The sequence below is a fragment of the Chelmon rostratus genome, chromosome 8, assembly GCF_017976325.1.
Source record: "Chelmon rostratus isolate fCheRos1 chromosome 8, fCheRos1.pri, whole genome shotgun sequence".
NCBI lineage: Eukaryota > Metazoa > Chordata > Actinopteri > Chaetodontiformes > Chaetodontidae > Chelmon > Chelmon rostratus.
In genome coordinates this window covers 4,342,328-4,464,223 of record NC_055665.1, presented here as the reverse complement: position 1 = coordinate 4,464,223, position 121,896 = coordinate 4,342,328, and the positions used below count along the sequence as shown (strand labels likewise).

The 121,896-nt window shown below is 42.4% G+C and overlaps 1 protein-coding gene across 1 annotated transcript; it reads right to left on the bottom strand.

Annotated features, from left to right (window-relative positions):
* Positions 1 to 3,211: 3,211 nt before the first annotated feature.
* LOC121610252 (thrombospondin type-1 domain-containing protein 7A) lies at positions 3,212 to 91,156 on the bottom strand. The gene is made up of 31 exons (XM_041942270.1): positions 91,095 to 91,156; positions 89,359 to 90,213; positions 83,923 to 84,171; positions 82,486 to 82,670; positions 75,700 to 75,768; positions 71,460 to 71,615; positions 68,773 to 68,976; positions 64,161 to 64,355; positions 63,718 to 63,756; positions 63,409 to 63,444; positions 59,563 to 59,809; positions 47,505 to 47,620; positions 46,256 to 46,391; positions 45,125 to 45,228; positions 42,930 to 43,124; positions 41,321 to 41,587; positions 34,178 to 34,356; positions 33,034 to 33,039; positions 32,473 to 32,606; positions 31,414 to 31,567; positions 29,816 to 29,957; positions 25,212 to 25,327; positions 24,525 to 24,642; positions 20,713 to 20,858; positions 18,563 to 18,737; positions 10,783 to 10,956; positions 8,079 to 8,171; positions 6,954 to 7,036; positions 5,804 to 6,017; positions 3,553 to 3,640; positions 3,212 to 3,356 (listed from the first exon to the last, which is right to left on the bottom strand). The coding sequence occupies exons 1-31, from the start codon at positions 91,154 to 91,156 to the stop codon at positions 3,212 to 3,214; spliced, it is 5,082 nt and encodes a 1,693-aa protein (XP_041798204.1).
* Positions 91,157 to 121,896: the final 30,740 nt, after the last annotated feature.

Genomic DNA, 121,896 nt, shown 5'->3' with positions numbered 1-121,896 from the left:
ATGACTTCTGAGTTAACAGCTGTTAACAGCTGTTCGCCCAATCCCAATCAGAAGATGATCAGCACAAATGAACGACGGGCCTTTAAAGGATAAAGCTTTATTATTCTGTATTTATCGTCAACAAATCCCATGAAAAGACCAGAACTAACCACGAGTTGAGTCTGTTTCTCAATACTTTCTGACTCTACGCTGTCTGTGACTCATCTTGAAGCCCATTCATGCCCACTGAAGACATGTTGAATAAGGTTCAGTCATTTCCTGGAACAGCTGCCCACTGCAGGTTTCAGTAAATGTTACTCGCAGGAGCAAAAAGTACGTTTGTTAGGGACTATTTTCAGCGGAGGACTAACACATTTAGTGCTGTAGTGGGTCTTTATAGCTGCAGGTCTATGTGGCATCGACTCAGACTGAACGACAGAGTCTGTTTTTATGGATGAATGAGAGCAATAACAGGATCTTTCTGTTCCATTGTTGGTCTTTTCCAGGAATTTGTTGACCAAAAGAAAAATCCAGAATATCAACAGCGTTATTCTTTAAAAACGACTCTTCTTTCATGTTTAAAGCAGCGAGCTGACTCTCAGTGTTCGACCAAGCTTCGCTGGCTGTTTCTCTGATGGCACTGATCTATATGAACCACGACAGGTTTCAGACAAACACAGTTTGTTTTTCCCGTGAAAAGGACATAAACGTCTAAATCTAACAGCATTAAAGGTCATTAGTGAGTTAATTTGCATGCAGACTGTGCTCATGCCAGACGTTTGCTCCGACGCCTCCAGGGAGGGAAAAAAGCCCGTTCAGAGGAAGACGGCATGATTTCTACCTTTGTGCCTCTCTCAGCTGTCAGCGCTGCTGTAAATACACCATCATGTCTCAGAGTGATGGAGTGTGCTATGTGAGACAGCATGTAGTGTTTTCTGTCTTCTAGCGGATGAGTGAAAGACAGGAAAGCTAATATTTAGCTCTGCTCTCATTTGTATTATCAGATATCAGTTATTCCGCTGTTGTCAGCGCAGGACGGTCCAATTAATACGTCTAAACATGACAAACATTTTCTCCAAACTTCCTCCCAAAGCCAACACACATGATGTACTGGTCTCTGGAGTATTGAAATGCACCAAAATTATTATTATTAATATTAAAAATCATCCTGGCTCTTTTCTCTGGATCTGATTATTAGCTTCTCGATTAATTAGTCTGTCTGTAACATGAATAGTTCATGCGATGCAGCTTGTTTTGACCGACTAATGGTCCAAAACCCCCAAAATTCTCAGTTCAGTATCACACAAGTCGAAGATAAGCAGTAAATCCTCACATTTGAGGAGCTAATTGTTTAGCATTCAACGTCAAAAATGACTCAAACGATTAAAGAATAGTTGCTGATTACTGTTAATCAAGTAATAATTCAGCTCTGAGTATCCCCTCAGAACCAAGTATAGGTCCAAATCCAATTTTATACACTCTGTCTGCTCAAAGCTGAAAACAGAGAAAATCATCAATATGTTCCATGTGTAAAAAGGATAATGAGCTCTTGATTTGGCAGGAAATGGAACGGGTGGGAAATAAAAGGAACGTGTTGCCCTACTTCCTCTTTCGGCCACAGGAGGGCAGCGTGACATCGTGCCAGCGAGAGACGGTGGAGGAGTCTGTAGATTAAGGTGTGATCTGTGGTACAGAGACGAGTCCCTGCGGTCATATTCCAATCTCCTTCATCTCCATCAGTCTGCTGTTGTCGTGTTCAGAGATGTGCGTTTCTGCTACGGCTTTAATAAATCTCCATCGACCAATGGAAAGTTGTTTTACTACAGAGCTACACGAGCATTTACAGGCGCAACACAGCGTAAATACAAATGATCGTGTTTGTCATCACATCCTTGTGATGTGCTTAAATTTCCACATGATGAGAACACTATGCTATGCTAATATGCTAAAACATTCTGTTTATACCTTCTGGTTAAAGGGACCCAGTACTGAGTTTCTGAGCTCACATGAGACCAGATATATTTTATGATGTGTAACAAACATGTATAACTGAGTAACTTTACTCAAGTTACTAGTACAAGTGGCAGTTGTACTTTCCTTTTTTTTTTTTTGTTGCTTTATGCTTCAACTCCAGGACAGCTCAGAGGGAAATGCTCTACTTTTAACAGACACCTTATAGATCCAGATTTTCTATTACAAAAAAAAACTCTGAGAAAATTGATATCAGTCTAATGTCTGTCCACTAAATCTGAAGCTGGAGATGCGTAGCTTAGCTTAGCATAAAGTCTGGAAGCAGGGGTTTCTAACATATAACATGTTACTCAGTGAATTTAAGGTGTTTATAGTTGTTTTTAAACTACAGACAGAGCCAGGCAAGCTATTTCCTCTTGCTTTTAGTCCTCATGCTAAGCTAAGATAACCGTCTCCTAGCAACAGCTTCATTTTTAATGCACAGACATGAGTGGTATCGATCCTCTGATATAACTGTAAGCAAATAAGTATATTTCTCTAAATTTTGAGCTTTTCCTTTAAGTATTGTCAGTACTCAAAAAATACTGTTACACACCTGTAAATATACTACAGAAAGTTATTGTTACTCCCACCTGTTTCACCAACATGTCTCAGCTGTTTTATTATTATTGTTGTTATACTGATCTTTATTTTTGGGTATTTTTATTAACTTTTATTTTGTAGTATTTTAAGTGTCAGATTTTACGGCCTCAGACCTGAAATGTTCCAGTCCTGTTTCAACCATGTAAAGCACTGTGTAACTTTGTTTTGAAAAGTGCTCCATAAATAACATTTATTATTATTATTACCTCCAGTTATGAAGATGATTTGGTTCGTGTGGGCTCATTTCGATCAGTGATTTGTACATCTGTGGCCTGTTTTAAGCAGAAATCAAAGAGTTCAGGTGTGAACTCGTTGATCAGACGCGGGTCACCTCTAAACAGAAGTATGAACAGGACTCAACTAACGATCAAGTCAACGAGCTTTTATCCAAACACGGGGTGAAGTCAACAGGTAAACAGCAGCTATGTGGTCTAAAAACAAATCTACAAGGACTACAAAGAGCTATTCCTGGACGGTTTGTCCTCACCTGCACCAGCACCTTCACTCAGCTAGTCAGGCAGGACATGTGACACTTCAGAGAGGTCACGGGGAAAGGTCAAGGACTGCAGACACTTATAGTGGAGGGTGTGTTGGGGGGGGTGAACCCTCCACATCCTCATTAGCTGCTGCTGCTTTGAGCCAGCTCTTGGCAATCGGGACAGGTGTAAGTCATCTCATGTGCGTTTTGGCCCATCCAGACTGCCGTCCCGTTGGCGTCAGACTCTTGGGCCTTAAGAGAGCGATGCACTTTGGCACAGTAGCTGCTGCTCTCACAAGAGGATGGCATGATGGGAGCAAAGAGGACATAACAAAAAAAAAAAAAAAGACAAAAACGGTGATGTGAGGGTGGCTGGACAGGCGGGGGCGCTTTGACTCAAAGCGTGAGGGAACAATGAGGAGGGTTTGCTTTCATGAATGACAATAATGATAAAAAGGGGGGAATTAAACTCGTCAACTCACCAAGCTAGGTATATCATAGACACTATGAATATGAGGAGCACAAAGGCTCCGGCTGCTACACCATACACCCACATCTTCAGCTTCCCATCTGTGGAGGAGGAGGCTCGTCAGTTTGTCTGTCTGTTCACACTTCAACACGCCACCAACAGCCGTTAAGAGCTGCAACAGTTCATTCTGTGAGAGCTTCACAAAACTTTAACACATCGCTGCTTCCATTTATTCTCCGACACTTACAAAAAAAACACAGCCGGCAAATTACAGTGAAATTTCATTTAATGAATCAGGTGCCAAAAATATATTTAGCGGCTCATACGGGTACGAACATGTAGGAACAGGCGTAGAAAATAAGACCAACTGGACGATTTAGAGGAAATAACCAGTGTTTATTTTTATAAACACCAGGTACCAGTGCTGGGATGTAACTAAGTACATTTACTCAAGTACAGCTTTGAGGTTCTTATTTCCAGTATTTGAAGTTAGTCTCTACTTCTACTCCACAGCTTTAGTTACTGGTTACTTCTCAGAGTCAGAGTATTAATACATAATACAATCTAAAACGAATGCTGTACTTTTTAAATGAATCCACCTGGCAGTACTTCAATTACTTTAAATTAGCCACACCTTCGCTAGCTGCAACATTACAGTGATGTACACATTAATGCATCAATAATCATAATCTACCATTTTTCATAATGAGTACTTTTACGTTTGTACTTGTACTTAAAGGTATACTATGCAGGATTTTCCTAAAAACAGTGTACACACTCATCTGAGTTCTTCCTTCACTGTGAGGAACCAGAACAGCTGCTCAGACTTCTCCTCGATAACAATCAACAGCAGTTTTTGTCAGATGGACTACAGATTTTGTGTTGTGGCAACCTTAATACCCTGAATGAGCCTTAACCTACAACCTAATTTGCACCTACACTGCAGTCAACCTATAGAGCATAAACCGGCAGGTTATCGTAACTGTCAAATACATTACACCATAATTACTTTTTAGGTTCCACAGATGATCAGAAAATTTATATATTTTTTCCCAAACGGCAGTTTTGTATCCAGTAAGTACCCAGTATTTACAAAAGGCTGTTAAGTATTTTCTTGGTACCTGATCAGTACAATAAAAATACACTGTAAAATGTGAGCTGCATTCAAGTTTCACCTTTATCTTTCTCAAAATGCAAAAACATGTTTTAGACCTTACTGTGATGAGAATAACAGCGAGGAGTGTGCTGCAACAACAAGCAAACATTTGGAAGTTAAACGATGCCGGGGCTACTGTATGTGACGGCTTGTGGAAGCGGCTGCTCCTGACAGACGCTCACTCGGTCTGTTCTGTTGCATCCTAAATGTTTCTGCCGCTCTGTGCAGACTCAGACGTTAATGCAGCAGCAGCTCAGATCAGGTTCAGAGCAGGCTGCAGACACCTCTGATGCAGCTTTGTTTTTAATGTGTCAAGCTTTATTTCATGCACAGCTGCAAGTTAAACCGAATGTTAATTAGACCCTGTCAGCACTAAATCTGCCAAACGCAAACTGAAAGTGAAGTACGCGCTGCTGTTGTCATGTGAAAACCTCTTAACTTCACCTCAAGGATTACATGCTGCGCTGCAGGTTGAGGAAATTGGGCCAACGCTGTAAAACCCTTTAGATAAACTTAAAAAGACACAGGAGGCAGTGGTGAAAGTGGGAATATTTAAAATACAAGCTCCTGACTTCTAACAGTCCTTCAGGTCATGATTTTTAAAAGTGAGCTTTGGAAACGATGTGTAATGATTTACTGAACTTAATCTCAGCAGGATGAGTAATTGTCAACGTGTAATTGCACATTTGCAGTAAATACAGGCTCTAATTACAGTCATTATTGGCTGGATGTGTTTTATTTCTACTTTTTTGTTGTCAGAAAAGATTAATGACAATGTCAAAGATTTGTTCATATTTCCCAAAATATAAACCAGCCGCGTCTGCATCCTCCTGATTTCCTCCACATTTCTGACTCAGGAGCATTTTTACGTGGTGGTTTTTGGTAATTACAGCTTGACAGCTGGAAAACAGGAGCTTCTGAAGAGTTCATTAAGGCGGGGTTAGTTACCCACAACATGACAGTCAAGAGATTAAAAGGTTTTCACTTCATGGCAACAAAACTCTGAGTCTCTTGTATTTTGTATATTCTAATTTTTAGTGAGTGTTGTGAAGAGAAGCAGCCGTTTGGACGCGGATCTGAGCTAAATAACCGTGTCATGTGGTCTGACCTGGTCCGTAGGGCTGCAGGTACCAGGTCCGCCCGGTGCGTCCGGGCAGGATGGTGGTGGGCAGGGTGGGGTTAATGGCACGACTGGTCTTCACATCCCCTTTCTTGTCTCCTGCTGTGGGGATCTCCAGGATCGGGATGGGGGCGCACTGGTCCAGCTGCCCGGTGGGCGACAGCACCTCTGTGAATCCCTCCTCGCACATGCAGATACCAGCCTGCAGGGGGCAGCACAGAATCAGGTTTGGGAGTGTGAGGCCAGGTTGGCATGGCGGTGAATTAGTGGATGTTGGTATGGGAGGGGTTCGCCGCCCTGTGCTGTCCCTGTCTCATTCATTCAATCTAGATAAAAGCATCAGCTTCCAGAAAAAAAACCCTCACACCTGTTTGTGAGCTGTGTTCATTATACAGAGAGCAGTATCTGTTATTTACCCTAACTGATATAACTGAGGTGGACAAAATAACAGAAACACCTGCTAGAAGCACAAACTAAAGCCTCCACAGTGACGGTGACGTTCAATCAACACCAGCCTAAAACTGTTTGAACAAAAAATCCTTCACGACAGTTGGATTTAAAGCAGGTTTGTTGTATTCGACAGCTTTAGTTTTAGCTGGTTGTTTCTAATAAACTGCTTTATGATGCTGGATTGAAGTGACCTCAGAGGTCCTAAACCCGCTTCTCATCAGATCACTCTGACCTGCTTATTCAGTGGTTATTAAGTCTGCTGGTTCTACCAACCAATACAGCTGATAACCAGCTTATATGTGTGTACACACACACACACACACACACACACACACTAAACTGGATGAACTTTGAGATTGAGCCGCTGCTGTTTCTGGTGGATGTTAAACTTATTTTTCTGATTCTGATGCAGCACAGTTGAGTGACACAACAGGAAAATAGGTTTTACATCTTCGTGCTGCCATCGTTTCATTCCCTGCTGCATTCAGATTCAATTCTGGCAGCAGTGTCACAGTGAGTACAGAGGCTGCCACTCATCCCCGGACATGTGCTTTCAGCTTTATGTCTTTTTATTGATTTTATTCTGTTTACCATGGTTTGCACTGAGCATCTTTGAAGCATTTCAGATTTTCTTTTCATTCTTTGATTTCCAGTTGAGTTGGTCGTATGAGAGGACGGAGCTGCTCACCTCACTGCAGAAGGACTTTGACATGAGACACGGAGGGTCACAGGAGCTGTTGTCCACTGGAGGGTTCATAGCGGGACAACCTCCTGAGGGTGGAAAGACGATAGAATCAAACAGAGAACAAAGGGGTACCACGACTATCGACATGATCTGTTTTGGTAGCAGCACTGGAACATTGTGAAACATTTTCAGAATAAAAAACACATTCACGCAGTTATTAAATGGAAAAAAATGATCAAGTGGATGCAGCCGGGTTCATCTTTGAAACTATTTTAGGCGAGCAGCCACGTGTTCGTGTTGTACAGGGATGTATCGCTGTACAGGCTGCCATCGCCCACCCCCGTCGCTTCTTACTCCCCTTTTTTTAAGAACAGCGTGTCATATTTCTGACATATTTTGAGTAAACTTTACCTCCTACTGTTAATCAAACTGCCACTCGTTGATGTAGACTTACTGCTGATCTTTAGAGCTGCTGCTTCATCTCAGATTCTCACTTTCACAATAGATTCAGGGACACACGTTCAAAACCAACGCTGCAAAATAAAACAAGGTCTGCTTCAAAGTGCTCGTCACAGCAGCACGTGTCTACAGACTGAACCCAGTCCAACCAAAAACTGATTGGTCTTGGTCTTATTTGAAGAGAGCTTAGAGCTGAAGTAATTAGTCGTATAATCAGTTAGTGGCTCAGAGATGTTTGTTTTTTTTAAGAGAAAGTGCCAAAAAAAAGTCTGGATGCAGCCTCTCAAATGTGCATAATTGCTAGTCTTTCGTAATATTAAACCGAATACGAAATGAACTTTTCATTGTTGCTCAGACAAAACAAGTAATTTAAATACATCAACACGGGCTTTAAGAAGCTGTGATGGCCATTTGCCACCGAAAAGGTAAAATCATCCAGTAATTCACAGGAATAACATGCAAACATTAACAAAGACATTGCAGTAAAGTCTATTTAAACTCAATATGTTTTTTTTCTTCTTGTTGATCTTCTTCAGACACACCAGATTTACTCTGACCTCAGGCTGGGAACCACAAGGACGATATGTTTCTGTTCCCATCGTACACTTAAAACTCTAAAAACGTGTTAACGTGCTATGACGTGAGCCTCCGCAAGACTCAGTTCCTTACCGGTGACATTGAGTCCATCTGAGCGCTGACACCAGATAAGCGGGCGGGTGGAGTTTACGCTGCTGAACCATTTGTACTCGTAACATTCGCCCCCTGAGAGCAAAACAAAAAAAAAGAATCAACATCTTTACAGACTGAACAGTCGGCAGTGAGCACCATTAATCATATGAGTGACAGATTAATAAAGCAGCTGCTGTGTTATGGTTGTATAATAGGCTGCTGTCATATAATATCACTATCAGCGTGTCTTCACAGAGGGGTCCAGTTCAATGTTTTAATCTTCAGTAAGAGCTTTTGCTTAATGGCTTTCTATCAATGCTATTATGACTTTATCAATATCTCCATCAGTGCAGTAAATGACCATATTTCCCAAAGGAGTCCTGTGTAACCAATCATCAGTCCGGCCCATTCGCCGAGCGCAAATGAACAATTTAACCTTGAACAAAGGAAAGATCTATTCTCCGCAGGCCTGGGTACAGTATCGCCGCTCCAGTCGATGGCGCAGCTCTATCTGCGGCTTTCACGGGCCGATTTGTCCGCGGCTCAGACGACTTCGCCCTTTATGTTCTTCACTTTTCCAATTTCTTCCCTTTTTTTTCCCGCCGTGGTGCAGCCGAGGCCGTTCCTCAAACGCGTCGAGTTATCATCGAATCGCTCACTTCAGCCGGCGCTTCCCACCAAATTTTATGAGCAGATTGGAGTTTTACTACTATATGGAAACATTTCTCAGAGGAAGAGCCGCTCTGGAAGCAGCAGTCGTGTTAACCCAAAAATATCACAGGTTTCAGACACATAACCGAAAGCCTCTGTGAGGACAGTTATGTTAGAGGCGATGGCTCGTTTTCAGGCCCATTAACTTAAAAAAGTTTCACTATAACTTGACTGTACTTATTATATATAACTCAACATGGTTTACGGGGTGCCTGTTTGACATAGACACACATGAGTGGAGGTGGAGCTGCCGTGCAAGGCACCTTCCAAAATCAGTATCAATAATGTTCAGTAATGAGTGAAGAAGGTAACTGATATTCAGGTTTGGAACTGCACACAAATTAAACCTACACCTTACGCTTCACTTTTCATCCATGCTAGCACCAACAGGAGGTCAAAGTTTTTACTTATTTTCAACATCTACTGGACGGTTTAATCATCAAACGATGATTCCTAACGACTCCGATGACACCGACTTTCCCACCATCAGGTTCACAATTGTGGTTTTGAGTGAAATTTCTCCACACATACGGATGGATTAGCACAAAGTTAAGATATTATGATATCCATTGAGTGAATCTTTCCATCTAGAACCACCGTTAAGTAAAGATTTCTCATCCAATACTTTAGTTGAAGAACGATATCTGCAAAACTAATGATTCGCTCATCATCCTCAGCAGTGCTTTTAGTGTTAATTAGCAAATGTTAACATGCTAAACCTAGATGGTGATCATGCCAAACATTATACCTGCCTAACATCGAACATAAATAACATCATGAGCCTTTTGTGTAATTTCACTGAACTGATTAGTAGAACAACTGGCAGCATGTGATGCTTAACCTGCATTATATTATGGGCTGATGTTATCGGATGCGTTTACTTTAGCTTTTCTTCCTGCTAGGATACAGATTAAACTGATATTGGATGCATTCTTAACCAGAGATAACACTCAATCACTAATGAGATCATATGTATTCCTAAGAATGGACGTACTGACCCTATTAGCTGCTGGCTGAATGTGAATGTGTGGGACAAACAAATGCCAGATACAGATAACAGGAGCACACAGAGGCCAGCGGAGAGAGATATGACAAACTGAACCGGTTACGTGGTATCAGCCTTAGTCATTAGGCTACCGGGCGCCCCCACAAAAGTCATTTTTAATGTACCTATTTGATCCCTAGCCTCCCTTTCTCCATCACCTCCCTCCACTCTGTCTTCCTCCTCCGCCTTCACTGGTCTTGGCTGGGCCGCTCCTCCCCCTGGGCCTGGAGTGATGCTGTGAAACCAGGTCAGGTTGGTGAAGACTGCTGTGGGGCTGTGAACGGCAGCCAGGGAGGGAGGAGAGAAGGCGTGGGAGGCGAGGGAGGAGGGTGGCTGCTCTACAGACGGAGCCTATGGCTGATGTGTTGATGCTGAGCTTTGGTGGTGGTGATTCACAACCCATACTGCACCTAATGGGTGATTAATGCGCCCAAGGGGCCACAGATATGACAACAGTAAATGAGTGTGGGGGTTTCTTCTGTTTAGAGATCTGACTCAAGAAATCCCATCTGAAAAAACACCAATTGACCCAGTGCACACAGGGAAAAGCAGAGTGATAGCTAGTAGTTAGCGCTTTAGTTTCATCTGTATTTGGAGTTCTGTACCCCCCCGATTCAGGGTATACACAGCTCAGTCCCCCATCCCTTCTCCTCAAACTCAAAGTCTTCTCTCTGTGGGTTTCTCTTCTGGTGCTCCAGTTTCCTTTGACAGTCCAGCATGCAAGTTCAGATGGATAGAAGACTAAACAGCCTGCAGGTACGACCCTGAATCTAAGTGTCTTTCTGTGTTAGCCCCCCGATGCTCTAACAAGCTCTTCATCGTGTTTTCCTGCCGTCCACACAAGCTGAGTCTGACTTCAGCTCTCGAGGATCATGCGTATATGGAATTCGTAGGTAGAGTAAAAGGATAAATTACTCAAAGCCCACCAGTTAAAGGGAGTTTGCTCACCTGTGCAGGGCTGAGACTCCCAAGCCTGGTCAGGACAGAGCTGCAGGTTTTCAGGCTCCTGAGCCAAAACAGCTCGTGAGCGAACCTGAACCGAACCGAAGTCCACGCCGGCCCCCTTGACACAGATGCTCACACATGAGCTCCAGTCTGACCACTCCATCAGGTAGCATTCACCTGCAGGGACAAAGAGATGTGTGCGTGGTTATGAAAGAGATTCATTTATTTTTCAAGCAAAAATATTTTCTCCAGTTTCTCCAAAGTGAGGATTTGCTGCTTTTCTCTGTTTTGTATCATTGAAACTGAATATCTTTTGGTTTTAAAAAACCTTTTTTCCACTATCTCTTTAAATTTTATAGACCAAACAATAAACCAATTAACCACAAAAATAATTGGCAGATTTTTAAAGAATGAGAATAATTACTAGTTACATCAATATTTAATAGCATTCCCAATATGGAGAAGTTATTTTTCAGATCTTTGGGGCATTAGAAAACAACAAACTGAATTACGAACAACTTCACCACATTTCCTCGACAGAAATAAATTTTAAATGAATGAATAAATCTCAAAATGAAAAAAATTAAATGGTGAACTCCCCTCTGTCGCCCCCCCACACATCTGCAACCTTGGAGGTATTTTCGACAGCGGCCCCTCCTTCAAACACCACGTCAATCAAATCACCACCACCTAAAAAACAGAAGTGGTCTCCGCCCATCGCTCTTCTTTTCTGCTGCTGGAGCTTTGATCCGTGTCTTCCTCACATCCAGAACTGACCACTGCAGCAGCATCCTTCACGGCCGTCATCTAAAGTCCTGAATAAACGACTCTGCTGCTCGCCCGCTCATCGCACCACATCACCCCCGTCCTCCAGAAACTCCACCGGCTCCCTGTCCCACAACTCTCTCACAAAGCCCTTCATCACCAGGCTCCCTCCTGCCTCACCGACCTGCTCCACCATCACCTCCGCCCCTCTGACGCCACCCTCCTGTCTCCACCACCTGACCTGTTTTTGCCAACTTGCAACTAATCGGACTTAAAAGGCTGCGTAACGTAAAACCACTAACCAAGACTCCTGTTTTCAGCACTGCTTTTGTGATCAGTGTGAGTTATATAGGATTTTTGATCATTAACAGTAAAGTGTCTTTGAGTACCCTGAAGAGTGTTCATGCATAAAATGTATTATTATTATTATAAAATGGTGAAAAAATAGACAAAACAAAACCTGTTGCTTAAATTAATGAATGCAAAAATACATTATTTTAAAGTAAAGAAACTTAACGCCATAGAAACTGTGTTCAAAGGTGTCAGTCATCGTATATATTCAGCTTGGTCTAACTGAAGCAGGCAGACATTAAATCCTTACAAACTGAACTACAGCTCTCTGACTCCTCACCGTTACCTGTTCAGTGGGAAATCTTTGAAATAACTGCCCTTCGACCTGTATAAAATTTCGAGGTCTGGCCTCGAGCCATATCGCACACCTTTTAATTTCCTGACTGTGTGGACAGCCTCAGATCCGCAGGCAGCCTCTTCAGGTCGGCTCTTCCACAGTTTAAGACTAAAAGGTGACCAGGTTTTGCCCTCAGGGTCTCTCTGAGGAGCTTTGGAGGAGGGAATTAGCATCATCTTGGAATTCACACCTAGATTTACGAGATTAGACGTATTTTATGTCACTGTCACAGTTAATTTACTTGTATTTTCAATCTCTCGTTGTATCTTCCTGTTTTCCTTTCCTTTAATTTGACTTTTAAAAGAACTGCTTGAGCCTTGCCAGAATGTCTGCATTGCAGCTTTAGTGTGGGCGTCCAGGTGGAAATGCTTTACCTGTTTTATTTATCCAGTTTAACCTGAGTGAGATCTTAACGTATGCGGCTGAGATAAAGAATATGTGTTTACATATCGCATCAGGACGGTTAAGATGTTTGAAGCGCTTCAGGAGGACGAAGGTGGAAGTTCGAAATGCAGGGTGGGATGGTTTTGATCACAGCTGACAACTGCAGCTCATCAAACAGCAGGGGATATAGTACACGGGTCAGGGGTGGCAGTGCATGAAAGCATGTGTGCATGTGTGGATGCAACCTGCCAGAATTCCCAAGCTGTTCCCGGTCCTGCACAAACAGCCCTTGAATTTCCTCCCAGATCACACTACAGTAATGCCCTGCACTGAAAACAGTCTGTGCTTTTGATTGCCGTTTGATAGTTCAGCGCTCCTGCAGTTTGGCAAAAGGGGTTGGACTGACTTGTTATCTAGGGCAGCGTTTCTCTGTGTTTTCCATCTCAGGGACCAGCAGACGTCTGATGAGGGCTTTTTTTTTTTTTTTTTCCTGCAAAATGAGAAATCTGCCAGTGGAAACATGTGCCACACGCTCTTAAAATATAAAATGAATTCAAACTGTGGTACTTTTAAAGGAGTCGTGGGTTGAGAAAGGGTAGTATTTTTTTCCTCATCTATATTTTAGAGATTGAATGATGAACGATCAATGATGAACCAAAATAGACGCAGAGCAGTTTGGAAATGAACTCCACATTTGTATTTTGTCTTTTGGCAGAAGCAAGTGACAATACTTCTCCCTTCAGGGACTGCTGACACTGAAAATAACAGAGTGTGTGAAAAAACACCCCTCTTATCAGGCTGAATCATAAATTGGGGTTCAGTTTCCCGTCTTTTCTTATTGAAATGTTGTAGATTTGCCCTATTTAACGAAAGGAAATGACCTCATTTTCACCTGGTATTAAAATATCTATATCCGGGCATGTTATCCGGATACGGAAAAACACACGTTAATGGAAGGTGTCATGATCGGAATGTGATCGGATCTGCCGGACCACATCTAGACATAGCCTGGCTCGCATTGTGTTCAGATCTAAAGGTCGCTGTGAACATAAACCGCACAACGTGCTGCCATCTGTACACGACACAACACTGATACTGATATTTGTTTTTAGCTAACATGAAGTACAGGCTGTTCAGGTTTAGAGAACAAGCGAGGCTGAAAGAGACACATGTGATCACTGACTGTACGTCTGTTCTGTGCCATGAAAACACCAACAGATGAGTTATTCAACAGAACTGAATGAAGAGTAACACAGGGGGGAAATTAATGACATACAGTGAAAAAACTGTATGTGTGACAATGTGATCCTCTGTTAACGAGGCATATAATGTATGCACACACAGACAAACTAACACAATATTTTTTAACCAAAAGAGGAATAACTTCATGTATTACAGTTGCCGAATTTACAAAAAGGGACAAATAATCAAGAATTTGTTGTAGACAGTGTTTCAGAAAGTTTATAATGTTTCCTCTAACCCAACAACTCAAAAAACTCTGATTTTTTGAAGGGAGTCTGGGGCTCGTTCATTATCTGAGTAACGCATCTGTTAATAGCAGGTGTAAATGTGGTGTATGTGCAGCACAGTATCAAGGAACAGCATGAAGATCACTGTTGTGGTTGTGGGAGGAGCAGTCAAGCCTTGGAGCTGCAGATCTAACCTGAGTCCAGCAGCTGTTGGGCAGAGCTCACCTGTCTGCTCTGTTCTACGCTGCAAAGCTACATCAAACCCAACAGCTGACAGGTCTCTGTCACAGAACCCTGACAACAACTCATCAGAGCCAACCTTTGAAGTGATAATCCCATCTGTGAGATTCTCTGTCTTCTTTCAGTGGGGGTTTGGGGTCGACACCCTTGGTGCTAAGCTGATATCGTGCTGTTTTGGCTCTGCTGTACTGAGACGTCACCTGTTAATCAAAGTGTGGTTAATATGCTGAAGGCCACAGTAGACACAGTGTATACCGCTGCTACTTAAAATACCCCCTTCTTGCACTTAATTTGAAAAAAAATGCTGCTACTGAAGAGGATTTGTCACCGTTAAGAGCTGTAGTACCAAAAACTGTCTTTAAAAAAAAGTAGTGCCCTTTGAGTTGCTTTCACTGACAGTAAACGCACCACCGGACAAAAACGTGGCAAAAGTAGACACGACTGCAAAGTATTAGTGAGTAAGAACAGTATTTCTGCTAAAAAGAGAAACTCAGACATATGCTTTAGTATGACCTGGCTATAGTGTTGGAAATGTATGTTATCTTGAATTCATCAAGACAGGATGTTAATGTGTAAAAGCTGAGTTTGCATTAACACCAAATAGCATCAATAGATCAGATTATCAAGGAGATGTCTGACTAAAACATGATAAAATGCACTTATAAGAGCAGAGAGCTTGAGCAATGAAAGCCTGATTATGTCTGCGGTTGAAGTAATAAAGAATTTATAGTCATTTGAATCTGTCTTATATTAATCAGTGACACAGAAAAGGGAAATGTGTTCATATGAAAATGTCATGGACTGCGACCTTAAAACCAGGAAGCTGTCTCCAGAGTGTAAAAAATGATGTTTCTGAAGGTGTGTGAGGGTGACTGTGAAGGATGGAGGTGGTTGAGTCTGATACGCTGCTGATTTTTACTCTATGTGGAGAAAGTTAAAGCTACATTAGACTCAAACTGCCAGATGGGGCGGTTACTTTGTTAATCAGACCGCAATAAACCACTCCAGGACTTAGGGCAGATGTCCAGCTCGGCATAAAGACGGCGCGGAGGCCGAACCGCTCACCGAAATAAAAAAAGTCATCCTGTGCAGGTCGACGGCGCGCTGACACCGCCAGGTTTGAGGGTTCGCTACCTGCTGGGGCTACCCGTGCTGAAAATGTGTGCACACATGGCTCACTAACAAGCTCCAACCAAATGACACATGGCATCGGCCTCGCTTCAGGTTTTTGTTCAACGCTTCACCTGCTCAACGACGACGCACGTGGAGTTCAGAATGCACGAATCACATGAGGCTATAACAGAAGTTTTACCATGGTCTGGGTAAATACTTGATTCTGATTGGCTGCAGGGTGTCCGTTAAAAAGTGTTATAGGACACCTATAAGAGAAGTTCCGGTCAAATAGCCTGATTGTTCTTGAATTTTCGCATCATCCTCTGGACAAACACAAGTGGTAAGAGGTGCACTTGTCCTCTGAAGTGATACTTTGTAACGTAACATAACGTTAAGCAATCATCTCACTTCCCTCCACTGATTAGGCCTAACATAAGAGCTGCGGCTGACTGAGCTGCGGGTTCTGTGGCCAGAGCTGGTTACCTTGGCAACGCGTCACAACGAGAGATATTAAATTGTCCGCTCAGCTGCTTCTTGTGAAAAATTTGAATTTTAACGGTAAAAATTAACAATAAAGTATTCATAATTGATATAATATTTATTTTTTTTGTAAGTGACCACGCCTCCGCGTCGTCCATTCATTTCTGATAAGGGACACCTTGTCGGGCATTATCCCTTACTTAACAACTTAGAAACGGCGACAAGTCGACGCGGGTCTGCCGAGATTTGGATTTCTACACGTTGAAGTGGTGAAGATTTGGCGATACTTGATATGAAAGATGTTCAGAGGATGGCCTCTTCTTTAATTGCCTTCCCAAAACCAAAACTATTTTTTTCTTTATCGTACAGTAACGAGCTCTACACTGCAACACTAGAACAATGTTGCTTCTTTAGTTCCCCGACTTCTACTTCGTTCATCAGCCGATTTGAGTTTATATTTTTTTTTTCTCGGACGTGCAGCTTTAGCTTGTTCGGCTAGCTATGGCTGATAAAATCTGCCAATAACTGTTGTCATGTCTTCAGCAATATTGACGGCCACCAGCTAGAGATGAGGAGATAAGATAAGATAAGGCAAACTTTTTTAATCCCCATCTGAGGGAATTCGGTGTTACATGCAGCATCAATAGAAATAGTCATCAGTCAGAGACCCGCTGGTTAAATCACGACAAATTTCCACTGATAAATCTGCGTATGTGCTGTGCAGCAGCCTTTTATTTCTTTCTCTCAAATGTTCCTTTATTTTGTGTTTTGGATGTCTTAAGCTGTATTTCGTATTTAATGACCTTTATGTGCTGTAAATCACTTTGCCTTTGTGTTTGAAATGTGCCATCTTCACTGCTTTCAACATATCAGGTATGGAGCGTCGTTCCACACGATGCCTATAATCAACACTGAAAACACCTCTTCAACCTGTTCTCCTCGTAATCAGCACCTCCATTCATATGTGAGGGGAACACATGCATAAAGAGCAGACTGCTCCTCGTGAGGCTGTGGCTCAGTTTGCCATCTTGCCTTTTTCATACACCCTTAGGGTTTTTGTTATCTGGCCCACATAGATTAATGATTGCACCCTTTTTGTCTGTGTTATTTTATCTCTGTCTGTATGTGTGTGTGTGTGCGTTTTAATCACTTTGCTTCTGTTTTCCTTCACTGTACAAATGGAATAAATTGAATTGAGTGGGTCACAGCATTTATTTGGATTCGCCTCTCAGTCTATTTCCCTGAAAAAAAACCAGGTGGTCTAAATAGTTTGTGCCTTCCACATAAAACAGAAAACAGATCCTGACAGCCGTGCCTGTGGCTTGGCCAGACGCTTCAACAAACACGACCAACGTGTCTGCGGGTGGGAGGCCTGTGAGGGATCACATTTTGACCGATGCACTTGTGTTTCACACTCTTCATGTGAGACTTCTCACTGCGAGGTGAAAAGAAGTGGCTGCTGTCTTATATCTCAGCTCCCTCATGGGAAGAAGTGGGGAGAGACATGAAGTAAACTGGGAGAAAATGGGCGAAAACTGGAAGAAAGTATGCGAGCCAAACCTGCGTGAGGAGGCTTTGGAGATTTAATACCTTGGCAGAGGAGAGTAGAGGGCTTTCTGAGTTGCTACAGGCAATGAAATACAGTACCTACCAGTAAATTTAACTCACATAGAAGTGCACAGTTATACAAAGCATCTGCCATAATGTAGTCCATTTATTCTGCCTTCAGGTAAGCTCTGATTTTAGAGGTCATGATAGATACTGACTGCTACTGGATAGAGATAATAAAGTCCACCCTGTAACGAAAGTATTTTTAGTGGCTGCTTTGTGAAATAAATCAAACTGCTGACAAGTGTTGACTGTGTTATGCATTGCACAGCGAGTTCAGCGTTCTGCTGGTTGAACCTGAGAACAGCTCTGCAATGCAAAATAAAGCTGTAATGGATTATTTCACTTAGACCTTTGTTTCATGCTAAAATCTGTCTGATGCTCAGATGTTCATATTCAGAGCTCCAGTGAACTGTGCGTGTTGATAATCTCTGAAGTAATGATGGCGGGCTCAATGTTATAATAACCTTTAGATAATGAACAAAAAGCTTAATTGATTCATTTGGGAGAACCGAAACAAGAGTCAGATTCGACCAAACAAATATTGGCGAATTGGCAGCTGCTGTTGCTTCTAAGGGGCTCGTGACTCCTTGAAGGTTACTGAAGCCTGTTTTGTGCTGTTTTATTTATAGGGACATGCACTGAAACAGTGCTGACACTGACCCAGGGCCTGATGTGAACACCTTACAGACAGGCTAAAAAGATTCATTGTGTGTCGCTGCTGTTGTTCATTATTGCTTTTGTGGTATATGTAAGTAGTAAAAATATCCAATCCTAATAGTGGTCGATTCATATCAGCTCAGATTTTTTTGTGGACCGTGTATTCAGACACAGATCCCATCACCTGTGAGGGAGAGATTCACATCCTGACTAAACACATGTTTGTCAAACCTATGACAATGACATACAGGTTGTGAAAACATCCTTACTATGCTAATACTACCTCTACTCTATCCAGTGTTTGGACATGACTTTGTGAGGTTGCTCATGCAGCACAGGAAGCTCGAAACGGCCGTATTTTGAGCAGCATTATTACCTGGGCAGGGAAGGGTACAAGCCTCTTTCAGCCTGATCCGCTTGTCCCCGTCGATAGCCAGCTCCAGGCTGCTGCACAGCTCCTCGTCCACCAGGCTGCCCTCGCTGTCACTGGAGCCATCCGACACAAAGCAGGACAGGTTTCTGTAGCGCGTGCCGTGTCCACACACCACACTCTGACAGGACAGGAACACCACAGAAGAAGAACAAGGAGGAGGATGAGAGCTACCTCAGGCAGAGAGGACGGTTACATGAACCTACAGTCGCTTGGTGACAACTTAATGCTGCTAATTTATAGCTTTGGCTTTATAGCTTTTAAAGTTTTGTCCATCAGCTATTTTAATTGATAACTCAGAGTCACATTAAGGTTCCAGAACAGAAGCTGTTCACGTGGCTGCTGTGACCACTAATAACGAGGTTACTTTCATGTGCAAGCAAGCGGATTTTAAATAATGACGCACTTTAATAGCACACCAATCTTCATTTTTATCAATGTGTGCTTCCTTTTACCAAGTGCATATAAACATCAACTGTATACAATATTAATGGCAGTTTACAGCTGCAGTCTGCAGCTGATATACATGTGCATGTCTGCACCGACGTTAAATGAAATTAAAGGTAATTAAGGTGAAAGCCACTATCCCTTATTGATTTCCATTACTGAAGTGATACCAATCACAGTGGAGGAGCTGTAGACAGAGAGTTGAATGTTGAAGATATTCTATAAATTCGCAGTAATTTGAAACTTTTTTTAATCAGTAAACTGATGGACAGTCGGATCTCTGAACAGACACTTTTACATTTCTTAAGCCTTAAAGATATGCAATTAAAATTTGTGCGAAACTGCTCATTATTCTTCCTGTCTCCAAACACGCTTCTTGGCACAGTTTCATTCGGTTAATCACAAAAACGCTGGCATCTCTTTGGTGGATATAAATCACTGCCTCACTACCTCAACCGTTTGTGTTCTAATGCTTAAAAAGAGCCATTTTGTCACTGCTACTAAAGCAAGTCGTGTTCAGACTCTATTTTCCCTTTAAGACATTAATCAAATAAATGCTTATGTTGAAATTAAGTTATTATGGAATCCCTTTTAAGACAAATGAATGACTCAGAGTCTAATATTTGATTGTTTTAGTTACTTTTCATGCTTATTTAAGACTTAAAATTAGAATCCTTAAGATTTTCAGGGAATAAAACCCTGTTTTCAAGGTCAGCATTTTTCTGCAATGGTCATTAAGTGTATATATACTCTGTGGTTACCTCTCTGTATTAGCTGTCACAGTTAGTGGCGGGGTCCGCCATGCCTTTCCACGCTTAAGCGAGAAAATGATGCATGCATGTAATCGTGTGTTACTGTTTCACCTCACTGATATCAGCCTCATTGTTTACTGTTCACTCTCCTACAGCCGTATCAGAGCACAAATCTAAAGAATTACAACTTTAAAGACCTGCAGACATCCTACATCAATGAGTCACTAACAAAAGCAGAAGTGAGGAAGTGGTAAGATAGTGGGTTACAATGCATTATGGGTAATGGCTGACCTCAGATGCCAATAAATGCAGTTAGAAAATGCTGTCTCTCTCCGTCTGTTCCTCTCTCACACATACGAGGAAGGCTGAGATTATTGGACACTTGATAGAGTTAACTGAGAGGAACAAATGACCTAAATGAACGGTAAGAGGTGACATGTCTCCCTGTCTTCCCATAAAACGACACCCAGGCTTGCAAAGGTTTGTTTTATGTCATAAAGAGATGCAGCAGACTGCTTTAATAATCTGACCTGGTGTCACGCAATGCAAAATGAAGTGTAAAGGCTGCCAAATTTCTTGGCAAAGGTATTGGTTTACAGTAATGTATCAGCATTAAAAGTGCATTAGATTGATTTTTACTGTCCGTCTCACAAAATAACTGCATGAGCAGGGATTTGATGGGGTTTTTCATCAATACTAAACTCCATTATTTTTTGCCAGGTGCCGAGATTTCTGTCTTCCATAATCAACTTTTTGGCTCAAATTCTTGCGTGTATTGATCTCGGCTGAGCCAGGGAGCTGTCAAAGCGGCATTCTTGTAGCTGACAGAGGTCAATGCAATCATTAATAATTAACGCCCACTGGTTTATGCTATAATGTTGTGATTTATTAACGCACCTCCACCCGACACTCGGACCAGGGGCTGTACTGCCACCGGTAGCACGGTCGGACAGGGCAGGGCTTCCACTGCTCCATCTGAGAAGAGCAGGGCCGTCCGTCGCCCTGATAGGCCTGAACCACCGACCGCCGGCGCCACATCTTACCTGGAGAAAACACACAGGAAGTGACATCAGTGTATTATTTTCCCTTTGATATTTGTGTTTTTTCCTCTTAATTTTCATTTGAAAGTTAGTACTCTTCTCTTTCTTGATCAGATTTGTCCAAGGGCCAGAATTTTATATGCAGACACTGTGATGGCTGGACATTCAAAAAATATATGTATACATTTTGGCCTAAATAGCCTATTATTTTTTTTATATTTTCACTTTCTTACAAAATTATTAGTCTCTATATTGGTGTGAACAGACTCCTACAACCTTGGAAAATCCATAATGATATAATAACTAGATACTGAACTAGAAAACGCTTTCAGATCTCAGTGCGCAAAACCCACAGTTCAACTACCAATGAATGAGTCCTTATCTCAACAAAAACTCTCCTTCAGGATCCCAGGAAGCAAACATAAAAATACATAAACAAACATACTCGATGTGCCGCTGTCGGCTCCGGGGAATATCCTGCCAGGGAGCTGAGCGTTTGATGGTGGGTCCACGGAGGACCGAGGATGAGTTTCTGTAGAAACGGTGAACTATGAATTACAAGCTTTTTTGGCTCGTTGCCAGGGGTTGCCATGCTAATCGACGATCACTCTCAGGACAAACTGGACCTCTTCTGCTGGTGAGTAATGTCAGATGTGCGTATTTTCTGATTTGAGGAAAATATTCTGCGGGCTGGATGGGAAGATTTGGCGGGCCACATGTGGCCTGAGGAACACTGGTAGATGATCACAGATTTAGATAATAAAGTTAAGTACCACTCAAGCTAGAAAAACAACAACAACAGGGTCCTCTCTGACTAATTCTCAGTCAGCAGTTTTGAAATTTCAGGCTTGTGCTGTACAGGCATGATACAAGATAAATGTTCAGATTTATTTCCTGCTAATACAATTATACAGTGTCAAGCAGCTGAGCTTTCTGCACAACAGACTAAATAAAACAGATGTGGCACTTGCAGTGACCGTTGCAGTTGAGCAGAAAGCAGCCATCCATTCCTCTGTAAACAGCTCATTTTAAATGCATGTGTATGTGTTTGTCTTGAATGCATTAAACGAATGTTACTGTGCACAACAGCCCTTCACTTAGCAGAGCAGGGCTTTCTAAACAGCCTGAAATACTGCACTTTTTTCTCGGCCTTCTTGATTGGTTCTTGGTCCACTTGAGTAAAATGGCTTTTCTCACACATCAATCAGCAAACTCTCTTTAAATAAATCCAATACATTACAGCAAACGCCTCAGAGACAGTTTGATTTAAGTGCAGAATTGATGCTATGAATTGGTCAGGAAACTCAACACACACACACTGCGCACACACACACTCACGCAAACACACACATTTTAAAATGCAGCCTTCCTGTCTACCTGTTTTAAACCACCCACTCTCAAACCTCAGAAACCTTCATTTGTTGCACGTCCTACTTTCATTTTCACATCGCCTCGCCAGCAATCTGCTCACCCCACAATACACCTTTGCCAACCTACGACACCTTCCAGCACACAGAACATAAATCAGCCGTCCCACACACTAACAAACTGTGCGACCTCATATCCTATTCCAACAAGGGAGCATCACCCCCCCCCCCCCCCCCCCCCCACACACACACACAATAAAAAACACATCAAATAAGGTCCCCTCTTGCTTCTTTAGCCTTTCTCAAACTTTTATCTTATTCCTTGTGATTTAGCAGCTATCGCTGTAGTGCCTGTTTTTCAAAGTGCCCCCCACAGCCCTGAGGAGCAGGAAGATGTAATGGGACAGAATCAATTGTGTGAACCGCCGGAACCACAACCAGGCAACAGGAGGACAAATTTTCGCCGGTCATTTGGGAAGACTCTAACATCTCTTGAATAAACACTTCCTCTCTTTTGCTTTTGTGGGTTTTTTCCGGCCAGATGCCTCCAGGGGGGAGCAGGAAGTGTTGGATATGACTTTTTAGTTATACAAGCACGTTTTCCCGAGAATGCACGTTTTTACTCAGCCACACCAAGCTTTAGTACTTTGGTGTCGAGTCATGCACAGCAAACTTACAAACCTGGGACAAACTGTACTGCAAGCTTCATGTGTGCAGGCTCCTCCAGACCTGTATGTTTTCTGCATGCATCTTCATGTAGACATTAAGAGCTCGGGGCATTCTTCTAGTTCTGCTTAAAAGTAAACTCTAATGCATTTTCTGTATTTGATCCTTCACGTTACAAACAGCCCAGGGAGTGTCGACAAAAAGTCACACCTGTTTCTCAGCTGCACGCTAATGCAGAAAAAATGTCTTTTTGTGCAAGGAACATAATATTCTGTGTAATTCTGTATTTAAAAGATGCAGCCGGGAATTTCAGCTCATAGCTGTTCTGTCACCGAACCAAGTGTGCAGGGCTTTCGGAGCTACATCAGCTCTCACCCAAAGACTAATTAGATGGGAAAATCAGCTGCATCATCATGATAGTACACCTCAGGTCTGCTTCCTGACATTATCACACAACATTAACAACGTTATTATCATCTGCCTGATGACACTTAAGCACATCAGGGGTGGATGTGACCCTCGCTGGGTCTATTCACTGATCATACCAACCAAATAGCAGATGTGTCTGAAATCAAGCTTCTGTAATTTGTGAATCTTTTAATCCCAAACATACAGTTTCCCCCTTACGACGCTTTGACAGCATCCTGTGGAGGTTTTTTTTTACCTCTTGTAGCGCCATGAAGCTGCTTATTTATGAGCGAGTCTACATTTTGTTTGCCTCATAAATGCACATGAGGACACACGGCAAGAAATTTAGCAGTGGGTCAACAAAGCCAGGGAAGAAGACTGCGAGCTAGTAAACATGTATGCAAACAATACAGGATTTAAAATGTTCACAGAAATCAGCATTGCAAATGTTTTGTGTGGAAGGAAATTTATTCAACATGTTTGTCTGACCTCAAGGATACACACAGCGATTTGATGAGCAACAGCGAACGTAAACAAACTTTTGTTTGTTTAGAAGAAAACAGACTTTTTTTATTATTATTGATGCACCATCCCTCCAAATGGAAATATTCTCGATGTCTTGTGCATCATTTCAATCACATTTGTCAACAATTAACGAGAAAAAGTGACTCATGCTGTGCGATGTTTGGCTGCACAGCTTGAGGTTGCAATGACTAAACGTACTGCACATCAGTGAGGTTTAACCTCACTGGCTAACCCCATTTGAGCTGAATCACTGGACTGTTATCTGTCACAAATGCAATAACTTACTGTGTTTGGCTGCCACGCTAAGCCTGACTAATTTCATTTTTTATATCACGCCTTCAAAATCATTTATAGCCTTGTTTTAATGTAAATATATTTTATTATTAGTGCCTGACCTTGTATTTTATGTGCTCTTTTTGTCGTTTTTTTTCCCTACTTTGCTGCTGTGGCTTTTGCTTTTATTGTGATTTTATCTAATTACTGCACATAAAAAGTGAAATATAAATACGCATCAGTACAGTGATCATTGTAGGGTTTTACTTCATCGATAATGAAGAGGTGACCTAGAGGGTGTCTTGTTAGTAAAAGCTCACATATTTCTATTCTGAGTCCTGTCAGTTCTTTGGCCACACTGGACGCTGCTCCAGATAAAAATGTCAACAAAAGATTTGAGTGAATCGTAGTGTTGAGAAACGACTCTTACCCTCTAGTCCACACGTCTGTGAACACTCTGACCAGGCCGACCACTCCGACAGCTGACAGTTGACGGGACACTCGACCACACAGGAGGTGTTCATCTGCCACTTCTTCTCCAAATTCAGCTGCGGCGCGTGTCGGCAATGAAAGGGGGGCAATTCACAACACGTCATCAAATCGTTCACAACACAGGCAGGAACAGTAGCACACGCACAGCTGACTCAAGACAGCAGCTCGACCTCTCAGCACTACAATTCCCAGAGGCCTTTGTTCTGGCAAGGGGCGGACTGTGCTGGGCAGCATCAGGCCAGTGGAGCTGCCGTGAAAGCTTTTCTGACACAGTGTGTTTTTTGGGAATGAGCCAGATGATGAAGTGGGCCAAGGGTTAAATAGCTGTGGGGACGGCTCAGCCACAGCCCGCCGGCTACAATTACAGGGAGCAGAGTCACATTACGAATGAATAAAACGCTCAGCCTGAAGCAACGACAACAATCTCTGCATGGGAATGCTTGTGAATATTTCATGTTGCTGTGGGCCTTATAGTACTGGAAGGATGGAGTTGTGATGTGATTAACACATTTAAGAAAAATGAATGTGTCAAAGAAAGAAACAAAAAAAAACAAAAAACAAACTGGCCAAAAAACAAAAAGGGAAGAACAAAAGGACACACTTGAGGAATTTTTGCAAGCCTCACCTCCTCGCAGAATTTCATATCGACCGATTTGCCGTCGCTGCGAACGCAGTCGAGCATCCGGGTTTTGATGCCGCTCCCGCAAACAGCGTTAGGACTCAGCTGACATGTACTCCAGTCTGAGGAGAAACAGAACACATTCACATTTATATTTGTGGCTGCTCATGTTCATAAAGCTGGCAATGTGTGCAGCAGAGTTTTTATAACACCGTAGAGACCTGTGGGTGCCAGGATGAAATACAGACAATCTCCTACAGCTCAGTATCAGCAGTATAGTTCATGAAGTAATACTACACAGTGTTGGCCAGCACAACCACTGTGTTCTATCCACCGAGCAGCATTAAGTGGACTCTGTTGCATTTCCTGTATGTGTTTCTTTCACTCTGCAAGCAGCCCAGGAACTGTCAGCAAAAAGTCAAGTGGAGAAATAAGCTGATTGTACTTTGAAGTTTATTGTGTCTTAGTTGGACTCTATTGCAGGAAGGGGTCTTATTTCTGACCAATTATATGCTAAAACCAGGTCATAAAGGCTTTCTGAGCTACATCAGCTCTCACCCAGAGAATAACGAATAATGCGTAAGTAGATAAATCAATAACTCAAAATTAAAGACACAGAAAAATCAAACACACTGTGTCAACACTAAAATTTTTGCCTGAACTTCCAAAGTTCATCTGTAGAAGTTCATCTTCCAACAATGCTGACATCACAGCTTTTTCAATTTTGGGGGCAAGTTAAGGTAAAATCTCAAGCCCTTAAAGTCAAGTCAAGTCAGAAGTCCTCAAAACTAAAGTCCATGCCAAGACGTCCTCCAGGCACGCATGCTTTAAACATTTTTCTGTCACAGCTGAGTTTTATGTATTATGCTGTAATAGGGTTTTGTACATGATTGATACCCCGTCTTCTTTAAATCTGTCAGTATGTGTGTGTCGAGGCCTGCCTGACACATCTTATTCATTTTTCATGTAACCTTGCTTCAAAGTTCCAAGTCTTTATGAGAGGGAGGGAAAAGTCTCAGCGCAGTCAAGTCCAAGATGTCATTTAATTCACGAGTTAACTGATTTTTTGGCCACTTGGGGGCAGCAGAAACAAGTAAACGCTGACATATCGTCATCTTTTAAGTTGATGTGGCGAACGTGTTGGCAAGCTGATACTCATTTACCCATCCAGCAGATACACAGCAACATTATCGTTCATTTGAAATTGTGTTTGCGTCCACCTGATGAATCCACGTCCAATATTTGCTCTCTTTTTAGCTGTTTTGCCCTCCAACAACTCCTGAGGCAACTATCCAGCTCAATTAGCTGCTAAATGCTTCACTATGTTCACCAGCTACTCGTTAACTCTGCCTGCTGTTTGATGCTGGGCAGGTAGCCTACCGTGGCTTCAGCAGAGCTTTTTCGCTGGTAACAGCCGTCCAGAAAACCAACGAGTTGAAAAGATGTTAATTTTCTGAGGGTCATCGCTACAAATGACCACTTTCACATGCACGTAGCCATTTGATCCACCGTTAATCTGAAAATATTGATTATAGCAGCTTTAAATGTGGCTCACAGATCCTACACCTACAGCTCTGGATAACTTTCCATTCGCCTGCAAAGGGCAAAATAAAATGGTCGTAATTACAGTTGATTGAGAGATGCAGGTACAAGACTACAGTGAGACGTTGTTATATTTCAACAAGCTGCCAAGACGGTTGAAAGTATTTTATCTGCTAGCTGTGTTATGACTTGTAAATCCTAGAATTCACTTGTCACACCTCCTCCAATTATATTTTGCAGGAGAATATGACCCTCACACGATGACTGCCACCTGCCAGCGAGCAGAGCACACAACTTAGCCACACACGGCAAATATTTACCAGTGTTTGGCAGGTTGCTGATGTTGATTTTACCACCCTGGGTGCACGCAGAGGTGGCAGGCAGGTGAGGCGGAGTCATTATTTAGACGGGAGCAGGATGGAAAAGGAGAGGAGCACGAATTCAAGTCACAAAACACGAGCATTTCGCTAGCGTTGGATGTATTTTCAGTTGAAGCAGGGTGATGTGGCGGGACAAAACACGAGGAGACGCCGTTCAGAAGTGTTCAAATGCGTCAGCTGTCACAAATTCTTTACACTTCAGAATGAATAAATCCCAGACAGTGAGAAACAACCGCGGTTTGTCTCAGCTTTTCAAGAGTGAACACACAGAAATGCACTGTCGCACCATGTTGCCTCATGTCACTTTGAAAGTTGTTTAGCTTTAGGTTTTATACGCTGATACACAGCGTGTCCCACGAAGCAAAGGCAATGGGACTTTCATGTAAAATCTCAATTAATCTTTGATATGTATAATATTGACACAGTGAAACATTATCAAATTAATTACCAGCCAGTTTGCTGACATAGACTAAAATTCTCAGGCCTTCACTGCACTGTATCGCATAGATCTTTTATAATGATGGGCCACGCATACAAATTAAGTCACTATGCGCTGTGGGATGACTCAGCAGAATGGCGAGCATGCCTCGTGCATGCCATACTTTCTGTCTGACTTCAGCTCATTAACTCTGTCTCCTTCTGTCATCCTTCCCTTCTGCTGAGACACTCAACTAACTTAAAATAATCGGTGTGTGTTTGTGTTTTTCGTTGTGTGTTTGCAGACTCTAAATAGCCTCGGCTGGCAAAGATCACTGTCGATAACAGATGACTACTTTGTCAGCAAAGAGGTCATTGGAGGTTTATAACAGCTCACTTAAATCCAATAAATCTGGCTGCCATCAGTATCCTTTTATGCCAGCATCATAAGCGAGCTGTGTGGCCAGGCGGTCAGATTTGAGTTAAATAACCAGGATTTAAAAGCAACATCAATAAGTTTTCCCCAATAAACTTCACCAGAAAAAAAAAATCCAGAGCCGTACGAGGCTGAAACCAAAAAAAAAAAAAAAGATATCTGTGAAGCGGAAAGACAACATATTCCAGAGTCAGGGGTGCCAACAACAGAGAGGCTGAGGTATCGTTCATGAAGTGTGCCATCCGCTGACAAAGATGAGTGGCTGTTTTTAGCTGCAGCGAGCTCGTTTGCAAGCTCAACTCAGGGAATTGTGTCTCCTTCTGCCGAGGAGCTTTGTGGCACTCTGGGGACTGAAAATAGGGAGATTGCAACAAGAAAGAGCGACAGTAAGAGACCGTGAGAGAGACGGCAAGAAAAGGAGTAAAACTGTGAAGGCGGGAGCAGCTTGGAAGGTCTCGGCATCAACAAAGGAAAAAAAAGAGAGAGAGAGCTTTACCCAATAACAATCTCTGCTCGTATATTATGTACATATACACTGAGATGCCTGCATGCCACAGTGAGCCCAGCAGCAGGGATTATATGACACGTCTCACAGTGTAACCACATAAAGGGAAGACGGAGAAGGAGGGTGGGCTGGATGAGAATGTGGGGCAGCAGCAGCGCAGGCAACACGACAAATCTAGATGAAATATGGGAACGCCGAAAATCTCTTCATTCTCCATTTTTATTGAAATAGTTGGTACAGTTTCCAGAATGAGATGTGAAAGGGTTGCCTCTGCGACATGTGATATGGAGGTGTGATATCCTGCAGATTAGACAGGGGAGCTCGGGAAGGCTGCCAGCTCAAATCTCTGAGTCCTTTTGAAAATCTTCCTGCTTTCAGAAGCTATAATTGATATTTCTGTAATGACAATGTGAAAACAGCGGGACAATGTGGAAAAGGTCACTCTACAGAGCATTAGCCGCTGAATCTGCAGCGCCCCTCGACTTCATGGAGCTTTATAGCGAGTTACAGCTCATTGTCTAGCTGTCTGCTCCATAACTTTACTGTTTTGACTCATTCTCATTGAGCTGTTTTCAGTCGCAGCGGGCAGCTTCACTACCTGCTCAGCAACAAACAGCACACAGACACAGTTACACACTAGCTGGTGAACAGAGTGGCTTATTTAGCAGCTAAAGAGCCACATATTTCCCTCAGAGACCAAAATAGAGTGAATATTGAACTTAGATGCACCACATGGCCAAAAACACGACTCAAAAAGAATGATAATGCTGCTCACAGCAGCCAACAGTCAAACGTTTTACTTGTACTTTGAACCTCTCAGGCTTTAATGGCTGTCACTGTGAGCAAGACTAAAAAGCTCCGTTAACGTGACGCGATCATTACACAACACAAGGTTTGATAAAACCTCGCAAGGTTTGCAATTATCTCACCTCAAGAAACAAAAGCGATAAGGCTGTAAAAAATAGATGAGTCGGTTATTGATCGCTTGTCTTGCCGTTAAAACAGATGAGCGGCCCATTCTGAAACGGAGGCTGCGTTTGCAGCGAGAGTCTTAAAGGCCTCATTTCAAGGGCTGTTTTCATATTGGTGATTTGGTTGAAGCTGAGAAACATTCATCCTGACAAACCCTTGGCAGCCGCCCAAAAGCCATCTGCTCCATCCAGGATACGAGGCACGTACGGTTCTGTCATTGTGAGGAGGCACGTCCGCCACAAACAAACTGCTTACATGACCTTACAGAGAGGGGGGAAGCAGCTGACACTCAGCTGAGCCGCTCCGATCACTGCCACTCTGCAAAGCATCGTCGCACATTCTTCATCATTTCCTGTACCTGTGATGTTGTAGAAGTAGTTGAAACAGTTGAGGTTCAGGCTGCAGGGCTCATTGTCTTCCGTGTCTGGACACTGTCTCCCCACGCTGGGCGACCGGAGGGTGTACGCCGTCCGCACTCGACTGTTGGCTCGGGTGCACGGCTGAAACAGAGACGGCCGTTATAAACCGGACACCTACAAAATGTTTAAATGAAGAAGCAGTGCTTATCGCAGGGAGTGGTAAGAAGTGAACACAGATACATCTGAACTGGAGCTAAACCACAGAGCTCCTGCTGCACTGATGTGCGTATCTATTAAACATTAAAGGCTAAAACTGTTAATTTACTCACTATGAGATTATTTCCCAGCTCATTGGACCATAATTCATTAAGATTTCTTATGTCAAGACATTCTCACAGTCTGCATATGCCTTATGTCAGCCTACTCCTCAAAATATCCTTTCCCTCCGGTCTCTCCTGATATTCCCAGAATGTGGAATTAGATTTTTTCCAGCAGGAAATGACAGTATGGCTGAAGCGGATATTCCGCTGGAATGGGAAACCACCAGACTCTACACGGTCATTGCTTGTGAAGAAGAGAGTTGGGGGACAAAATGACAGCCTTTTGAATAACTCCATCGCTGACACGATGAATAAAACATGCGAGAGGCCCTGCTGGTGCCACTGCAGACTCCAATTCGAGATTGGAAATGTGGGAAGTCGGTGTGTCAAGCACTTTGAGAGAGAATGGGGTGTGATTAACAATGGCCAGGGTGCTGCTGTGAGAACAGCAGGTGAAACTAGAGCAGTTAAAATGGCTTTTTACCCTGAATCGGAAGTGTCAGGGGCGGAGGAGCTGAGCAAGATGTTCTGACATCCCATATGTTTTTGCAAAATGGAGAACAAAGACTGCGCTCGTGGTGAAGCATGTGGGTGTGTTGCTTTGCTGCCGTCATGCAAACAGGGGTCGGCGTCTCTTTGCAAAACTCAAAGAGACAATATTTCACAGCAAGATGGAAAAGATGTAGAGCGAGGTAAATTCTCATGTTCTGCTCATTTTACCATCAACTTTTAGGCTCACATGAAATTTTGTGAGCTAAATTCCTGCTAGCATCTCACATACAAGAAATGAATATAGTTCTGAAATGATCATTTTCACCGTTGTGGTTGTCTGCCACATGATGATCACAAACTAGGAGAAATATTTTTAGCCAGTTTTATGTTTGCAACAAGAGAAGGTTGAGTGTGCGTGTCAGAAAATGTAAATTTGGAAACCTGCTCAAGGGATCTGAGTCTTTATCATAAATCATCTTCTTCCCGGCTGAATGCACAGTGAGTACAGTGTAATATACGTCGGTCATATATAAGCCATTTTTCTCCTGCTTCCCAGTTCATATATCTCTTTTATTCCTCATCGCTGTACAAGAAATAACCTGTTGACAGAGATTCATACACTGCTCACAATAATACAGTGCAGCTACACTTTGAATTCCTTGAGCCTCAGAGAAAATATTTCTGTCAAGAAAAAGATATCAAGATAAATCTCAGCGGGTTTCGCAGAAATCTGACGTTCCCGTATCGGCTGAGCTGCCGCTTTCTGATCTGGGTTCAGCTCTCACCAGGCTGCAGCGGCTCCAGGGGCCCCAGTCATTGAGAACGCAGTCCTCGGGGCAGGGCAGTCGGCTCTCCCTGGCCCCCAGAGGCATCTCCTCCGGGTCACATAGGTAGTCCTCCACAGACTCCGACGGCCCGTCTATGGTGTTGAGCATGCACCTGGGATGGGTCGAGAAACGCTGAATTTTTAGCAATGCTGCTGCTCAAAAGAGCAGAGCTAAAGAGTCAGAGTTGGCAGCTACATTAAGCTGTTGATGACCTTTGTGTTTCTCACACAGCGAGGTGCGTCCTTCAGGGTAGGAGAGGTCAAGTTTATGAAAAAAAAATCTATTGTATTTGCTCACAGCAACACAAACTCCACTGACTATGCAGGGTCAACGTAAACACACACAACAGACGGGTGAACATGGATGGCTGAATCAAATACCTGAAAGCAAGCTGCACCTTTATTTTTTATTACTTGGATAAACTACAAAAGTGACTGTTTTGATGCGAGTGTTGTTTTTTATTTTTAACCGAATCCTCACTCTCCTCAACGGCTGCTGTCACATTTTAAGACCCGTCTCCTCCAAAATTACAGCAGAAACTTAGGCATTAGTTTTTAATCTCTGCCGTCTAAGCACTGAACCGCCAGCAGTCGTGAAAAGGCATTATACTCAATCTTTACAAGAGGGATGGATGTCGACATCGTCTTATGGGTCGGTCGTTGACGTTCACGCCTAACGTGGTCGTCACATTAATGAAATGATGAATACAAATTAGCGTGTGAGCTTTAATAGAGAATGACAGCTTGCATGTTTTTTTTAATTAACTTATCAACAATCATCATAACAATAATAATGAAAAAAAGTAAAATGTGCACATCACATATCCAAAAAGCCCTTGGTGATGTCTTTAAATTGTTGATTTTGAGTGATCGAGACTTACTTTAGCAATTGATCAATTATCTAATCGGCTCATCATTTTAGCACTAATATACACAACATTTAACAGTTATGGATCTAGTAATGCTTCCAAACAATACAAACGCAGACACACAGCGGGACAGACAGCTGGATCGATACCTGACTTTTCTGGTCTGGACGCCTTCGCCACAGTTCTCTTTTAAGTCCACGTTGCTGACTTTCCACACGCTCCACGGCTCGGCCACCCACACATACTGATTACAGTCGCTCTGGCACGGCACCACCTCATACACCTGAGGACAGAATAAGCTCAGTTATGTGCTTGAGTTTTTAATGTAAACACAGCAGCAAGTCAACGGCAGCCTGACAGACGAACAGGTTGGGCCGACTAATGATCACAATCATCGTGGTCATGAAAAAAGTGGCCTCTACGATTTCGTCTTCTGAGCCCTGAGAGTTTGTCAGTGAAGTTTTAATGCGCAGTGATTCTTTGGCTCAGCTCTCCGAGGTTTAACTCAGCCAACGAGATTATTCCTGCCCCTAGAGCGGCTTCGCCTCCGAGGAACGTCTGTATAAATAAAACTCCAATCTGATAGTACCTTGTTTACTTACAGTGAGGATATTGTGACTGTGTACACGAATCTGTCAGTGACCCACTGACATTAATGACACTTAACATCTGTGACTACATTACAAATAGCTGAGGAAAGCAGCTCTTACCTGAGCCTGTAGCAGTGATTCATATCCAGGGAGCATTGGAGTGGATTAAAAGGAGACAGATGGATTAATGAGCACATGCCAACTGTTCATATAGTGCAGAACCTATGATTAATGCAACATTCGAGAGGACATAATCAGAAAAGCCTCTGGCATAAATACCTGTGTGAACTTAGCAGATACACACAGCCAAGCATAGATCAACACAACTATAATCTGCATCTGCTGATACTCACAGGCCTGGAAAGCATTCATTTTTGCAAATCATGAAAACCTTAAGGAATCCACTGGCACACGCTGGGGCATTAATATGGTGGATGGGATCCATTTATAGCACACATTGCTTTTTGCACTGTCGCTGCTCAGCAAAAAACGAGTGCAGCGATAATGAGGAGAAGGTAAAGGAAAGCTCTGCAGACTCAAGATGATTATTCAATATTAATGAATTTCTTTCTCTCCAGCGTTGGAGACATACAATGTGTATCAAACTTGTAATAAGTATAAATATATTGTCGCACAGGTCATAAATATTCAAGAATCAATGGTGAACAGAAAACCAGTTTTGGTTTTTATCTCATTCTCCTGCTCAGGCACCAATTCAGACTTTAAAACTGAGCTCGAGAGAGTTTCAGTTACAGTGAGTACGTCTATGTGCAAAAATAATGTGGTTTTTCGCCTTATTCCGAAAAAGACAATGTTCCTATTAAGCTGGTCACATGGCTAATGTATGTACCCGCTGACCTGCAGCTGTGCATTAACAAACAAAGCCTCCCTCTTTCATTCGTTCAGCCACCTTTTCAAAAAGGTCGGCGTTGTGATATTTGTGCATATCCAAAAGCCCGCTGACATCCGCGTCTTTCTTAATCTTTAAAGTTGGTGTGTTTCGTCTTCTGACCAGCATGAGCAGCTTTCCTTCTGTGCATGAATCTCTACCCCAGCCTTGCAAACCATTTGCTAGTTGGTTTGTTCAGACCTGACTGTAAACAGGGAGGAGGCCGTACGTCTCAAACTGTGGTAAAAATCCCAAATAAGACGCATATTTAGAAGATGCTGTTCATGACCCAGATCATATTCTAAATAATGTGATGTGCAGAATAATAGTACGCTGGAATCTGAGTGTGCATGTAAACACAGTCGGTGTCTGTACCTGGTTGATGTGGTCCAGTTTGGGACACGGCCGGCCGCCGTTGTAGGGTTTCTCTCTGAGCCACTTGGAGCGAACTTTGACGCCGCTGCCGCAGGACTTGCTGCAGCGCGACCAGTTGGACCATTCACTGAGTTTACAGTCCGAGGGACAGGGGATGATGCACGCCTCCTCAATATAACCTGAAGGGAAGAGAAAAAGAGGTTTTTTGCACGAATCAAACACATTTTTTGGCGGCGGTTCTGTTTTTTGTGCTGTGATCTCCAAAGTGAAAGGGGTGATTATCCATCTGCGAGGCATGAAGCGCATACACACATCAGAAGAAACTCTGAATGACAAAATGATGATTTGCTACTTTTCAGGCTGTTTCAGTAAATTACTCGACAGCCTACTGTAGTCTGTTATTAATTATTTCAGAAGGAAAACACATTCACCAGAAAATTGATTCCTAAGAAATTAGCTTTGCAATAAAACGTCGGTTCTCTCTGAATCCCACCAGCAGCCTCCAGGTTGAGAATGACTGCTCAGAGAAAAATGTCTGCTTCTTGAAAGTCTTACAAGAGTCTTGTTTTCTTTATCTCGTATGAAACTACATTTGTCCCAATTGCCGAAGGTTACATTTTGTTCTCAATCGAACAAACAAGCAGTAAAGTTCAAGAACTCTTTTAGATGGGAAAATACCCAGCTGTAAGAGCACTCAAAACTCTTAACTGATACTTCACAAACTAATCTAAATGCACCTATTGATTTTCAGCCCACTGGAATAAAAACAGAGTCTGCAGTCAAACGCCCAACTTTAAGGTCTAAAAATCTACCAAAGCAGTGGTTAGGTCTGGCAGCAAGCTTCATTATTTCGGTGTATTTTTCCTCGGCTCACAGGGTCATGACACAGTTAACGGGGCTGGTTTTTAGCATCTCACTCTGCTTGTTATTCATGTTTTCTGGATTTTTGGACTTTCACCCTCTCTGGGCTGTGATTTCCTCTGTTTTCGCCAGCACACGCAGGCCAACGCTCAGTCAAATGTTTTGAAAGAGGTTATTCTTCTGAACCTTTGGCTTTGTGCCTCTTTTTTTTCCACTTGCACAGAGAAAGTCTGTTTAATAGATGGAAGCTAATATATTTTTTGGGCTGATGTAACAGCGCTGACCTGTAAATCTGTTTAGCCTTTGATTAAATAAATCGATGAGGTGAATGAGCCAAGAAAGCGGAGCGTCTCACCGGGCTTCTAACCACTTCCTCTTTCTGATGTGGGCTCTTTCACACTGCCTTGCTTTTTAGTGAGAGACATGTGGTGCTACACTGACTGACAGACTTGCTGAAAACACACTTCCCACAATTTAAAATAACTCTTTTCAGAGGAATCCCGCAGAGGCTATTCAGTCTTTACAAATCAATGTTGTCAATCTATATGTAAGTATTCTTCTCACTTTGTTAACCTGGGTAAAGTCTTGCTGAGCACACATGTTCTTCTGTAGCGATGTCATGCTTCACAGTGACACACTGAGCTGCAACAGCAGCTGCCCACCGAGCTCCACAGGAGCAAACGGAGGATAACTAGAGGGCGGGGTAGTTATTCAAATTCTTTGTTCAGACCGTCTGACTTGGTCCCATGACAGATTTGAACAAGCGGCATCTCATTCTCAATGCCTGGCCGTGTCAGGCCATGTTACACCAAAAATAAATATACAGAGAAATGAATAAACTATGCATTTGGCGGTGTTGGTGTGGGCGTGTTGCTAAAGGTACTGCCGAAAAGACGAAACACAATCAGAGGAGTCCAGTTTGAGAAATACATCTGGGCATTTTAAGTCTGAGCAGATGCCAAGACACAGCAGAGCAGCTAATAATACAATGAGACAGGATGCTACAGCTTTGGAAAGTCATCACAGTGATGATCTCTTTATCCCAGATGACTGCAACAGAGGAATCATGCTGTTCGTGTTTCAAAGCTATCTATCATGAATGTGCACTTGGTCGATGAGGATGTACTATGTTGCAGGAAAAGTTGAGCTAGCTTTGATGCAAGATGACCTGATTCTTTTGACAGAGCCCCCTGCAGAGACCTAATTTGAGTCAGCAGGGAGGCTTTTTTGCTTTCCTATACAGTGCAAATGTTGTCCTGAACACAGCTTAGCATCACTTACGACAGGTGAGGGTTTATCAGTAAGGATAATGTATGAATGAGACTAACCTTATTGATGTGGCGACTAAAACCAAACAAACCAGAGTCCTGTTCCAATTAAAATAAACTACAGACCACTGCAGCCAAAGGTAGTCATATTTTGCTTCACACTTGGAAGGATGTGTTTTATAAATAGATGACTGGAGCTTAAACACAGGGTTTAAACTTGGCTCAGCAGAAGAGGACAGTTGAAGGGTGATGTTGCTGCCTGCGATTCAGGCCCAGAACTGAGCAGTAAGATCCCTTAAAGCTAATATGATTAGAAAATAAAAAGTCTGCTTAATCCAGTCAGGACTAGAGTCCTGGCAGCACTCTGGAACCAACTAAATGCGTAGTGACATAATGATCACATCCATACACAAGCACACACACCCACACACACAGACTTCTGCCTGACCTCCTTACACTCTGTTGCCCCTGATTCCAGACCAGCATCTCCACATCAACACCTTGCTGAGTTCAGCATGGCCTCTAAAAAATGAAGCTGCGGCTTCATGACCTTTGACCTCCCTACATTCAAGTCCAGTCATTCTAAATCACTGATGCTGTCACTTCAAGTTCACTCACACTGCAAACGCTGCAGCGCATCAGCCTGCAGTTCACTTACAGTTCAACTGATATGAACTTGTTAGGTGTCTTGCCAAGCTCCCAGGGAGGATTTTGGGCTGAATCCAGGTAGGAGATCACTACTGTTGCCTTTAGAAGTCAACTTGTATCCTGGCAGCAGCACTTGCTGTAATTCCCAAAGCAGGTGTCACTGCTGCATGAATCTTTTCCAGCTGCTGACCGCCCAACTTCACATGAAATGTTAACAACTTCACTGTCCAACCAGCTCTTGAACCTCCCAGTGATAATTGGGACATGCACTGAAATGCCTCTGGAAGTGGACCAGCTTTCCAACAACAGCCACAATCTATCAACATTTTACTTATAGATTAAACAAGCATAAAAATGAATGCTTAATCACTGACAGCATGGTGATGCTCTGAAGGATGCTCTGATAAATCAATGCAGAAATAGAAGACGAGGTAACATGACACATAGAAAAAGTAACTCCAGAGTTTTCAGTTTTGTAGAAGCTTTTTGGACAAAATAGTAAATGTGGGTTTTGTTTAGAGACGGCTGGTTTAAGACCTGCACGGGCCCCAACGACAGATAAGGCAGTTTATTCTATTAATGTGCATTTCTCAATGCTGAAATGTTTAATCCAGGTTTGTCTGTAAGGCTACAGACAGCAAACTGTTTGTGCAAAATAAAGAATCATACACATATGTGGGGAAACCAATATCAATTAAACCAATCATAAGAGGAAGGTTATACGCTGCTGAATTGATGTTTGTACCCACAGCAGTTAATAATGGGACCTTTCCAATTACTTTTTACTCTCTTTTTGTGCGAGGACCCACTAGCATGCTGCCCCCGGGTACCCACTGAGAACACCCTGATGGCAGATCCAGACACCATTTATTTCTAACCATCCAACCAGGAATAAAGTCCAGCTCAGTCATCATAGTGCCGGCTTCTGAAACCAAATTTCATCCGCTCGACGGGTGGTTGGCCTCAGAAGCTTTACGTGAACCTTTTGGCTCCTGGATTGCTCCAACATTACTGCCTGATTTTAGACCTGTTACACCTCCTGCACCCCAATCATCTCCAAGGCAACTGGGACCGCCTAATCCCAGGGTGCTCTGAAAATAACTATGGAGGCTCAGGATGGAGCACAGAGGAATAAGATAGAGTCACTATAGGCCAGAAGGACCCTTTGATGTACATTACTGAACTAAACAGGCACTGACCTCAGTCCTCAAACCTTGACAGCACACTGTCTACGTGTTGTAACATTCACAATACCCAAAGCTCAATTATACAGCACAGGCTCTCAGTGTTTCTCCTGTTATAACAAATATGGCTCATCATGCACCAACAAATCTGTTCCCTGCAGTAGTGCTCGAGTTCACAGGTCCTCAGCAAGATACTTGCCCTTAAGCTTTTACCCTTCATGGCTTCCCACAGTGACTGTACCCCCTCCTCCTTTACCACATCCTGCTAAGACGAGACCAAGGCCTCCTGAGCCGTCCTGTTATATTAACTCATGGTAAAGGTCAAAGCATCACAGGTCCCATATAGTCATAAATATAAGACTATATGAGTAATGTCACATATATAGGACAGACAGGCAGGGGACTTATTACAAGACGTCACTGGCTCCACCATGACCTTTGGCACTGCGCTGATGGCAGCAGTAGAAAACGTAGTTACAGTCATATTGTTTTGTTGACACAGTGGATTTTTTTTTTTTTTGCGAGATGGGATCAAAAATTCTCAGAGAAAAAATTGAGTCAATTTAGAGCGTCTTAATGACGGCAGACCAACACAAGTCCAGTCACTGTGCTGAGCTGGGAAGTGTGTGGCTCAGTCTTGAGTCTCTACCCCCTCAGTCTCCTCTTGATTATACTGAACATGACAACACACTAATTAGATCTTCTTGTGGCTGACTGCAATTATTGCTGGGAACTAACAGAATCAGGAATTTGTCGTGTGGATGTTACTCCCCTCTTGTGATGCTGATTATTAGTCTCACCACGGTCAAGGTTGACTTAAATCATTTAGATGGTTCAAAAATATATATATAATGTATAAACTGCAAAAATCCTTTCCAGTATATTATTCTCTGTAGTTCACAATCCTCATGTTGCTCATGCTGCCACTGTGCAAACTCTGAATAAGAGAACTCATTTACTGAGAAGTGTTCAGAGTTCTCAATAAATGAGATCCAAAGATTCAGCGTTATCTTCCGCTACAATATTCGCTCGCTCTCATAGAGGAACGAGGCAATCAGAAAAGTGAGCAATACCACAAAGCTTGGATCAACGTGCACTTTTAATGATAATCCCGTTTTTTTCTGTTGATGTCTGTGGAATACAGAGATAACAGTGGCAGAGTTTGCCTGATCGCCATCATGGCCGAGGGCACTGTGTCAGCAGCAGAGTCGTGGAAAGACCATGTCTCCTCCTCTATCAAGATTAAAAGTGATGATGGCTGAGATGGAGAGAATGGCACAGAAAATGAAGGAGGGAGTGGCAGAGAGAGCGGGGAGACGAGCGCCTGAATGAGGGGGATAAAAGAGAGATTTAATGATATCTTTGAGATTCACATGTTCGAACGCCAAGCCTCATGAATGTGCTTTTGTTTTTGTGTGCACCTCAAGGAACATTTTCTTTTTTCCGAGCTCAATGATGCTTGAAGATGAATACATGGATGCACAAACACACTCACACACATTCACATAGGTGTAAAAATACACACAAGCTGACACACACACACACACACACACACACACACACACACACACACACAACCCCATCCTTACGATGTGCTCTTGTCACACCCACACTCAGATTAACTGACGCATATCTGAATCTGTGACTCACAGAAGGCGACTAAAACCATGTTTATATATGCACAACACTGATGTATTCATTTGAACATCTCCCGCATTCTATTTCACAGCAATTTCACAACGAGTTTCTGAGCGCGGATTCTTTGCTTGAAGTATTTTGGATCTAAGATAAGACCTTGCAACGAGGAGACAAATGATTCTGACAGGAGTGTGCCAGAAAAAGGCCTCCTTATGTGAGAGTCAGTATTCAAAATGAGCTGCTAGCCTCCATGGGAGGGGCTTTCATACATGCACAAGCAAATTCCTTCGCTTCAGATGCATATTTAACAGAACAAAAAGTTATCCTCGCATCTACTGCAATCCGTTGTGCTACAGTACATTTCTCACCTGGCCAAAAATCTGATTTGCTACATAATGTGCTACACCTCAAGAGCGCAGATTCTGTCAGAGCTGCTCCCATCATCACTGGTCACAGGCCAAACTTAAAAGGTTTATGGACCCAAATTGGGAAAACACAGATTTCATCAGTGACCTCTGGTCTCACGTAGCCACGCAGACAGTTTTGGTCTCATAGTGTCTCTGTAACTAGCAACAGATTTCATTGGGACTATTTCTTCAATAAAAAGCAGTTCCAGTGAAAACTAAAAACAACAAGTTTATGATTAGTGGTGAAACACGGTCTTTCAGGGGTGGGGTGGTGTCAGAAGGCGTGTGCTAAGCGCGGTCAGAGGCTACTCCAGTTGGCTTGCTAACACTACGCAGCGACCATCACTGAGGACGTCACATTGATATATTCAATAAACTCACTCCTTCATACAAGCTGCTGCTTACCTTTGGAAAGTACAACATGCTGTGTGGGTTTATTTTAAACACAGTCAGTACTTCAGCTCCTCGAGCACCAAGCAGAGCCCATGAGATGTGAAACACAGTCTATGTCTAACTACAGCTTCTTTTTCAGTGAAAAAATGCCTGAATGGGTTCATAGCAACTGAATATATCAAATACAGATCCGTCAGTTATAATCCCTGGTTTCCTGTACATAAGAGGCTAACTTCTAAGATGAGGAACTTTATGCACAGGTGTATTTAATTTACCTCATCACTGATCAAGGCATTGAATTCAGGTGATGTCACTCAGGTCTAGGACTAACTACCTCAAAATCTTCAATATGACATCAACAAATGGGACGGAGTCACTTTTGCAGCAGCAGTTAAATCCTCAACCCAACAGATAAAGAGTCAAGCTCCAGTATTAAGCACCCTAACTACCACAGGATTTACACTAGGATTCCACAAATACAGCCTGTTAACAAATGTTTAACTGTTCTAATGCTGCGAGCGCCACAAACAAAAATCCATTCACCTCCATGATATTGGTGGAGCGCTGGCTCAGAGACACATATGTCAAAACCTGACAAAATAAAACTAAAACCATCCATCATACATAGAGATACATTACTTTTTGTAAATTGGATGAAACAATCCTTTAAAAAAAGAACAAACTCTGTGATTAAACCACTGCAGTGACGCACACACACACACACACACACACACACACGCTCACCGTGGCTGTTGCACCGTAAAGTCTCCACCAGCCTGTTTTCCTGGTCGTAGCACACCATGGCCTGGTAGCGGTAGCCCTCTCCACACTCCTTGATGTCTCCCTGGACCTTCATCCCCAGGATGCTCTCCGCTCTGCCCCCCTCCGGCAAGATGCAGTCTGACCAGTTCCCCACTGGCTGGGCGTTGTACTTGTCACAGGGGCAGTACTGAGTCTCACTCAGAGGGTACATTTGCGTGTTCTTGCACTTGTCTTTCTTCTTGCTCCTCCCTGAGGAGGGCAGAGGGACAGAGATGAGCCGAACAGCCTTGGGAAAAGTGACTCCACATGTCAGCTGGTGTTGGTGGATTTCTGTCTCTCTTTGGTTGAAGTGCTTTTGAGTCTCACTATACTCAAGGCTACTCTCAGTGTTTGGAAAAGTGTACTCACTGAGAGAGGCAGGATGACACAGGAGTTGCTGCCCCTCATGTGGGATTAATGCATGGGGGAAAAGCAAGTCCTGATGATAGATTACACTGGCAAAATGGTTTCAAGCAGAGTGCTCTTTTACTGAAACAGCTTGATGTCTTTTATCCTCAGACATGTCAAGCATAGTTAATCATAGCTCACAGCGCAAAATAACTTTTTTCTTGTGGCAGTCCATCATTACGAGTTATTTCCCAAGCAAATAAGAGATGATGACTGCCCACGACGTCTTTACCGGCTGTGAATCAGTTTTTTTTTTTGCATTAAATAATTTCAGGTTAAGGTTTGCAAAGTTTATCCTGCTTTAGGACCACAGCTGGTTGTTGCTAATTGCATCTAAGCAACAAAGTGCTGTGTAGCATGCTCTGATCTGTCTGTAAAGGTCACAGTGACCAACAGGCAGCAGAAAATCCACCTTTACACCCACTTTATGGAAACTTTGTGCTCTCTTGATATTTTTTGGATTGAGCAAAGGTTGCTAAGATCAAGAAGAGGATAAAAACTTGAAGTTATTCTTTTAAGTAGTAAAAGGGTCTTTGAGGGATTGGCCAACAAGCGACATACTGCTGATAACATTTCCCAAATATATCTGAAGGATTCTGAATAAAGCTTCAAAATCCATCCAATCCATCTCCTTCCTGATTTAAAGTTAAGAACAATTAAACCTTCAAAGAGTGTTTATATGCATTACTTGACCTCTCTGCTCTTTTACACTGTGGTGAATGGGTCAAAAGATCTCACATCAGGGGAAGATAAAAAGCTTTTCAAATCCACTCGCTCTCAGTTTAAAGTCGACTTTTACCCCCCAGTAACCTCTCATGTAGGTGCCTTAATGCATCGCACCACTCTTGTCATTTTGCTTTTATGACTGTGATGCAGAGGGCGACTCTCTGGGGACACTCTGATGGATAACAAAGGCTGAGGAGATATTTCAGATTTGTTGCTTTAATCCCACTGGAGCATTTAGCGGGCAAGAACTATCTGAATAGATTTATGACTTTGTGTTTGACTTTACTCCTTGTCTTTTGGAGCGTTGCCCAACAACATAACCCCCTAAATTGCCTGGTACCTCACCAACACTTAAACTACAGTGCAAATGAGCTTGTCAGAAAAGGGTTGTTTGTGCTGTGTCACTCTCTGTTCCCACCTATCAATGCTCTCTTTCTGGTGCGGACCCCCACACAGTCAGCTGTGCAGGACGAGAACTTGGACCAGTTGGTCAGCTGGCAGTCATCCTGGCAGGGGAGCTGACAGCGCTGAGTGATGGCGGGCATGGCCTTGGCGAATTTCAGACACTCGCTGATGTCGGCCTGCGTCCCGTCCAGCTGGCGACAGGACACAGCTGGAAGAATGAGAGGAAGACGGCTCACATTAGAGCGTGTAATAGGCCGTAAAGCGGTATATGTTTTATTGTTTTAACACAATGACTGGTTATAGCAGGTATTGAAAAGTGTAAGACAAGGATGTATGAAAGCACATTTACTCAAGTACTTTATACATGCTAAGCTAATGCTAAGCTAATCTAACCAGCTGCAGTCTTTACACAGCATTTACTGCACGTATATGAGGGTAATATCAATCTTCTCACGCACTCAGTAAGAAAGCAAACAAAAAACATTTTACCTAAAATGTTGAACTATTCCTTTAATGATTCCTACATTCAAAATCAAATGACTTAATGTTTTTGGTGTATTTTAATGTTGTAATATTGCTACTTTTTAACTTCCGTGATTCAGTATTACACTTCCATACGTTTCAGTGATGGCACTTAATTAACTTAATTAATTTCCTCAGCCGTGGTGAAGCTCCTTCAGAGCCACACAAAACACCACCACACAGTAACTCCCTGTAAAAGTCTCTGACATCCAAAATCATTGGAGCGCTCCTTTACATAAGAGATCCTAACACTTCTTCAAACAGAGATTTAAAGAGGGCAACTAAAGAGTTAATGAACAGATCAGAACTGTGTAATCCAGACTGACTCTCATGAGAGACTAAATAACAATTATACGCAGAGCAGACACAAATGCATATCCACCTCAATTGGTTTGAAGCCCACAAGTCAATTTATGTTGGCTTGCATCATGCCCGTTCTTTGTTCCTTTAATAAAGGGTATTACTTGTGTTGCTGCAATATTTCATTTTGTTGTGATGCAGACGTTCTGCGGGGCCGTACCTTCATAGAGAAATCAATCTCTTAGCACATTTTGCTGAACCCCTGTGGGCACTAGTATTGGTCTGGTAAGCCTCCGTCTGGTGCAGTGTCAGGTCTTATGTTGTGAGAGTGCGTGTGTGTGTGTGTGTGCGTGGAAGAGAGGCGCACATGCTCGAAGTCGTTCTGTGCGTTTAATAGAGCTACTAGAGTTTGTCCCTGTGATGAGAAAAGCCTCTGTCCAGGTAAACAACACAATGCGCTGTCAGAAAACACGGAGCAGAAAGGACAGTGTGTCGCATTTGGTTCAAGTCAACGACAAAATGATTTCTGCCGAGAATCGTCAGAGGAGTGAAAACAAGCACAGGAGGGTCTGAACATCAGGTGTCATACGCTATCAAGTCAGTCAAAAGCTGTACAGAATGTGGGATAGTGCTGTGAGGAGGTCTGAAGTGGACCTTAAAGCATTTTCATGAATAAATTGATTCTCCTGTCCATTACTGTAAGCTAGCGAAGAAGAAATAGAAATATAAGCACTAATAATGGCCCTCTATAGGAGCTGGAACATAATGAAATTGATCATTCTGCGTGACCCCATGAAATTGGATTTTTATGAAACCCTCCCAGGACTACATGGCACATCCATCCTCTATAACAGGCAGGAGGAAATATGCTTTTAAAGAGAGACCCACAACTTCTTTAAAGTACTTGTCACTTAGGCGTGAAGCCCATATGAAGACGTCGTATGCTATAGGCAAGGTGCAGCATCTCCTCCGAAATTTGATTAGAATTGCATGACAAGAGCCTGAGGTGAAAAAAAGCCAGCAGTGAAACAACCCAAACTGTCAAATGAGTCTCATGAGGCACATGATGAGTTGTGAACACAGTTCCTTCCCAAACTCAGGAGGAAAACAAGAAATAAAAATAATAAAAAAAACAAAAAAGTGTGCTGTTGATGTTTTTAAGTAGTGTGAGCCTCCGATTGTGTCACGTCTTGTAAGTGGGAGGATTTGATGAGCGCTCTAAGTAAATTGGCCTTTTCTCTAAACCTTGGCACATCCATCTGCTGCCTCATGGCCGGGCTCCAGATGCACCGCAATGAGAAAAAATTTAATTTACAGCGATTAGGAATGGCTCAGTGAAGATGCAGGGAGGAAATGGGCGGGAGATGAAGAGATTGGGTTCTATACCTCTTGTTTGTAGTCCTGGTCCACAGGTCTCCTGTGCACCGGCACTGTTCTGCCTCAGAAACCACGGGACCAGCTGGCACTTCCTCCATTTGTGGGTTTTCCACCTGGAATAAATCAAGACAGGACAGAGATCAACACGTTCATTATCACACTAAGATAACACTGTCAGTACATGACAAAGGTCTGCAAACAGGACGGAACTATTACAGGAAAACTGTGATTGTTCAGTCTAATATTGTGAGTTATATTGCAGCTATTTTCTATAAATTAAACTTAATAAATTAAGCATTTGTAGGGTGAATTGTATTAAACACAATATGAGTTTCAAGCATTATCACAAACTTCTACTGATACTTCATTAATAGATTTAGATCCAATTGTGTAGTTGCTCTATAATACGGTCCAACAGAGCCATTGAGTCAAATGATGCAGTAACCCAAAACACTAAAGGTATAATTTTTATCATCCAGCACCACAAACTGCATTACTGTAATATCAGTAGATTAGTTAGTTGGTCCATAGCCCTTCATAGCTTTTACTGTTTATCATGTGGTCATGTGTGGCGTGCATCAACACAGAGAGTGGAGAAAGTTCGGCTCATACAGTATGCAAGTGATGCTGCAATACTTGCTTTTTATCTTTTTTTATATTTTGCAGTGTTTGCTTTTTTATCTTTTATTTTTAATATTTTACTACTATGTTGATTTTTATGCATCAAACCACCTAAACAAATTCCTTACTGACTACCTACTTGGCAGCCGAACTCTGATTTTTGATGTGTGCATTAAAAAGTGTGTCTTCATAACATGTTTGCATCCTTTTACCAAAATAATTCATTACAGAACAAGCAACTATGTGATAGAAACGTTGAGTTTCGGGTTGGATTTTTTGCATTCTTACCCGGGCAAGAAAGACATTAGTCAGTCAGTGACAGAGCAATTGTATATGTGTGGCTGGATTTGAAAGATAAGGTCAATAAACAGGTCAAAACCAGCTCTGCTATAAGGTCCTTGTGAACCAAACTCCACCTCCCGACACTTTGTCAATACAAGCTGTAAAAAAAAAAAAACATGAAATAAAGCAAATCCTCTATCTGACATCAGCATTATCGGATCAGTGTGGCGCTTTCACCTGAATCCTGGACAGATTTTGGGGACCTCACAGTCCCTCTCCTCCTCCAGCACCTCTGGACAGTCCTGTCCTCCGTTGGACGGCAGCTGGATGATAAGACGTTTCCTTGACTGCTTTCTCTTCACAGCGTTACCAGCTGAGCAGACACGGACAATTATTGAATTAAAATAAGAAATGTCTGCATGGGAAAGCGATGAGAAACATGTCAAACTGATAAGCTCGGTCGCTCCGTTAATCGTCCTTGAAGAATGGACTTGGAGGATACTATTGCCAAATCTAATTGGACAGACAAGACGCACGTCTGATTACTTGGGATATCAAGCCAACAACGATGATGTAGAAAAATCCCATTAGACCTTGGAATTGACTCAGATTAAATTTATGGTATTTACATGTGTGGAGATGCCCTCAAGTAGCTCATTAAGATGAAATGAGCCTCTGGATAGTCCTGAACTCTGCTTTAAACCTCCGTGTGTGGGCGTTGTGTAATTCTCTGCGCAAGGTGAAGATATCAACAGCGTCAAATTAAAATGAACAGCTATCGGAGCAGCACGCTCAAACCGAAGAGATTTATGGCACCGTGTCACGAGAAGAGGTCGTCAAAATATGGACGATGATGATTTTCGCTCGTAAATCTATTTAATGTGTTCGCCACCGCTCAACAGCCCCGGCAACGGCTGTCTGACAAAGGTGACCTCATCTGAACAGTGTTTTGCTTTCACGGCGTGAAAACAACAACAACAACAACACTCGCTGACACTCGTAGCCACGAGCGAGTCGGTTTGCCAGGCGCACTAAAGGAGGTCGGCCCAAAGGTTGTCGCACACGCCAATCTGTCAAATTAATTATGTGTAACGAGACACGAGCGTGTGCGTTTATGTGGCCATTGAAGTGTCTCTGTGCAGAAGGTCCCACACGCCTGATTTAAACCTGCTTCTGTGAAGACTTCTAGGCTGCGACAGTCATAGCAAAAGACGTTTAACTCATCAATGTCGTTTATTATCTCACACAGTAGCCTGAAGCTATGGTGCCAAACACTGTGTTAGAAATCCTGCCATTAACACTAAAAGTAATGCAAAACTACCAAGACTGGACTGACTTACCTACTGAACCTTACTGAAAACTACATACAACTAAAGCACACATAACTGGCCAGGAAATAAAAAACCATGATTCCTTTTCAATGATCTGTATGAGGCCGTGCTGCTTCACATCAGCCAGGTTTGCTCTCTTTTTTTTCCCGCCGTACCTGCATCACAAGAGACAGGACACGGCGTCCAGTCGCTGAAAGGGGTCATGATGCAGTCTTTCTTGCAGGGCAGCTGACACGGTCGCACGGTGCTGGGGCGAGGGCCGTCTGGACACCTAGGCAACAAAACACACACGCGGCGGGGCTGCAGTGAAACACTGCTGGGAACTCTTTACACATTCACCAAAACACAACAGCGAGTGGTCTGGAACCTCAAAGATTAAATAAACTCACTTATGTTGATACACAGCAGTAGATTGCTGCTCTGTGGATTTCTGGGAGACACTCAGACAACACAGTTCCTGTGACTGAATAAATCTGCGAGCATCAGGCTGGAGGAAAAGTGTGTTTTTTTTTTTAATCAAGGGGTGCTGAACAAAAACACAGGCTACACCCCCAAGACAGATTTGTTTAAGGACCACATGAAACCTGAACACGACGATTTTAAGCAGCACTATGTTGTTTTTTCTCTGGATTCATCATTCAAAAATCACAACCTGGTGCAGCAGGGAGATCCTGTAATGTCGCCCTGTGTGCCCAAATTAAATCCTGCTGTCGGTTATAGACACTTTACCACCTACCACCATCATTTCAGTACAGCACAGCGTGTTCTGACGAGCAAAGAGGGTCTGGCAACTGCAAGACGAACACGGAGTCGGAAAAAATGAAAACAAGTGTTTGTGTAAGCCGCCGCACACCAAGCCCCTAAAAATATCTGACCAATGATCTTTCATTAACACGGATCAGAGCTCAGATACCTTTTCAAAACAAAAGATCACTGGACACGTACATCTAGGAGCTGATTGTGTGCTCACTATTACAAACACTTTATTTTTTTATTTACTTTACTTTAAGAGTAAAATCTCCTCGGGCCAGAGTGAGTGGGCAGTCTGTTCACAGAAAGATGAACTAAGTAACTTGGAAATCTTTTGTCTCTCTGGAGTCTTTGTTATCCTCTGGTGCTGCATTACACTGTAATCAAGTGGGCTGGCAAACATGAGTGTGAACACTTTTTAGAGCTCTGGTGCAGCTCTGACTGAGATATGGATGTATTAGCTGTAAACACACACAGTACGTACCGACAGTCAGGATTCAACTGACATTTAAAACCGCAACTGCTGGAAATATAAACCACGATTTACAGCTTTAACAAATGTAACTGTCGAGTTTTGGCACACCAAGAGCTGAATTCAGAACATACTTATTCTAGACACAACCCAGGGCAATAAAAACTGATGAAAACCGCCGTAGTCAAATCCAGTTTACGACTGATGTATGCCATCTGTGGACAGTATGTGAAAGATGTAGAGAAGAGACTGTGGTCAGATCCCACAACAGGCATCAGAGGAAATGTTTGGCAGGTCTGTATGAAGGTGTTTCACATGGATTTCTCTGTTTTCTGACGAAAACAAACCCCTTAAGGCTAAAGCCAGCAGACTAGCAGACCGGCTTCAGGACAGAAACTCCCTTGTTTTAACTGGATTCTGCTATCAGCGAGTGATAATCCTTCTGATGGCACAGAATACAGGGTCAGGCCGAGGTTTGTCGAACAAGGGTTGTGGTTAATCTCCAGTCATTTAAGCACCTAAGGTCCCATGTGCATACTACAGGGCCAAGATAAATAGGTCGAGATAGACCTGCTGGAAGACATCTTGCAATCTGATCTCTGCAAAGCCGCGTCCCCGGTCTCGCAGAGCGTTGCCGGTCTGTTTCCTCATCCTATGGCTGACACCAATCATCTGGGTCAGGTTTAATGTTGCTAAGAATGAGCGTTCTCCTCTGGGCGTCCCACACTGGTTAGAACAGTGTTATCAGGGAAACGATGGGGAGCCTCGCAGGGAAAATGTAATAATGTAACAGCGACACAAGGAGAGATTTATTTTTAATACCAATAGAGAGAGCTAAATCCCTCTCGAGCGGAACAAATCCTCTGGTGTCTTCATACAAGTGAATGGTCCCCAGGAAAAAAAACAGCTGCCGGATGCATGGGGGGCGGGGGGGGGGGGGGGCATTTACATTTTCAGCCTTCAGCTGACGCTCACTTCCGTAAAAAAGTGACGCACGAACCTGAGACTGGAGAACAATCTCTAAACTACACCCCAGTGCTAACCAGGATTTTATCACTTAATATATGAACCTATTTTAAAGTCTGCAGAGATCAAGGAGCTCTTTATCAAGGGAAACCTGGCACAGAATGCAGTGCGAAGACGGAAATAACCAGCGTACAGAAATCTGCAGGATCTAAATACAATCAAAGTGTATATAGAACAGAGAGAAAAGCAATTTCTTGCATAAGCAATCCAATAAACAGGACGGCGATATCAAACCTGCAGGTTCATGAACCAAATTATTCAAGTCCAGGCAAAACAAAATAGAAACAACTTTTCATTTTCGTTCGTCATGAGTTCATTCTTTAAAGGTTTCAATTCATTCGAGGTCCACAAAGACAGAGCAGAGCACATTATGTAACTCTCCTCACGCTGTTTGTCAATTATTAGGAGAAATTTTCAAGTTGTGTTGGCAGGTAATAGGATAAAATCCAGCACATATTCAGATGCAAATAGGACAAACATCACAACAATACTGCAGCTGAAGGTGCTGGAACATTAAAATTGCATATTAAACAGAATTTGTTTGAGTTTGTTATCTATGCAAGTGATCCCTAAAGTCTCATTAGCATTTATTCAGAATTTCTCGGACAAAGTTTTTGTTTGTTGGTCTTTATGTTTTTAAATGCAGCATAACTTACTTATGCTTCCTGAAAGGATTACAGATGTGGTACTTCTTTTGTTTATTGATTCTCTCTGCATCAAGAGGGATCAGAGCACCGAGGCAAGATTTCTTCACTCCGAGAGCTCTTGGACAAAGAGGGGATTAAACCTTTGACCTTGTTATACTCCCTCTGCTACTCAAAATTGGTAAATGTCTGAGGATGAGCTATAATTTAACACTCGTGTAAGATCTTGAAAGAACATGGGCAATAAAACAATATTCAGATAAAACACTGCGGTTAAAAAGCACGCCTTGACTTTTGCCTTTGATCACGCCGGAACACGCTCTGAATACCAAACCGAACTGCAGAGCGCTGAAAGACCCGTTTCTGAAGTAAAGATTACCTTTACCATTGTGTGTCCCCCCTACTAAACACTGATGTTCTGGAAAATCTGTCCTCGCCACAAAAACAACAGCTCGTTGCTTGGAATGCCTAAAACAACCTGTGTTTATGTTTCTGCTGAGAAGTGACGTTCTGTGGTCATCTCTCAGTAGCAAAGGTACAAGTGGTATGATGTTGTTGTAGAGCCACAAAACGTCTTAGGGAGGGGGTCCAGTGGAGGCTTGAAATATAACTGTGCACATCCTGTCTGCCTCTGGAAGCCATGAGCACGATGTCTGCCTTCTTATAACTAAGTGTTCTGTGCCTAAACACAACCAAACCTTAACCGCAGTGGACAGACCATTGAGCAGTCAGTCCTGTCGATGGAGGTGTCGGATTTGGAAGGAAAACTAATGCAAAGCCTCTTTTTCTTCTTCAATTAAATCACACCAAATGTGAATTTCTTGAAATTTCACATCAGCTCTGAAGTTCCAGGGGCTCCAGTTGAAGTTTGAGTAACACCTCTCGTCACTTATTCAGTGCTGATATTTTCATTTGAGAAACATCAGCAAACTAAACCAGTTTGAATTCATCCATAACGTGAAAGTTGTCTCTTCATGTCTCGACGCCTGTAATCCAGGAAGCTGCAGCACATCGACACACTGTTCAACATTCTGCTGCACGGTTACTGAAGCTCCACAGCGTTCCTGTTTCATCCTGGTTGTCTGTTACACTGACTTCCTTTAACCTTTAAGATTGAGTTGAAAAATCCTTTTAATGACAACATAATCTACTTAAACTGTTTGCGTCCACCGTATGACCCCATATAGATCATCCTGACTTTCTCTTTGGTCGGGGGGGGGGAAGTCCCAGGCTTGATCCTTGTTTGACCCAGCTTTGATGAACCAGTCTACCTCTGAGGGTCAGCAAACTCTACTGCGGCACTTGAAGCAGTTTGGCGTATTTGATTAAATTAATGTGCATGTATGATATTTGTCAGGTTATCTATACTGTGTCTCAGTTTCCTCTAGGGGATCTGGTTTCCTCCAAGTCTAAAAGACATGCAGGTCATGTAAACTGGAGGCTCTAAATCTGCCACAGGTGTAAATGTGAAGTGGGTCTGCGTGTCGTGTAAGGCTGATCTGGACTACATGCTGGGATTAGGCCAGGAGAGCCTAAATCATATCTGCTTGTTAAAAAATGACTGGGCGGTCACGTCCTGCAGTCAGTTAGGTCTCCTTATGTGACACCTACACTTCCATTTGGGTAGATGGAGTGATTAGGGATGAGTGCTTTTCTCTTGGTTTAATGTAAAAATCTTGCTCAGTGCAGCTCTCACCCTTGATTTTGTTTTCTTTAATCCTCTTTGTAACTAACCTGTGCGTTTTAAGCGCTTTACATATAGGGCAACAGCGGGTTTCTCTCGACAGAGGGAACCATCGCCATTGTTCCCCTTTTAGTCTAATTATATTGTAGCCTCGCTCATGATAGGTATTATCCAAATTTAGATGATTAAAATTCAATTACATTCCAGAAAAAACAGGCCATGTTTTTTGTTTTGTTTTTTTTTTTGTTCGAACACAATGCCAGCCAGAATACTAACAGCACAACGCTTGGCTGGAAGATTCTGTCCATGGGGGTGTGAAAAATTGTCGTAATAGTGTCATTTTTGCATTTTTATTATGTATACAATTTCTTTTTCAACTGTTTTCTTTCTTTATTCCTGCTTTTATCATTTTCTCTCTAATACTGCCTTTGCTCATCACATTGATTCTGTTGTTTGATGAAGGCGCTCTGGATATTTTAACATAACTGCACAATTTTCCTTGATACGCTTCCCTCTATCTTTGTCTCAACAGCTCACTTGTGTGTTTATCACCGTGAAAATGCGCTGGTCTGAAATGAATGAAGCCATGCTGTAACAGCATCTGGCTTTAACTGAGTTGCTGGATCCAGTCAGTGTCACAATCTCATAATGATCTTTAAATGTCGTGATTTGTCGTGAGGCAAGGACACGCACAACGCGGCACCGGGAGCTCGTCCCAAAGCACGACATTAAAACGAGCAGCCAGGCTAATGCTTATGTTTTGCTTGCTGCTATTAGCGCGTTGAGTAATCTGTTCGGCGAGAGGCTGTTTTCGAGAAACGAGCAGATGGTTGAGCAGGATGAAGAGAGGAGATTCAAAGCAAAGAACTGTCAGTAGTTTTAAGAGAGTGTATACGCACACAACACAAAAACAAGGTCTGGTGGGAAAAGATAAGGCCTAATTAATTTCATTATCAAAATTACTACCACAAAACAAGAACATCGTTTGTTTAATTTGGCATAAAACAGTTGCAGTTCTTCAAGGACCCTTTCAATGGTGTCTTTGGCCTCCTTCTTGAGGGCTTTCAGCTATCTATCACAGTCAAAAACATGGAGTAAACACAGCCTCCATTAGAAAACCCGGCAGGGGGATGATTGACTGTCCTTAATACAGCTGCTGTCGAACATCATAACCATGAATCATTCAGTATCCTTTTTCACAAATTCCACAGCATCGATGTGATTATACAAACACACATTTGGTACCAGTCAGCACACAGACTGTCAGAATCAATAAGCAGACGTTGTTGTTTTTTCTCCCTCACACCACAACAGCTTTCTCGATAGGATGATAGCAGCCCAAGCCTGAGGCGCTGACATATTTGTCTCTGTTGTGTCTCTCCTTTCTATTGGGCTTTGACAGTCAGTGTTTATGTGTGTGTGTGTGTGTGTGTGTGTGTGTGTGTGTGTGTGTGTGTGACATGCACTCTGTGAGGTTCACTGCCTCAGGCGGCGGGAGGAAGACAGCTCAGATCCATCTATGAATGAGACAGGGCACATCTGCATATGCAGGGTGCAGGCGGCCATGTTTGTTTGTTCTGCTGGGATCCCATGGGAGCGCTGATCAAGAATACCTGCCAGTTGGATGGTGCCAGATGAAGACATGAAGAGCAAAGAAAAACAAACAAACAAACAACCCCCCCCACCACCACATGAAGTCACTCCTGAGTGCAGGCTAGGAAACACTGCCTCTGAGCAACAGATGGCCGGGAAACCAGAGCTGCTGCATCTTTACGCGCCGGTCAAGAAATGTACAAACAAAAGGCTTTAAAACAACAAGTGCTTTTAATCCTGGGGAGTGAGACACCTGCCACTGTAGTCCGTCAAATCTACAGGGGTAATAAAGAGCAACACATGCTTTCATGAATGAAGAACCACAACCTTGAGACAACTACAGACAGGTGACAGATGAGAGGAAAGACCTGAATAAATGAGCGGAGGAACATAATGAATTTTGATGCTTCCACACGGGGTGCGAGGGATCACAGGAAATGAGAGAAGATCTTTTCAAAGAATTGCGTTAAATCCCACCAGAGTTCAACACACTTGGAGAGTCTGTGATGAGGAGCACTGGAGCTGGTCTGGAGGCTCGTGGTGTGTTAAAATCACTGCGATCAACACTGCTAACAGTGCGTGTCTTATTAAACTTTATTCATTGAGGCTTATAATTCTCTTGATTAACTGATTGCTTGTTTGATCTAAAAAAAAGTAGTGAAAATGACTGTAGCAGTTTGTCATAGCTGAGGGAGCTGTCCTTTAGTCCAGGATCAAAAGATTTTCAGCTTGTCATCATCGTATCGGACAGAGAAGGGCAGAATATTCTTACATCTGAGGATCTGAAATTAGGGAATATTTGGCTTTTTTCCCTTGAAGTATGGCTTTAATCAATGATTCACTCACAGAATAGTGGCTGATTTTCTGCCGTTCAGCTAATCAAACTGTTCTAGTCTCTCTGTGAGTGCTATCAGGGCAGGAGTTCTGGGGTATATTCCGCAGAGTGATGGTGAGAGGTCACCGTTCGGATGCTGTTTTAATCTTTCCTTCTTTTCTCTTGTCCCTATTCATTTCTAAAACGTTCATGTTTGTCAGTTCAGACTTCATGTTTTGATCAGGATGAGGATGTGTCAGTTTTATGTTTTGTCTGAAAGGGTTTTGGGTGGGAAGGAGACTAATTTAGAGACGAATGAGAGATAAGAGGAAGAAGTTTTCTTTTTGGAAACGCTCTGTATGTATTGTGACTCTCTTTTAATTAACCACTATTGATCTTTAGCAGTGCACTTTGTCTGTGTTGATTTTCTCAGACTGTTCGCCTTGACTTAAACCACTTTTACACCCATTTAGTGCATATATGGAGGTTTTTCTAAACAGCAGAAAGCAAAATGGAGGCCAGGGACAATATATATATATACAAGTGACTGCTACTGTCCTTCTCCTTGGGGCGACAGTCTCATGAAACTGGGTATCAATAAGAGGTATTTTTCAAACCTCTTATATATCCTAAATGTCCATCATATCCTTGCTGTCAGTGTCAACTTACGACTGCTGCTCATCTTAGTCACTGCAGTTTCTGTTTATTGCATGTTGTCATGTTTTCAAAGCGGTTCCCCTCAACATGTTAACTACGTTTAACTTTTTTAAGACCATTGCTCATGCATGTTGAGTGCTGATGAATTGGCCTCTTCCAGCTCTGTTAATTGTCTCATGTTGCTTTGAAAACTTGCTTATCAAAGTGTTGATTGCCAGACCTCCTTTATAACTTACGAATGTGGCTAATTGGCAATCAGCCTAATAGGACCCATCTTGGTGGCAGTGTTTGTCATTGTGAGTTTAAGAGTCAAAGTCATTTCCCCACGAGGTGTTCAAATTATCTTATGTCCTGTGTGTGTGTGTGTGTGTGTGTGTGTGTGTGTTAATTCCAGGCAACAGCTAAAACTTTCACGTGCTAACGGCTAAAATAAAAGAGCAATGCTCCGCACCCTGAGCTCTTCTTTCTGCTGCAGCGCGCTGAAAGTCTACATGCTGGCGTACAGCCTGTTACTGGACCCTTGCCAGTGACAGCGGCCTGAGGAAAATCCACCTACAGACTTTGAACAACATCTTTGAAGGAAGTCAGGGTGCCTACAAAAGCACATAATAATGGACACTGAGGCAGAGCTGGGGTCGCACACAGGCTGAGTCAGAATGAGGAAAGCTTCTTCAGCACCACGGACAGCGCCGCTGGTCCATGAAGGCAGGTGAAGAGAAGCGTCGCAGTCTATGGAGACGCTCGTCTTTGACAGCACTCACGGTGTCTGTCATTCAGTCCTTTTGCCTTCAGGCAGAAGGAAACTGAGGCTGTGATGACATTAAACTGTTTTTTGCTGTGGTCCAAACCATAGTGGACAAGTTCGCTTTGTCGTACTTGGTGTATTTCTATTCACATTCCTCAATTACAAGCACTCAGAGCTCGTACAGGCAATTTCTCAATCTTTTTTTAAGAGGGTGGGTTGGAAGATGAAAGCCAGAAATGATCGGAACCGAGATCCCGATATTTCCCGGAAGTTCACACCAAAATCTGATCTTGTTTCCTGGGAAAACACCATGATTTAAAAATGTCATATTGTGTGCAATGAAAGAAAGCTGCTTTCTCCAGCCCTCATTAATGCTACAACTTAAGTGTTGCAGCTACTGTATAGCCAGACCTTAAAACTCCATTATATTGGTAATAACTGAAGGCTTCTTCCAAATACTTTGCATGCTAAAACAGCAGCTTACAGCTCAGGTGTTTGGTTTAATATCTTTTAGAATATCAACAAGTCTCTAAATCACACATGCAGGGTGGAGGTTTAATCCCCAAATCAGAGTACAGAGAGACATTAATCAAGTAGACAAGAGCATTAGTGGACTGAGAGCTTTAGATTTATTCTCCCAATTGTCCCATTCCTCAAACCACTGAAAAACATGCTGAAATGAGTGCATGGCTTTTCCTTCACTGCCTCTCACACAGCACCCAGGTCAGCAGTCATATATTTCCTGATATCCACTTGTATAGATTTAAAGTAGTAATGTTGAAAGATGATGTTGAAAACAGGGATCAAACTGAATCTGAATGGCTGGTAATGCGTTAACGTGTTTTTTCCATGTTAAATAAGGTGTACTTTTAAGAGGAATTGTTGTTCTACTAAAACATAATGTAATAAATCTAACAAATATGAAAGAATAACATTTTTTTGAATCGAATCATCAGTTTTTTCATCTAACCAAATCATTTTGAAGTGAAAACAAAAACTGAACTTATTACTCATAACTTACTCATTGTAAAAGTCAAAGTATGGCAAGTCAAAGCTGAAGTGCTTCTTTCTAATAGACAGGTGGGGTAATAACTTGTAAGGATTGTTTTACATTTATTTTTAAAATTTAGAGTTATTGGTCACAAAAATCAATTTCACTGTAAATGATAGGGAGTTCTGTGCAGTAATGTGTTCTTGTTAAGATGAAGATAATATGAGACTTCAGCAGTCTGTTTGGTAACAATAAGACTGAACTATAGAAAGGAGGCAACCAATTACCCTTTCAGTGTTGTTTAGTATTGTTTTAAGATAGATCTGATCTACCTGATGATTCATTTAATGCTGCAGTTGTCACTTCAATAAGTGGTTTAGAAAGCAGGGATTTGTTTATAACCTGCCTGACAGTCTGACTGTTGGTGCTGCTCAGTCTAATGGACTCTACTTTGAAGTCTGCTGCCACATAGATCTCAGCCACTCCGAATCGATTCATTAACTGAAAGCCAGAAATTAAACAAAAACAACAAGACAAAAGACTTTAAAGATGTCCTGTGGCTGCTGCACGTCACCTAGAAAAACAAAATGTCAAATGACTCCTGGCATATTCAAAGTCAAGTGTGTGACCTTCATTACTCCTCAGCTGAGGTCGATAACAGTGACCGCCTACTGAGCGGGTGTAAAATATCTTCTTTTCATTCCTCATTGGTGATCCTGTTACATGATGTTCTTTTGCCCTTACTACAAATGATACTTGCTTATATAAAGTTATTGACCAGCAAAACAAAAAGATAATGGAGGCAAATCGACTGAAACCTCTTTTTGTCAGTTACTCGATGGCATCACCCCTGACACCTCTGCCCCCCCTACTCCCCAACCCACTGGGCTTGTGTGTCTTGCTTTACCTTTGCCAGTATGGTTGTAAAGGTGCAATACCTAAAACGATGTCAGACATTAACCCTAAAACATGAACTAACAGGATCAAAAGAAGTAACAGAAGTAACAGTTCTGACTTTATGTCAAAGACATCTATGCATCACTGTATGCTGCAGAGATATCTACTGTTAGCAAGCTAACCACCTCGGCACATTGGCTTCAGGGCAGAGTGTGACGGGTCATTACTTGGCCATAGCCGGATTTGTAATTTGACATCCACACAGATGAGCTGGCTAATAGGGCCACTAGTTGCACAGCTAACTGAGCTAACTGGCTAATGGCAGCTAGTAGTTACAGCTACACTGTAGACAGTTACAGCAAAGAGTAAAGTGAGCAGCAACTAGCGGATACTCTGGGGATATGCTGCTCCCTATTTGTTTGAGGTGACCATCCTAGTGGTCAGTTCTTTATTCATTATGCACACACTGGACTTTGACCTCTCCTCTGCAGCCGGATAACTGCCGCTGCACAGTCTGGGTCAGCTGCTCAAACAGCCACCATTGAATTGGACATTAATCTTCATTTTATCATGAGGCGCTCTCTATGAATCACATTTACCTTGTACACAAAGCACTCTGACCCTTTAAATAATTGATGTACCCATCCTCTCCTCACTGATAACCACCCTTGGGAGGTGTAAGACAGGAGGAGGCAGAACTTACTGGGCTTGAATTAGAGCGAGAAAGGACGGGAAGAAATTCAACATGAGAGACCTTTTTTTTTAATTTGTCACAAGGACTAAATCAAACTACTCCGGCTTTCTCATCCACACATTTGGACGCGAGCAGATCTACTCCTTTATCTCCTGTTGTCAAGTGAATCAGTCAAGCATAATTGACACCAGGCTAAAGCCGAACTTTCTGGCAGACGTTAAAGTAAATGCGACTGCATGTTTTGAATCCGCCTCATGCAGTGTGGTCTTCAGAGCTAACCACAAACATCTTGTCTCTCATCTGCCTCGTGATTAAATTGCCTTAAAGTATCAATCCCATTTAATTACTGTCATTATCATCAATGAGAAATTACCAGCGCCCAAAACGGCAGGGTTAATTAGGCTTTCAGGGACGGAGAGATTATTTATTTATCTGTGGTTGCCTGCGAAGGGAAGATATGAATTGGGAGTTAACTTCACGTAGAGTCTGCTCTGCTTATTTAACCAGCTCCTTGTTTTTGTCTCTGACTCTCTTTACTCCCCCGCTGTCGCTTTGCTTCCCATCACTGCTGCTTCTCTCATCTATCTCTCACCTCCTGACTCTTCTTTTGTTTTTTAAGTCTCACTTGCTTTCAATGTACCCTTCACTCCTACCATGAAGTTTAACCACTGATGTCCTTTCACACAAACAAACAAACAAACAAACACGACTTAATGTCTCGCCTATCTGCTTACTCACCAAACAGATGCTCACAGATCACTCTTTGACTCGGCAACATAAGAAAGGCTTCTTACATTTTTGCTTGAAGAATGACTTTAACCTTTTTCTGTGTTCATCAAGCGACAACCCAAAACAAAAGAGGTTCTTCAACAAATGATTTCACGCTTCAAAAGACAACCGAAGCTCTCCCTGTCCTCTGTTCTTTGAAGTGCAGCTCTGGATTGAACTGATTACTTTCTTCTTTTTGGATAAAGGTGTCCAAATCAGTCAAATCGGCTGATGCAGAGATGTGTTTGAACTGAAAACGTGCTACCTCTTGGATCTCTTGATGCCACATGATTGAGAACTGCTGCTGAAAGGCAGTGGATTTTAGCTCTGAGAAGTGGGCGATTTTCATCTCAACATAATATTCAGGAGCTGATTTCACAGTTATAAACACCTACAAATCAGTGAGGCAAGAAATACCCAATACAGTTTTACTGGAAACATAAACAAAGTGTTTAAAAGATGCTGAAAAAAAGCTTACTTCTTGGGTGGCACCTGTCCCACGTTGACCCGGACGCAGATGACCTTACGTGTCTGCAATCCCAATGAGCAGGGACCCTGACGGTCACCGCTGGTACGGACACCCATGGAGGTGTTGAGGGATGAGGCTGAGGGGTCTTCGGTGCAAGGGCCCCAAGGTCCGGTCTGCCAGTGGTAAACTGTGCAGGCATGTTCGTTACAGTTCCGCACCTCCTGGAGGGCACTGCTGTTTGGGCACAGGGCGCCACCTGATAAAAATCAAAATACAGTCAAGATCAAAATTTAAAGCGCAAGAAAAAATTCTCTAGTTTTAACTAGTGAAGGAGCTGAAGCTGAGCAATCTCTGTTTTTTAAATTGATTAAATAGCTGCTTTTTCCATTTAAATGCATCAATTAAATTTACATGATCTTCTTCTTCTTCTTCTCTTCTCATAGCAGAAATAACTGATCAGTCATATGAGTTATATGTTCGCTATATCAGAACTTATTTGAAAAAGGGGTTTCCATCTGCCGTTAAGGGCATTACAGTAACTCTTTTTTGAAAAGGGTCATTTTGTTTTTGCGAAATTGAGGAAGTCCTTTCAAATTTAGCCGTTTCCATCAACCTTTTCTAATGCAATACTTCATAATGTGCATAAAATGTATGGCTACTCGCAGCTATTGATGGCTCATAGTGACGAACTAACAGAGAATCATCACTGTAGTGACAGCAGTTCCCTTCAGCTCTGTATTTTGCATCTTTCATTGTTCACTTCTACCCCTCTCATCAGCCCTGTGTCCAGCTGCAACAAGCAGCTGTTTTCAGCAAAACAGCTCCAAACAGACAGATCGACACAGTTAGCGACTAGCTGGTGAACACAGTGGAGCATTTAGCAGCTTGAGAGCCAGATATTTCCCCCAGGAGTTGGCAGAGACCAAAAACAAAGCTAACAGGAGAGTGAATACTGGATCTAACGTTCATTAAGTGGTCAGAAACATGAGTCAAAATAAATGTTAATGTTGCTCCGTGTCTGGCTGGATGTGTATATATGCAACTGCTTGCTCACAAAGTTAATATAATAACTTAATGCGGAGAAAATGTTTTAATTTTGTGGTTCCATCTTAGATTAGATTAGACTTTACTGAGTACAGGTACTGAGAGAATGAAATGCCGTTCAGCATCTAACCAGTAAAGTGCAGGGTGTGTATAGATGAACACTAAGGGGAAGGTGAAGATGCAGTGTGAACAGTGTGAAATGAATATGCTAGGTTATATACAGTATGAGCAAATGTAAGGTGCAAGCACAAGTAATGGCGCTCGCACTTGGCTCCAGGCGGCCACAAAAAGCTATCAATACTGCTTTAATACCAAACGGGGCACACTGGTAATCAGACCTGAGACATATCATGACTCAACCCAGAGGTGTGTCTACAGTTATCTGCTATTCAGACTTGGAGCTTAAGCACATTTTCCCCGACTTGATGCAAACTCCAGGAAGGAGATCTATTAGATCCAGCACACCTGTCTGACAATTGTTGTTAACCTATTTTTCTCCCTGGAACTCCTGAATGTGTGAAACCTATTGAGTGAAACCTACACCTTCACACGGGTTTCCATTGTTTGAGAGATGCATGTACTGCTGCAGTGCAGAAGAAAAATAGAGCAGGATTTTATACAAGCGAGTGGAAACTAGCCATGTGCAGTTTCCAACCTGGTCACCTATCTTCCACGTCATTTTTTTATATTTAATAGAAAAACATAGACAGTTTTTAATGCTCTGTGAAAGCCTCATAATCATAAGGAATTTAACCTAAAAAATCATATTCTTATGAATAAAGAGATGGGAATCATTCACTAGAAAACCTTAAAGACTGTAAATAAGCCAGTGTCCAGGTTTAAAATGCTAGGATATGAGAATTAGTTCCCTGTTGATTTATCTCAGACTGTTCAATGTTAAATGTGTTGAACTGTGATGAAGATCAAATGTTCATACTGTTGGCGTGTTTTCTGTTTCATCAGTATCATTGTTACTGCTGAATGCTGAACCGTCTCTGTTTTTTGTGTATGCTGCGTTGCCAAATGTCTTTGGGGTTACAGGAAAGTGCTTGTTTTGGAGGGATGGGCAACACTTACTGGAAACTCCCAGAAAAAATAATCAGCACAAGATAATCCTGGAAACTTTGGAGATGTGAAGCAGACACGTGTGATTTCAAAATGCTGAAGACGCTGCCTGCTGGAAAATCACAAGTCTGAATACAGATAACTTTCCCCACAAATGTTGGCATGTGATCTGCTCTTTGATCTGCTCTGTAACGTATGACCGAGCTCTTTTCATGCAGACATTGTGGTTTTCTGGGGACTATTTATGTTTACAAGGACTCTAGCTGCAAGTCACAGGTCAGACATTTAGTTCACTACTTTGGTGTGTAAAACCTCCATCTATTGTTTTTTCATTCCCCCCTCTCTGTGCTGGTCTCATTTCTCTTGTGAGGCGACAGTCAGTCAGTCAGTCAGTCAGTCAGACAAACAGTCAGTTGGACTGAGAGAACCTTTTCCTGTTTAGAGTAACTGCCGACATTTGGGGCATTCAGCAAAGATTGAGAGGCATTGCAGGAGTGCGAGTCCTCCACACCTGTATTTCCCTGCTGGAGTTGGCGGAGGGCCAACTCCATAATGAGCGGGGGTGTACACACAGTTGGGCTTGAATCACAGACTGCCAACTCAGACAAATCTCTACCGAATGGTTGCTTAGAATGACTACCTGTCTGCTGGCTGCACCGTGCCAACAACCACGCTAACAACATGGCGATGACGCAGTGCTTCAAATGAGCCTGAGCTGCTGCTGAACAATGTCCGAAAAAAGTTTCACGTTGGACACACAGGCTGTATAAAACATGGACGTAGTCTCCGTGACATCGCCCACAGTTTTCTGAGAAGCTCTGTGACAAGCTGTCGCCATCTTTGACTCTTCCAAACTCCCGGCTAATGCAAAAATGGGCAAAAAAGGAAGGGCATGGGTGGAGCTGAAAGAGCCCAAGAAGCCTGGATACTGAAACCTAGCAGCTAGCTGTGATACCCATAGTTACGTACAGTAACTTTAAGCTTTCATGTAATTTAAATAAGTGAGTTATATAAAAATATTTCCTGTAGAGTTATCAAGAAAGGGAAAATTAGCTATAGAGACCAAAATATTTTTTTGTACCAGGCTGTAGACATGTTTTTTTCTGCTTTAAAGTAAGTAATTTTAATATGGGGGTCAATGGGATTGACTTGCTTTTGGAGTCAGCCTCAAGTGGTCATCTGAGGAATTGCAGTTTTTGCCTATATGAAGCAGCTTACAAGAATCATTTATCACATAATTTTTGCAAGACAAATGACAGTTTACTGGCTCATTCACTGCAGAAGGAGCAAGAGCCACTTAGCATCCATCTTTAATATCATTCAACAGATGGGTGTCAAACATTAAGAGACACTTGATTATTGGTCCTACAATAATCACCATGAAATCAAATGTAAGCAGTTATGCTAAAGAGGTAATTTATTAACATATTAATTAGCACATAATTCTATGCCAGAATATTAGTGGTTGTCTTAGTAATGCTAACCCTGTATGTTGAAGCTTTGAGTAGCTCCTCTAGTTTCAATATGTATTTGTCATTAATATGCAACAAAGGAGCCACGAAATATGCCAAGGAGCTTAAAATCTAATCAAATTATCTACTGTGCAGTGGCAACCTGTGGTGGAGATAGAAAGCTTCTTTCAGGTATTGTTCTTGAGTGTGTGTTCATAAAAAGGGGTGTCTGAGCCACTCTAAAGCTACTACAAGTACAGCTACAATATATTCTAGACTCAAGTCAAAGATTTACCAAACAGTTCTGGAAACTTTGGCACCCGTGACAGACCTTTGGCGAATACAGATACAAAATATGTTAATGTGACAGGCGTGATATGCATTACATAAACTAATACTACCGTAGAACAACAGCAAACAGCTAACACAATCAAGCTGTTTCACACATGGCCAACAAGGCCTGACTGTAATACAACTGGATACGTTCTAAATCAATTATAAGTTACCCTAAAGCTGTTATGCTGATGCAAAACAAGCTAACAATTTTAATTTGGCCACATGTAGACACACAGCTACAGCAGCTAACCCTAATTACAAATGTTACCCTCCATCACTGTGATCCACGCCACAACCATCGCAGTGACTGTGAGGTAAACACACACACACACACAGAGATAAGACTCAAGGAAATGTTTGGAGACATGACAGACAGACAGACAGACAGACAGACAGACAGACAGACAGACAAGCACACGCTCACAGAGATTTAAACCAGAGAAGCATATGCAGGGAAATGATCATAGAATCAGATAAAAAGTGAGTGTCAGGCGAGGAGACAGACCAACAGAAATAATCACTAGGACAGATAAGCAGACTGTTTGAGATAAGGACAAATGCACATGCAGACAAGTGTGAAATCCAGACATTCAGTGAGTGACAGCAAAGGACGACTTGAAAGGCCATGACTAAGCCAATATTCGGGCCTCATCTGCATATATTTCCATACGCGATGATGGTGCAGGAGACGGTCGGCAGGTGGAGACTCACCTTCCCCAGCGTTGTAGGCCAGAATGGAGCGCGTCCTCATCTGCTTCCCCTCGATGGTCTTGCTGGAGCAGGTCTGAGAGCAAGTAGACCAGGGTGTCCAATCGCTGAGCACGCAGTCCCTCGAGCAAGGCACCTCACAGGGAACGGGCTCTGGGGGCGGGGAGGACGAGCAGAGGTTTCTGTCCACCTCCTCTCCTGATGATGATGATGACAGAAAATAACATGATCAAAATCAAGAGGACAGACTCAAGCTGCGTTTCAAAGTCAAACATACAACGCTGATTCCAAAAGAGTTGAGACTAAAACGCCAAAAAAACATCACCAACAAGTCCATGTAGTAAAATCCTTTATCCAATCATGTGTTCACAAAGTGGTGAACCTCGCTCCATCCTCGCTTGTGAGCGACCGAGCCTTTCCAGGATGCTCCTTTCATACCCAATCATGATGCTATCACCTGTTACCAATCAACCTGTTTACCTGTGGAATGATCCAAACAGGTGTTTTTGGAGCGTTCCACATCTTTCCCAGTCTTAAGTTGCTCCTGTCCCGACTTGTTTGTACGCATATATTTACAAAAATCAAGATGATGAGGTCAAACATTAAATATATTGTCTTTGTACTGTTTTCAATTGAAATGTCAAAAAAGGATGAGCAAATAATCACATCCTGTTTTACTGTAAAAGGTAACAATGGGGAGATTAAAGGGAAAGCAATACTTAAATATGCTAACAGGGCTACATTCGAGTAATATTCTCTTGATAGTAATAAGGTAATAGTTGTGTATAATGTATAAAGAAGAAGAGACTATGGGACTATGCTAATGGTAATGAAGTATCATAGTCATACTCAGTGCTAATGGGGACATGTCAGTGTCATATGATCACAAAAGAAACTTTCAGGAGATCAACATCAGGAAACTGAAACTGAGGCAGGAAATAAAGGAGGGCTGGGAGGATGTATATTATCCAGTCATGATTGATTGTTATCGCACAGAAACATCTGTGTTTCCAGGTGATGACTCTGGGACTTGGTTTTGGTTTTCTGGGCCAAAAAATTAAAAAACAGGTGGTTTTGCATTTCCGTCCTCGGTTTATTGATATTAAAATTGGAAATTCCGTATGTGTTTCCAGGTAATGATTCCAGCCCTTGCAGTTTATTTCATACTAATAGTCAAAAATATGAAAATGTCAGAACTATGTTGAAAGCCAAACCAGGTGGTTTTGCATTTGATTAATGGTTACTACTTTCAGAGTTACTTAAACGAATTATTAAGGGTAGATGTTGTGACTCTGAAACTTCCATCTGTGTGATAAATCACTATTTTCAGAAAAAGTTTGATCGTTTCACATAAAAAACTAGAAGGAACATTTGGCACATGAGGGGGGAGGAATTTTAGCATCACTTTCAGGTAATTACTGATGGTCATATGAGGGAATTCTCTTGTGACAGTAAAAGTACCTCACTGATATTAGCCCATTATATTATCTCGTCACGTAAAAAATTAACCCCATATTACTCTTTTGATTAAAAATGAAACAGCCAAGGTATCCTCAGTAGAATTAACGCTGTAATTACAACAGCATTTCACCTTTATCACCCTGTTTGTGTCACTGAGCTGCAGTGTAAAGAGAAGACCCCCTTTTCTTCTTATTATATTGGTGTATTTAGCCAAATTAAATTCTGAGGTCTTTCACATTGTACTTGTGTACATTGTTTTGTCGTCCTTGGTACATTTGTGAAAATGTCTGACAGCTGAGGAACACAACCCAAACCCAGGAGGCTAAGGAAGGAGAACACAACTTTTCAAAAGAGGAAAAAAACAAACAGATGAAGCGCTGAGTGAAACCTGTTCCTTTAACTTGCCAGTTGAGGATAAACTGGGTGATAACTCAGGTAGTGAAAATAAACTCGAAGGCTTAAAGATTCATTGCAAGAATCGCCACTCCCCAAACTAAACTTCAGCACTGTTGGAGCAGCTGGGAAAATGAACAGCTGTGTGTCTTAATTGATGGCGCAATGTCAAGCACACGGAGCATTTCACAGTGTAGAGGCGTGCTTGTTTTCTTAAGACGTCTGTTGTCACGACCAGAACACGGGAAGGACATTCTCCAAACTGGTGCAGGCATCAGCTTGGCATTCTTTGATGGAATCGTGAGGCTGATGTGGAAACAAGAAGGAAATCTGCTGACGTGAAGTGAAGATTTGACAGTCTAATACAAACTGTTTCCTAAACAGCAGCAGCAGAGAGTATTCTGCGCAGACAACATTAGATTTTACTGACCCGCTAATTCATCTTCTTTTATGGCTTTTGAACCGGGCCAGGTTTGCAAACATGAGGATGGACTTCATGAGGATGCAAGTGGAGTTGACTGACATCTCATGCAAATATTTATGGGCAACATTAATATGATTTAATAAATTATAAAGTCAGTTATTTCTTGCTGTGTCTTGCAATCTCCAGGCAGTTTCAGCTGCATCAATGAACCTGTAAAGCATCAAAAATCTCTGAACTAAACACTACAAATAACCAACAGCATTGTAACCAGTGATAAGTCTGATGTTTCTGGGCTGGTCCAACAAACCTAGTTCGCGGGGCTTCACCCATAGAAATAATTCAAACCTTTTCACTTGTCTTTGAAGACTCTCAGTCATCCAGGTCATGGTTATCTGAGGAGGAGTCCCCACCAGTCAGCTACAACTGAAGAGGCCCCTTGGATGAGAAGTGAACCATTTTCAAGTATCTACGACCAAGTCCAGCTGCCCTACATTCAACCCTTCTTAGACTTCACTTGTGTTTTTCATATTGACATGACAGTTGATTATGCCCCTTTTCATGGATTATCTGTAGAATATTCATATGGATGAACTCTTGACTCGGCCCATCTACATATTGAAGTGGCATTGAACACGGAGAGAGCAAACTCACAAGGGAGTCCCACATTTTTACACCGTCGTCCATGTTTTATTAATGAGCTCCTTGCATCAGCCATAAGTGGATTATACTAACCCACATACTCGTCTGTGTGCTGCTATGAACCAAGAAGAGCATATTTTCTCCTGTAGGCGATGCATATACCCAGGAAAATGTAAACCTTTCAATGGTTGAATTGAAATTTCAAGCACAGGAGGATCGCTTGAGCTTCAAAAGTCCGACTGGGCCTGACTTTGCATTAAGATGTCACTTTGACAGATACGCAGTGAACCAATCATGACTGAACTGAGACGGCATGAAAATAAGAAGTGACAAGGGACTCCAGCAGTTTTCAGGCTCAGACAGAGAAAACATGAATGAACAGAACACCCACTACGAGAGGAAAACCTCCACGCTCAGTGTGCAGAGAAGACACAGCTCTCTGCCTAAGTGGGCAGGCAGTCAGCATGGGGAATATCAATAGCCAGTTTCAATAACGTTTGTATCGACCTTCACCTGTTGTCTGGTGCCCGGCTGTGTGGCCTTTTCTTTTATGGCTGGGACACACTTGGAGAAAATACACAGCTGACATTGCAGTGAAAAATCTCTGAGGCGAAAAGCGGAGTGAAAATCCAAACAGAACAAATCAATTTTCATCAGATGAGGGAGTGCAGGTGTGTGTGTGTGTGTGTGTGTGTGTGTGGTGGGGGGGGATCAATCAACTGAAGTCAGGGGAGAAAGAACGGCGCACAGTCTGTGTTAACTCCTGCTGTACCAACTGGACCAACTTCACCGAATACCTGCAGTTGATGCATGAACTGTGATTCGTGGGGGACGTTAGAAGGACAAATCAAGTTCTCTAGTGGGGAAGACATGAACAAAGTCGCTGCATGGGATCATAAAATGAAGATTTACTGAATACATTTGGAGCTAAATGAGATTCCAAGAGCTGCACCGCTTTCTAACTTTACAAGCTGAATAAATAAAAACGGTATGTAATCTACACTTGGCCGGAAAAAGCAGCAGCATAAAAATCAATAATGTGTTGTACCTTATTTTGTCTAACTTGGCCACTGAAGGCAACAGGAAGGCTGGAAAGCATGTCTGCACCATTGCCCCTTCTATTAAAGATCTACAGTAATAACGAGTAGCAGTAAAAACCAGGAGCAGCAAAGGGCACAAGATACTCCGAGGCTCAGGGCCACAGAGGATTGATTTGATTTAGTGCGAGTAAGGTTTAATTGTGCGTGCTGAGAGGAAGACTGTAATGAGAGAGCCAACGAGAGAGAGAGGTGGCAACGCTGAAGCAAGCAAGCGTTAAAGTAGGAGAGGTTTAACAGGGGGGAGAGAGGAAGGAGGACTGGAGGGAGAGAACTCCTCACAAAGTTGATGAATGGCAACCAGGAGTCGAGTCATGGAAATCTCCTCACGTCCGGAGCTGTGCAGCCGGAGCTGGAGGGTCAGTGGAGAGGTGACCTTGAAAAATATGGGATTTTTCACACAAGGGGAGACCTGCACTTCTTCACTGGAAGTGGAGATGAGCAAAAAGCACAACTCACTCCAAGGATGAGCAAGCGGGAACAAATAGAGTCTCCACAGGAAGAATATGTTTAACAAATCAGTCAGTAAATTTTGAAGTCATCAGATCCGGTGAAATCTTGTGATCTATTTGAACAACGGGACTGGACTCTCCCCACTCACCGTTGCTGTTGACACACTGGACCTGTGCGAGCTGAGTGCCGGGGCCGCATGGCTTCTCGTCGTCGGGGAGACACTGATCCAGGCTGACCAGCTGCCAGTCGTAACAACTGGGCTCGTCACACGGCACCGCCTCCACCAGGTGCGGGCAGTTTCCAGGCCCTCCCGTTGGCTCGTTGGTGATCTGTCGTTTTCTCAGTTTGAAACCTGCGGCACGGCAACAGAGTGTAAAGACGGCCATCAAAAGAGACAAACCTTAACTGTTCCACATTTAAAATCACACCAACTTTACTTACTCAAGCGTGTAAATATATGTTTACTCCACTACATGACAGAGAGAAATGTTGGATTTTTTGCGGAACTAATTTACTTTCAGCTTTAGCCACTTTTCAGACCAAGATTTTTTTATTAAAATTTTGTAAGATTTTGCGTAAAAACTGCTTTTGTAAGATCATAACTCAATAGTCAAGATTAAATCAGTGGTTTCCAGCTATTCTGCCATGCGACAAATACAAAAAAAAAAAAGTCAAGCCGGGGTGCGCTTTAGGGCATTCAATCGTTCGCAACTGGACCTCGTCAGTTTGTCTTAGAAGACGTTTCGCCTCTCATCCGAGCAGGCTTCATCAGTTCGTACGCAACCAGACTAGATAGGACAGCTCTAGTCCAATGCAATGGTGTTAGGTTCAAGTATTTTTCCCCTGAGTGAGGCCAACCCCCAAAACCAAGAATGGTATCACTCTATTGTGAGGCAAACAATTCCCCCATTAAGGCGGGGTAGGGTGCAACCCTTGGATGTCAACGACAGTCGTATGCCTCGTTAGTGTCCCATTGTTGTCATTGGGAGGCTCCTGAAACCATGTGTGAATGGCTTTGTTGTTTATCCTCAGAGGCTAAATCTTTGAATCTTATTGGGAGAGATGAAAGGACAAAGTCAGACTTCTCAGATGGTTTAATTTCAATACTCTTCAACGATGTCAATTAATTATCTCACGACTCCTCAGATTTACCTTGTGGCTCTCCTACACATTAATGGATCATTATAAACAATCTAATAATGTCATATATTATAATGTATCAGTCAGGGGCAATAGTATTTTTACTTTCAATACTTTAAGTACATTGTGCTGATAATACAACTGTATCTTTATTTAAGGTGGTTTTGAATCCAGGACTTTTACTTGTAATGGAGCGTTTTGAAACTGCTGTATGGCTGAAGTAAAGGATCTGAGTACTTCTTCTGGCACTGATGATAGATGCTAATGATTAGCTTGGTTGATTAGATGGCTGACTTGTTGAGACAGCTCATTAATACTTCTGGGAATTTAAGACTTGATGATAGCAGAGCACTCGAGGCTACCGGAAATGTTGCCCTGCCCCTCTTGTTCCAGAGTTTTTACTTCTAGTAATGCTACAGCTGAACAGTCGTAATGCACATGTGACCGATGAACCAAGTCATGCAGAAGTCAGCCTGTGACATTTTTTATGAGCTTCAGTGAACACCACTTCGTCATTTAATTTCTCTTTCACATAAATCGTATTAGATTTGTGTCTAATTTGGCGTGAACATTTAACTTTACACAAACTATGAATCCACTGATTAAACAAATGCTACGTACTGATACAACACAGGTACTTATGCTGAAACATGTCATTATAATGTAGCTGCAGTAAAGGTATGTTTCCTATGTATTTTTAACATGATGTCCTGCTACAAGTGGAGACATTCAGTCATTAACTATTCAGTGTTATTCTCTGCAGCTATGCAGTCATATATAGGTACTAGAAAGGCAAAAAGAAAGCTATGAAGCAAAACCATAATGAACATTGCAGATTTATGAACGCTTTCAGTCTCAACAGTATGTTGTTGATGTAGTATATACCAGTGGTCCCCAACCTTTTCTGTACCATGGCCCAGTTTAATGTCTGACAATATTTTCACGGCCCAGTCTAAAGGTGTAGCAGATAAAAACAAAATAAAAAGATAAGATTGGCATTAAAAACTGTGGTATTTTCTCTTAAATAACAATAATAATGAACGTAAATCCACTTTTTAATCATGTCAAGAGGACCTGGCTGTGAAAAAACAAAATAATGGAAATTGTTTTTTCTTTCTGTGCGGCCCAGTACCAAATGACCCACGGCCCACTAGTGGGCCGCGGCCCATGAGTTGGGGATCAATGGTATATACTACACTTAAATTCTATTGTTCTTATAAAAAACAAAGTGTCGGGTGGTGCATAGGCAGCATTTACTACTCTATGAAAAGAAAACACGTAGTATTTTACAATCTACAGTATTTGTTGGTTGCTACAGCAGAGAACGTTTAGATAAAGTTAATGAAAGTTCTTATGTTTAATCATTTCCATATTCATTTGAATACATCGGTATAATTACTGAAACAATAAGAAGGCATGAAGAAAGAGGTCACTGTTGTTTTCTCACAGAGTAAAACTGGTTATCTCTGAACCAGATGGGCGACGGCATGACAGATGATGGACAAATTACTTTCAGCATGTTTATTGTCTTTAATGGAGCCAAAACAGAAAGGGGGTGAGTGGGTTTATTCAGAAAAACATCAAGCATTTTAATTGGCCATTATTGTCTTAAACCAATGTAACACAATAACTTTGATAAATGGCTTGTAGAACCATTAAACCCAGACATTATCCGTTGGGACCTTGTTTTCTTACCTTTCTTTGCAGCCTGGTCATCACAGTTCTCGAAGGTGCACGGTCCCCAGGCGCCCCACGGCGACACCTCACAGTCGATGGGACAGGGGATTTGGCACAGCTGCGACCTGTTGGGGATCGGACCCTCGCACAGCCTGTTCTCCACCGGCCGGGAGGCTGAGCAAAAGAGGGAGACAAAATAAGAAGGAGATAAAACGAACCTGCCTTACTTTGATCCTATTCTGGTTTGTCTTAATGTGAGGAATTTTTACCAGCATTACAATCAACAGGAACCAGGGACATAATAACACTCATATACTTTTATTTCTGGCAGTAGGGTCCCTATAGAGAGCAGATGAGAACCACAGTGAAAAAACAAAACGAGACATGTCTGTGAAGTAGACACTATTGTCCTTTTGTTTTGTTTACTGCTTCCCTGTTAGCATGTCAGAATGATGAATTAGCAATGATTATCTCGGGCAGCGCCTTGCTGGAAACATAAAACACTGTGGAGCTCTGCCCACCGACTCTCGACAGAGACAGGAGAGAGGATGCAACAATACAACACTAAAGGTGTAAGAGAGCAGCGTCTTGGCTCATGTTTATTCCATGAGGTGTAATTTGGCGTCTACGCTGCCTTGCCGTGCCACGCTGGCTTTAGAAAGCCCTTTTCACGATACAACTGGTACGTCCACGCCTGTCTGAACTCCCACTGAGGAACTTTGTCAAAATAAAAAGGGGAGATGCTATCGCCAGGCGAGGCACAGCTCTGTGACGACTGTGCAGAATACATTTGTACGTGTCTGCTGAACTGTGCCACGATAAATACATTTGATGTGTGGAGTTTCTGAAGATGCAGGGTTTATGCATTTATCCAAACACATGCAGTATATGTGTTGGTGTCAGTGTCATTTCCAAGTGGTGCGACTGTATCTTCAAGAGCTGAGCATCCATATTTTCACCGTTTTTGAGTCGTTACTCGATGCTGGAAGGAGACTGACAGGAAATATGATGACAGAGAAGGAGAAAGAGGACTTTTGAAAAGAGGCCCCGGTCACAGTAAATTCCAAAAAGTGGCAGTTACTTGGTATCAGACTCAGGAATAGTTTGAAATTTTGGGAAATACACTTATTTGCTTTCTCGCCAAGAGCTAGAGAGAAGTTTGACACCACTCTCATGTCTGTTCGTTAAAAATGAAGCTACTGGCCAGCAGCCGGTTAGCATAAAGGCTAGAAAAAAGAGGAAACAGTTAGCATGGTTCTCTATAAAGGTAAAACAATCCACCTTTTAAAGATGATCAATTAACACATCATGTGAAGAATCAAGTGTTAAAACATCTCACTTTTTATGTGCCAGATTATTTATTTTACCTTTGGACGGAACAATGTTCTCGCTTCAACGCTGCTGAAGCTTCTAAAGCATCAACTAACTCTCGTCTAGAAAGGGAATAAGCCCATTTCCCAAAATATCAACCAGTTGCTTTAAAGCGGCGGGCAGCAGGACGCCACCTCCGTGTTTCCAGGTCGTCCGTGGTGATGAGTGAGCTCTGCTCTGTCAGCAGACAGGTTCAAGCCCCCGCCTGAAGCTCCACACTCTGACTGACACTTCTAAACCTTTTTCCTTTTCCCAGCTACACACATACAGAGCAGCCATGCTCGAAGCTGATTTCATTCTAAAAAACACACTGAGTACTAATAAACAAGTACTTAGTATGAAACGCCATAAAAATACAGAAACATTTATTTTAAAGAGACTTGAAAGTAGCTGACTGCTCAAATATTAACTAAATCTATAGGTTATTGTCTATATTTCTATTTTCTAACATCATGCGTTGTATTTCAAAGAGACATCAAACACTAGAATAATGTGACTCTGAAAAAACACCAGCATGAAAGTAAAAACTCTACAGGACATCTTTTGAGTCCTGTTTTACAAAATATTGTGACAGAAAATCTAACATCAAGTCTATTTTTCTCAAATCAATATCACCTCTCTAGAGTGTCTGGTGTTTTCATCTTCTGTAATCAACTCATGACACTTCAGCACCTGCTGGTGCAAGACGACTTTGTTTCATGTTAATCTGATGCTACTGGAGAATGGCTAACAGCTAAAGTGGTAGCATCTGTTGTGGTATCTGTTTAGGAGATTAGGAGATTCTTCCCCACAAAAATGAAATCCACCTTTAGTGAAAAGTGACGCTCAGTTTTCAGACATCAGTGGCGGCATTAAGGTTTAAAAAACATATAAGACGTCTCCGTACAAAGTATAAGGATGGCTTGATCTCAACTTTTCAAGTGCTGAGTGATAAATTTCAAATACGTCGGATATTTAGTGAGTCACAAAAACAATCTCTTCACATGCTCAACCTGAGGCACTTTATTTCCAGTATTGCAACTGTTCCTACAAGACATCTAAGAGCTTAAAGTCTCACATAGTCAGGAGAGCTGAATCATAATTCCCTTAGTACTGTACAGGGGAAGGCAAGTTGGGCTTTTGAAATGCAAAATGGTTAATTCCTCTTACAAATACACTGAAAGTCAAATACTGAGTTTGCTGAGCCACTGTTAATCCACGTCTTATTGGGGATCTACACTGACTTCAATCTTTTAATATCAATCCACTTGGGAATACAAAATTGAGGACCAACACAGTGTTAGGTCTCTGTGTGATGAAGAGAAAAAAATCTATCTCGATATCCCGCTTCTCTATTAGTCTGTTTCATAGTGCGCTCTCCAGTGAGTTCATTTTTCTATTGTGCTGAGCTGACAACGGAGGAAAAAATCCCTCATACGAGTGTGGCTTAGTGTCTGCAGTGGTGGAAGATGTCTCACATCTCACTATCCCTATTCTGTTTGTGGGGGAACAAAGTTTTTCATACAGTCCTTTCAAAGCTTCAACTCCTCTGCCCGTTTTTTAGTGGGAAAATACAGAAGTTTGTTGTAACACCACTTGCCTCTTTGTTGGATTTGGCAACGGTACTGAACCCTCTGCATAAAGAGCAGCGGGGCTTGTAACTTTGTTGAAGTGTGTATGTCGTCTACATTTAACTTCATCATAAATCTAAAGCATTGCAGTAATGGGGGAACATCCAAGTGTTGTTAAAATCAATATCTGAAATACTGTCATTATTATACAGTATGTTTTAAAAGGAGAAGAGAGGAGAAGAGGACTGAGGTGAGGTGAGGAGAGGAGAGGAGAGGAGAGGAGAGGAGAGGAGAGGAGAGGAGAGGAGAGGAGAGGAGAGGAGAGGAGGAAAAGAGTACAGAAGGGTAGAGGAAAGGAAATGGGAGGGCAGAAAATGAGAGGAAAAAATAAGAGTGGAGACAAGGACAGAGGGAGGAGAGGAAAAGACAAGAAACAAAGAGAGAAGAGAAGAGAAGAGAAGAGAAGAGAGGAAAAATGAGGAGAAGAGAGGAGAACACAGTACAGAAGATGAGACAAGAGAAGAGAACAGCAAAGGAGAGGAAACAACAGCAAGGGAAGAAGTTAGGAGAGGAGATCAGAAGAAACAAGGGGGAGGAGAGGGAACAAGGATGGAGGAGGTGAAAGGAAAAGAAACAAGAATAGAGGAGAGGAGAGGAGACAAGAGGAGAGAAAAAAGGACACAGGAGAAAAAAGGAAACGAGGATAGAGGAAAGGGGAAGACATGAGAAGAACCAATGAGAAAACAGAGAAAGGAGACAGGGGCAAGGATAGAATAAAGGAAACCAGGATAGAGGAGAGGAAATAAGGACAGGGAGAGGAAACAATGTTAGAGGAGAGGACACAAAGAGAAACTTGAAGAGGAGATCAGAAGAAAAAAGGGGGAAGGAGAGGGAACAAGGATGGAGAACGGGAAAGGAAAAGAAACAAGGACAGAGGAGAGGAGATGAGAGAAAAAAAGGATAGAGAAGAGTAGAGGTAACAAGTAGAAGAATAATTGAGAAAAAAAGAGAAAGACAGTCAGACAAGAGCAAAAGATAGAGGAAAGGAAACCAGAATAGAGGAAAGGGAACAAGGATAGGGGAGGAGAAACAATGATAGAGAAGAGGAGAGGAAAGATGATAGCAGAGAGGGGAAGAGGGGAGAAGAAGCAGTGAGAAAAAGAGAAAGGAGACAAGAGCGACTGACAGAGTGAAAGAAACAGGGATAGAGGAAAGGAAAAAAGGATAGAGGAGAGGAGACTGACGATGAGAACATGGAGTGAGGAGAAAGGGGAAAAGGAAAAAGAGACCTGGGGAGAAGCTGGGGCTTTGTTATCAGCGTGACTAAAAACACCTACCTGTAATCTGGAAGGTGATGGAGAGGAGAGGGGGGACACTAGGCTTCTGCTGTCTTTGGGTCTGACCCGCTGCAATTACAGGGGAGATAGCGCTATTAGCTACGCACACACCGGGGAGACGGAGGCTCTATCAAACAAACACAGAGTGTAACGGGAAGCAGCACACAGGAGACGGGCAGAGACTAAAGCAGCAGGAGAGGTCCTCGCATCCCGGGCTGGTTTACAACTAAATGCTTTAAGAACGTGATTAAATCTGCCTTTTATTATCTCAGCTCGGAGCAGTGGTGAAAATAACTTCTCTTTGTGGTCCATCAAAAGCCACATGGACTTTTGGTGACCGTGTCATGATTGGAGATTTCTGAGTTTGTGCATCTAAAGAAAACTGATTACAGTCTTTTTAACTTCAGAGTAACAGACTTATCTGCCATAATTGAACTTGTTGCCGTTCATAGCAGCCAATTAACTCAGCTGAATACAAGTGTCAGTCCAGACTGTACTTCGCCTTTCTAGGCTTTCCAGCAATAGTTCAACATTTTCTGCTCATTTGCTGTCTTTCCAAGATTGAGATGAAAAGATCAGAACATCACCCGCATGTTAGGCATAGCTTCGCATATAATTAGAAGCAGGGGAAACAGCTAGTCTTTTTCTGTGCAAAACATACCTACCAACAGCTTTAATGCTGATTAATTAAAATGTTTGCTTAACCTGTACAAAAAATGTTAAAAAATCAATTTGTGGTTTTAGGAGGATTTGTGCAAAAACAAACAAACAAGTGTAATGACTGTTAAGACTGTCAAACTGTGTTCTTGTGCCTGTGCAAATACCAAAACCTGTCTGGCAACACATGTCTTATCTGCAGACTCTGCACAGAAGCGCAGCATGGACATTTAACCTTTTTTGGTCAGGAAATAGCTCTACCAGGAACCAACACATGTTTTTAGACATATTTTTGACCTTCAGACAGAGCCAGACTAGAGGTCTGCCCTTGCTTCCAATCTTTATGCTAAGCTAGGCTAACCATGTCCCCACCAGAGCTCTTTATTGAACACACAGACGTGAGATTGACATCTTCTCGTCTACCTCTTCGGAAAGAAAGCAAGTAAGTGCAATTTGAAATAACCTGAACTATTTCTTTAGTATCTTCTCTCACTTCAGTGTTCCACATTTACAGGTGACGGATTTTGGAGCCACCTGAGTTCAAAAGTTCCAACCTGCAAGGACAGTTTGAACTTGAGAATTCGTATAAAGCGCCTGATACACTGAGTGTCAGAGCACCTTCAAAGGACTTTTAAGTCAATCTTTTTGTCAAACACTTGGAAAGGTGAGCAAAATGTCAGCTCCCACGAGGTTGGAAGAAGTGCTCCAGGCATCCAGCAGACCCACACCCAGCATTACGCAGCCTTGGTTGAGGAAGTGTCGTTATTTAGGCTGCGATACTGATCTGGGGTCAGATCAGAGCTACTCCCCCATAAAGATTAAGGTTAAGATTTAGGAGGTTGTAAGCTTATTCCAGATCTGGGCCTGAGGACATCTTCCGCCCTTTTGCATGGTGATATTTATGCATGAGAGAGAGGAGAAAGAGCGCACTGGTTGCAGGAAACTTCACTGAACCACTGTCTGCCTCTCTGTCTCAGTGGTATGCCTGGAGATTACCCCCCAATGGAGGGGAAAGAAATCCTGCGCCAACAAGATAAGAACTTTGTGCATGTGTGTGTGTGTGTGTGTATGTCTTCGTGCAAATGCTCTCACACACACAAGTCACGCACATTTCTGCACAGCCAGCCCTGGCAAGACCACTCTCAACATGCTTGTATATATGAATCTTTAACTGTATCTTAACTGAGGTTATAGGGGTCTCAGTGTGTATGATAGCCCAGTTTCATTGCAGGCACATGTACTATATGCTCTCACTTGCCCTATAGTCCCTATATAACTTTAGCTGGAGGGAGGAAAGGAGAAGGCAGAGGAAGGACATACAATCTCATAAGGTATACATTAAACATGATTTCGTATATTATACAATAGGCTTTGTCTGAACGGTGTCTGTCGATGTTTAATCTCGGCCACCAGACTCATTATTCTTTAATTAGTGCTGATACACAGGGAACCAAAGGACCGCCGATCAATTCGGGTGCTGAGAAACAATGCTTTAGCTCAGCAAATGCACTGCCAGCTCTTCCTTCACAAGGCATTTATCATGAATGATGTTTTAGATAAATATTAGAACCCTTCAAGAAATATCAAACAGCGTAAAATGTAATCATTTGCAACATGGTCATGTGAATAAATGTCCACTTTGGTGCCGTCCATCACTGACTGCTGTGCATGAACACCACATTTAGCTCAGAGGCAGTTCATTAAAGCTAAACACCTGGATTGGGTTGCATCAGCTATTAAATAAATCCATTCTTAAGTTATTAGTAACAACTACCTCGCTTCAAACTCATCATTTACTGAATCAGGTTGCACTAAAATCTAATTTATGGCCTAGCTAATAATAAGCTAATAAATTAGCTAATACATGTGTAAATCAGCAGCTACTAAGCATGTGTAGCGCTGTCTAGTGAGATGGTGTTAAGGGGCGACATATTGCTATGGATAAATATGTTGTTCAGAGTGTTTAGGATTCATTCTGTTTCTAATGAGAGGGGATTGATCATGCTAACCAAACTGACATTATTTGATCATTCAGTTTAATGTCATTATCACAAAGTTTTGTGATTGGAGGCATAAATTGTGTTACTTTCAGAAATGTCATTTCAAGTATACATCATTATTAAACAGTATTTTATCATGTATAAGGTCAGATATGTTGCCAGTATTCCCAATGACCTTAGGTATTCTTCAGTTTAAATATTAGCAAGCTAACATTAGCCTTACCAGGTACACCAGGCGTTACTGGGTGTGAATAGTTAAAAAGTAATCTCTATATAAGAACTAGTGTTGAACTTGTGTGTTGTCACTCTGAGTAAACACTTATTTTAACTAAGCTAAGTTTGATGTTACAAAGCCTTTTTCAGGAAAACATTTCTAGACAGAATCCCAGAATATGTGATGTGTTTTAATAGTTTTTAAGTCAGACATGCTGTTATGTGTTTCATCAAATAATACTAACCAGCGTGCTCCACTGGATCAGCTATATGGCCTGTTACCAGACAGCTGAATTTACATCTGAGATTTAACAGCAGTCTAATTCAGCTCTGTGCTGAATCCTGTGATGGCTGTTTGTCTGGTTGGAAGAACAACTGTGAGCCAATCACAGCTTTGTAAGTAGGATTAAGAGCTGTCATGTGACCTTCCTGTGCTACAGCCAGTAGAACAGAAAAAATGCAAAAGAAATGCAAAAAAGTGTATTAGACTCGTAAATGTACCCATTTCTGACAACAGGATAAATACTCCAGTCATCTACAAACAAAGTCAGTATTCTTTTTTAAATTCCTTCTTAAAACTCATTTTTGACTTCTGCCCTTCTTGTAATTGTTGGTAAATTGTTGTTATTGTTTTAATTATCATTTTATGCCATTCTATTATTTTACATCTTGGATTTTATTAACTTTTTTACTACTTTGTTTAACTGTAAAGCACATCGTAACCTTGCTTTGGAAAAGTTATATATAAATAAAGTTGTTATTATGATTAAAAGTGATAGTTACACTAAAACACCCTCTACCCCCTCACAGAAAAAGGCGAACATGAACACAATGACGATGCAGTTTGATAATCAGGCTAATCAGGCTACCACCAGGATAAAGTGCACTCCGAGCACTCCATGTGCGTGAGCGGAGCTTCTCTCCACGTTTGGCAAAAGTGGCGACTGGGCGTCTCACCTCCTCTCAGACTTTGCCACTCTCTCTCACGCGATCAGCACGGTTGGTCTCCATAAGCTTAGCCTCAACTAATGTCTTTAACACCCTCTTTAAGAGGGCAGCTTTGACTCTAAGCTGGCTTGACAAGTGTCAGAAATGGAGGCCTTTGCACTTGTGACCACTGACAAGTCACAGCAGGACACACGAGCAGACAAATCCCTGTTCTAAATGACTCCTGATTTGGTTTAAAGGGAGAAAATAGCAGAGGGTAAAAGTCTGAAAAGTCTGTTTAAATGTTCAAACAGAAAGATTGTAGCCGGCAATGTAAACACAGAGGAATATTTGAAGACAGAAGACAAAAAAAAACATACTGCATTGACTGTAAATGCAAATGCAACACTGTACTGCATTTATACATGAATTGAGTCAACATGTAGGCTCATATCTGTTACAAGCATTTGATATGTAATTATCTGCTGCACATCCACCAAGGGACTGCAGTTCTTATACACTGTGTGGGGGGCTGGAGGATGGAGGCTGTCATGTAACAGAGCTTGATCAAATTTATTTGAGTTACACTAGAGAGCTCATCTGATTTGTCTCAGGCTGTGTGGCGCTGTTAGACGTGATGTGTGCAACTGTGGTGCTGACTTTGGTTGCAGTATGGAAGGAAGATAGCTGACAGCCTCCTGCGAACGAAAATGTGAAACTGATTAAACGGGATTTCCTTAACAAACCGATAAAATAAAAGCTACAGAGGACAGTGGAGCAGACAGGAGGAAACACCAGGAAAAAGTGGCAGACAGAGGAAGTGGATTAAGACATTTTCACTGGTTTCATCATTGAGAAGAGCAGTGTTCTGAAGCGAGGAAGAGACAAGTTTTTATGAGTTCTCTGCCCAGAATTTTCTAACTGGTTTAAAAATCTGAACCTGTGACTTCCATACATATGTTTTTATTAAGATTGGCTGAAGCATGACTGTCCTCCAGATCCATTCCAAACCTTGTGGAAAATCTTGATTATGAACCCCGTAGCATCAAGTAGCTTCTGCATGATAATGCCCCGCTAAATATGAATAATACATATATGTTAAAATATATTCAGTGTGGTCCTGAAAACCTGCTTCTTATCGTGAGCGATATGGAGAAATACTATCTGAGCCAAGCTTCCAGGGGCTTTACAGGAGCCACATATGAGAATTTCAGTTTAAAACTTAAAAAAATTAACTATTATTGTCAACAGAATATGAAGAGCACTGTGCTGCACAGATATCTACTCAAGTTACCACGCTAACCAGCTAGTCCCAGATGGTCCTGTCTTGTAATACTACTTTGCACCCCCATAGGCGATACAGTGCATCACTGTAGTGTCCAGCCTGCCTGGCCTCAGTCCAACATGAGAGGAGGAAGAAGTAGAGCTGCCCTGAGTGCGAACCCTCACCGCTTGTTAATCACGCTGAAGGTACAGCGCCCAGTTAGACCATTTAAGGACAGGCAGTCAGTCAGTGGAGCAGTAAACACAATGATGGCTCAAGCTCTTGAAACCATGTTTGGCTACAACATAGGTACTATGTTTCTGTACAAGGTTTCTGCACAATGTTAGTGACAGCAGTCGTGTTTCCATCAACGTAATTTATGTGAATTTTGAAGTATCACATTAGAAACCTTAAGGTGTTCTTTGTGTTGTTGGTTTAAATTTAATGCGTTAAATGGGAGATTTCCATGTATTACATGAAACAAACAGAAATGTCATATTTCCGAGGTGTTTTCTCCATTGTTTCCCACCGTTCGAGGTTTGACTGCTGCTCTTTTACTTATCTCATCTTGTTGCCCTTCTTCTTCTGCAGTGCTATAATGTTTCCTGACTGGAGGATTGGGACCACATGCTGCTTATATCAATGAACCGACTCCTAATAATCTCATTTCTCATCTCTCCTTTTCTCAAAAATGTGCGATACATTTGGATGAAAACCCAACTAGTGTTAATATGTTTGCTAAGACCAATGGGGGGGACTGTGCATTTCCTAGTTTGGTACAATAGGTGTGGTGCTGCCCCCAGTTTGTTTGGAGTGTGGGGTATGAATTTGACGGGTGGCCTATTCTTACATATAGCATATTTAACACTCCATATGGTGCAGATTAACTAAGTGTGTGCTCAGACTGAACACAAGACATTTTATTGGCGGTGTGACGGCGTATAAAGTTAATGCAAAGAAATGAGTGGGTACGAACAGATGCGAATTTGCTCTGGAGGGCGTGAATTGAGGTGAAGATGCGTCCTCACAAGTTGGGCATGTTTCACCTTGAGGAAAAACCAGAGTTTCTCACATTAATTAACGCACAGAGATACTGTAAGAAGCAAAGGAGAGGTGTCTGGAGAAAAATAACAAAGAACTGGAGGACCTGGTTGTTGAGATCAGTCAGAGGTTGAGTCATAACAAAGGCTCACTCTGTGCATACATATGTTGCTAGATAACTGCAGCTAATGTCTGTACAGCTGCGACACTGGCTGTTTGACTCAAATAAACACAGACTGCAAAAACACTCCAGATGTCAATTTTGTGCAAATAATGCAAGGCGAAAATTCCCTCTGAATTAAGATGAGCATGGAGAAGACGATTAGCCTCCGAGAAAAAACTTTACATCCCAGGGCTAAAGGTGGACGTCTATGAGGAGATGTTGAAGGAGATGTTCAATTTAGGGTTGCATCATTGATTGGTCACATCATGCCAGGTGATCTGCATAATATAAGTTAAATACTGGTGCTCACACCAATAAGACATATAAGACTGGGGCATCATTAGTGTTTGAGGGTCTACTCTTATCATCTATGATTGGGTTTAAACTCAAGGAGACAGCACTCACATCAGAGCCCATTTTTGACCTCCCAAACTATAAAGAACATGGGGAGTGAGCTAACAACAACATCTCGAGGACATTACAGAACAGATCGATGCAATTTTTACTTTATTTCTTCTTACCTTTGTCTTTTTCTCTGAGGTCGTTGAGGTATTTTAGGAGCTCAGCATTGGCCTGGACGCAATAAACCTCCCTGGTCTGCAGGCCTCCCCCACAAAGCCCTGTCAGGTTGCTACGTCGACGGTCCTGTTGGCTCAGCAACGAGTCGACCCGGCAGTCGCTCCACTCTGTGGTTCTCCAGGTGTAACTACAGAGAAGGAGAACATGGAAGAGCAGGGAGGGATGGACAAGAGACACAGAGGTGTGTGTGTGGGTGTAGCAGGGAGTCACAGTCCAGCACATTTACACCCTGCAGAACTAACTTTAGCATGTAAAGATGTGTCGCATTATTACAACCAATTTAGTCTCCCTGTTTTTATAAAACATGATAAACTACACCTCTCAGTTTACTGAAGAACAGTACGTACAGTATACAAGTACTTTTAGGCATTGGGGAGTCAGTAGACTGTTAAAACCACCTAATTCAGTTTCTTCACCACCACTTCAGTTTAATCATTTATTTACCCAACGGAGGAACACGTGTCTGGATTTTCATAGACACTAGGGAATTTTTTTTGGGTAATTTTCAATATAATGATGAATATTTGTTTAACAATTATAATCCAGAGAGCTGTTGCCACAGCTGGCAGTGAGGCTGTAATATGGTGGGACAGCAATAAGTGTCAACAAGAACAAAAAGGAACTTAAAATCAAACGTTTTGGTCTGACAAGTTTATTTCTAAAAACAAAAAAAAATAAGTATCGTGGGCCAGTCTGGCAGAATATCACACACTCTCCAGGATGGCAGTATGAACAAGTATTTTGGCAATAGCTGTGTAAAGATGATATAGGATGAAACTGAGGGAATAAAGGCCATCTGTGAGCCTATGCTTTGAATCTTTGCAAGTGTGTGTGTGAGATTGTGGGACTCAAATATCCTTGCAGTCTCCCTCCATTTGTCTCTACTTTGTGTTTGGCACCAGCCCAAACACTTATGGATCTGTCTCCATATGCTGTCTCCTTCACACACACACACACACACACACACACACACACACACACACACACACACACACACACACACACACACACACACACACACACACACAGAGGCCACCCAGGAGAGCAAATTAGCTTGGTGATATGAGTAAAGGGAAGCTAACAGGAAGTGTGTGCTGCCTCAGCCAGGTTGAATACCAAACCCTTTAGATTTACTGTAGTTTTTCCTGAACTTAACTGGAATACAGAATGAATCCCTGCTGTGTGATTCATACTGTTGCAGTCTTACCAATGCCGTAACCAAGGAAGAGGGTATTATCACAACCTAACATGCAATTGTAATCCTGTGAAACATGAGCACCTGTCGAGTGCTATTCTATGAAAAACACATCTACACTTTCACCCAGATTTCTCCCTGCTGTGCTCCCCGCCTCCCTTCCTCTTCATCTGGAGGAACTCACGTGGCGCAGGGCGGCACGCCTTCACCCGGAGGTTCACACGACTCCGACTCCTCCAGCGGTGGGCACTCCGCCCCCTCGCCCACAGGAAACTGGAGCACCTGTCTGCTCCGAGTGCGATTGCCTCTGGGAGACTCGGGGTTCACGCAGGTTTTGGAGCAGGGGCCCCACTCGGCCCAGTCGGTTACCTGGCAGTCCTTAGGGAGGACGCAGGACTGGACGGTCAGTGGCATGTCCCGTGGTGTGCACAGGCTGGGAAGGGATAAAGAGGAGGGGTGCAGGAATGAGTGGCATGGTAAGGATCTGTGTAAGATCGGACACATTATTATGTCAAAAAACACCAGTGTTCTCTGCTTGGAACACCAATATGTTGTTGGACTACAAGAGGACAATGTTCAATACTTGTAATAGATTTATTCAGCCCAAGAAGAAGTCTCTGATGCTGGCCAAGAAACAGTCTGACACATAACCATCCATAAAAGCACAACTTGTCATTTTTACACTGCCATTTCTGTGCGGATTAAACAAGCAGTATATAACGTGTTAATTGGTGAGCTTTGGAGGTGCTGGTAGGCAAATGATTTTGTCTTTGGACAGAGCAACGGCCAGCAAAGCAAGCAAAATACAGATGGAACCAGCAAATGTTTGGCATTTTCTCTTAACAAGTGACAACTTGACAAGTTTCTGCAGACTGACCAGCATTAAGGGACAAATCTAAGCTTGAGAATCGAATATAAACAGTAGCCAAATAAGGCTGACAGCGATCCAAAGGCAGATCCTCCAGTGTTTTTGTTTTCCTCTGGCATCAGCTGTTCAGAGAGCACATTCATGGTAAACAGAGTCGCGCAGCTTACTGACACCTCATTACAGTGACGTTAAATCTTTAAGTTACCTCTTGCTGCCATTTTAATACCAATGTGCCAAGATGCCTTAAAGCCACGGTTTATGGTCTTTGAGCACGTCAGAGCAACAGATATGTGACACTACAAGTGCTGCGCTAAGCTTCACTTTAAACTCTCTGCCCTTGACTGCTGCCACATTTTGACACTAGCTGCTCTCATTAGCATACACGCTGCATAATCAGTTTCACATTAGGAGTAAGACAGGAGTGGTGTGGCATGGTGTGTGTATCCTGGAGTCTTAAGACAACCAAAACAACCTCTGATCAATCACTCACACGCATCTTTTGATCATCTAAATAGCATTTAGATGTAATGAATAACCCGTCCTCTTTGGGCCCCTAACGAATCATTAGAAATTTGTTCTAACTAAAGCCGACTGCTTTCTGCTGCTCAGTCTGGATGTCTTTCCCCTTGAGGCGTTGCAGCTGACGAGCTATTAGTGCTAATTACAGCTCTGCTTCATTTAGAAACCTCTCATTTAGACGTTGCCACCACACTTCACCTCCAGCAACTCAAATTTTTGGTATAAATGAGGAAATGTATGAGCCGAGTATGTGCTGGTGTGCTTTTTTTTTTTCTCTTCCTTTTTTTAACTACTGTGTCTCCTGCAGTCTTTGAAGTGGTACTGAAGTGACACTGTGAAAAATCTTAGTTTTGTTTTTCTGCCAAACACGCTTGGTGTGCCGGCTCTTTCTGCATCGGAGGAAAACAATGTGGAATTTAAACAGTGAATGTGACGTGCTCAGGGTGATGGCTCGATTTCCTGTCTCAGATGGAACTTCTTGTGTTTTAAAAAGCCCCTAATGCAGCCAATGACCCATTTTCGCTGCGACTGGATCCTTTGAGCCTTTGCCGTTTGTTGTGTGCATGCCCGAGCATTTTCGTGGAGATTTCAAAGTTGCAAAAAGAAGTCATTATTTCTTCATCTCAGTCATTCAGACAGAATGAGGACACAATCATTCGCTATTTAAATAAGTAAGATGATGTCTGAAAAATGTTCATTTTTAAGCCCGTAGCTTTTATACAGCAACTTGCAACAATGGACTCCAAGGGCGCTCAGACAAAATAAAAGCAGTCAGAAAGTCTCGACATTTCAACACTTATAGGCTCATTACTTGAGCTGCGTGCATCAAAACAGCAGGCTGCTGAAATGGTCTAAAAACATAATTCTATGTGGGTCAAGTGATTAAAGAAGCCTTTTTACAAGTTTGGAGCCTTTGAGGAAAAAAAATGTCTGAGAGGACAAGTTATGCCAAAAATGATGTGAAACAAAATCACGGCACCACGTGCGACCCTCAGCATTGAGTGCCGCGATGTAGCGTGATAAACCCGTTCAGCGGCTCAGCAGCAGCCAAATTTCAAAAGGTCATGATGCAAGTTTGATTAATAGGACACGAGCAGACGATTGAGTTATAAGGAAGTGGCCTGTTTGGGACGAGTCGAGGACTATGGAGATAGTAAAGGCCCAATGACAGATGTTCATCAAAGGAAATTGGAAATGAAGGGAGCAAGATGTTCGGAGAGCGTCTGGCTAGGATGCGGTTGGGTTAATGCTTCACTGGGAAGTTTGTTCCACTTTCCCGAAAGTGGCAAAAACAACTATGAATATTTCAGAACAAGAAATAAACAAGTCAGGGATTAATATTTATGCTCCTAAGGGCATGTGAGTTGTTTTCACGGTTCCTTTGAAATATTTGATCCCAGTCACTGCAGAGAGCTCGGCGCCAACAAAGCATTAATGAATAGATTTAGTACATAATTGATCAAATCTTGGAGTACAGCGGCATGCGACAGATAATGCGATACGAATGGAGGCTTGCTCCACTGACATTGTCACTGATCGTTTCCTGGAGATGACAGACCTTGTGAACACACCAAATCCAAGTTTCTGGGGACCAGCGATGACATTTTAAGTTACCGTCAGTCCAGGAACAGCAAAAAGATGATGGATTAACAGAAAGGGCTCTTTTAGAAGAATCAGAGGGTTATTATGAGTAACATTAATAAGTGTTGTGACAAGAACCAGAAATCACTGATTACCACATTTTTCTTGTATTTTTTGAATATAGTCATCATCAGCCTCAACATACCAACTGTCTGTAAGCTTCTTGTCAACACTGACTGACTTGTTATATTGACGGTAGGTGCACAAACTTTTCCTTTGAGGATAAAGTGCGCCAGAGATTAAATATTCAGCCAATCAGATAGAAGCATGCCAAACAGGAAGTGACAAATGATGAACATCCTATGAATCTGTAAAAGTTTGCATTAAGTAGTATGTCTTAAAATTCCTCCTCAATTGATTTTACTTTTGTAAGATTTTGGAAAAAGACATCACTCTGTGGATGGCCGAAAAAACAAAAAACCCACAAATCTAACAGTCATATTAAACAAAACATCTGGATGTGTCTTTTTCCAGATTTCCTGGAACAGTCCAGAGGGTGGTGGGAAGAACTTATACACTTTTGTAGCTTAGTTGCAGAGATAACAGTTCATCCATAAACCATGCCCCGTACAAATCGCTTCTCTCCCGCCCACACAAAACAGATAAACGCTAAAGCAGCACGTTATGTCTTCTGGCACAACCGTATGCGTTTAAACTGCTGAGGCAGCTTTCTTCCTGTCGCTGTAATCAAAAAGTGGACTAATTTCAGAAGCGTTTTGTGTCACTTCGGCTGCAATTACAACAGGGAGCAGAAAAATAAACTGTTTGTGGCTACGTTCGTGCTTACTGATGTAGTTATACCCACTGTAGGAGGAGAATGATTACAGATGTGTCTTGGAGAGATGGAGCCATGTGAATGTGTCTCAAACCAGTGGCAACGTGGTTTTTAAAACCTTATTTAAAACTCCCTCACCCCAACTAGTCATTTTCTGAGATGGTCAACCTCGACCAACCCCTACTCAAAGTCTAATCCGTGTTTGAAGGGTAGGGTAATATCTCTAATGTTACTTGGCTGCATTCACACTTGGATTTCCTGGGATAACTGTGGAATCCTTCCAAGATATATGAAGTGGTTAAGTGTAAATGGAGTCACTACAATTATGATGAGTGAGAACATCAATTAACCAGTCAGTGAAACTATATTTTGTGTGTCTGACTACTGTGCTGGTTTATGTTTGCATTGCCATCCTATCAGATGTGTTCTCAGCTGCTGGTGGCAGATTCATTTCTTGGGAGTAAATGTTTGATGTTTGCTGATTTTCAGCACAGATGTCTGCAGAGGCATGAGTGGGGACTGAGAGCCATTTGATCCATCTTATTTTCAGTCAGAGAGTGTGACTTTGTAGCTCACAGCAATAAAAATGTCAGGGCCAGAGGTTAGATCCCACTTGGGTTAACCAACACTATAAATGGAAGTACTCATATATAATTACAGCATGTCTGTTGGATAATAATGCCCACTGAAGGGATAATTCACTGATCTATTCAAGTCCTGATTCTTTGATGGATTTCCATTTTGACACTTTTACATGATAATCTTCAAAATTACCGACCTGTTTTATTGCCTGCTTCCTTCAGTCCTTCATGTTTGCTGCTATACTTCACAAAAATGCCAAAAAAAACCCTTTTTTTTTCACTTCTCCCTAGCATTGTCTGGCTTCGCAGATAGTTTTGGTTTTGACAACTTCCATCTCAAAACCATAGCACACTAAACTGATATGGTCTGCATTGCTTGGTATGTGAGAAAATATGAGTTTGTGATTTGGGTGAACTTCAGCATCAAAAGAAGTAACTTTACTCTCAAAATACAGGAAACAAACCTTCCCATCACTATCTACAGAAGACTTACTGCAGCTTTTTGACTTCATGGCTTTGCAAGTGACACATTCTGAGTGACACTTGATTTGTGATTTGTTCATTTATCTTGGAACACATCCATTCAAAACCGGAGGACAAAATCTAGAAAATTGCCTTATTTTGAAAAGTGCCACAAAAGTGGTGGCTAAGATTGATCTCATGTCATAAAATGAGCAGCTTTGCCGCTTCCATCCTCGGAAGCAGACATCAAGTACGCTGTGGTAGTTGTGCCTCATTGCTCTGACAGCACGTTAGTGACAAAGACACAGACGATAAACATCCTCCCCTACGTGTCACCTCCTGACAGGGGGAAGGAAAACTTTCGAGAGAACAAATTCGGCATCATTTTTAGCTGTTAGAAACTCACTGACTTCAGGAGCAGTACACTGAAACGTCAAAGGTACGTGGACACATGAGGAGTAGTTGACTTGCTGACAAAAATAAATAGATGGATAGAAATACCAACAATAAGCGCTTAATAATGCAGAGAAAACATGAAATTATGATGACATATGGATCAGATAAATGTATTTCAGTATCTGTGCTAAAGGCCCATTATGGTAGATAACAAAGTCTTCTTCTAAAATGAGACTGGAGTGTTTATCCCTAAGCTTTAATTCTGACACATCTTTCACCATCGCCTTAGAAAGAAAAATGAAGGATCAATAATAATGCTGAGGGAAAAAAAACATAATCACTTTACTGTCACATTGAAAAGAAAACATTGCCACTCACTTGCGTCCCACCGTGCTCCCGTTCCGGTGTATGCAGGTCACATCCCGAGTCTGGTAGCCCACCTGGATGTCCCAGAATGGACTCTCTTGCCGGTTTAGGCGATTCCTGGTTCGTTTCTTCTGGATAAGCTCCCTGGTCTCTGGATCTTTGACTCCTGCTCTTTCCCTGAGCCCCTGGCCTTTTCCTTTCCTGCGCTTAACTTGGCGTGTTGTCCGAGCCTGTGGGAGGGCGCACGGGTCCCATGGTCCAACCCTGAGACTGTACATGCCCTCTGGACCTGTGCAAGGCCCCGGTTTACAAGACTGGAACTCAGTTAGGTTGGGACAAACTGCGCCTCCAAAAAGCGGAGGAACCAGGACACTGCGGACCCTGTTCCTGAGGCCTGTTCCGCATGTTTTGGAACAGGAAGTCCATGGCGAATACTCGGAAACCACGCAATCCTGGGGGCAAGGGATCAAACATGCCTGCTCCAGGCGAGGCTTGGGCTCAAAGTACTCACAGATGGCATCCTCTGCTGGAGACCCGTCTGACTTGAGTATGCAGCCCACCTCCCGGGTCTGAATGCCCTCTTCGCCTCCACTGCATGTGAATGGCCGAGGGGCCCCAAAGGTCCTTGCTGAAACTGGCACGCACTCATTCCAGGCACCCAGTTTCCAGTCATAAAGGTCCTTGTGCCAGTCACAGACACGGAAACAGTTTCTCTGGTTGGAAGGACGCTGGCCCTGGTCACAGTTGGTGTGAAGCGTCGTCCAGCCGTCCACATGGGCACACCAGACTGCCCGGCTTTGGCTGCCACCTGGGCCACAATCGCTGCCCATGCACCTTCCCCATGGACCTGGGACATAGAGGAACAGGCTCAAATTACAATATGAAACTTATGAAACAACAAGACCTTGAGTTTCAGATGCAACTCCAACAAGGAAAGTCTGGTGGACTGCAAAAAACCTCGAGAGTAAATCACATAAAACAAACCAGAAAAAGCTGAAACATAGAATAGAGGGGTTGGAAAAGTTGAGAGAATGCATCACAGTGTACTGCTTGGTTTTAGATAATTTAAAAATAAGATGAGACATAATTGCACAGGCTGTGAACTGACTGTGTAGAACCAACAAACATCCTGTAGTTACATTACTAACACAATCAATACAGATCAGTGATGCCATTTGAAAACTCTGGTGTGCTTTAAAACAGAAATCCATATTATGCAAGCACCAATTAATCAAACACTTCAAACCCCTTTAATGCTAAAGAAAGACTGAGAGAGTTTACTTAAGCTTGCTGTCAGCCAAGGAAAACCATATATAATGCATCTTCAAGGATGACAGTAAATTCACAGACTCCTCTAATGTGGTGGATTTAGATTGTGTTGAAAAGCCATTGGCAACCCACAGCAGATGGTGTGTGAGTGCAAAAAATATTTCATATTCAATAAAAGTAATCTGTCACCGTGTTTGGCGCTACTCTTGGGTCAGACACAACAACTCTTAGTGCATGATAAAGATTGTCTGAGTGCTACAGGGGCAGCAAGGGATGATTAGGCAAATCAAATACAATGTGTGGAACAATGGAGATTATAGGTGATCAAAAGAAAGTGTCTGAAAACCAATTTACAGAGGCCATGAGTGATCTGTTGTATTTATCAAACTCTATTGAAAACCAGCAGGAGTGTCCAGAAACAAAAATAAAACTTGTCAGTACACAAGTCTCTGGAAAAGCATCCATTTAACCTCTCTTACTAATTGCAGTAGAGATCCAGCAAACAATCCTGGAACAGGACTGGGGTCATATAATCATACATGGTCATAGAGATACATACATTTGTTTTAATTAGAAAACATAGTAGCAATACTGGGCTCATATCGATGCTCTATATTTTTGTAACTGTCAACAAAACCAGTGAAAAGAACAACAATGAATTGATCCTACTTTTTTAGTTAATTTAAACACAAGATACAAAAAGAGGATTCATTCTCAGTGAAGAACCTTGGAGCTCTAATCTGCCTCTATACATGCCAAAGAGCAGTGATTCCTAACACGTCTCTGGGGGTCATCAGGTGGAAACCTCCCTTCAACAGTGTTTCGCCTACTCAGTCCCACTACACCTCCAGGAGGCTAGGCGGTGAACTCCGGCGTCCCAGAGTCACCCCCCCTAGTGCCAGTTCACACTGCTCCTACACAATCCAAACAGCACTGCCATGTTCAACTGACCCAGAGATGCTCCAGGTAGTGGCCAGTACCAATGCTACCATTTAACTATTGCTAATGCTAATACTAACCGCCCCATGTGAAGAACAGAAGAAGACAATACAGTTCCGATGCTACCATTTAGCTAGTGTTAAGTGCTAACCGCAACCTGCTAAGAGGAACAGAAGAAGACAATAAAGCTAGATTCACCTATACTGTTAATGTTAACTGCTAACTAACTGCTAGGATACTATCATACTACCACCGCTTTAGCTATTGTTAGCTGCTACAATGCTACCACAGGCCACAGGCCTAGATGCCACATGTAACTGCCGATTGCCACACTACCATCATCTAATAAACATTGTCTATGCAACCTAAGCCCAATGTGGCATGATGATCCTCTGTGCCAGAGAGCTACAAAAAATAACCGCCCCTCCCCCCGCCCCCCGACACACACACACACACACACACACACACACACACACACACACACACACACACACACACACATACGCACACACACACACATACGCACACACACCACACAGCCAAACTGTTGCACTGGGCAACATGTTCCTTCACTACCATGAACATGAGCACTGTAGTTTTTGGTAAATAAACACATAAACCGTCCCACTGCTGTAAACCTGCGCTCCTGCACCAAATGTGTATTAATGCACTGCTGAAAATAGTTCCCAACAAATTCACAGGTTAATCCTGTTTGAGTAATGGTTGCTAAAAGCTATAGTGCCCAGCTTTCCTAGGAGCTAACTGGGCCTTTTTAAACACTGAAATCATTACATCTTCATTAGGAAACAATGGGCTTTGGCTTAGTGCCACAGACACAACAGTAAAGTCAGAAAGACATGAACTAAAACATGGTTACTTTTGGTGTTTATGTTGGATTTGTTGGATTAACGCCCATTTGATCGTTAACAGATGTTTTGTGATGCTGGTCGCTTGTTTGTAGCATCGTCCTCAAATTTTTTATTGTTAAGTTCATCAACAAACCTACCAACCCCACACAGCGACACAGTATTATGCTCGCTTTGTGTTTATTTATTGCTCCTTTAGGTACATCTCTATGAAAACTACAAAGCCTGTTCACTTGGCTTAAAAACTTTGCTAGGTGCAATAAATATAACATTGCAAATAGAAACAACTCAACTCAAACAATTCAAGCTCTTTCTGGTTCTCCCTGTAAAATTTTCTAGTTTATGAAGAAAAGCAAAAACAGATGCAGGGCCTACTTGTGTGTTTCTGTTCAAAGAAAATGTAGCTGACACCCCGAAAACTGTCATCCCAACTCAGCTGGTGCTAAGCAAGTTGAAAAACACTAATTGACTCTTGTCCGAAGGCTATTGATACTACAAGGGAGGAGAAATTAAACTAATCGGGCAGCCTCACTTTTCACCTCACATTAACCGCAGGTAACTGATTATATTAGCATGAGGCCTGAGGCTGACCGGACCCTTAGTCTGCTATGGGCAGTCGCTGTGAGGCCAGCTCCAGTTGACCCGTGCCCATGCAGAGCTAAAAATCAGGCCTGGCAGAAAATTGGGAGCAGATTTCCGGCAATGATTGCCTCTGGTCTCGGCTGCTGATACAGCTGACAGGATCTATCTTCAGTCGACGTGGTGCTGCGTTCACAGGAGCCACAGAGAATATTCTACATGGTTGGTTTACTCCTCACTGTATCAACACACTCAATCAAAGTCTGATCAAGTGATTCTAGTTTTTCTATAGGCATTTACTGCTTTTAGACACCCTGCTATTAAAAACAAGACTCACAGTGTGGTGTTTGTCTGAGTCCATAAAATCTATGCAATGTTTATTTTTAATGCAATAATAGAAAAAGGCGACTTGGAAGTTTTGCCTTCAGTGAATGTTATCTCGAGAGCTGATATATTGAGTTTTCAGTCAGAGAAAGAAAATGCAGTGGAGAAAATACTAAAATGCAGCAGACTCTCAACAGATTCTCCGGTGCCAAAATAAAACACCTCCCACCCAAATCTAATCCATCCCAGATAGAAGTCATCTTCCATATGAGACATCTCTGGCGCAGCTCTCACAATCAAACTGCTCTAGTTGAGGAAGTGGAATTAAACACAGATCACAAAGTTTAGCCATATTCAACCTACCACAGTAGGAGTCTGGCATCTTGTCCTCTTTAAGGATGCATCTGATTCTGCTTCTAATATCCAACATGACATGTTTTGTTCTGTCACATCTTTCTCACACTGATTACGCAGAAAAATGATCTGGTCTTTCCTCTCAAAATGTAAATCAGTGCATAGCTGTGGTGCCTACAGCTAACTTTTCAATATTGCATGCAGTCTGACAGCACCATTTGACATTCTGAAAATAAACCGTGTTTCACCTCCATTTATCATGTGTTTAGCAGAAAGCTTTCACAGAATTTTCCATTACTCCACTGTACATAAGGTCTCTTGACATGGAAATTGGAGAGTACCTTTACTGTGTGCATGTACCTTATTCTGTGGTACAAACAAATCTACAAGATAAATGAACAAACATAAATCTAGATTATCCAAATTTAGATCTTGGTGAAGCGAGACATTTCCAAGCATGTGCATGTTTGTGGGGAAGCCTGCACAGACTGCATGTATGGAGCTCAAACCTGCGCAATCTAAATGTAAATTTAGCTTTATCGTTCAGAAGGAAAACATCCTTTCCGATTGTGAGATGATAGTGGTGATGAACTTTACATTCTTGTCAGATGTCATGTAAAACAGGCAGCGCATTCGTGTATAACTCAATCAAAAGTGAGCGAGGTGAGCAAACATTAGCCAAATAAATGCTGCACAGGGGGATGCAAAAAACACTAAAGTGTAATGTTATGTTAGAATTGCATTGTGCTGACCTGTGCATGATGTAATCCTTGCCACTGGCAGAATGAGACTCAGCATTTAAACTCAGTATAACTCCACTGGCAATACATCTGAATTAGTTAGCTAGTAGGTATCAAGAACACTGAATACACAAAATCTCTGCAAGCTGGAAACTTGCAAAGAAAGTTGCTGAAAGTCTGCGCTCGACCAAATCCCTTTATATTTATAATATTTGCTTCAAAAGGACAAATAAAAAATTCATGCACGTCTGGAGCAGCGACCTCTGTCACTGAGCTTGTTTTTGTGCTTTTTTTGGTGACACCATAGAGGAATGGGGCCCGTGTATAGGAGATAGAGGGGTTAGCCAGATGACCTGTCCTGACGCTAAATGTAAGGAGGAAAATGTGCTGACAGCATTATACAGTATAAAACAGGAGAATTATTCATTTAGGAATTTATAGCAAAGCTAAATAAATGTGCTGATAACTACAGTATACTTTAAACTCATCAAGTTTTAATGAATCATGGGCAAATCTTCAAATGGTATTATTAACTGCCTTATAGAAATAAAGTCACTGGATCATAAAGGCATAATATTCTTACTCATAGTCCTACTTTTACTGTCATAACGAGCTAACTTTAACTGCAATCACAACAGAAATAGCTTTTCTTTTTCTTTTTTTCTTTTAAAAGAAATGCAGAAGCCAAGTGCTCACTTTCACATGCAGTAACACCAGGGAACCATGAGGTGCTAATTAGGATTTGAAAAAAAAGAAAAGTCACAGAGGATACATGGAAAGTTCTGCAGGCACTTTTAGCAAACTTTATTGAAAAAAAGAAGAAAATTGGCTATGATTTGTTTTACTTGGGGCCTCCATGGAGTCCTCAACAGTTCTCCTGGGAGTCCCAGGGCCCCCTCCTGGGGACCTTTGCTTTGAACAATATATGTGGAGTGTGATATTCTCACTGTTGGGTGAGGGCCTGATCTCTGACTGGGCCTCAAGTGTCTATTTAATGAACAGCGTCTTTGTCCCAGCAGGGTCAGCTTCACTAATGAATGGGTCACTGTCTCTCAGTCTCTCTGGCGCTTGTGTTTGTTTATTATTTCTCAAATCCACAGTTTCTCGCTCTGGCACCCGTTCACATGGCCGGGTTGGGGTTCATCTCTGGATCATCTCGGCTGTCAGGCCGACACTTTGGCCCGATCCCATAACCAGTGTCTTGACTTCAAATCAGGCAGTCTGGCTGCCATTCAGAACTATACGGTACGAAAAAGGTCGAAAGAAACACAAGCTGGTTTGCCATGATCAGTGAAATTAAGTTTTCATAAAGCGCTGCAGGGTCAGTGCACTGCTAAGAAAAGTGCATGAATCCCTTCCACCCTTGGTGGAAACTTAGCTGCAGCTGAACACTGTCAAAACTCTTACAGTATATTGTCGGAGTGTATATACAAGCTGTTAGAGTAATAAGAAGCAGCCGTCTGAAGGGTAAAAGTGAGTTAATGTATATACTGTGTAAGCCTCGGGTCTCTAAAGGTTTGTTCTCCCACACAGTTCCAGTAAACCAGAATGAGTTCAGTCAAGTTGTCAGATTAAATCAAAGCTTGGAAAGATGATTTTACAGAGGTTTGATTTTACGGATGACTATATTTATTTTATGGGTAAAGCTTACAAACAAACCACATTTCAGTGTTTTGATGATATTTTAAGGTTCATAAAAGCCTGAACAAATCATCCGTTTCATGATTAAGAGAATGTGAATAGTGTTTTAAATCTCATGCAAATGTGCCTGAAAATTGATCCATCAGTTCCACAGCAACAATGCAAGATGTCAGTGCGATTATATAACCTTTCTTGGTTTTAAAACCCAACCACATTGTTTTCGAACTACTCTGCTGCTTCCTGCTGTTTGAGTTGTTAAAAAAAGCAACTTCACATTGAGTTTCTGAGTGTTCAACACTCTGTGTGACTTCACAGTTTCGACAGAATTAATCATGTGAGCTACAATGCAACAATTGCATGTTTGCATAGCCTTCGGGAGAGCTAAGTACTACCGCACTGAACTTGCCATGTTGAGTCACATTAAGCTCAGCAGAGCGTTTGTTTGCCAAGAGCTACAAAAATAAATCTGGTGTGCATGAGGCAGGGGCCAACTGTGCATTGTTTTTGTGTTTAAAGAGCACAGCCATACTGTTCTCAGACAGAAAATGTTGCCATTCACATCATGCTTCTCCTTGTGGGGCACGGTCAAAAGATCCCTATTTAGCACCAGATGGACACAAGCCTTTTGGTCTTAATGGGCCACAGTGTGCATCAGAGGTTATCGCGGAAGAGCAAGAGTTACAGAAGAAAGGAAACAGACCAGAGGCTAATACTTAACATCTGAAGGAATACTTTGAGCAGCTTAGCATTCACGGATGATTGTTAACCCCGGCCTGCATTCAGTGTGATCGGTGCCCTGGGCCGTGCAGCGCTAAGCCACATTGACTGAGGCTCTCTGCTCACACTTGATCTAAATTACATTAGCTGTAATACCGTGATTGTGCTTTCATGGCTTGAAGGAGCTTCTTTGATGACTCTTTATTCATCAGGTCCTGCACGTAACTGCGAGGCAGACATTTCAACAAGTCACACAATGTTAAGCAGTCGTCAGTTTTTATCTTTGCTCCTCCATGCATTCAGTATAGCTACTCCATATTCTAACTTAATAAGGGCCACTGTGTGCAACAATCACTTAATAACTGAATGCAGTAATTTTGTCTTTGTTCACATGGATTGATCTTTTGAGTGAAATATTGAATACTACGAAAAGGAAGCAAATTGAATTGAACTGCCTTAGTGTATTCACACAACCATCATTCAACCATCGTATTGATCTCAATATGGTGTGCTCATAGGAAACAATCCTTTTTAAGAGGGTCTCTTCAGCAGTTAGTCTCTTTAGCACAAAATTCACATTCAAGTGAGGGTAAGCAGCGTAATTACACTTCTTAAACACCTGAAATTGAAGCTGAACCAGAAAGACATGACAATCAGTAGAGGAAGCCAGAAGCAAGCAACAGAAACTGGAAGACTAGCTCGTTGTTCTGTTGTTTACAGGCAGGTTGTGTTTTTCTGTTATCTTATAAACACCCCCAGAGGATGGAGGAGTGACAAGATAAATGAGAGAGAACTCGCTCCAATCCTAACAACACCCACACGCTCAGCAGTGACGATATCGCTATTGGCAACATCAAAGAAATTCTCCAAATACTTTGAGTCAAAGGGTCAGGACCAGGCACCGAGCCAGAGTGAAATACCTGCTGCTTATTGTGCTGCTTCTCCGTTTGGCAGCAAAACACCAGCACGTTTGAGAAGAAAGCGTCTGATTTCAAATGAGCCATTCTGACTTTAAACCGCCACACACACATCCGGATGAGTCAAACGCAGCGGCGTGTGTAGAGGCCCGTCAAAGAAAAAAGTCAAGACTGTCAGATATAAAATCCAGATGCAAATCAATAATCTCCATAATTTCCCACTATAGGCTTTCATATTGCTTATCAGCCTAATAAATGACAAACCCAGGACTGCTGAATCTACATGCAAACAAGCATCAAGTGCAAAAGTTGAAAGAGCACGATAACAGTCCCTGCACATACATGCTCCAGTAAACATGCCTGGTTTCCTTCCCAAACAAACCAGGCAACATTCCTGAGGACAATCACAGCAACAATAACAATAATTATCATGGAAACATAAGTTTTCCAACATTTAGCCACGTCCCAAGGCCCAGACACCCCAACCCCCTTGCCTTAGCCCTAGTTTTAGAGTACCCTGGATAGTTTCCCTTCAGAGCAGAGCTACAAGAAATCTTTTCCCAGGACATGGGAGACCACTCATCACGTCACCACGTCATCAGCAGCCAATGTTGGAACATATGTATCAGCCCGGCGAGGCTGTAGGCATTCCCATTCTAGACAGAGGCCTCCAAGTGGAATGCTTATAACACTTTAGTACCAGCACTATACAGTTTATATTAAAGCCTGCGGTTTGCTACCATCACCAACAGCTGTAGAGACAAATTACACCCAGTTTACAGGACAGGACAAGATACATTAATCGACTGAGAAAGGCCAGGAAGGTTGTTTACACATCAGCTGTTTCAGTCTACTGAATGTGCACTGATGTCAGACGAACGGGGAAAAGCAGAAAACTTGCTGCTGGAACATTTTTCAAGCTTCATATAAGGGACATGAAAAAATAAACGTTATGGTCACTCACAAATTATTTAGACAAAGTTCTGTTGACATCGTGGACACAGATTTTTCTGAAATTCTTGTCAAAACCATCCAATCACAGAGTCCTTTGCATCTACATTAAACTCAGATATTCAAGTGGATTTTAACCTTTTTGGATGATTATTTGTGTAGATATCTTTCCCCACACTGGGAGCCATGTTTCAAGTTACACTGCCTCAGATCACCAAGCATTCTGGGAATTTTCTTCTACCACTCCGTTTGATGTTTGCACTAGATGGGGAGTTTGGAGGGCGATTTAAGGGGCCAGACGACCACTATCCCTCCATCCCCAGAAGAAGCGGGAGAGCATACTCTAAGCTGCCATTAAAAAAGGAAGGGGTGAGGCCAAGCATTAGGGACTGGACCAAAGATTCAAAGAGCCACTAGTGCTTCATTGTCCATCCTGTACCAGTATTATTAATATGAGAAACAGACTATCCTGCTAACCTCCATGCCAGCTTCCTAGTGTTCATGAGGATAGTTATATTTACAGCTACCCCCTTTCGAATACAGATGCCAAACACATACTGTACATCAGTGGTTCCTAAACTGGGGGGTGCGGTGAAGGCTGAATAATAAATAATAAATGCTTTGGTACTACATGCTAGCAAAGTATGAGGAAGTTTGTGAAAGGACTGTAAAGGAAATCTTAAAGAGACGAACCAACCAACTCTGACTGCTTCAGACGAAGAAGAAAAGATGAAGAGGCTCGATGCAGACTCTGTTGGGTATAACAGCTGCTGATTATCAAAGCTTCGGTGTGATGTTTGGACTCACAGATCTGTCTGCGCTCCTGCTTTTCCACACACGTCTCCACCTGAATGTGACTGACGGAGCCACCTGCCTCTACTTTTTCCACATGGTAAAAATTCACGTTCAAGTTTTTCTCTTTCTTTTCCAGTTGTTTTGGTTCATTATTGTGAAGCTAACACACAGGGCGACGGATCAATCAACCATCAATCATTATCGCAGCTGAGCTGAATCAGATTATGGCACACTGAGACTCATCTTGTGATCAATTTAAAAAGTTGCCAGCATTAACTATGACCTCACTAAACCAACCAGCAACCTCCGGGGCTGAAACATGACGACCAGGGAAGTGCCAAGAAGTGCAGTTCCTTATATGGCCACTTGAGGCAGGCTCAAAAAGCAAGTCATTCCTCATAGACCCCCATGTGAAAATGCCAAACTTAACATCAGAAACAAACATACAGATATATTACAGGCTGCAAAAAGGTCTCTATTTTTAGTTTCTCGTGACAACAATACAGGAGGTGAATTTTTATATATATCTCACTAGTTTAAATTATATATATATATATTTTTAAGTTATGCATAATTATGGGTGTGGCCACTTTTAGTCACTGCTTGCTGCTAGGTTTCAGCAAACAGGCTTAATTCAACCCGCCTCACCTCCACCCATGCTCCACTTCTTTGCCAATTTTTGGATTAACGAGGAGTTTGGTGGAGTCAGGTGCTGCCAAGTGGCCGACAGCCGGAGAAACTGTCACTGAGCTTCGCACGGTAAACTACACGTTAAACACAGCGTTGTAAAATGATAACACAAGTGATAACATCGATGCTGTCACTACCGATCTTTTAAGAATTTGTCACTTTCTACAATATCTGTGCCTGACCACTACAGCATGGTTAGTAATGGTGGTTTTAAATGGTGTTGAAGGTCTGTGACAGAGAAGACAGCTATGCTAAATGATACGATATCGCTCTAACAGCCACCCACTGTTCAATGTGTTCCCACTTATTTCATACTTGCTGACACTTGTTTTTTTAATTTGGTTGGTTGTTTGCTGTTATTATCATTGTTGTTTTCACCTCACGGTTGCATGCATATTGTTCCAGTTCTGAATTTGTGTCTGTGTTTTTTATTTAGGATTTACAACTGCTTTACAAGCTGATGGTGAATAAAATTATTTGCTGTGTGGACCCCGGGAAGATTAGCAACCGCTAATGTGGAGGCTAATAGGGATGTAAACAAGCTTAACACTGGTCTTTAGCAAGCAAACAGGGAGCTTCCCATGCTGTGCTGCTCGACTCAAAATGCGAGTTTGTTTAGAGAAAATGATGCCTAGCCACCCTCAACAGCAGCAGCGCTGGTGTTTGTCACGGCGTACAGTAGCCAGTCTCACTAATGAGGGAGCATTTTTCTCTTCTAAAAAAGCCTGGTGTGCACAAGAAATTATTGATGATATTATGACAGGGGGGTGTAACTGGCAAAAGTTTTCTTGTTCTCTCTGGAGTAAATGTCTGTGTGCTGGATTGGGAACAAATTGCTTCCAGCACAATTAATACTTTTAATGCTTAAACATGCAGAAAATTCAGGGAGCTGGCACATGAGTGGCATGGCGTTTTTCTTCAAATCATTTTAATGTGTGGAAACACGAGCTGAATGTTATGGTTAAAAAAAAAGAAAAAGAAAAAGCAAGACATGTGCTTAATAAAAAAGTCCTCGAAACACTCTTAAAGGCTGTGGCTGGGAAAAACACCCTCTGCATTCTGAGTAGAGACGCTGAGGAGAAAACAGAACAAATAACAGTGGCCGTACCCATCACTGTCAAGGTAAAAATAAATATGTGTGTGCACTGCGGCAAACTGTTTTATCTTTATTTACCGAGAAATGAATGCTCTTGTTCTGCAGTGAGGTGATACAAACACGTATACACCAAAGAGCTGTCCAGCAAAACCTCCAATCCTGGCCCCTGAGCAGCTTCACGTGTCTGCTTTTGTTGATCTGTTGACTCAGATCTGAGCTGACAGGTCAGGGATGTCCCCTAAAGGAGTGTGATTTGGCAAAGGGTATTGGAGCAGGGGGGGTGGGGGTGAAAGGAGTTCCAGTGCCACACAGGGAGTGTCAGAGGCTCGGTGCATCTGCCTTGTGGATGAAGCCCTCTGGTCTGTGAGACGCTGCACTGGCGGGTTTTACAAGAGCAGCAGTGACACAGAGTGTTCAAGGCTTTTTACTGTAAGCAAGAAAACCAGACGGAGAATGAAACGTACACGCAGCGGGGATGCTTGTTTTCCCCGTGGATGCTATTCTTCTAGTCAGGGTGTGGTATTTCATCTCCATCTCTGCCTCACAAACACACAATATGTATGCGACTGGTTGCGGCTATTCAAGGACAGGCACCTAACAGCAAAGCCGAGATGACATGTTTTGTTGCACTGGGCTCAAGCGAGGCGTCAGCCAGGCAGCCCCTACAAACCAGACTTCCAATCTGACATCTATTTTTCTGCAGTTTGTGATATCTCGTCCACCCCTGGTGTGCAGGGGGTGGGCACGAAATCATGAACACCTGTGTCATGTAATGGAATCCAAAACAATGTCCCGGTGGAAAGCGGTACTTATGTGAAGCTTGTGGTGATCTTCGGTGAGGCTGAAGAGGAGAGGCATCGATTCAAATGTATGGTCATTGTTCAGGCATTTGTTTGTGATGCGGGAGTGAATTTCCAAAGCACTTGCAACCCCTGACCGACTGCATTGCCCCAGTGTGGCCTGCTTTCACTGCGCGGAGTCACAAGCCTTGATTGCATGTGTTTCTAATCTGTTGCTGACCCCTGGTCTTGTGGCCCTGCTCGGTGGCAAACTGAGACAATCTCCTCCGTCAATTTGATGCTGAACAAGTGGTTCAACACATGGCTGGCTGGGATGATGATGAGAGAGAAAGCACTGTTTTTAAAAGTCTCTACGTTCAACTCTCTGAAGTTTTGCAGCTTTGAACTGAATCTCTGGTTTGGGGTTTAGTTTCACTCCTGCATTTCTGATTGGACTTCAGATATCAGTCTTATGTTACTGTTTACTTGCTGCTTATTATTATTTAATTACTCTTAATGCACTTTTTGCGGCTACTTTTATTGGTGAAAGGCCTTTTACAGGGAGGCAGCCACAGGAAATAAAACGTATTTGTCACTGAGTTAGCTGGACTTTGTTAGCAGTTTCACTGTTACGTAATAATGGTCAACACAACATAATATGGACATATTCCACACTGTTTGGTCAGGGGTCAGTTAATATTGCAGGGAGGTATACACTGGACAAAACAGCTGCAGCGGGCTGATTATATGAAGAGATGAAGGCCAGGCTGTCACTGGGGTTTGTGTGAATCACCACACCTCCTACACGCAATCAAGGTAAAGATGCCTTTTACGTCGCCGTGACACCAGCAGGGCTCGAATAGTTGAAGTCGGAAAAACGACCCATAAAAAAACACCTGCGACAATCTAAGCATAAATTAAACAAACCTATTTTCTCACTTACCTCTTGTGGTATCTAGCCACAGAAATATAAACACTTCTACTTATTAAATTTCTGTATGAGATTTTATCTTTCATGCCAATGTAGGATGGCCACCCCTCCACCACGCTACATCTTTGCTAAGGTGCTTGTTTGTAAATGAGCGCAGATCTCTTCCATCAGTTTGCCTTTCATCCCGACACAATGGAGGTGGAAGGAGTTTGCCTGAGCTTTGAAAAATTACATTTAAAAAATTCAACAGAAGTGTGTCTTTCCAGGCACAATGCCTCTGTTACTGTGGATAATGCTCAAACCTCACTGTCAACAGATTTCATTGGAGCTACTTTCAGAGTCCCTGTGAAAACTGCTGACAGAGTTACGGGGACACTCTTGTTGAATTTTTTAAATGAAACTGTTCAATACTGTCAAAATCCCACACACCTCTGGCATCTACCGGGGTGACGGCAGAAATATCAGGCACAGATATCTCAACAGCTAGTTCGATAAAGCCAGAGGTATCTGCGTGAATAGAGACCACCAGAGGTAGGTAAGGAACTGATATTTGTTCTCATTTGGGTGAACTGACCCTTTTACATTTAACATATACTTCACAGAGGTGGGGCAGTCTGCTGCAGGATTAGTGAATTATACTCTGTTACTGTGTCAACTTGCTGTATGTTAGACTCCCTACAATGTGTATCTACAGTTTCTCATCTGCCGTTACAAATCCCCTTCTGACAGTAATATCCAGCAATGTGCACGTAGTAATTCGATAATCTTTTGTATTTTGTGGATTAAACTCATGCTGGGTGGATTTTCTTGATGGGGGATGCAAAGGAAGTGACAATCTGTGAATGAATTTACACGAGGGGGAAAGGGCAGGCAGCATGAGACAAGGCTGCAGGCTTTAATCTAACTGGTGAGGGATGCACGTGTTAGACGTGTCACAGGTGTGTTTTCTGTGTATCTGTGCATGTGTGCCGCAGTGTATCTGCATGTATTGTTCTCTGCAGGTGCCACTGGGGGGGTGGGGGGGGGGGCTTGATGATGTAGCTGTCACTTTATTAAGATAAATTTTCCAATCACATGGCGAGATCTCCCACCCTCAGGAGTGCCAGCGTCGGGGATTAGATTACCACCTCCCACAATGCATCACTCTTACATAACAATCCAATAGGAAAGTAATGCTAGAGTGGGGATACTCTGCAGCCTTGCCTGCTTAACCGAGAGGTTTAAAATTAGCTCTGGGGACGTGCCGTAATTCACAACAACAATAAGAATATTTGTGATAACACTCTTCAGCATCAGCTAATTTGAGAATACTGCACGTAGAGATCTTCACCAATATATGACTGTGAAATTAGTGGTGTTCTTGAACTTAAATGCAAGTAAACAAACAACAACAACTGTGCAAATAAAGGCATTGCAGTCAATTGTCATTTGCGTCATGCTTTGATTCGGACTGATCTGGAATGTATCAGTCTCAGCTCCGTGTTAATAACAGATAAAAGCAGTCGTGGTGGACTGTTAGGTGCCGTATAAAGCAGCAAGATGAGAAAATAATGACATTTGGCAGTAAGAATAAGCTCACATAGGATATGCAGTGGAACATGACACCAGTGGTGATTATTACTATGCACTCTAGACTGATATTGCTAGAGAAAAGCTTATACAAGCTGCTTTTAAGAAAGTCTACCAGCAGTCTCATTATTTCAGCGTTACGCTCAACTACAATGAGATTCAAGTATTCCCAGACAGGCAGTTCATATCAAGCCATGTGTTAGGACTGGAACGTTTTCATTTTTCTGCTTCAACAAAGCTCGGAATTACAGAACAATGCAATTACAATCATCTCATAATCCTGGAATAATCACCTATAGTACCACAAAAGACAGCAAATGGGAGTGAAGCCAGAGGTGTTTTCCCCAAAGTCAAAAATGGACTTATAAATCGACGAAATCGACGGGAGAAAAACAGAAGAAAGGCCACGATGCTTAGAGCACAGCCCAGACCTGAATGAGAAACAGAAAAACTAGTTCTGTGAAGATCCATAACAACTGTTGTGGACAGTAACTCCACACTAATCTGTGTCTGACGTGCTCACGCTGAAAATGCTAACATGTTGATGTTCATCAGGTATAATATTTACCATGCCCACCATCTTAGTTAAGCATAGTAGCATGCTAACATTTGACCTGATGATGGCGCTGGTTGTCTTTTTAATTTAATAGTAATCCACCCAATAATTGTTCAGACTAGTTTAACTAAAAACCAAAAATGTGAACATCATGGTGGCACTACAGGATGATCAAAGTCAGCTGGATCCATCCTCTGATGACGATGAACGTCTGCCATCCATCCAACAGTCGTTGGGATATTTTAGTCTGGATCAACGTGGTGGTCTGCGGTCGTTAGAGCCACATTGCTAGTGTGGCTAAAAACACATCCACCTTTGCAATCTAAATCCCAAAATTTCGCTGTTATTGTGAAGGTCATCCTCGTTTCTAACTGAGACGTTGTAGAATCACCTAATTTACAAACAGGAAATTCTGCTTGACACGACTTCACCTGAAGGAAGAGATGAATAAACCCCAAGATCAAACCAGAACATGTTTCATAGTAGTCTATTGTGTTTCAAAATCATGGAGGTGTAGGAGTGGGAAGGTGGCAATAACATGTTTAAGAAGTTTTTTTTTCAGGAATTTACACTGAATTTACATAAATTTACAGTTGTCCGCAACAAGAAGGCTTTGAAAAGTCTGTAATTTATTTAAATTCAAGAAATGAAGTCTGCTACATTCTTTTGTTTCAGTTAATTAAAGCCCTGGTGATGCAACATTGATGGAAAATTACCGCCTGTCAGGTTGTTAATTCGAGTAACAGCGGGGTTTCGTGTTTTACCAATCAGCTATGCATACTGAATTTAAGAAAGTAACACTTCTAGGCCAGTTGCTGCTAAACTTATTGAGGTGCAGCCCCACTTTTCAGGGCCTACGGGGGATCATTCTTGGACTCTGATTCGGCAGAAGTAGGGAGGTGGGAGGTGTTGGACAGAGAACACGGAAATCAGAGCCAAGCTTGATTCAAAGCACACACACACACATGGACACACTCAAACATTCAAACACGCACACACATGCATGTCCGCACACACACACACACATGCATACAGCAGGCCAAAGCAGACAGACTGTCATCGTAGCACCACATCGACCCACCGCCTTCTGTTAGCTCTTTTCATGCTTGCCTTCATTTATTCTTCTTCTTTATTCTTTACTCAGATCCCCATTAGCTTGCACAAAGTGGCCACTGGTCTTCCTAGACTGCACATTTCATGTCACGCTGGTGTATGATGAAAACAAGAAGGTGAAATCAGGGTGAAACCTCTGAATTTTACAATCGTGCCTCCAAATTGCAATCAGAAATATTCTGCTTTTTTCATCTCTGCTGCTTTTGCTTGTCTGTGTTTTTCATTTATTTGCAAAGATCTTCCTGCCAAACCAGGTATAAATAAATTTAACTTCAATTGGCATTGATTCCTCACATGAGTAAAATAGGTCATCTGTAGCAAACAGATGCTGCATTACTTTTCAACATATTAACTCTGTATCTCCCTGCACATCTGGATAATTTTTTTTTACCATTTACAAACCAAACCAGAGGACAGATGATTTTATGTGCAAGAGCGAACCTTCCACAAGCCTCCTCACCTGTTCTTTCTGCAAAAATACAAATTTATTCATCCTGCAGACTAAAGGCAGGTAGAGGTAGCTGCTGATCCCGTGGGTTATTCCGTTATAATGGCTTTTTTGGGCAGGACAGTTCACACAGAGCTTACTGTGCTTCGTCGAGAGGAGTTTCTGCTGCTTGTGCTCAGCAGAGTAATGAGACATTTCCAGCCATCTCAGCTACCAAATTGACAGCGTCACTGACTGGCAGTCCACTGGGAGGTCTTGTTAGGATGTTGAGCTATAATTGCACAACATGTTGGCAGGGGGGGACATAAAGAGAAAGGGCAAGAAGAGATGCATTTTAGCATCTTGAGTTGCCAATATTTCTGGTAGCTACTGTGAATGGCAAAGCATGTGACTATTTATATTTGTCATGTTATGGACAGTTATTTCTTTTAATCCTTTAAGGACTCAAACACAACTCTCGCCTTTGATACCTTCGAATAATAGGTTCCTTTTATTTCTCTTTGTCATCGCTCATATCAAATTGGGAAACAGCCGTGGGACAGATGATTGATTACTATAAAACCTGTCAGGCTCCCTCACTCCCCCAGTTGTGCGAAGACTCCCAGAGCCAAGAATAGATCTAAAGACTGACAGCTGCCTCTCCCATAGGACACCAGCCCCTGCTTGTGCTAATTTGTGCCAATGCCTACGCATGTGGAGGTGTGAGCTTATAATACCAGAGAGGTTTGGGCACACTTGTCAGAATCGGTCAGTCTGCCTTGATTGAGTGAAAAGAATAAGTTTATGGTGCAGCTGCTGTTCACATGGCTCCACATTTACGATGCAGCTTGTGTGCATCTGTGCATGCATATCACGTTTAATAAAGCGTTCAGTATGGAAACCTTTGTTCTGATGCTCTGTTTTGCATACAGAGGTTTAGCAGAGGATGCTGCCCCTCTATCTTACAGAATACAGTAGTGCATTCTCTGTGGGGGATCCCGTACATAAAGAAATGACACACAACCAGCTCAATGTCAAGAAAAAAAAAACCTTTGAATTATTCATGGGAGCTACTGGATGCATCCTATGTGCCAAGGAACTGAAGAGATACTCCCACCATGGTATCCCTGAGAGATAAAAGAAGCACAGGGTATAGAGCATTAACGTTACTGTCTGCCTCTCACAGAAGTGGTGAATAACTGTCAAACTGTGGAGGTAGATGAAGGCCCTCTCCGAGATGAGGTGAATTTGATCCAGTGCATACCTGAACGATTCTGCCAGATGAAGGCGGATCCAACAAGCCTACTGTGAACATTAGCGTTCAGCAGGAAGCTCTCTCTTAGTCAATTCAGTTTAGCTCATTTGATGAAACTCAAGCTGTGCCATTGCTCTCTACTGTTCATGGCAGGCGTATGTGGTCGTTACCCTCGCTAGCGAGGCCGTTTCGGTTTTTGCATGAATGTGCGGTGGCAGAACCAGTTTAGCAGCAGGCAGGTGGCCAGAGCCCAGTGGCCATCTCTTCCACGTGACAAGTGGCATCGCATCTAATCAAATCAAGAGTCAGAAATGAACAGAGAGAAAGATGGCACCTGGGTGCCTCAGAAAAAACTGGGGTGTCGAGTGGAAGTGATGACGCCGTGATCTCGCTCTCAAGCCTTTCCATCCGGAGTAATGAACCCAAGATCCCAGACTCAGCTCCTCTGATCCCCCTCTCACACACTCCCCACTTGCTAATTGGCTAGATAGGGGAGATTATAGAGCCCCTTGGAGACGGTTGCTAGGATATTGATGGCAGTCACAAGGCGGGCATGGCTCTGGACATTTCTTGCCTCTCTTTGGTGTAAAGGTCTCCCCCATTCGATTTTCTGAAGCACATTGATGGTTGATTTTTTTTTTCATTTTCTGTCAGAAGCTTTGAATTTATCAAGGTGTCAAGACACCATTAAATACTGAGTAAATGTCAACAAACAATAACACAACCTTGATTCCAATAAAGCTGGGACATTGTGCAAAACAAAAAACAGAATGTGATCATTTGCTAATTCTGTTTGACATGTATTCAATTGAAAACAGCACAAAGACAATATATTTAATGTTTGACCTCATCAGCTTCATTGATTTTTGTAAATATCTGCTTATTCTGAATCTGATGCAGCAACATGTTTCAAACAAGTTGGGACAGGAGCAACAAAAGACTGAGAAAGATGTGGAACGCTCCAAAAACACCTGTTTGGAACATTCCACAGGTGAACAGGTTGATTAGTAACAGGTGATAGCATCATGACTGGGTATGAAAGGAGCATCCTGGAAAGGATGGAGAAAGGTGCAACACTTTGTGAACACATGATTGTACAAAGGATTTTACTACATGGGCTCAGGAAGACTTCAGAAAACAGTTGTCAGTAAACACAGTTTGTTTGCAGATGATTTATTCTGTCTTTATTGATGTTTTAGTCAGAACTCTTTTGGAATCAGGGTTGTAACTGCTGAATAATTACTCACATATAAACACACTTTTATCGGCATAAAACCTCAATTTGCTGAACGCCATTACCGAAGAGTGAAAAAACAACGTCCATAATTAATACTAAACTGCATTCAACCTTTTAAAAAAATCCCCCTGTGACTTGCAATGCACCGAGAATCATCATATTCCTTTAAAGACGAGATCTTCTAAAAACCTCCCCAAAGACGTAATTTATTGTAGGTAGCGGATTGACCAGCGGGCAAATCAATAACAGCAAGCCACACTTCCACATAAATCTCTGTCCAACAACATGAAGTGCCGACGTGCAGTCACACAGCGGCAGGTTTAGTGTGCTTTTGGAGCTACTCAACTGCATGAGTGTTGGAGAGGCTGCCATCACTTCCATATGGCAATCACAGCCACGCGCTTGGACACATATGCTAACTGTAAGCCGGGGCAGAATGGATTGGCCGTGAATATGTTCTTCTCTTGCTAATGTTTACTGTGAGCCTGAAAAAAGAAGAACTGCCACAACAATGAAGTGATACTTAAATGAGTGAGGAAAGTGGAGACAGTTTATACAGAGCATGCAAACATGCAACATATTTTAGGATTAAAGCTTGTCTTCAGGCATTATTTTGGTCGCTCGTTAATTTATGTGCTTAATGTGTGCGGTTGTGAACTTCATTTGTTTGCATTCAAACAACTTCATTAATATTTTATCAATCTTTGTGATAATTTAAAAGAGACATCTCTACTGTGGATACAAGCTTTTACAGGTGCTATATAACCAATTTTATTGTCTCATAACACAAAACTGACATACAGTGATATGTACAGCATATATTGTTGCTGCTTCACCGGTTGCTGAGATCAGCTTTCAAAACACACTTCCCAGCCTATTCTCTGTTATACAGCTTTGCTAAAAATTGAAATTTCAAGTCCTTTTCAAGCGCCGCTCACACTGTCAACAGTTGAGCGCTGGAGGACGGTGCCACAAACAAGCTTCCAGCCTTACAAGACATTTTAGTCTCAAACAAACAGATCAACAGAGAAAGAAGTGGGTCATTTTTACTCCAATATTTTGCAAGGTAATATTTTTGGATTTGCTGTTTCTCCTCACTGCTGCGGCCATTGAAAGGTTCTGTAGAGCCTAAGATTTTATCAGTTTTAAACATCTGGTTTCACAGTATGGAACCTCAAAGTGCTCAATAATAAAGACATATTAAAGTGAATAAGTGTATGAAAGATTTCTGTAAAAAGCATAAATCCGCTAACCTTTTGTGAAATAACTGAAGAAATTATTAAAAGTGATCTATTATAACATGTCAGTGTCATTTCTATTTAATCACAGACATTTTATTTCAGAATGCCCTCCACGATTTCTTTGACATTGTTGTTGCTCTAGCTATTAGAGGCTAACTGGCTAATTCTGATAGCTGTTGTTGAGCTAGATGGTGACAACTCCACAGTAATGAAAAGTGACATTATGAAAAAAAGGGGCACAAAATACATTGGGAAATGTTGTCTTTGGGAAAAAGCATTTAAAATAAAAATGCTGTCTCTCTGTTAGATTATTTTAGGTCCATATTGTCCCCCCCTGTGCAGAAACAGCCAACATGGATGGAATTCCTGGGATAGTGTATTATACATACATACATATCACTAAAAAGACAATTGCAGAGGAAAACAAAATCAAATCTGAAAACAAGGTAAAACTACAATTCATGCAGCTCATAATAGGATACATATGGAGCAATCCCAGTTAGAAGACGTAGCATTGAACTGGATAGTGTACTAACCAGCACCTACTGTATATATTAGAGACTTGCTCTGGAAATTGCTATACCTGTACAGTGCATGCATTTCATCATGTGGCTCTCATCTGATCTTCCTTACTTACTGTACACCCTGTCTTCTCAGTTGGAAAAGAGATAACAAGAAGTGACATCACAAGGAATAACATTATGTATAAATGAGCCACCCACTGCCTCAGTTTCCTCCATAAATTAGCAGGCGAGAAAGAACAAAGCTTTCAAGGAACAGCAACAAGATATTAAAAACCTTCCTGCTTACTGCAGTGTGAGAGGTGCTAATGCACTGCTCAGAGTGAGCTGCAAGAAGAATATCACTGCCAGATAGATCAGGTAGAGCAGGAGGTCCAAGGTGAGGGAGAACACACACACACACACCACACACACACGCTGAGTGCTATGATCGCACCAGGGGGTGTGAGCTGTAAAAACTTTCACCCTCCATGTGAAGGCGCTGAGATAAATGAGCACACAACTCCCTGTTTCTGCCCTTTGATTTCACTGCTGCTCCGCTCCAGGTAAACATGAGAGGAGAGAGAAGAGATGGGGCCACTGAGCATGTGATCTCACACACATACACACACACACACACACAAACAAGGACAAAAAGGAGATGGGAGCTTTGAGCATATGCACTTTCTTGCACAATTTACACATGCATGCACATACTTTCTCTTATGCACACGTGCACACACTCCCCCAGTATCTATCCAAAGGTTGGTTTGTGTGAGCCTCTGATATTTTGTCTCCTTAAATGGATCCAAATCTAGAGAAAACTATCAAGGACAACACTTGAACCTGTTCTGTATTTGCAGCTTGACACACCATCGTCATCAATAAACACATAAATCTCTTTCGTCCTTGGTTGTCTACAATCCTCAGTTGGCGGCAGCGGGGCGATCAAACAGCTTCCTTCTGAGTCCGTGTAAGTGGAGACAACACAATCAGATTAAACATATACAAGATAATAGCTTCTCTGTAACTGTGATTGAACAAGCCGCCCGGGGAGCCAATCAATTCTCTCAACTCAAAGCGGAAAGTCAGAGCTTCGACTCGTCTAACGCAGACACCTTTCCTTCTTCCACGATCCAGTCGTAACATCTGGATCATAACACGGGGAGGTTTAATCAGGGGCAAGCATCGGGACAGGAGGAGAGCGTGTGCTGAATCCATTAAATATGGATTAGGGTGGTAATCGCCTGAGAGTGGGACATGAGGGCAGAGGGGCGTGGGAGTACAGCCAGGTGGGTGAGCTGTGACGTGTGACATGAACCGCAACCGAGGGAAAGAGAGAGAGAGGTAGAGTCAGCATGGGCGTGGCAGCAGCGCCCTTAACACGCTGACTCAGTGTTAGCATGAAGAGAGCTACAAGCTAACTTATGGCCCCATCTGTTTAAGAACGACTGAGGGAGCAAAGGAGCAGGCACATGTGAATGAATGCAGCATCTGAGCGTTGATCGCAGAAACGAGTGGGTGTGTGGGATTTGTTTGTTTGTGTCTGTATGCCTGTACATGTAGCCCACGGAGGGCATCTGCTGTGACAACACCGTGCAATCTGGGAATGAATGTGGGTTAATGATGTTGCACATCAGATGTGTCTCACTCACATGTTGGACTCTTTGCAGATGCTACTGAAAAGTGAATGGCTGCATATTTTCACACCGAATATATATATATATATATATATATATATACACACTCAAAGTGTAATTTCCATCTGTAATAACACAGGACGAGTAACTGATTCAGCAATTTCAGATCAGTCCAGACTTGAAAACAACAAATGTTGCTTTAAAACAGCAGCAAAGAGCAACTCTTAGATTTAAATAAAGGTTCCCACAGATTTGTAGTTGTCTGTCTGCAGAATATATGAAAATCTCAAAATAGATTTGCACTAAATTACAAGAAAATCTGTTCAGATTTAAGGATTTTGAAGGGGCTGCATTGTTGTGGACATGTTCACAGGTAGTTGTGAGAAAAAGAAATGCGATCTGGAAATCTGGACCTGAAACGATTAATGTAAAATTTTACCGTTTTACAAAGTTGATGACGTAAGGATGAAAAAGGTTGTAGTGTCCTGTCGCTGGTACTCTCCTATGATGGTATATATTGTTAAGGGAGTTACTGACAATTTATTTATTCAGTCATTGAAGTAGGAGGGTGTGCTGTGATTTGATGGTGGGGGACACTGAAGACCTCGGAGGGGACCCATGCATGCATGGAAAATCATGCAGGACATTCTAGCTGTGAGGCTACAGTGCTAACCACTGACCTGCTCTTCTGCCCCAGAGTTTTAGGTTCAGTCATTTGTCATCTGCTGGTTTGAGCTTCTCAAAACATGATAATTAATTTATATATAGTAATCTTAACATCTTCAGTCCAAAACAAACACAGAATTTTAGGATTTCACCTTGGATTTTGATAAATTCCTGACAAAACGATTAACTGATTAATCAATACTATAAATGTCAGATAAGCTACAATGAAAATAATCTGTAGTTGCAGCTCTAGTTTGAATAATACATCCATAACTCTGAAGGTTTATCAGACTTCAGAACACTGCACAGCGGACAAAAGGCAGGTTTGAGGGATCTAGAAGCACATTTCTTTTGAAATTTGGCTTTTGGGTGTAAAAGCTTTTCTGACGAAAGCCGACTCACTTGAAATCCTCAATTTCTGAGGAAATAAAAACTGAATTTTCTATGAAAGCGTTTCTTTTGGATTTGGTAAAGAGAGTCCTGGTTTGGCCACCAGCGTGTACCGCTTCAAGCAGAGTCGTCAGCGGAGATGAATTCTGCAGACGAGACTCTTGACAGAATGTTCGTCACTCCAAAGAGTCACTTTCAAAGGAACCCCAGTAGGTGGAGGATCAAAGCAACTCAATAGTTGCCTTGGACCATCATCTTAAACACCATGTTTTTTTATGGAATCAAACACTGCTCTGCAATACCCCCCTCCCCACCACCACCACCACCACCACCATGCTCAGCAATGAGAGGAATGATTGGGTGATGTGAGCTCCTGCTTTGATATAAGATTTGTCGAGAACATACAATAAAGAAAAGCTATTTTCTTTTTTAAGATAAGGGGGAACTGTGCTTTGAACTATCGTTGCTCACGTTCTTCAGCTGATGTTGCAGTATTTACTCTGCTCCCTATCTCCAGTGGAAATAAAAAGTTTAGATTTTATATCCCAGACTGAACTGACAGAGGAACGATCAAACTTGACTGGTACGAAACAGCATTGCTCAAAGGCCAACATGGTGTCTTTGAAGGATGTTTGACGGTGGCAGTTTAAAAGTCAGCCGGTTCTTTTGACAAGCACACTTTGACAGACGTATCAGGTTATGTCTGCAATATCGCGAATAAATTGAACCTGACAGATGGAAATAAATTTCAGATGAAATTGAGGAGTGCTCTTCCCTCTCATCCTTAAAGTCGTGTAGGAAAACTCTGCTGCTGGCAATATACGATCAGTGTTAATAAAGAGAGGAGTTCTGACTTGATCAATCATAGCATTTGGCGGCAGCGTACACCAAGGGAAGTCTTATTATTTCCCCCCCTTGAGTCTGCTGCTCCATCCTGAGAGGATGCATTCATTTTCACAGTGGGTCTCTGTTGTCTCTGCTGCTCTCTTCCTCTTTCACACCCATTCAATCATCTCTATTCTCTTAGGCTTTTCCCCCCTCTCTCTCGTTCCCTCTAATATTCCTTCCACTTTCCCTTATAAATAACAGTGTCCCAGTGGGGTCAGCCCATACGTGAGAGGCATTGGGAATCCACTCTGACAAGAGAGCATGATAGTGTCAAGCACCACTAAAGGTTAATACAGTCAATTTCCATGCTACAGACTAAAGCCTTTGATGATAGCCTCTTCCTATTTACAGAGATGGTCGTGCTGTTGAGAGGAACGGATGGTGCCAGGAGTGGTTTATCCAGTCAGAATCTTCCTCTCCGTTATGGTCCTCGTCATCCTCGCGCACTTTCAGTTCCTGCGTGACAGTTTCTCTTTCTCTCAAGAGTGATTAGCTGCAGTTATCAGGGACAAACTGCTGAGCTGGAGAACACCATGAGGAAATTCAGAATAACAGGACTTCAGTGTCTTCCTCTTCATTTTCTGAGTGAGAAGCTGCAGACTCTCGTTTAGCAGCTCACCCAGTAGCACAAAGCTGGAGCTTGGAACTGTAAGTTAACCCTTCAATGCATCCTTATCAATCATAAATGTCTTTGTTTTAGTAAACTGGCATCCACAGCATCCTGCGCTGCAGCGTGCAGCACAGTCACCAAGCCTGCCCATATCCTTCCTGTGTAAGTGCTGCTTAAAATTCTCTCCTCAACATTATTCAGAGTAAGTAAAACACATAAAACTCGTCTATCAGGAGGAAACATAAACACCCCGCACAACCTCACACAACCTTCAGTGTCAAAGCAAAGAGCAGCATGACATGATAGAGCGCAGTGAAACATAAAAATGTGAAGGTCAGGGTGGTGGATGGGGGTAGATGAGTTTGTCTTTGACACCAGAGGTCACAGTTTGAGTCTCGTCTAAAAGTCAGCCTGGGTGACCATGATGTCTTCCTTAGCTTAATAAATATGTTCAATATGTTTTCCAATTCAGATTGCTGAAGCCTCATTTAAGCTTTGGCTTTGGCACAAAGTGTCGGTAGAAAGGTTGACTTCATGGTCAGTAATTGACTATTTCAATCCATATAAACACTCACCGGCCGCTTTATTAGGTACACCTTGCGAGTACTGGGTTGACTTCAGAACAGCCTTAATCCTTTGTGGCATAGATTCAACAAGGTACCGGAAACATTCCTCAGAGAGTTTGGTCCATATTGACATGATAGCATCACACACTTGCTGCAGATTTGTCGGCTGCACATCCATGATTCGAATCTCCCGTTCCACCACATCCCAAAGGTGCTCTATTGGATTGATATCTGGTGACCACACATTTACACCACCAGCAGCCTGAACCGTTGATACAAGGCAGGATTGATCCATGCTTTCATGTTGTTGACACCAAATTCTGACCCTACCATCTGAATGTCACAGCAGAAATCGAGACTCATCAGACCAGGCAACGTTTTTCCAATCTTCTATTGTCCAATTTTGGTGAGCCTAGCTGTACGAATTGTAGCCTCAGTTTCCTGTTCTCAGCTGACAGGAGAGGCACACGGTGTGGTCTTCTGCTGCTGTAGCCCATTTGCCTCAAGGTTCGACGTGTTGTGCGTTCAGAGATGCTCTTCTGCATACCTCGGTTGTAACGAGTGGTTATTTGACTTACTGTTGCCTTTCTATCAGCTCGAACCAGTCTGGCCATTTTTATTTTCTCTTTTCGGACCATTCTCTGTAAACCCTAGAGATGGTTGTGCGTGAAAATCCCAGTACATCAGCAGTTTCTGAAATACCAACAACCATGCCACGTTCAAAGTCACTTAAATCACCTTTCTTCCCCATTCTGATGCTCGGTTTGAACTGCAGCAGATCATCTTAACCATGTCTACATGCCTAAATGCATTGAGTTGCTGCCATGTGATTGGCTGATTAGAAATTTATTATTATTATTATTAGGTTTACCTAATAAAGGGACCGGTGAGTGTATGTGGGCATGTGAGCATTGCATTAAAGGATGCATCTGCTGATATTCCATACATTTGTTATTGCCAGCAAATCTCCAGAAAAGACCAAAACAAACACTTAACTATAACAAGTCCTGTCTGTGTCCAAAGCCTGATGTATTTTGTTCCTCTGTGCTACAGAGCTCCATTATCGTCCAAATACTGTTAAAAAAAACATAAATGAGTCACACTGTTGCACTGGGTGACATTCATTACCACAACCACGGTTGTTGATTTTGACTCCATCCCACGTACACCATCTTGCTGCCATAGATACTCGTTAGTGCTCCACATGTGTATTAATGTGCAGCTGAAAATAGTCCCCAACAAACAAAACACTTTTTACTCCTGTTTGAGTAATGTTGACTGGAGACTACGATGTTTCTGGAAATTATTGAGCCTTTTTTAATTAGTGCCAATGTATTACAAGTAGGAAGCAATGGGTCAAGGGTCCAGAGCCACCGACAGAGTAGGCAAGCTGATAAGACCTGAGAGCAGGGCGAGCCTTACCCTTTAACATATACTCACTGACATGATTTTTTTAAGTGGGCATGGTTGGTTAAATCTAACAATACTTAAATTGCAGCAAGCAGAAGTTTGTAGTGCATAAGGCTGCTCTTGTCAGCAACTGGTAGCACAAGAAGATAGCAGAAGTTGGAGAATTCCTGATGGAGTCAAAGTGCAGCAGAAGTTCACAGAGTCTGCAGTAACAGATATCGACGCCTGTGTGGAAAGTCTATGAAAAACTGAGGGAAAGAAGTAATCTCCCTCATTCCTCCCTCTGCTTCGCTCAATTTAATTCATCCGTGGATCACACCAACGCTACCCCGCTCTCCCTCACTGTCTCTCCCTGTTCATTCACTCCTCCTTCACTTTTTCTTCTGCAGACTACAATCCCATAAACAAAACAGAAGCGAAGCGCTGGGGTCTTCCGGCTACAGTTGTACTCACTACAGACCCGACAGTCAACGAGGAAGGCCGTGAGCACGGATGAGCAGGCTTTAATGATTTTAATCCTCTGTAAATTAACAGTGGACTAAGGGAAGATTTCATCAGAAATGAGCCGCTCTTAAATAGTGTTCAAGAGGCGTGGAGAGCTGACCCATTGCTGGCGGTGCTACTTACACGGCTCCCACTCTGGCTCTTCCTACTGTGATTTAGATGTCTTGTTGGTGGGCTGCAGCATTTTTTTATGCTGGTAAGTACAGTGAAAAGTAAAAAAAAAAAAAAAAGCAGATGTGGAGGATCAATGGCAGGGTGGGTCCACACAGCTCATGTGTGCCCATGTACGAGTGCACACATGCCAGTTCAGATTGTCCACAGTCTGACTAGAGGGTTCACCAGCAGGCTACAACAGCAGGACTGACCTACATTTCACACACACACACACACACACACACACACTCACACAAACCCACACAGAAGTATACGCACACATGGCAGTGTTTTCGCCACAGTTATACTCTTGTCAGAGAGGAAAAGCCTCTGAAACAACATCTGGATCAACAGAGTACACTAAAATTCCCAACTGAAGGCCAGAGTAAGAAAATGTGTTCAGGGTTGTCAGCTCTTCCAGGTAGAGTGACCGACTCCACCTGTTAAACAGGGATACACTTCCACACATGCACACAGGTAATGGCATATAGTGAAGACAGGGTCACACAATCTCGAGCAAATGTAGCACAGTACTGCATCGACCAAAGTACTGTGATTAAAATTCCATTTTCAGCGACTGGTATATGTAACGATATATATATATATATCAGATTAGGGTTAGGGGTTGAAAATGGTACTGTTGCATTTACTTAATAGGGGATATGAGTTCTTCCTCCATCACTGGTGTGTATACTATACAAACCTCAATTACAACAATATGTCTTATCAAATGGTGAGGGAATTACAACAATAATGACAAATAAGATTTCACTGAAAATCACTTTTTTTCACACAACTTCTAGAAACCACTTTGATAAAACAGACTGCCAAACAGCCACATATTTAACTGCATGACAGTTTAACATATTCCATTAAACAGATATTAAGTGTGCGAGACAGGTACGGTCACAGGGAGCGGGGCAGAGGCTTTGACATATACACAATCATCATATTATCTCTGTTGCCATGGCTACAGCTGTCAGCAGCTCACAGATGGAGGTGGGGTGGATGTGTGGAGGTGGAGGGTGCAGCTTGAGCCTTGACTGACAGCTGTGACAGGTATATAATCCTGTTGGTGGCGCTTCCAGAGAAACACACTCACACACACAAGCACACACACACGCACGCGCACACAGCATTCATTGAGGCAGGTGTGCCCGGCTGAAGGAGGGCCTGCTCATTCTGCAGCCGCTGACAGCTGACGAGAACTTCTAATGACACACTGTACCACAGAGCTGCAGAGGGGATGTGGGTTGTGTTATTTCTTTATTCTTATTTCACTCGCTGCCAAAGAGCAAGACAGAAGCCTGATAAATGGAAGATGTATAGTCCAATAAATAGCGAGCAAGCCGCTGCTCGCTGAATTCAAACCGGCTAAGTGGGGGAGAATGTGGATAATATGCCAGGGATATAGGATATAAGCTCTATCAGTCCCACAGCGTATGTTTAGCCCTACTACTCTTTATTGCTCAATCACTGGAAGCTTTATCTTCCTCCTTTCTGCAGGTTAGGAACAAAATCCATCCAAGACAAAACACAAGAATGAAGGATTACTGGAGAGTTGACTCAAATGAAATAAATACTGGTACATCTGCTCATGAATTAGCAATGTAATTTAAATAAAAGGGCGTAATTATACAGCTGCTATTTTCCACTGATGTACAGCAGTGAAACAGAGAGAAAACCAACAAAGAGACAATGATGTCAAGATATCAAATGACAGCAGCCTCTGTGCACCACTAAAACCGGCAGCTAGCTGGACACTTGCCTCCTATCAACTATAAAAATAGCTCAGTTTTCATTTTTTGCTTTCTCCACGAAATCGAACCTTGTTCTCTGGGAAAAAGGAAATCACACAGTGAAGTAGAAGAAAACGAGACAGTTTGAAGGAAAGCAGGTAACCTAGAACAGTTAATTACAATCCTCAATCATAAAAAAAATGAAATAAAACCTCCCCAGATTGATGACACCGAGAAATGTGAGATCATGGAAGGTTGAGTTTTTCATTTAAAAGAAAGGAAGTCTGGAGCACAGAGCGGCGCCCTCCAAGAACTTCTGGCACGGCCGTACAAAACTTAGATCCTGAGTGTGAGACGGTGCCAGAAAATACGAACGCCTGTAGCAAACCGGCAATTTTTCACTGCTTCCAGGAGGAAGCGACCCTATTCTTCCCCTTCCTCTGTATGACCACTGGGCTTTCAATAAGGGCCCTTTCAGAAAAATGAACTGGGAGAATGTAAACATGGAGGAGATGGATGACATTTTCCGAAGCTTTGTCTTGCAATTAGTTGTGGTTCAAGCGCTCCACAGCCCTTCAACAACTTTCAGACATTTTTTTCTTTGATCAGAAAGACGTCCTGCTGTGCAGCTTGCGGATTAGTTTTGTTCAGCTACACAGAAAAAAAAGCAAAAATAAAAATAAAACACACACCTCCCAGTCTGACTAAGAGCAACAAACCAAAAAACACGTCCAATCAGTCATGCAGGTGAAAGAGGAATTAAAGTTGAAATAATAGATTTACTTCTGCAGAGCAAATGTTAAAATGAACACATGACGGTGGCGTGCGAACACCACGGGCCGCTGTGCAGTTTCTGCCTCCAGTACAGGCAGAGGTCAACGTAAACATGTGCCACATTTTATCACACAAGACTGCCGTGACATGCAGTGACGTCATTATTGCAGTGACTGGTTTGCTTCAAGCCACGACTCATGTGTGACGCATAAAAAGAGCAGCAGTAGAATGTTTTCTTAGCGTCATACCGCAGGACAGCAAAACAGCTCACATATTAAAGGAAAGGGAAAGGTGGAAGAGAAAGTTCCCTCACTAACTTGCTAATAAAGTGAAAAGAGATCATGTTTTGAGCTGAGTATGCCTTTTTGTAATACCATCATATAATAGTCATCGTAAAAACAAACATTTTAGTCCTTGAACACCTGAATCCAGGATCAATGGTGCTACAGAGGTCTAAGCATCGAGCACATTCCTGTGTGTCTGCAGAGGCTGAAGAAGGGCGCAGTAAGAACAGCCAGTGGCTCAGAGGAGAGAGGTCACACGTGCCATGATGAATTACAGGAGCCACGGTTGTTTTGGCTGCTCGTTCATTAATGAGTCCCTCTCATGTGTGCGCGCTGCCACGACACAAAAGGACACATCAACACTACGTCAACTCTCATCTGCACTTTACAGTGCGTCTGGAGTGTTTTGGATCTAATTGTGCGCTCTCATAATCGAGTACAGCTCGGCTAATCTTCAAATGACAAAAGCTAATTTGCATATTTTATGCTTGTACTGTAATTTGATCACAACACTTAGGACTGAAGAATCACTGACATATTACAGCCATTATCAAAGACTGCATTATTTTATTTTGAAAATGACAAACTTCATTGATTATGACTGATTAAGACTTGATTATTAAGATTCAAGTACTGCACACACACGACATATGAAATACTTCATTGATTTTAATTAGTCAGTGTGTTGGTTATACTGGAGGTGGCATACTGACGGTATACAACAGCTCAGACAGTCTAGTCACTCCAAAGTACAGAATGCGATTTGTAGAGTCTGTCTACAAATATGTGTTTGATTCATATGGGTTTGCTATGTATAGTTGTAGAATACGGCTGTTCGGATGAATGCATTTGTTTTAATAAATGTTCAATACATTGAATGCAAAATAAATCAGTGCACACAGCACACATATCATCCACCCACCGCCATGGAAAAAAAAGATCCACTGTGGAAACTACAAGTTGACTCACAAACAACTGCTCCACTACACTGTGCATGAATAAATGAAACTGGAGAGTGGAGGTCTTCATGTGTCCACTCAGTTCTGAGGAACTGAGACCAGACACAGGGACCCATGTGCAGGCAACATGGAGGGAAGTACAACATTTCTCATTTGCATATACACACTACTCAAGTTGTTATGATGCAAAGCTGAAAAACGTCCCTTTAAGCAGATAAAGCAGGTGTATACGACATATGATTATGATTTCACACAGCCAATGTTTTTACAATGCCTCAACTCACAAATGGTTAAATAATTTATTCTCACTCACAAATAAACCACCACCAACCTAACGACACTGACTAACTGTATACAGAGAGAGCATGAGATAGGAAAGGATGACAAACAGCCCCTCCCACAATCTGTCGCATGCTAGCCCTGAGCTACATATAACTGGAGGTGTGACCACTAAAGAATTCTCTACCCAGACTGCGGCTGC

Excerpts from the sequence above, each read along its gene's own strand:
- LOC121610252 (XM_041942270.1), bottom strand. The coding sequence starts at position 91,156 with ATGTATGATTATATGACCCCAGTCCTGTTCCAGGATTGTTTGCTGGAT. Across the intron at positions 75,769-82,485 it reads CCTCAGAGAAAAAGACAAAG|CGGGTCAGACCCAAAGACAG; the intron begins GTAAGAAGAAAT and ends CTGTAATTGCAG. Across the intron at positions 29,958-31,413 it reads CCTGGAGCCGCTGCAGCCTG|CCGTGCACCCGAGCCAACAG; the intron begins GTGAGAGCTGAA and ends TCTCTGTTTCAG.